Below are 121,896 nucleotides of genomic sequence, written 5' to 3'. Positions count from 1 at the left end.
AAAAAGTGTTGTGAAAATTTTGGATCTTGTTTGAACCCACGCCAAAAACGATTTTCATTACTAATCCTCTCGTCAGCACGCTCAGCTACAAGCCACGACACCATCTAGTGTGTTCTCTGTGCTATATACATATATATATGCTACGTGGCGAGAAACGGATAACTCCAACCAATCAGAACCGTGTATTTAATTCCTATGACTAGGGTCGAGTATGATTAAAATATATGCAGCTGAAACGTAGAGAAAATTACATTCTTTTTAATTGACTGAAAACTCTATTCAAATTGTCCTTCCATTCTGAACTTATTTACGAAACTAATTTAAGTAAATGCAAAGAACTGTTATCGCTGACTGTACGAATCCTCCCATATCTCATTTTAGTACGTCAAGGAGTTTCAAGGATATATAATAAGAAATCAGCCAATTATTAATATTTTGCATTTAAATCAATAAAGTTTTAATTGACGCTCCACTTAAAAGTTTCACTTTATCAAATATTCTTGTCATAGGCGGCGCCAGATTTTTCTAATGTGGGTGCAGGCTAAGATGCGGCAACACTTCCTAACATTGTTGCCAGAACACTCTGCGCTATTGAGCCTTAAGATATTAAAATAATCCCTAAGTTTTACTAAAAAAGAGAAAAAAGTAGAAAAACACGGTATGATAGGAAGTAACTTATGAGAGACTAAAAAAGTCACTCAAATATATCCAAACATAGGAAACAATAAATACACAAAATAGAAAGGATTATTGTAGGAAATCTGAAAATGGAAGTTAATGTGGGTTCAGCTGCACCCACTGTGGCACCGCCTATGATTCTTGTTACCAATTCATGACGACGGATAAGTTCATGATTCACAGCATTTTCTAACCTAAAGTTATTTTGACTCAGTTTTTTTAAAAAAAAATTCACATAGCTTAATGACTTACAAAAACACTTTTCTGTGCTGTTTGGACCTTCAACACCTTTTTAATTTTATTATACTTAACAACCAGCTTTTACATTTAATAATCAACAGTATACGTATATGAGAATATATATATATAGAAGTTGTTACACAAATTTGTCTCAATATTTTGGGACACATCAAAATAAGAAAAAAAAGTTCATATGGACTGTGGTCGGAAGTAAATACTTTCGTAGTTATAAAGTGTCGAAAACGTGAAAAAAATTAAATTTAGAGGTCCATAGTTCCACTAGTATAGCACCGATCTTAGTTGGGTCAAGATATCACTGAGGAATTAGTATGTGAACTATCCAAATATCCATCTTTCAGAACCTCCGGTACTTCTACATTCATTTTTAGAAAGGCTGCTTGGGAGTACTTGATCACTCTACCCCTACCGTAAACCGGGTATATGCTACTTTAAGGGCAACTTTGACCCAAAGGAAGAAAATGATTTAATTTCCTTCTACATAGTTATTATGGTTTCTATCAGTAAGAAAAGTTGGGGATCGAAGTATTCAGTGCTGCCCAACCCCCCTCATGTCCATGACGCACCCCTCAATTGTCTATCCGTAGGTGTTCTTCCATGAAAAAAAATCTTTTCGATTAATTTTTACACCCCTCAAACATATTTATATAGACTTTTAACCCCCCAAATATTTCAATGACGCAGTTTGCGTCATAACCCCCCGTTGTGGGCACCCCTGGAAGTATTACAACCTTAAGAATACATGAAGATTTGCGCTAGTGATTTGTTTCCAGAGCGTAGGAAGCAAAATTCTATCAATTGCTAGCAAGTAAACATTTATTATATTTAAGTTCCACAACTTCTGTTCGTCATTAAAATGACACATCCTGAATGCACATGTAAGTAGAATATAAAAGCATGTTCATTGGCGAATATTGATAAGCTAACGCCTTAAACGTTTGTTCAATTTCTCACAAACTATTGAGCGCTTAACGGCGTGGGGTAACATTGACCCATTTTTTGGGGCCCATATTTTCTTTGTTGGTAATGACCCAATATTAAAGCTGAAATGGTGTACAAATGGGTGCGATGTAATAAGGAATATTAACCCCCCACTAGTTTCTGAAAGAGGATATACGGTGCCTGAATGCAAGATTTTTTCCCCCTAAAACTGACCAGTATGGTACCGGTAAAGTGCTCTACCGCAATGAAGAATATGGTGCTCTTATTTTCAAATATTAAGTATTCATTCACTTAGAGACATTTTCATTGAACGATGTTTTTGTTTACCTCTAAATTGAATAAAGTGATTTCACCCCTGTGTTTGTAATATCGGTATTTTAAGTTAAGTATTCAGAAATTTGTAGCGTTCTTTTATAGATGTTTCGTATTGACCCAAGTAGAATACAAATATTTTCATTAGACGATATTTCTCGTTCTATTGAAATTGAATAAAAACGTTGATAATTTCACCAATGTGTTTATAACACCCCCTTCTCTTCTGCATACAATGCTACAAGAATACTTTCGTGTATTAAAAAGTCATTATGACAAGTGGGCTAACGTTACCCCAATCATGAAAAAATCTTGCATAGCATAAAGAAATTGGAATGATAATCATCATTCTTGGTCATACTGAGAGTTTACTGCTTTCTAAAGAAAGCCAAAGGATTGGATTTTAACACGAGAAATCTCACTAATTACCTCCTTAATCTTAGGAGATGTTAGAATGGGAATTTTGAAAATTAAAAAAAAATGGACCAAAGTATACCCAGTTCACGGTACCTCTCTAAAAATTGGTGTGCAAGTACTAGAGCATTCTTAAACACAGACATTTGGAAAGTTCACGTGCCAGTTTTTATTTATGTCTTGGGTTGACTACGATAGGTCCTATAGTAGTCGAGCTAGGAACATTTAAATTTCACTTGTTTCAGGTTTTCGGCACCCTGTAACTCCGAAACTATCCACTTTTGAGCACAGTTCCATATAAACTTTTTTTTCTTATTTTGATGTGAGTAATCTGTTCTAAAATACTCCGGCACACTTTTGTAACACCCTGTATTTAGATCTACAGATTTTAGAGCAAGTAAAAACGCTTCTCGTGTCATTACTATTGTTCTTGGTACATCGACTATTTATGGTGAGAAATAAAAGCAAGGTCCTTACATGTCACCAAGTTCAAACAAATACAAGATGGACGTTGCTCCCAGCAAACCTTGGCCAAACAAAGTCACTTTATCTGCTAAGCATATCACAGTTTCTGGCTCATAGATATATCAGAAGTTGTCAATCTTAATTGTTATCGTTTCAGAAGCATTTTTACTGTATATATATATATATATATATATATATATATATATATATATATATATATATATATATATATATATATATGTGTGTGTGTGTGTGTGTGTGTGTGTGCATGTGATATGTATGTACATGTGTATTATGTTAACATGTTAGCATCACTAAAGAAACTAATATGATGTATATATTTAGAAAAACATTTGACCCAAAATTCAATTTAACTTTACTTAAAATATAAACAGTAGATAAAAGTTCACGGAGGAAGTGACAATGAAAAATAACGATCAGAATGCGATGTACTGCAGGATTAATTAGCTCTGTCTTCTGATAACGTCAAAGATATTGACACAAAGTAGTAAGGTAAGTTGCACAAAGTAATAACTTACACTGCATGCGTTACATTTACATTTATTTTTGCAAAATATTTTTAATAACTGTTTGAAACTAACGACTATTATAACTTTAAATACACCTTATTCTAATCGTATTAAAGAACATTCACATACTTTAGTAAATGAATCTAACTTTTAAATCAATACATTTAATAGTGTTTAATTATCGTTTAAACGATTTTTAGTTAAACGTGTTAAGGCCTATTAATATAAACTTCAAGTAATTTTACACAATTTTCTTAGTGGTTTATTGATGAGATGCGTAATTGTCTCGAATAAAGATAATTTTTAAAAATGGTTTATTTAAAGTATCACACAACACTGATATTCGCAAAGTGTAGGGGAAGATGGGGTACAGTAAGACACAAGAAAACCTGTTATTACCAAATATTCAAGCAAATCAGGGGCGTCATTAGGAGCGAATCTTTTACTGGATATCACAAATGACAAGTAGGAACCTACACAGCATCCTAATGCAAGGCGGTTTCACGAAATTAGGTAGCACTGCGAATATCTTGGAAATTAATTATCGAAGATAGATGGTTGTCAAAAAGTATTAGAAAAACCTTAATCCCGCAATGGATAGACAATTGTTGACACTGATATGTATGCGTTTCAAATACAAATAACCTCCACCACTACACTCATGTGATATCAGTTCTCATTCTTGACATCTGAGCATTTGATACTAAGAAATAAACACTTATACCTTGTTGTGAGAGATCATATGTTTAACTCTGTGCTGTAAGAATTTCTAAAAACAAATATAGTTAAACTAAAATTTACTCTTCTTGGGTATAACTGGGTAAAATTTACTGTTATGTGTTGGTATAACAAACGGTTCAGTGAACTCGAAATATTTTAACAACTGATCCTAGCAAACCGGTGCGAACCAGCTGAATAGAACCACTACGCACAACACTCATACGTAAATGCGCCGCAATATAGCAAATAGCAATGCCGCTTTTTAAAAGTATTAGATTTCATTTGTGTTAATGTTCTTTCCCAGATGTAAACCACTGTAACGTATTTCATACTATTTTACCGGGAATCGAACTCCGGACCTCTTGCACCAAAGGTACGTTAGGTAGACACTAGACAAACGAGGAGGATAGGTACTGACTGCCACGGGTGCTGACTGCCACAGCCAATTATTGGTGCTGACTGCCACGACTTGTTCTGATTACCGATAACAAGGTGCTGACTGCCACGACGGCGTGCTGACTGCCACGAGCCTGGAGAAAAGTGGGCAGTAGCTCCCCCCCGCTTTAAGTTACAAAGTTCCTCACTAGGTGGAACGACATAAGCTTTGATGTTTATAAAGGGATTATTTTTTTCCGTTATGGATCGAGCACTGTAAAGAAAAAAATGATATGTATATATTCACTCTAATAATGTTTTTTAAACTCTTGCAAATCTTTTAATGTTTTTTGTATTAAGAGAAACCAAAACTCGAGAATTGTGTTATATCATTTGAGTTTAAAATGGAGTTTACAACGTCACAGAGAGGAAAACCCGTTTTAATGCACCATGGGTTCCAGTATCATTTCCAAAGAGAGAATGAAGACGGTAGTGTATGGGTAAGGCAAATGATTTGACTTTTTATTTTCGTTTTTATTCTCAATATTTATTTTTTCTAATTTGTTTCAAACATGTTTAAGAATATTTAGAACAAAAACACTTTTGAAAAGACTAACAGACCATTGGAATTGACCAAGGACTTGTCCTGGAAGAGGGTAACAGTCCAATGGTATTGTGGATAGAGTGTGTTTTCAATATCTTTTGAACTTGTTTCATAACTTTTAGAACAGTTTAAGATAATTTCCATTCCAAGTATTAAGAAAAAAAAAACTCTTGAAAAACCTAACAGACCATTGGAATTGACCAAGGACTTGTCCTGGAAGAGGGTAACAGTCCAATGGTATTGTGGATAGAGTGTATTTTGAATATTTTTTTTAAAACTTGTTTTAAACATGTTTTCGACATTTTAGTATTTTTGGTTCTTTTCAGCTATGTGTGAAAAGAAAGAAGATGGGATGTCCAGGTAAAGTTAAAACTGAAAACGACATTGCACCAAGTCTGCTGAGTAATCACACTTGCACGCCAGATCTCGCAGCTTGCGAAGTAAGAAAACGACTTGCAAACTGTAAGAAAAGGGCCCGAGAGGATGTTCTAACACCTGTGTGTGAAATTTTTAGAGAAGAGATGTCTGTTCCTATAAACCAGGGACTGGATCTTGTTACTACAATTCCATTGTATAGTCAAAGGAAGGGTTATTTAAACAATGCTAGGAGGACGATGCTGGGTATAAAACAAAACAATTCCACATCTAAAGAGCTAGATTTTCCGGAGGATCTTCTTCGCTTCGAAGATGGAACTTCCTTTCTGCAATATGATAAATTGCAACAGGATAAAAGGATTTTATGTTTTGGATATGATGGTCTGAGGCCAGCGCTAAGGGGCAGCCAGCAGTGTTTTTTGGATGGAACTTTCAAGAGCTGCTCGAAACAATTTGCCAGCTGTACACAGTTCATGCTGACATAGGGAGTTCAAATTATAATACATCAATCGTACCAGTTTTGTACGCACTGCTCCCTGACAAAACAGAAAATACATACGGAGACCTGTTTTCCTTTGTTAGAAGTTGGTCTGAACAACACGATCCTAGTGTGTTGAAAGTGGACTTCGAAAGTGCAGCTATCAATGCATTAAATTCTGTATTTCCAAATGCACAGGTATCTGGCTGCAACTTTCACTTTAACCAAAGCATTTGGCGGAAAGTGCAGGATATAGGTTTGGTGAGCGACTACCTGCACAATGAAGAAGTGCGCCTCCACATCCGTATGTGTGCATCACTGGCACTTATACCTATTGAATTTGTTGATGATAGTTGGTTGCTTATCATGGAGCAGTGCCCACGTGGAGAAAAAGTTGAAGCCTTCAATGATTACTTCACGCAACAATGGCTAGAAAACCCTACCATTCCTGTCAAGACTTGGAACTGCAGCGGCCAGAGGCACCGCACGAACAATGGTGTGGAAGGATGGCACCATCGGCTAAACAATGCAATTTTCAAGAACTCTCCACATGTTTTCACACTGCTCAAGACCCTAAAGGAAGATGCAAAATCAAATTGTTTTACTTACAACAAAGTTAAATTACAAGTTCCAGCGAAGAAGAGGAAGTTAGCCTACACAAAAGTTGACGACAGGATCCAAGTAATTCTACAAGATTTGCAAATCCATGGTAACTTGCGAAAATGTCTTAGAAGTTTGGGCTACATACATAAATTAGAGTAGTTGTCAGTGTATATTAGAGTCATTTTTGTAATGATTTTTATATATCAATATATATCAGTATAAGCCAGTATATATTAGAGGCATTTTTGTAATGATTTTTATTTTCTTTTTTACTTCACGACGTAGTATTGAACAAGTCTCCTGGACGACGTGCGTACTGAAGAAAGCAAGTGACAAGGTTCCTATCGGAGCCGCCTGAACGTATGGATTAAATGTGGTGTTAAAATTCATCGCGTTTCTTTCATGCTTCTTGGCGTCCGGTAACGTTACGTCTAGCAACTTTCTCTCAGGATCGTGGCAGTCAGCACCAATAATTGGCTGTGGCAGTCAGCACCCCACCAACGAGGAAGGCTTTTAAAATGTTTATCTCATAATGTTCTCCTTTCTCGTTTTTAGGTTGTTACGCAATGGCAGTCTCGAACAGAGCACGAGCTATTTTGGACCGGGACGAATTCTTATATAAGTATCTCCGGTTGTGTGATGATGACGTATACCATCCAATCGAAAATCCTCAAGTGAGTATAATAATAATAATAATAATAATAATAATAATAATAATAATAATAATAATAATAATAATAATAATAATAATAATAATAATAATAATATAGCAAAATAAGAAATAAAATATACGACTGGTTTTGAGCTTTCCCCGCTGGTCTACTGGGTAATGCGCCCACTTTTGTTGCACGGGTCACGCGTTCGATTCCTGATGGAAGAGCATTGAATGTATTACTGTGGTAGTCCGGCCGTCAAACCCCTGATTTTGAGTGTACCGTGCATTCACGTCCGCATAAAATATTTTCACGTTTTCATAATCTTTTAACCCTACCAAGTAATATTAGAAAGGGTGTCGCCCTAACACCCTTGGGCAATTTGTATAAAACACGTTAATATGAAATGGCTGCCGCCATTAACGGAATTTCTAATTTCATTAATCTCTCTTCAACTTCTTGTTCTATCATATGAATATAGGTGCGTATACCTATGTTTTAATGGTCAAAAGATAGTTTGAGCAGTTTACCATTGTTGTTGGGTCCATATTTAATAATGTAAAATTTATGTATGTACTAAAAGCTACCGCCATTAAAGGAATTTCTATTTTTATTTATGTCTCTCCAAGATCTTGTTCTATCATAGAAATATAGGTGTCTTTAATGGTCAAAGAATACTTTGAGCAGTTTACCATTGTTGTCGAGTCCATATTTAATAATGTAAAATTTATGTATATACAGAAAATTCAAAAAGAAATTATATTAACCATGGGAAATACAGTATGCATAGGTCGAAAAAACATTAATTTGCCAGTAAGAAAAACATATTTCTATGGACAATCATTTTAGGGCAGACACTTATCAAGATATAGAGACTATTATTTCCAATTTATAAAACGGATAGTAACTGAGCACGATACCCTAGAATTTGCTAGATTTAATACATAATTGTGCCGCCAGGAAGGACAAGATTCTCTAGCAACCACAAGGGCCATATATACCCCCTTACTAGACATGGATCCTGCAGACCCCGACACCATGTTCACAGCAATGGTTGAGGCCATACGACTTACCAACATGTGCGGACAAAATGTGACTATATTCACAAACGACCAGCAACTGAACAAGTTGGCTGTGCACATCAGCTGGTTTTACTCCAAACGATTTTCAACTTTCATTTCAAAACTTGGGAGAATGCACAGACTAATGATCTTTATTGGTTGTGTTGGATGTCTGATGACATGAAATGGTTTTGAAGATATCTTGAAGGCAGCATTTGGAAATGTTCCAAAAATGCTATCTGGTAAGATGTTCCCATAGAATTTCAGAACTCTTCAATTGGTTGTTGAAGAAGTTTAGAGGCCTATTTTTCTTGCAGTAAATTCAAAGGAACAGCTTATATATTTTTTTAAACAAAGCATCAAGCAGCTCTACATCCAAACTATGGTGTAGAAAATTTAGTAAAACCTGTATTATTATTATTATTATTTTGATGGTGTTTGTGAGAGCTGAACGTGAAAGTGAATGGCCACTGCACCTGTGGGCAGTAAAGCATATGCTGCCATATTTCTTTTCTGCTGGTCCTCACAATTATACAAGGTACGGTTTGTATTATTTGTAGTCAATGCAAAAATGTCATGGTGATGTACGAAAGAAATTCATGGAAGGGGAACACGTCTTGCACCACAAGGTAGGGCTGTGGAACGTCATCTGGTCTGACATGTATATCGAAACGACATTTACGAGATACAGTAAAGGATCCCGTGGAATCATCGGACTGACAATGAAACCAGAAATTATGAAGACGTGGGCATACAGCATGCGCATTTTTAGCCGTGTTTTGCAAGATCTATCCGACTTGACCAACTGCAGTCAGAGGAATGAAGTCACTACTCTCAAAGAAGAGAAACCAGCAAGGATTCGAACAGATAGAATTGACAGAGAGAAACTCAGGAGTAAGCTAGAAACGTGTATTGATCTGTTTGACACGAAGGACCATTCCCAATCTCTTACCAACATAGTCACTGGCAGAATTGCGTGAAAAAAGGTGAATGTTCACAATGCGTTGAATATTGGAATGGATCAAATGGTTAAATATTCAGCTACTTGGTAGGTAAGTTCCTCCATACCAAAGGAAGTTATAACGATGGCTATTAACAGAAAGTCCATATGCGTTGGAACTACAGATGTATGTGATGCCACGTTGATCTGCTCTCGTGTTCCTGGATTACAAGGGCCAAGAGACATCAATTTTCAACCTGTCGTCAGACATGAACTTGCCCCGGTACCAATTGCCATGTTTGATGACTACCGGGAGATGAGAATAACAAAGGCGAAATCACTCATGATAAATCAGCTAAAAGTTGATGCATCTGCAAGAGTAATCCTCAGACCAGAAGATACAGTGATTGATGAAAGTGCTATATTGTGGGTAGTAAACTGTCCGAACAATGGAACTGTTCATGGCTATTCCAATAACGTATGTGAATACGTGTTTTAGAAGACAAGGTTCTCTAATGTGTATTTGGTATTCGACAGATACTACAACTACAGCATTAAGAGTGGCACAAGATTGGCCCGAACTGACCAGTTTGGTAGCAGGAGGCAAAAGCCGACTTCGGGAACATCACTTTCATCCCGGAAAATGTACTTACTGTCGCTGAAAACAAGATAGAATTGACAGAGTTAATTATCCAGCAACTTCTGATATTCATATCAGATATCTGGACTATAAATTGGTCATAACTGGAAAGGACGCCACTCCAAAGAGATAGCACACAGAACTGATTTGCGGACAACATACGAAGAAGCAGGTGTGATCATAGTGCAGCAAGTAGTGAATATTGCCCAAAAGGGAGTGAAAAGGATCACAGTTACGTGCGATGATACCGATGTTTTCATACTTCTCATGTACTTCTTTCTCACACTTAAATTGTCGCGAGTGTTAACTATAGAAAGCAATGGGACTATCAGGACCGTTATCGACGTTGGTGCAGGCGTAGAAAAAGATAAGGCATTTCTTCCAGATCTTCCAGGTGCACATGCTCTCTCAGGGTGGGATACGGTTGCTCAGTGTTTTGGCATCAAAAAGGGAGTGCACTGCATCAACAGACTCAAGCTACTTGGAAAATTTCATGTAAATATCGCCGATGTTGTAAAATAAACCACGTATTTCATGTTCGTTGCTACGAAAGCAAAAGGAGAGAAAATATATCTGATGTACGAGTCGATGCGTGGATGACAAAGATATCAAGGTGAAAGGCTGCGTCATCTCCTGATTTGAAAAGTCTCTCATCTACAACGGAAGCGTTCGAATTAAATGTGCGTAGAGCACACATTCAAACTGTCATATGGATGTCAGGGTGCGAAGATTAGCCTCCCAAGTTTGATCCACCTTTGTATGGCTGGAAACGTGAAGATGCGTCGAAATCTCTTGTTCTTGTGGTACTGCTATCAAATACTGCATTGACACCTCCAAAAGTGTTTGATATGATTCATTGTCGTTGTTCACCTGATAAACCATTCTTAACAGTTTATTGTCGTTGCAATGCAGCTAAACTGTCATGCACTGTGTTTTATCTCTGTTATGACGAAGTACGGTGTAATAACGAAAAAATAAAACATCGCCGCTGCAAATACAAACGTAGTCGAAGAGGAGACCGAATATTTTATTCATGACTTGTAGACTCTTTATGCTCGCAGTGGCTGTGAAAATGAAAGTGTTGTTTAGTTCACACACAAGTGTTCAGATCACTGCTAAAGACCTAAAGATATATTCATTTTAAAACATATTCTTCAACACTTTTATGATGTTTAAAGCAACTTGTCATCGATAAGCCTTGAGTGTACACAATGGGAAGTTTGTGGTAGGATAATAACTTTGAATGTATGCACAATATTTGATTTATCAGTAATAGCAGCACTTAATTACCATAGTAACCCTTTTGAATCCAATGACAAGACAACGCCGAGAAGTATTATAGACAATTAGTATCAAACATTAGCTGATTACTTGTACCAAAGCCTGTAGTTTGCATCAAAACCTAACCTACGCACAAGTGAAACCTATTTTTTTTTACTTGCACAGAGAATTGAGAAACATTTTATAACGACGTCATTATATAAGGTATCAAAATAATAATTGGCATGAACATTACCAATATCTCAATGTATATGGAGTACCGTGCTTTCACCCAGGGCCCCAAATGTCGAAAAAGGAATTTTTCAGAGAAATTTCCCGATTTTTTCAAATTTCCCTTTTCCCGTACGTTGTAAGGGTATGATCTTTATAGCGTTTGAAAGACTGCATCATTTTAAAGAGAATGACATATGAAACATAAAATTCTGATGACTTGCCTTGAAGCAGTAGATACTTGAAAAAATTCCTAAAAATTGCTTAACGTCATTGGACTCGAAAGGGTTAATGGGTATTATGCAAAATGCCCAAGGGTGTAAGAGCGACACCCTTCCTAATATTGTTTAGGAGGATGTAAAGGCTATGAAAATGCAAAAATATTTTATGCGGACGCACATGCACGGTACCATGGACTGACTGCCGGACTATGGTTCCTATTTCATAATGTAAACTATATATTCACGTTTTATATAAAGTCGCTGCTGAAAATGCTTCAATAGCCACGTCACATTTCAATAGATAAAAGACGCGTTTACAATTATACATAAAAACTTGGTTAATCCATTTGATTACTTCTTTTTAAATATAATTCATGTATACATCATCCTAAGAATTGTGCTATGAGTGACTGATCACTAGTGCCAGGTCCCAGTTCATTATAATATGAGATCCCGTTTCAGTACCGAGGATACATGTTTATAATTTTGATCTGAAGCAGTACCATCCGATGTAAGTAACCGCACCAGTAACTGAAGTAAGTACCTTTCATGCATCCGGCAGAAAGCAGAGGCACAACCGGCATACTTCGTAGCTGCGCCTATGTTATGAAAGTAGTATTCAAAGTTTTTGCGTGTGATTAGCGTTGTACTAATACTTTGATTAACTATAATGCTAAATTCCGTGTTTAAAAGCGCATTGGTTAAGTGATCTACGATTTATATCAAGAACAGCTAGCCGCGATTTTTTGAGCAGAAATTGTCTATACGGATGTTAGCAACATGTGTTAGTCAAACTGTTAGTACGACGCTATTCACACGTGAAAACGTTTCTGAAAATGTTTGAAATGTACCTGGCAATAGTGGCAGACTACATATGATAATGATGGACTATAATATCTGAATTATAGTAAATACTTGGTGCTTGTGAATGGAGTTTACGTAACATTGTGAATTAGATGAAAATTCTTTTTTTTTTAAATAAAATGTAAATTGACTATTTTAATATATTTTAAAGAAATATACCGCTATTTTGCGCTATTGTGATAAACTATATTTCATTCACACATGTACATTGCTTGAAGATGTTCATTGTCCAAAAGAAATACAATGATTATTAGTTCATTTGAATCGTTGAGTTTGAAAACCGGTCATCTCCATCGAAGTTAATTTGAGAAGAGTGACAAACAAAGCTCTTATTTTCGGACTGTAGAACTGACATTTTTCTACTGTCAAAAAATGAAAATAACACTATATTAATCAATAATACATATTGATTAATTTAGTTTTGTTTGTCACTCCTCTCAAATTAGCTTCGATGGAGATGACCGGTTTTCGAACTCAACGATTCATTTGTAGGTGTTATTTTTTAATGTTACATCAAAAAAGTAGCAACAATTTTCGTCTTATTTCTCTTTAATACCTGATGAACGCAATGGAAAAGTAATTATGCTATTATTATTTGTTTAAAAATTATTTTTCTAGGGTTACGTAAACTTAGGGACTGCTGATTCTTTTCTTTGTGAAGATGTGTTGTCTGAGCGTCTTAATAAACCTGATACGTTCAGAGTTACCAATGACGAACAACATTACTTCTCTATGTGGGGTTCTGAAGAGGTGAGACACAAAATGGCTGACTTCCTTACCCATTACTTCAAATCAGTTAAACCAATTAACCCTAACAATGTAAGTATCAAAGTAATTGTTTGTATGATTACTATGGTGTCGCCTACAATGACTAAAACAAATTACGTACAAGGAGTCTCAAATAAGTTACCGTAAAGTGGGAGAACATTGGCATAGAGCGGGGTAAATTTGGCAACGCTGTGCTACAGCAAAATTTTCTATCTCTTTTTAGCTCTTTTTTTCTTTAATCTGGTTTGCAACATTTACTTCAACATTGACCAACAATTAGACAAACATAGTACATTGATGCGGTTGCAATATCTCCTCAAATGAAGACCAATGTCAAACTTGTTCATGTCTTTGGAGTAATTATTGAGGCCCAGATTGGTTTCACTGTGTGAACTGTTTAAATTGGATGTCTGGCAATTGTAATGAAAACGCTACAGACCATGGGCGCCCGAAAGGGCGCAGGGTGAGGCCCGGGCCCCCTGGCTCACGTAATATAGCAAACTACGCATATTAAACACAAGAAATATCAGACATAATATAGCAACCATTGAGATGCCCCCCCCCCTTAGAAAATTTTCTTCGGACGCCACTACTACAGACCCTTATTATGAATGTCTAATGTGCAATACTGGTATCCCTAATTGAGCACTTCAAATTCTTTTATAATAAATCAACACACTGTTTGTAATCTAGAGTTGTATACATAAATTGTACAATTAGGGTTTTAATAAACTGAGAACATAGTAAAATGTTTTTATAGTTCAGTCAATAAAGAAAAAAATAGGCTTTGTCGGGAGTACTTAGTAACAAGCTGAAACTTTGCCAGTTATTCCAACATCATAAGGAGAGTATTTTCTGTAAAGTCCCCAACCCTCCCCTCTTGCTTTCCCCCACGGCCCTAAACATGCAAATTTGCATACCTACATTAAAATGTCAATAGCTCAATTAAGCTAGCTCGTATCAATATCATTTTTTAAAGGTAGGTTCCTCATATTACGTTCTTTAAATTATGTCCTTATGTGTTTTTGGCTAAAGTAAGTATATATGGCGCTATTGAAATACATTGCAGAAAACGCAGATTTTTTTTTTTATAATATTCAACATTTTTGTTATTATTACTAAATACCTGATAACGCTACAACAAAATGTTTCAAATAAAGCTTTTAGCTTGTTTTGTTAGTTTTAGAATGATATACGCATTAATAGGTTTATGGGAATGGGAACTTTGTCCAGAGAATTCTTACCAAATAACTGCACATGCGGGAAAGTCATTCTGCTGGGCCGGCTAGACGCACGTACCCCAGATTTGTCAGTACCATGTGTCAGTTTCAGTGGGAGATTTATTAAGCTTGTATTTATTAAGGCCTGTGACAAACATCTTGGCATTTCAGCTAAACGAATTAAACGCAAGCTCTGGCGTGACGTTGCCAAGTGGTAAAGGGTGTGGCTATGGGTAAGCAGACATACTACAGCGCGATCAGGTGACAGGGGATAGACGTTGATGTGTGCAAAATAAACGTGCCAATATTGCTGGCCTCTCATTTGCTAGCAGCATTTAAAGGGAACTTGGAGCGCCGCCTTCAAATGCCAAGATGTTTGTCACACCGTTTAAGTGATTTTGTGCAGTAAAAGTGAGAAGTACTTAATGAGTATCTAGTAGGTTCTTTTTTTTCTGTAAGGTTTCTAGTAGATTTATAATTTGAAATTATTCATATATGCTTTTAGTATTCTGATTTGTTATCTTCAACTGGAACGTAACGTTTTGTTTACATGCTCATAATCAATTTAGAGTTTTACGTTTTAAAAAAATCTAGACAAATTTACGTTAGGTTTAATTGCAAAATAGCAGTTTTCAAGTCGAAAGCAAGCATTGAAAAGTTTAATCACTACATGATTCTTCATAGTCAAAAAAAATAGTACAAAATATATAATATGCCTGGATAAAAACCCAAATACGTTTCATTTCAAACACTAAACTTTAATTTAAAATGCATATAACTCTTTACAACGTTTTGTGATTATACACTATTTAATAATTTTTGAAGTGTCAAAATTACTCTTTTTTTGTCAATATCACTTACGTAATTAATAATAGAAAGTAGAAAGTAATGTTCCTAATTTTAAACTTCAATTCCCATATCATTTTGATTAATGAAACTTAACTCAGTATAATATATTACATTGACAAGAGTGTAGTCATTTCATATTGTTCCAGGCTACCTGAGACATTAATATAAAAAGCAAAGAATAATTTTGATTTCATCTGTGTAATTTGTGGAAATGAACTTAACGTAGATACTGGAGTTGTAAAAATAGTGTACATTCTATTCGTGAAGCTAGTGTAGAAAGGAAAGGCGATGTGCACGGAAAGTTACAGAGAAAGTGTACTAAGATAGTGCAAATTTTAAGAATAAGGGAGCAAAAATCTTATTCCAGAAAGTCTTGAGATTTTTACATCACAAGTTACAAAAGAACAACTTCAATGAATCCGAGAAAGCTGAAAGTAAGTGCGTTGTAAATCATGCTCTCGTATTTCCTGTAAAATCTAGACCTCGATTGTGTCACCATGTAGACATGCCTTGCTCTAAATCTACATCGATTATACGATTCAAAACACTTCATAAACACATTTTATCAACTTAAGTGTGAGCATCATACCTTGAAGTGAGAATCTACCTTGATCGATCATTAACGGTGGCTCCCCAGTTATTCATTCAGATGGATTTCTCCAACATGTTTTTGATAATGTTGATGTAAATGTGTGAAGTCTTGATAACAAAAGCACTTTTCGTCATATTGAAGGGATTCATTGTGCCATGCCAGGTACCTATGACAGAGAGCAAGTTAAGAGAATTCCAATCGAGTCTTTTATTAACACCACAACTATCCGAGAGTACAATCGTTATTGAAGACCTAAGTGAAAGATCTCTTATAGCCCTATCTTCACACTGTATATTTTTCCTCAACCTCGCAGCCAGGATGGAGTGGATTTATGACTACCATAATGATAAATCGAAAAAGTGTCCTACTACATATATTATAGCTGTATTGCAGTTGATCAAAGCAGAAAATGAAATCAATTGTAGTGATTGATGGAGGATTTCTTATTTATTATGTTCCTTGTACTTATGGAAATGTTATTCAAAACTGTAGCAACTACACTAAATGTTCACTGAATTACGACCACCTATCTAATACTTTGTTGGTCCACGTTTTCTCAGAGGACGACCTAAAGACTGTGTGGCATGGATTTTGGTAGTTGCTCATATGTTTCCTTACATTAAATGTAAGGAAACTTAGTTTATATATAGATGTCCCACTTTACCTTATTTATATTTGAAATTCGGTATTGTCAAGTAGGGTTGAGAAATATTTTTCCATCGTAACTGTTCTAGATATTACAATAAAACTTGAAACACACATTACATATAGACCATAGTATTTTGAAAAGTAGATTATATTCAGATACCTGTATCCACGGTTGCTACAAAGGGTACTAAATTAAAAAAAAAAAAAGGATTTTTCGGAGGGAACGTTCTGTATTTTATCTCAAATTTCCCTTCCCTTGTACGTCATGCAAACATGCGTATGATACCATTTGAAAGCATGTTTTATTCTAAAGAGAATTACGTAAAATCTATGATACTCGGACGAATAGTACTGAAGTAGTAGCTACTTAACTGAAAGTCATTTTCCTAAAAAAAATATAAAAGTCTAAAAGGGTTAACGGGGTAGAGAGGAAAACAGTAGGGGGAGGGTTTTGCACTTTTCAGAAAATACTCCTCATATTGTGGTCTAACGTTCCTGAAAATTTTAGCTTGTTACTAATTAGTCCCGAAAGAAAACCTTCATTGACTGGACTATTAAGAATGTTTTCAGGTGCCAATGTACTTTCTATTGAGTAGATTAAAAAAAAAAACTTATAAATGACTTGCCAAAGTTAGTGATATACGAGGTAAAATTGGCACCAAAAAGAATATGCAGGTAAAAATTCGAATTTTGAAAAAGGTGTTATAGATATTACAAAAGGAAGGTTCAAATATCATGTTGACTTTTCTTTAATGAATCTTCAACAGTTTCCGAAAGATCTTGAAAAAACTCAAAAAAACTTGCCATGTTCCCCCATTTTACCATATCTACCTAAATAGGAAGGGAGGGTCGGAGTATAATGACGCATGATACGCACGCCAAGGCCACTGTGGAGAACCCCGCTGCGCAATTTGAGGTCAGTCGAAGCAACGCAGTCGAGCAGAGTGTTTGTGTGACGCCGCGAACAATGGATTAGCAGAAGTTGAAGCACCGCTTGGTCACCAAGTTTCTCACTAAGGAAGGGAAGGAACCAAAGGTGATCCACGAGCGACTGGTGAAAGTGTACCGGGACACAGCACCGTCAATATTCCATGTCAAATACTGGTGAAAGCGATTCAAGTGGGGACAGGAATCCATTGAGGATGACCACCGCTTCCGGAGACCCGCAGATGCAGTCACCACGGAAATGTCCCACAAAGTTGAGGATATGGTACTGCATGATCGCCGTATTAAGGTCGCCGAGAATGCAGCAGCATGTGACATATCCAAAGGATCCATCCTGACGATTTTGCATGTCCGCTTGGCCATGTCAGAGGTCTGTACTTGCTGTGCCCCCTAAATGTTCACGCCTCCACAGAAGCAGTGCCGGATGCAGTGGTCCCAAGTCTTGTTGGACTTCTTTCACGAGGATGAGGACAAGTTCCTGGCTCAACTGGTGACAGGGAATGAAACCTGGATCCACCATTGGGATCCTGAGTGAAAGCAGGAGTTCATGCGGTGGAGACACCACGATTCTCATCTTCGTACAAGTTCCGCACACTGTCTTCTGTGGGAAGATCATGGCGACTATCTTCTGGGATTCTGAGGGGATTTTGTTGGTGGAGTACACGCCTCACAAGACGACAATCATGGGTGATAACTATGCTGTCTGCTGGTATCGTTTGAGAGAAGGTATTGTAAAACAGCGTCCGGGAAAGTTGGCCAAAGGGATCCTCTTGCCACACAACAACGTGCCAGTGCACATAGCTGCCATTGCTGACTGCTGTTTCCAAGTGTTGAATACTCCTCTCTACAGTCCATACATGGCCCCTAGTGACTATTATCTCTTCCAAGACCTGAAGAAACATCTGCAGGCACAACGTTTTTCGTCGGACAACGAGGTCCAACAGGCTGTTTTCCAGTGGTTTGGAGGCCATGACAAGGACTATTTTTTGTCTGGGATTTCTTCGCTGCGCACAAAGTGGCGACGGTGCATATACCTCCATGTGAACTACATCAAAAAACAGTGGTGACCAGGATAACCTGTCTGCGTTCCTTCCTGTTTAGGTAGGTAACTTATTGGATGCTCCTCGTAAATGTTCTCTAAACGATATTTGTGTGTGTGGAAAGCTAAAGTCATAAATGTTGCCTTCTGACTGAATAGTTCTTATTGACTTAACGTGGAAGTGTCAACAAAGATTATCAGAATATTGAGAATATATTTTAGAATCAAAATCTAGTATCCTGTACCTTAGAATTTTCTTCAATCCTCCAGCAATAATCTGTGATCTGTGAAAGCAGAAGCTACAATTTGAAAACTATGTAAGGATAAGTGCCCACGCTCCGGCCTTCCCAGTGTAGCTTCAATCTCTTAAAAATACGGGAGGAGAATATATTCCTTGTTTTTTTATATTTATTGATTTAAATTTACTTTCGCTGTCGTCACTATAATATTCAATTCCTATTCATTTTCAAACACTGACGTCATTAGCTATTAAATATTGAGGGAACATGCCACAGTTCATATGATAAGTTATTTTTTAACAACACACTATGATTTCATTTGATAAGGGAAATTTATTGATTTACCGTAACTCACGTAGTGCAATTATATGAATTTTATCCCTTTACATTAAGGGATTTTTAAAAAACTTAATATCGAGCATGGTATTTCAATCGAAAACTTTACCCTTTTTTATTTGTGAATGCACTTCTGCACTAAGTTTGTGTATGCATATGCTGCATTTACATAGAAACCGGAACTATTGCAACTTAGCACTTAACATTATCGTCTAATGAATAATAAAGTTTTACAAAGAAGTGACGAAACACGTAACTACTTGTTATTTTCTAAAATAAATAAATAACTTTTGAATCAAATATCAAGCATTTATTGCATAAACGTTTTACTAATATTTGGGTTGAATCTGTTGTTATCGTTATATGACCAGTCAACGACAAATGTTCTTTCTGTTTGATGAAATTAGTTTCCTAATTACCTTGAGAATGGAAGGACAATTTGAGTACAGTTTTCAGTAAATTAAAAAGAACGTAATTTTCAATGCGCTGCAACCATATTACCGTTATTGCCAAAATAAATTTTACCAAACGTAAAGAACTTTTGTTGGTGACTGTACAAACAATATTAAAAATGTAAACATAATAATAATATTCTATATACATACACACACGCATTTACACCTAACTTCAATCACAATTAACCAAAAGCTTTAGTTTGACATCATATCATGATCTTGAAAATTGTATCAGAGTTTTTAACTTACTAACAAGTAGTAATCAGGTTGATATAAACTTGATAGAAAGTTTGAATGTTTATCTTTTCTTAGGTCGTTGTTGTCAATGGTGGAATAGCATGCATGGAGCTCTTGGCATTTGGATTATTTGATGCAGGAGATGTCCTGTTGACACCCACGCCTGCCTACACTCGTGTTTTCTCTGATTTCAACGAAAGATTTCAAGTGGACGTTGTGGATATTCCTCTACGTGAGCTGGTAACTAATTCTTTTTCAGCTGTATGTCAGAAAGCATTTTAAGGTTTGGTAGGAATGGTTTGTACTAAGTCGAGGATCGTCAGTAGCAACACAATGGCCACATGGTGTGAAGTGGACACATATATTTTACTTGCTTCAATTACACATAAGGTACATTTTCTACAATTACCCTTTCCCACCATGGTACTTTCTCTTATACATTTTCCCGTCTTCCCTGAATTTTACCCTTGTTCACCTTTGTACTTCGTCCTTCTCCACAGTTTGATCTTTCCCCACTTCGACTCTTTTCCTGACATTTTGTTTTTCCCGATAGTAATACTCATTTTCCATTTTCTATAACCTGTATTATACTTATTTTCCACTTTAAACATTCATATTACTTTTCCAAGTTATTACATTCCATACTTTGTTTTGCTGATGTATATTTTCGGTAAGTATCTTACAAAACATTTAGAAATTTTTTGTTTACCGATTGTGGTGCTTTACAAAAGTATCAGGATTGAAATTATAATGGTTGACCACTAGAGTTGCTTTTGTTGTTGATTTTGAGTTTGACGTCCCTTTGAGCAGCGAGGCTATATGAGACGAGAACTACTGGACAATGTGGACTAACGTGGACAATGAACCGCATGAGTTCCAGCCGGGAATCGAACCCGCGTCTACTATGCCAAAGGCGTGTACGCAAACCGTTTAGCCATGAAGAGGCTCTTAATAATTTTTCTTGAGAGTTGGATTTTCATAACGACTTTTAAAACTATTGAATACCTAAAGTGTACCCACTTACTTATACAACTATGTCGTATTGTCTGGACGACTCCAAAAGTGCATTACCACCTGCAATTCTTCTTTTCCTGCAATAGTAGGCAACCCAAATGCTGAGTATTTGGGTTGGTTGAGAATTAGAATGGCGTTGGACCAAACCTCAATTTTGTTACAAATATATCAGTATGCAAAGCTGTAGATAAGATAATAAAATAAATTATTAAGAATGACGGTTTTATTATTGAGAAGGAAATGGATGACATAAAACGTTACAAACTGATCTTACTTAAGTAATCAAACAAGATGAATGGTAATAAATAAATATCAGAAAAAACATTCGTAAGATAAGAGAAAAAGGTTACATAATGGAAAGGTTTAATATAAACGTCTAACAGCACAGCAACAAACATCCACAAGAAACGAAGAGACAAACAGACTAAGGGAACCATTGGCGTAGCAGAGTTGCGGGCCTCTCATGCAAGATAAAGAGATGGGACCCTACTTGTAAATAATAAGTGTTATAATATTATTGTTAAAATAATAATAATAATAATAATAATAATAATAATAATAATTATTATTATTATTATTATTATTGAAAACTAGATTACTTTACAAAATCTCTAACTCTGCCTAAGAGCATGATTGCAGATAGCGGTCATGTGTGCATTTTTTCTCAATAAGCGGTTTCAAAGGAAAAATGGGATGGAAATCTTCGAGAGAGAGAAACAAAAGGCTTTACGGTAAATTCTAGGTCAAAGTTCGAAGACTCAGACTCAGAACTACAAGATTAATAGAAATAGAAATGAGAGATTAAATTCCTTTTTTTCTCTTACACTAAAAGACGTCTTTATTTTGCTGAGATCACCATTTTTAAAAATATATAAGTCCTCTATCCCGGGATAATTCTGGCTACCGGGTTTCCGAGGTAATCGGCATCGGGAAGTGTAAAGGTTGTCGACTCTCAGGTCTCGACAGTTTGTTAAAAGAGATTTCGCAATTTATGTTGTTCTTTCGTTACAAAAACACATATGATTAATTATATTCACGGTGAATTACTGAACTTATACACTCCGCATAAAAAACCCACAGCTAACACCTTGCAGCTAGGTCATCCAATATATAACGTATTATGGCACAATTGTGTCTGGTAGAGAGACCCCTCTCTCTCCTCCTTTCCTCTCTCCCATACTAAAATCAGCAATAACATAAGCACAATTGTAATTTTCAAAATATACATGTATTAGTATATATTAAGTGAAATGATAAAAATGAGACAAAACGAGATTCATAAGTTGATGTAGAGATAAACTTAAACATATTTCAATGAAAAATTGAAATCAATAGATATCTCTTAGAGATACGGAATACAGACAGAGAAAGAAAAGGAGATATAAGAAGAAAAAGTAAAGGGAGCATAGATAAAATATTGGATTTAAACGTAGTAAGAAAAGAACCTAACTATAAAATTTTGTTTCCGGAAATACAGCAGTAATATAGAGATAATGTGTTTTTGTAAATTTTTGTCAGAACGATTCAAATAAATACGTAGAGAATGTTTGAAAACTTCAATAAGTCACTTTCAAGATGAAAAGCATACTTGGTGATCAAATTAAGTACTCCATTTTCATTGAAACTGAACAGTTGCCAGACACATCTAGGATCATGCCAAAAGTTTAACGCACATCCTGTCTTACCGCGTTGTTGGGTTGCAAATTCGGTAGTGTTCATTAAACGTACAGATCTGAAATACACCAAATAGGTAGCGTAGGTCATACCTTCCATTCCAGACTACTAATACAAACTGAACAAAAAGAAAAAGAAAATATTGGAAATAGAAAGAAAATTGAATGAGTCCTATTTTAGTTCTAAATTTCTATCAGAAAAACCTATATTAAAAGTAAAAATTGTATTATAATTAAAGGTTACAAATGTTTAAAAGAAAAATTGTATGTTGGTTTCTTATAGACGTAGCAAATCTTGCATATTTCGTATTTCATACTGGATAAAACAAATTGAATAATTATAAGATGGAGACGAATTGTGTGTCAAATTAATATAAACAAAATCTCTCTTGAAATAACACCAAAGGGGACCATTTTCTTGTCATTTTTAAGCATTTGTCTGTTCCGAATATTCACTCTCGATTCCACCTATTGCGGGTATAACGTTGTAATTCGCAATGATAGAATGAATACGCTAGAGCTGAAACCGATGATCGCAGCGGCACGATGATTCGATAGAGACTCGGTAACCCACAGGAAAAACCAAAGAGACTTAATTATTTCCTTGATATAGAGTGTGTATTTGTGTTTTTGTGAGAGAGAAGAAAGATGCAAGATTTGATAAAGAAACGTAAAAAAAAAGATGGACAGAAAGAGAGAGAAAGAGAGACGAATATAAATATAAAAGCTACTTCTCATTACTCTGTATGATGAAAACTACACACACTCTTTATTCGGATTCTCGCCTTGTATTATTATTATTATTATTATTATTATTATTATTATTATTATTATTATTATTATTATTATTATTATTATTATTATTATTATTATTATTATTGGGTTCACAATTACGGTCCTATTTTGGATGGGAGGCCCACAAGTCTGGTACGCGAATGGTGTCCCTTAGTCTGTGTTGTCTCTCTTTCCGTTTCTTGTGAATGTTTGTTGTTGTGCTGTTAGGTGTTTATATTAATCCTTTACATTATGTATCATATTTTCTTATTTACGATTTTTTTTAAAAAAAGAAATGAAACTGCTTTTCTCTGATATGTATTTATTACCATTCATGTTGTTTGAACTGCTTAAGTAAGATCATTTTTTAACTGTTGGCGTCATCCGTTTCCCTCTCGAATTCTCAACCAACCCAACGACTGAGATTTTTGTGTTGCCTTCTATTGCAGGAAAAGGAGAATTGCAGGTGGTAATGCACTTTTTGAGTCGTGTATACAATAAATTGATTTTACAACAAAACAATATTTAAGTCATAAAAAGGTAAAAAGAATGTACTAAAAGGGGACATTCTAAAAGACAGAACCATGCTACTTAAACAAACATCTATCACACAATTTAATTTTAAACACCTTACTAATGGTAGGTTTTAATAAATACAGTACTGAAGTGTTTGATACATTTATACATGCCACATCTTCAACTTCTCTAGAAATAATCTACAATTATTGGAATGTAAACATGAATAACTAGGTGACCTGGATATACAAAGACCAACTATTTATTTGCAATACAGCACAACGTTATTCATTTCTTGGTGAAGCACGATTCGGCTTAAGGACTGAAAGAATGGAATGTCTATATTCATAAATATTAAATCTACTTACTTCAAATTGCAACAGTACCCTTCAGATAGGCAAAATGCAAGAAGCTTCTTTTTTGTGGGGAAGTCATACTGCTGTATATGCCCGTAGCTAGTCCAAAAATATAAGGAGACTCCCATCCAACCATATTATAGTTTATTTGCAGGTTCCCTTAGTCCCTCTGGATACGGGCCTGCTGCTGAACACTATTAATAGGTGTACATCTGTTGTGTTCAATTTTGCAATAAAATAAAAAAATCTTATGTAACTCCAAACTCCAAGTGATATGGCGAAAATAAAAGTTTGAAAGTTGTTCAACATTGTTTAAAAAATAAATGTCACATTACAAATAGTGTCATCAGAATCCAACTGTGGAACTCATTCATGAACATGACGACTAGTCATAGAAAAATCTGTCTTCTTTCCTCTCTTTATGCTGCCTTCAAGATAATGGGTCAATCCATTCAAAGTATCGAAAAAGAAGAAAAATTGCCGCTCGACCTTCTCAAAAAATCTAATTTTTTCATGAATGTTTCACCTATATCAGGGTACTTCAAAACCACAATTAATTATTTCTTACAACATCCCATGATGCCACAGAGGCTGTTGCCATTTTGCGTTTTTTCGGTTTTAGGTGTTTACTTTCTTTTGAATATCTCAGAATGTATTTGTTCTACCAAATTGAAAATTACTGAATGTCTCCAACTCGAGTAGAGCTAGAAACTTCGATCTCTTAACATTTTTTCTAAAATCGCTTGGAGAGAGTGTAATCAGGGTCTACGGTAGCAACACTCTCGAACATTGAAAACATGTTTGGGAAGAGGAAACAACTAATGTAGAGGTCTGACGTTTTGTGTGCATGCAGTCAAGGGTCATAATTTAATACACAAAAATTTGCATTGCTCCCAAAAGACTGAAAAATCGTGAAGTTGGGGAATTGTGCCAATTTAGCATGTTTCACTGTCAAATATCTCCAATGGGCCTGGATGAAAAATTGAAATTTTGGGTATAGTTGGTGCTTTAGTATGCCATAATAATCAATAAAGCGCGTTTTGTGTTCTTTAGCAAAAGGAGATCAAAATATTAAGTAATGATGTCATACTCTAATAGGTGTTTTGTTCATAAATTGAACTACAAATTTATGTTGTGAAGTAAAATAAAGTAGGATGAATGCTTAGTCAGTCAAGGCTCTCTAGCTCGTTTTTTTCCTCTAGTTGTAACACTGTCTTATCACACCCACAGCAGCACTGGTGAAGAATAATGCTATCAGCAGAAGGTGAGGAAAGTCAATACACACACTTGAAAAAATGTCCGTAAGTACTCCTAGCTTTTGCTGGTAAGTATATCAACGATATTCAATCATGTTTATTGTTCTCTTAACTGTCAACTCATGCAGAAGACTGTTGTCCTTTTGTTTGATCTACATTCCCAAGTCATGAACACTTATTTGCTGTAAACACTGACTGCTTTCCCCGCCTCGGCATTCTTCACCAGTGCTGCTGTGGATGTGATAAAACAGTGTTACAACTAGATTAAAGAAACGAGGTTGTGAGCCTTGACTGGAATAACCATTCATCCTACTTTATTTTACTTCACAACACAAATTTCCAGTTGAATTTATAAACAAAATAGCTCCTAGTGTATGACGTCATTACTTAATACTTTAACCACCTTCCGCTCAAAAACACAAAACGCGCTTTGTTGTGTACTATGGACTAAAGGATTAATCCCAAATTTCATAATTTTTCATCCAGGCTCATTGGAGATATTGAACAGTGAAACATGCCAAATTGGCAAAATTCCACAACTTTACGACTTTTTTCAGGCTTTTGAGAGCAGCTACAGCTTTGTAAATTTTTGTGAATTAACTTATGACCCCGGACGACATACACAACAAAATCAGATTTCTACGTCAGTTGTTTCCTTTTCCCAAACATGTTTTCAATGTTCGAGAGTGTTGCTACCGTAGACCCTGATTACACTCTCTCCAAGCGATTTTAGAAAAAATGTTAAGAGATCGAAGTTTCTAGCTCTACTCGAGTTGGAGACATTCAGTAATTTTCAATTTGGTAGAACAAATATATGCTGAAATATTCGAATGAACGTAGACGTTTAAAATCGAAGAAAAAACGCAAAATGGCGGCCGCCACTGTGTCGGCATGGAATGTTGCAAAAAATAAGTAATTGTGGTTTTGAAATATCCTGATATAGGATAAAATCCATGAAAAAAAATAGATTTTGGGGGGATGGTCGAGCGGCACATAGTTGATCACTTAGAATGGACTGACTCTAATTATGAAAAGTGTAATGCACAGTGTTGTACGTAAAGAATGATTAATTCATCTTCTTTCTTTGAACTTTTGATTTTACTAAGTTGTTTTCTGTGCAATTCAATGTCTATCGCAAAACCATCAATTTCTAGTAATTTACTTCTACATAATAAAAGCTGTGGACAAATAAATACTTATTTGTTTCTGTGTGAACTTTCAAATACATTCCTGAAAACTTCATTTCCCTTTTAGTTGACTACATCTAATCACGAAATATTTATGATTCTGCGTAGTCCTGTCTCAAAATTTGTGGCTGTGCTATTTATACTGAAACCATTGCTAGGGATCCCGTCCATTTAATCTACGTATGCGTAACATATTCTACTTATTTTCCTTACTTTTCTTATTCTGAGTTCTGAGATTGAGTATCGAGTCTTTAGTTATTTGTAATTCTCGTGACACATTATCTCTCGAATTAAGTGCTTTTGTATGTATTACTCAATTATTATACTCTCTGGAAGGGTAATTTCCAATTGGCCGATGTACGACTTAGGGACAGGATTCGGAACAGATTGAACAAAGAGGTGGGAACAAGATACGTGGGATAGAATAAAACAAGTATTGACAGTGTCGATTACTCATGACTTCATGAGCACTATATCTGATAAACTACGGACTAAGCGTCATTTTGTAACGACGTTATTCCTTTTGTTCCATATATTTTGCCCACAGTTCAAGTAAGTCAACATAATTCGGTACTTTTATTTATACACTTAATTGCAAAAACTAACAATTGCATACCTTGGAAATTAGGCTCGTCAAAAATATAGAACAACTAAGTTTAATTCTCAAAATTTCATGAATAATAATCTTTATGTTGTTATAGCAACATGAAACAATTATCTATAGTTATAGCCAAAACCATTTCATGAACATCAATCTATCTCAACATAAATTCTACATTTTTCTTCTTCTTCTTTATAACATATTGTGCACTTTTAAGCACCGTTGACCAAAATAGCTACAATTAAAATTGGAAGTAATTTATAGATCAGATATACAATCTCGTTGTAATTTGTCTGTCACCACCGTCGTTTATCAACGGCTCTAATCGCTTGTTGTTGTCTTACTCCTTTCTCTGTGTAATTTACTGAGTATACATGCAGCAAACTACGAAGTTGCAAAATATTAAGATTGAAATGACTGCTATCGAATGTGATGAGAATTATCTAATTCGCACTTTTGGAGAAACATCTACGAGGTGTTACTTTCAATTATTTAAACAAGGAAATACTATATATAAATATAATTAAAAATATGTAGCATGAGAATTCTTATTTTCTTACGTTGCTTTATTGAAACTCTACGTAACTATTTCTCTTTACTACGATCCTTGCAGGGTCGCCATCGAGTAGTTTCTTCCTTATGGAAATATCGTGTAGTGTTGATTTTCTTTTTTCAATATTTTACAATGATTATAAATAAAATATGATTTATATGTATTCTTGCAGCCTTTAATTGATGAAAATTCGTTTCAACTGACCACAGAGGTAGTAGAAGATGCTATTAAAAGTGAGTTATCGAAAGGAAAACGTGTCAGAGGTATTTTAATTGTAAATCCTAACAATCCACTGGGGGATGTTTATCCTCCAACTTTTACACAAGACCTTCTGGAACTCTGTGCGAAGTAAGTAGTTAACGACTGGCAAGAAATTTATAAATAAAGTATAGTAGTTCTGTTTCGATTCTTTGATTGGAAGCATTATTGTATGTATGCTAAACTCTAGGATTTTACCTTATCGGTATTTAGTTTGGTTTTTGATTCCTTGGGTTTTCATTTTCTTTTCAACACCAAAACTGTATAAGACAAACTGTGATCGTAATCACCACAGGAAAAGAAGTACAGTTATCTGTGGCGAAGGCAGGTCACTAGAAAATCGACTCGGGGCTTCGTTTGATGGCTGGCATGAGCTTTGAGTCCTTCTTGAGCACCAATGGTGTGTGAGACGTGGACTTAGTTTAAGGTGGAATCTGACCTGCGGATTTTACTTTCAAAGGTCATCTCCACCCAATGCATTGTTGACTCTCTACTTTCTTGACCGGTGAGTACAAGGGTAGATTTGGGTGTGTAGAGAACTGGTAGGCTCTGTAGGCCACGAATACGTTAGTTTTGATGTCGCAAAAGTGAGGTGTGTTTGAACAGGAGTCGAAAAACCGATCGACGGTCCCAACAGTGTTGTAGGCAGTTCTTGGTTCACCGTGCGCCAGTGGACAGGCTTCCGATGGAGGTCTTTGGGTGTATTGTCATCTTCTGACTCTGCTGCTAATTCTATTCCGCATATAGCCGAGAGCGATCAGTAGTGTCTGACTTTTGGGCCCTGACACTGGAACAACTTCAAATGGAATATCACGGTTTGTATATTTGATAACTAACGTGACTACACGTTCTTTCATTACCCACATTATCCGAGGGGCCCATCGGTCACCGGAGATGCGCGCCCCCAAAAGTAAACAATACGCGCTTCTGGGTTAGTTCTCGTCACTTCTTGTGAGGATCTTGCTGGACCTCTGTGATTTCATGTGTAATGTGCTTCACAGAATTACGCAACAGAGTCAGGAGATGAAGATTGACCCAAAGAACTCAATCGGAAGCCTCTCCCGTGGCTCACGGTGACCCAAGAAGTGAGTATAACACTGTCGGGACGGTCGATCAGTTTTTGGATTTCTTTTCAAATACATCTCAATTTGCGACATCGAAATCAATGTATTTGTGGTCTATAGAGCCTCCCGGTTCTCTACATATCCATATCAACCCCAGTATTCACCGGTCAAGAAAGTCTGGAGTCACTGGAGATGCCCTTTCAAGACTTCCTTCCGGATCCAATTTCGAACCAAATGTGCCAACCACTTGAGCAGAGGATAGGGTCAGGGCTTCGTACCAAAGTAAATTGTCTATCTATTACAGTGTTTTCTTCTTGTCCATTTAAGAATCGCGAACGTAGTTGATACATACTAATCTTATAGGTATGTAATTAAGAATATATATTTAGCATTCGTAATACGTACTGCCATTGTCTAAGTATTCTAAATATGATTTGTACATTTACTAGAAATATAAAATATGCAATGAGTATATCTTTTGACTCTGTATATTATAATTAAGTAAATTTTCCTGGTAACGGATTACTAGAAACAATTTTTTCTGGACATTACACAGTCACACACAAAAATATAAGTTCTGTGTACCGGACCCGAGGTTATGGATTCAATGTATTTTGTTATGTAGAATGCAAATTTTGATATCTCAAAACAATCGCTTGTCAATTTTTTATGGGCGAAAAACTCCAGCGAATTTTAGTACGAAAGAAGGCACATACGTTTTCCGTCAGTAAAACAAAATTGACATCGTCAATCGTCCTGAGGTTCAGAAATTTGGATTCTGTGTACCAAAATACGTCGAATTTATACACGGAATCCGGTGCACAGAAGTTTTAATTTGTGTGTGGCTGTTCATTTCATTTCTTAAAATAGAAGAATTAAATAAGATAATTCCCCAGAAAATAATTTATTCGAAATTGGCCCCACATACTGTGTCATTATATAAATGTAAACGCACTTAATTAGTTGTGTTTCATGAATTATGTGTTCTTTCAAAGGCATGTTCTTCATACTTTTCCAGAGGTTTCGCCTCTGAAGCGCCACCTATCTAAAACGGTGACGTTTTTTGTAGAAACCTTCCTACTCCTGATCCTGGACTTTTCTCCGCGTTTTTACAGGACACAGTTCATCAGACTTATCTCAGCCAAGGGTGTACAGTGTCACTGCATTAATAGGGGAACTGTCTTACCTGGACTACTATCCAAACGGGTAGTCCGACCTTGAAATCATTCACACATCTCATCATATATACATTAGTCACGCTAGTTTTTTGCATCTGGGCAGTCGCCCAACGGACGGTCCTTAAAGATGGCGGATTCACGCACCACCTCTGGCAAACGCATGGGCAGTCGGCACACTACACTTCCTTCTGTCGTAGACGAACCTCCTGGGTGTCCCACGAAGGTGAGGCCACGGAAGGGATCGTCAAAAGCGCAGACAAGTGCCACAACTTCTCGCACACGCAGAGATTCTCATACATCCGTTGCATCTGTGGAATCCACGACCTCCGTTCGATCCAGATCACCTCAGTCTAAAGACAGCTATGCGTCAAGGGTGCAAGATTCCCCGCCAAAGAAAAAACATCATCATGAAGACTCTGGTACTGACAATATGGAAATAGGAGCTTCCGAATCGCCAACTTCACGTGTTCCAACTTTTTCTATATTACTCCGTAATTATGACAGCAAGTTTTCCAATGAGAAGTTTGTCTCACTCCAACTTCGCAAATATCTACCACGTGCTGCTCTCAAAGAAATAGTTCATACCCGAAATGGGTACATTCTCAAAACAGCAGACCCTGATCTTTATACCACAATTCGCAACAAGGTCCCAATAGATACTTTCGGGGCAAATGCCGAAATCACTCGACTGTCAGATTCATTTCGCAAACAACCACCTCCACCACGGCGGCCTTCACTTCTCTCTGTGGTTATCCGCGGGGTAGATCCATCATACACAGATGAGGAAATCCATGAGGAATTAAAACTCGATGGATACTCTATAACTAAAGTACTTAGGATCCGTAACGACCGTGGGTCCACCTACATGGTCCGTATTCTTACTCCGCATCAAGACACGATTGACGATCTCCTCGCTCATGGGGCATATATTTATAATCGCAAACACCGAGTTGAACCATCGCGTTCACTAGCACCATTGCCCATACGCTGCGAGCGCTGTCAAGAATACAATACTCATACCACATCTGAATGTAAAAACAACTACAAGTGCGGATACTGTGCCGGACCCCACTCAACACGGCTCTGCACCAATTTAAACCAACCAGCGAAGTGCTCGACGTGTCCTGACAACCATCCCACTTATAGTTACAAGTGTAAAGCCAAGCCGGAACCAACACCAGCCCATCCCGAACTTGTTGTTCCACTACGTACGGCATCCGTCGCCCCTTCCACTCCGCCATCCACTGACACCCCTGTCACATTAAATCAATTGCTAACCTTTTTCACTCTGGCACTCCAAAATATTCACCCCTTCATACGACCACACATTTTACAGCAAATTACTCTGGCAGCCAAAACCACATTTCATATCAATTTCACAGCTACGTATTCTGGTAATACAGTACATTTTCATGCATCTCCAACCACTCCCATCAGTTAATCACTCTTACATCATGGCTTTGAACTTTCTGTATTTAAATATCAGATCATTCACCACAAACAAACTCCTGTTTGAGACTCTCCTTCGGGAGGAACGTATCACAGTTTTCCTGCTAAATGAAACATTCTTGACAAAAGCAACTCCATGTCGCATACCAGGCTACACTATACTCAGGGCAGACAATCAGATCCCAGCACAACGCGCAAATGGGGGCGTGGCAATTGGTTTCTCTCCGCATCTCCCATATCGTCAGCATCATTGTGCCATTAATCAGTTACCTGAACATCTCATCACCACTATATATTTCAAATCTCTCAACATCACGTTTGCAACCATTTACGTACGTCCTGGTCACCCTCTTCCGACTCAGTTTGTTCAGTATATCTCAAACACATACCGTCACTATATCATAATGGCCGATTTCAATCTCCATAGTCGCTCACATCTGGATCGTGTCACGTTTGAAGCTTTTATAACCACAAGTACAACTGGAATTATACATCCTCTCCCAAAGCCTACTCGACCCATCTCCAACACAACGCCCGACATTGTCATCACCTCTGCAAATCTCTCCACCCATAGCGTCCTTAATGTTCTTGATACAATCGGTAGCGATCACGCTCCTGTCCAGTTTACGCTTCAACTACACCCTACTGCATCACCTCGATCGCAGATGCCTTCCCGTACTTGTTATCGCTTCGATAAAGCAAACTGGACCCATTATCACAGTTACTTGACGCAACATACATCTCATCTCACATCACCCACTACCGAAGAGGAACTCTATTCTACTATTGATTCTATTACCACTTCCATCCAGGAAGCCAGTCAACTTTATATTCCAACTAGTAAATGCACTCCATATCAGCCACGCCTACCACCACAATATCTGAATATGATAACCCGTTCACGTCAACTTTTCAGAGATTACCTTTGCACCAGAAACCCCGAATCATTGCATCATCATAAACAATTACAGCGCACAGTGCACAATTACATTAAAGCATACAAATTACGATGCTGGGTCAAAACCTGCAACAACCTAGCGACCACCAGTCATCCAACCAGATACTGGAAAAGATTCAACGCTTTATGCGGCAAGTCCAGCAACACTTCATACCCCATACTGATTGGGAACTCTGCTCCTACCACAGATACAGATACAGCAAATGCTTTTGCCGATCACCTCCAGACAATCTTCACACCCCCACCCTCTGAGGGCAGGCCACACATAGCTGATCGAATAAACCCATCTACCCCCTTTTTACAGCCTAGTAATCTACATGTACTCAACCAAAATCAACCCATCACCGCACCCATAACAGTAACAGAGCTCAGCGACACCATACGATATAAACGAAATACAGCACCAGGGTTAGATAACATCACATATCGCCAAATCCGAGAGTGTCCTTTTTCCTTGCTACTTCTTCTTGCAAATATTTTCACCTTCATCCTGCGTACTGGATACTTTCCTATGTCTTGGAAAACCTCAAAAACTCTTATGTTTCCGAAACCGCATAAACCACCTCACGAACTCTCTTCCTACAGACCGATTCAACTAACAGCAACATTCAGCAAGATACTTGAACGTATTCTCGTAAAACGCCTCCATAGCTACCTCACTCGCAGAAACATCCTACCTCTCACCCAAGCAGGATTCCGCCCTATGTTTTCTATAAATGATCAAGTTTTACGCCTCACCAGCCTAATCAGCACGCATTACAATTCAGTGAATCCATCATGTTTGGTTCTATTTGATTTGGAAAAAGCTTTTGACAAAGTGTGGCATCTCGGACTAATTCACAAACTCATTAGACTTCAGCTACCTACCGAATACATACGTCTCATTTTTAACTTTCTCTCCGGCCGCCTTACATATGTTGCCATTCGCAATAGCCTGTCTCATCCGATTTTCTTATTATCAGGAGTTCCGCAAGGTTCCGCTCTTTCCCCTCTCCTATACATTCTATTTGTAGCTGACATGCCACGCCTCCCAGATCACGTCCATGCCTTTCAGTACGCAGACGACACTGCTTTTCTTGCTCTTGGCACATCTATTCAACATATCAACCGTATCTTGCAAATCGCTATAGACGACTTCTGCCGCTGGTGTAGACACTGGAAACTTACAATAAATGCTACAAAGACACAGGCCATCATCTTTCTCCCGAAGCGGAAAACATCTAAAGTACGCAGAAATAGACGTTGTCTTTCTCTCCATGTGGATCAGGTTCCGTTGCAAGCTACCAGGACAGTAACTTACTTAGGCATCACTTTTGATACTCATCTTACATGGATGCAACATCTTAAAGCAATTACGACAAAAGCTTATAATAGACTTAATTTACTTAAACGTCTCGCCGGTACAACTTGGGGTCTATCACCGCACACTATTCTAAACACTTACAAGGTCTTTCTTCGCCCTACTTTAACCTATGGGTTTACAGCTTGGATAGCCGCTTCCGACAAATTCTACCATAAGCTTCTTGTCCTTGAACGCCACGCTTTCCGTATAGCCTTTCGTATACAATTGCCTAGCCCAACACGTGACCTTTATAGCCGTATTTCTTTTCCAACGTTGCAATATCACCTCGAAACCCTCCGACTCTCTTACATCCGTAGCCGTTTTCAAGCTCACCATCCTCTTCTGTTTGACACAATGCATTATTTAGCACTACATCCTACACCTTCACGCCATGTACACACTCCCTTATCCCTTCTTTTCACGTTATATCACTACACACTTCCTCCCGATGATCCCATGCTTATGCTTCTAGATGATTACACCATTCATACTCATCTTCCCCTCATTTTCCCATCATTTCACGCACAGTGATTTCCTTTGTATACTAACTTGGGTTCCCACCGTCTTACATCATAGCCTAGAGTCCCCCTAGGCAAGAAGATAACCTCATGCGTCTGTTAACATCTCCCCGTTGTGTTGTTTTGTGCATTGCACCTCACTCCATCCTTCATCTCCATCATCACCTAACTAAAGAATCGTATCTTACACTACATTGTTTCCATATTTCCTAATTTCACAATAAGCCTCTTTTCATCCATGTTATATTTCTCTCTTATTATGTATGCTATTTCCATCACTTTCTCAGTACTGACATTCTCACTTTCCATTTCATTATTATTATCATTATTATTATTATTATTATTATTATTATTATTATTATTATTATTATAAACTAACAATCATAATGTTTGTAATAAATAATTTGTAATTTTGTAATTCCTAACAACTAAAGAATGTATGTCTGTCTTTCATTCCTAGAATGTATTCATCACTGTATCAATATATGTAAACTGTGAACGTTATTTCTCCAAGCCAAATGTTAAGGAACGCAAAGTTCCTTAAGTCCAGCATTTCAACGAATAAAGATGTAATAAAGCACTTAGACCACCTCACGACCTTTAAACCTCAGTCTCCTCACAGCACTTCCCTCAAACAGGGCGTAACCCTGTAAAAGGTAGCTAGCTTTGGCTAGCATTAAAAAAAAAAAAAAAAAAAAAACATGTTCTTCTAGCCTTAATAATCCCTTTAATTAAGCCCTGGACAGGCAGAACGACAAATACTTCATAAAATTAAGTTCTTGTTGAACGTTAGAGTGTAATATTGTATGATGTAAATACTTTTGGTCTTTGCTGTGATTTCAGGTACAACTTACATTACATATCTGATGAAGCGTATGCATTGTCCATATACGATGACAATAGCGACTTTCACAGCATACTTCGATTCCAAAATATTCCAGTTCCAGAAATGACTCACTTCTTTTGGAGTTTAAGCAAGGTAAGTGAAAAATACTTTCATTTCTTAAAGTTTCTTGCATTTGTAATCTTTGGAAGAAATGGATTGCTAAGGTTCAGACAGAAAACAAAGTCATGTGAAGATCTGGAAGTGGTTAGTGAATCACATTGGACCAAGAAAATTTATCGGAGCCCTAGAGAACAATTACGATTTTTTGTCAATTCCAAAATTTTTAGGGCTGGTCCTATGTACTTCAAACTTTCTCAAGCTCTCATGTTTAATGATAGACATGGGTTCTTATATTCAATCATGGTTATATACTGTACTATGAAGATATCGTGTCCAGCAAAATGAATGGTGTGAAACAATAATAATAATAATAATAATAATAATAATAATAATAATAATAATAATAATAATAATAATAATAAAATAATAATATGTTTTGAACTTGTTATATACTAGACTGCAATTCTGTGAAAATGACAAACATTATTTATATGAAATCATGGACTTGAAATCATTATCAAATCAATATTACAATTATATTTTAATTTGTGTTTCTTTCAGCGCAACTTGAGTTCACCTACAGACACAGATATAAAAGAATTTTTTTTTACTCTTTTCTTTTATGCATTTCGTAATGAATTAACATACAGATTGTTCCTTTGTCCACATTCTGATGATCACCTTATCTGACGTCAGTCTATACATTCTATACATTTCATCAGATTCTTGCCGATACATTGAAAGGAGAATTCAATGACTGATGACTTGAAACAAACCCAGAGATGACAGGACACATGGAGGAAGAGTACATAATGTCAGTCTACAAGTGAGGATGTAGATGAAATGTTCAGTAGTTCTAGTTTGGGATCTAAATATTACCCATGTTTTATTGGTGTAATATACATATCTGCGTCTTCTTGTACACACGACAAGAATAACTTTATTACTAAAAGAGCGCCTGTACTCCATATGGTTCAACGTCATACATTGATTCAATTTCGTTGCACCCCTGCCAAGCTGGCCGCTCATTACCTGGAGATCATGTTTCTGAAGGAAGACAGCAACAGACTGAGAGAATTATTGATGGAGAATCGCCGAAAGTTTCAGACAAAAGCTGTGTAGACTTTTGTCTTTCCCTAGCATATCCTAAATCTGTGCTATCCTCTTTTTAGCCTCTTAATTCAGATCTATTTTCAATTAAAAATTATTCAATTTCGTCTGTGTAAAGCAAGCAAAGTCACGAACCCATTACCTCTGCGCTACAAGTTTTAATTTACTAAATCCTGGGATGGCTTGTCATTTCCAAATCTCTAACAGCTTAATTTTACTTCCGTTATTTCGAGCTACAACAACTGACGAGACCATACTGCTCATAGTGGATACTGGCTTTTATTTTTTCAGTATTTCAGTTTTACGTCCCACAGATATGCCCTTGAGGCTAAAGGAGACGGGGATAATGAGAAATGAATAAAATGGTGGAATGAAGAAAGTGGGAGAATACGGGAGAACCCCGAGAAAAGCCATGAGCACGGTGTTTGTCCACCACAAAGTCCACACGGCGCGAGCTGGGATCGAAGCAGGGACCCCAAGCACCGGAGGTGAACGCTTTATATTTTTTACTTTTCAAACCTAACCCCTTGTCCTACTGCACACATTAAAGTGCTGTTTCTTTATTTTAAACTCCGACCCTTCCGTTTTTGCTTAGAGTAGAAATATTGCCACTAATTTTTAAATCGCCTCCCAAAAATTTTCTATTGACGCATTTTCTAGATGTTTTGCGTAAGATATAGTGATATTTGTATTTTGAAGTGCGTGGTTCTATTTGTGTATATTTTACTGAGGTATTTATAAAGAGTTTCTCCGCAGGAAATAACAAATACGTATATTTTACTTGTATATCTAGTATGTATATACGCTTTTTTCTGCAAATTATTCCTGTTCTTTTGGAGATTTCGAGCTTTCCTGAAAATATTTTCAGAGGGACTTAGGCCCCTGCAATAAGTTTTTCCGCAGAAACGCAAAAATAAGTATGTTTTACTTTTAAGTCTAGTATCTGCATGCACAGTTTCCTCGAAATCTCTCGTGCCCTTTTGTCGATTTTGGACTTTGTCATTATTTTTGGAGATATTTAAATGAGAGCCGTTGCTCTTTTTGCAATCCTTTCCTCATACTAAAGAAAAAAACATATTCCTTAATTGTCTATCTAGTATGTGTGTAATATAGTAATATAATGGTAGTGTAATATAATCTAGTAGTGTTATATAATGGAAGTGGCAGGTGCGACTCCGCAGTCGCGATTTACGTACTTGATTGGATTGTAGACCCTATTTTCCTTCATTACAGTAGATGGGAAGAACACTTTATTTTAGGTTTTTCAAATTTTTCGAATCCTACAGTGGTATTTAAGAGTTGAATGCAGTGAAGAAACGTCATTTTCTTCCTTACATGATAAGAGACGCTGTTGTGTGGTTTTTCACTCTCACTAAAACGGATTAATTTTTGAACTTGTCCTACAATGACATGAAACGGAGAATGATTGCTATAATTGGTGGAAATTTGGTTAAATAAGTAACTGAAAATTTAATTCTCAACTTGGAATCGAGTTTTACAAGTCATAAATGTTAGTAACTGGAACACTCACCGCCTCATTTTGTGACCAGTGTAACACTTATTTCCGTGAGAAAACATCAACATGGGAATCTGCGCACGATTCATGTCTATAAAACAAACCAGAGATGATCAGATGATTAATTCTGTCCAGACCAGAGGATTGGGTAGGCCAGAGAACGAGTTCAACTTTATGACGATTTTTCTTAAACCACGCAGCAAAAGCTCTCATTGTGTGAATGACACATTATTATCCTTGAATATAGCATCATTGATCGGAAGCAATATCTCGAACATGGGATGCACATCAGCCTTTAAAATGGCAACGTATCACGAGCAGTGACGCATTCCGGAAGCGTCACGACAAGATTCACTTACAAGAATTGCGGTCTACACCATCACAGAGTCAGTACCACGTTTCACAGTTGGGAGGACACAGTGCGGATCATATGTTTCTTTGGGTATCCGCCACATAAATACAACTCATGGTATGAAACAAGGTCAACGATGACTCATTGGACCACTTATCACATGTTTTCACTTTACTTGTCCAGTTCCAAAACGGTTCTTGTCCATTTACACAAAATCCCAGAAAACTTAGAAGCAATGAAAGATCTGCATGTTTTGGAGAACTGAGAATACTGCCGTGTGTTCATGTGAAGAACTTGAACGTCCTCAAATATTTCGAGTTCTACAAAACGCATCGATCTTATAGTTTTTCTAGGTTCTCTGGGATTTGATATAAATGGTCAAGAGTCGCTTTGGAACTGAACGACTCACCTATCAGCGGTTCATGTTACGTGTTCACGGAACCATTGGCATCATGCTACTAGAGCATGATTGTTCCTTATCTGCAGTTTCGCCATGCAACTCGACCCTTCCATATCATGTAGCTTACGATGGACTGTGATTGTTGACATAATCTGTGTGACGTCCTGCTTCCATTCTTCCGTCACTTACACCGCAGTCTCATGACGATCGTGATTGACAATCCTCTTTAATGTTTGGTAGGGCTGTCACCGAGGATTCCCTTCTGACCACTGTTTCTTTTTGCCGCCAATGCGGTTTTACCTGGTATTTTGTAGACCGAGTCACCACGGATTCTGTGTTCTGCAACACACCGAACACTCTTGGTAGTTTTGTCACGCATGCATCATATAATCAAACGCCAACAATTTGCTGTTTTTGGAAATCAAAGATGCCACACATTTTACATTATCGACGTCAAGTGAGTTCACTGCACACTACTGTTTCTAGTATAGTACGGAGTTTGTCACAGCACACAATCAGCAACAGCTGCATGATCGCTGCAAACCCAGACTGAGTTGTTCAGGGGACAGGGTTTCATGCCTTTCTACTATTTTGATAATCATGTATATGTATTGTTGAGTAATTCCGCTACAATTTGCAGATAAAAGTTACCTTGGAATATATAGTAACTTGAGAACTGCAAAGTAAAGTTGATTATACGCATTAAGCATCTCTTGTATGATAATATTGTGAACAAATGCATACGTAAATTTGCAATTAGACTATTCAAAAAAGTTTTCACAACTTCTGATGTCGGAATATCTTTGTTTTCTTTCAGGATCTTTGCCTTGCTGGCTTAAGAATCGGAATTGTAGTTACCTGTAATAATGATCTCTTGGCTCTGAGTAAAGCAACTGCCATGTACACAGGTGTAACTGCGTGTATCCATACCATGGTTGCAGACCTACTAACTGACAGAGGTAAACTGTAACGAAGCAATGAGCTTTTGATATGGTTTTAAATAGCCACGTGTTGTCTCTTCTTAACCACAAGTAAACTACATTGGTAATACTAGTTTCATATTAAGGATTCCAGATAGAGAATACATTGGAAAAGTCGACCTGGAAATATAGTTTGTTTAAAGCAATTGATAAGATAAATTACGTAATAGTCGAACTCCACAGATGTACATGACCGAAAATCTTCATGATATGACTGCCTTGTGTCCAAGCATGCTGATCAACACAGAATTCATGTACTGTCCTTTTCGCATCAGACTGGCAAACTACCAGCAGTTGAAAACGTTTGTTTCAAGACGACGTAGAATACGTTCACATATACACTGTCATTCAGAAACCTTGTTTGTCAGTATCTAACTATTTACATGTTAGTACCCTCGGATATCAGGATAATCTATGTTCTGGACATCAAACTCATCTGATATAAACTATTAAACAGATACGTGTACGTTCTAAAACGTTCATTTAAGTCTGTACCCAGGCTGTGGTTGCACACCTAGAACGTCTCTAGATGCATGTAAGAATCTAGTGATATTGAACATCCCTTCAGAATTCGGGAATTAAGAATTATAGAGTATATATTGTCATGAACGTTTTTGCACGTCTATATTTGTGGAAAAATTGCCTAAGTTTACGTGCATTTTTGGGACATCTTGTATACCTGAAATTTTGAAAAATATTCCTATATTTAAAAAAATAATAGTATACAAATGGAATATACTATGATGAAATTGCGTAGACAAGTACCTGTCGGAAAATTATACTTAAGCTCCTTCCCTAAATCACTCAATGCGCCGACTTCAAACAGTGTTGAGCACCTGTCGTGAGTTTCAAAACACCAAGTGCACATTTTCTCCTCCAGCAACGTTAACTCCATTGCAAGTAGAATGGCCCACAACTAATCTTAAAAGTATTCATGAAACAACGAGCTTGTGCAAGTAGCAATGTTGTACTTCACGTTCACACTATGGCACAGATACCAATGTTGATGTCATCTTCAACTATGTCAAAGTGAAACACTAAGTCTAAATTTTATGCAAACATATATACCGTAGCTGCGAAAATTTGAAACGTGATTTTCAACCCAGATTTTTGCAGTTTGGTAATCTTAGCGTGGAGTCGACAATGTATAAATTCATTATTCAAAAGTATTATAATACTGAAGTCACTTAATAAATACATGTCCAAGAAAGTACACCTCACTGTCTTTAGGGGCACCCTTTTATACTAGACTTATATACAGGGTGGACTATAGATGGTTCAACTCCGTCTTACTAATGTAAGTTACATTTTCTTTTGACCTACATTCATCATTAATGAAACCTTTATTCCATGCCTTCTTTTCTAACATAAGTTCATTAGATAACAATATATGTAAGAATAAATCATTTAGCACCAGGGTTTTGTTTCCAGTGGAATGTTATGTGCTCCGATCCTACGTTAAGCTGAAGATTCACGTCTCCCATAGCCTCCGTTCTAAAAAGGACGTTAATTTCAATACATCAAACCAACCACGAGCTTTAGCATATGTATCCTCGTCGCCAAAAGTGCCTTTACATCGCCGTGACGGATATGTGACCGGGCAGTACTCCAAGGAAGGGATGGTTGCATAAGAAATTGTGATTAATTTTGAACAGTTTTTATTTTGATTAGGGAAATAACGTATGTATAAGGAGTAAAGGAACAGATTTAAAGGATCAGTACACTGTCATCTCTGAAAAGATTCGTATTTTCAGTTTTTCAGTTTATTATCTTCTATGTTCAGTTAATAACTGCTAACAATTGCTACTAGCGCATGTCACTCTTCAGGAATTCACTACGACATGTTCGCAGGACACTTTTCTAAGTCCTAAATGTATGCGTCAATAATTTCTTTCGTCTCACCGTCCTTATTTCAGAATGGAAACTGATTACGCTGAACGTGAATATGTTTCGCTGTCGTAAAGCAAGGTCCGTAATAAATGTAGATAAGGTTCTTCTTATTAAAAAAACACATATGTATTTATTGTTTGTATAGCACAATATAATACAGTAACTAAGCAACATGATAATCCTTAACACCAGCAAGATTTTTCCAACAGGAGGGGGGAGCAAAAGGCCGATATAGAGTTTTTCGATTTATTACGCTATATATATGAAGTTAAAATTCATAACATTTGTAATTGATAGCATATATCGTCTTACTTTTTAAAATCGCCACTGTAGCCTATTAGTCAGAACATTCATCTCCAGACATGATATAGAGAGAAGAGAAAGAAAGAGATATGATCAATAGCGTAACTAATTTTCCTGCGCCAGGGATCGATTAATAATCGATTTACTCATACCCGCCGCCTGCCCCACGCATTTCAGCTGCTGCGTTATATATATGGTTCTATGTCAGAAGGGCAAGACGAAAGGGCGAGGACAGAAAGGCCGTAGTCAAAACAGGAACGATCAAAAGGACCAGCGACATAAGAGCTCAAGGCAAAACGGACCCGCATCAAACGGGCCTGGGTCAGAAAATTTCCGGGTCATAGGAGCGGCCTCTAAAGGGCACAAGTGAAAAGGATCCCGCAACAAAAGGGCCCGAGTCAAAAGGACCGGTTTCTAAAGGGCAAGGGTCAAAAGAGCGAAGCAACGAAAAGGCCTGAGTTAAAATGGCCCAGCGTCAAAATTGTACGGGTCAAAATGGATAAAGTTAAAAGGCCCTGTGTCAAAAGAGCCTGGGTCGAAAGGAACCCTCCTCAAAAGGACCCGAATCAAAACGGCCCAGTGTGAAAAAGGTCTGGGTATAAGGGTATCCGCGACAAAAGGGAACGACTCAAAACGACCCCGCGTCAAAAGGGCTCGAGTTAAAAGGGGCCTGCGTAAAAAGAGCGCGAGTCAAAACTATCCCGCCTCAAAAGGGTCCGGGTCAAATCGGAACAGCGTGAAAAAGTTCAGGTCAAAATCGTCCTGCGACAAAGAGACCGGAGTAAAAAAGAACCTTGTGTTAAGAGAGCTCGAGTAAAAAGGGCTCTATGCCAAACGGACTGTGTCAAAAAGGGCCCCGCTACAAAAATGCCCGAGTCGAAAAGGACCGGGTCTAAAGCTCTTTGCAACAAACGTTCCCGGATCAAAACGGCCCCGCGTCAAGAGAGCTCGTGTCAAAAGTGGCCTGCGACAAAAAGACCGGAGTCAAAATGGACCTGCGTCAAACAGGCCCAAATAAAAAGGGCTCCGCGTGAAAAGAGCCCAGGTCAATAGGGCTCGGATAAAAGAGCCCCCCGACAAAAGGCCCGGGTTGAAAATATCTCTGCAACAAAAGGGCCCGAGTCAAAAGGACCTGTGTGAAAGGGTCTCCGCGACAGAAGGACCCGAGTCAAAATGGCCCCACGTCTAAAGGGCCCAGGTTAAATGGGCTTGAGTTAAAAGGGCCCTGCGTCAAAAGAGCCCGGGTCGAAAGGATCCCGCGAGAAAAAACCCGAGTCAAAAGGTTACTACGTCAAACGGAACCGAGAAAAAACGGCCCCGCGTTAAAAGAGCGCAAGTCAAAAAGTCTGCAGGTCAAAAGGGCCTAGCAACAAAAGGCCCCGAGTAGAAACGGCCCCGCGTGAAAAGGAGCCGAGTCAAAAGACCCCGCGACAAATGGTCCCTACTTCGAAAGAGGCCGGGTCAAAAGGATGCAACTCAAAAGGGCACGGTTCAAACCAGCCCCGCTAGAAAAACAGCCCGCGTCAAAAGGTCTCCGCGAGAAAAGTACCCGAGTCAAAACGATCCCGCGTGAAAAGGGCCCGGGTCAAAACAGCCCAGTGTGAAATGTCCAGGTCAAAAGTCTCCGCGAAAAAAGAGTCCAAGTCAAAATGACCACACGTCAAAATGGCCCGGGTCGAAAAGGCTTGAGTTAAAAGTTTCCGTTTCTTGCAATTTTCTATAGAATACTGGACGTTGCATGCTTAAATAGCCTTGTTTTTTTTACCATCTTTCCAACGAACCAAGAAGACTTCAGAGACGAGACTTCATGAGGAGTATTACGATGACTCTTGCTCAAGATCACCTAAAAGTAAGGGGCGAATGCGGGACACTTTCTCGTAGGCTTCGGCAGTCATTGTTACGACTAACTGATAGGAACATCAATGAAGACTGTCCGCAAACAAATTCTCCAGCTAAAAGAAAGAGATGTGCTATTTGTCCTCGAATTGATGACATAAAACGTTCTTGGATTTGTTCTATGTGCAACCGAAATGTGCATAAGGGTCAATAAAGAAAAATCACTATATGTACTGACTGTCAGTAGAAGAACTAAAGTGTCTATATTTGTTCTGTGTCTAATGGATATGTGATTAAGACACATTTAGGGGTCGTCCACATATTACGTAACGCGGCAAGGAGGGAAGGGGGTTCGGCCTTGCGTTATGAAGAGTGATAAGGGGGAGGAGGGGCTTTAGGTCTGCGCTACGTAACAGTTTTTCTGCTGTATTTTTTATTTTTATTCTCAGATTTATATACAATCTTTTAAACAAATAATTTTATTGTTTTTTTCTTTTTTATAAATTAGCTAGAATGCCCGTTTTTCATACGGGGAGAATACGTTTCATTTTGGATATATAAAGCACCAAAACTGTCACCATAAACTTACGGACTCCAAAAACTATGGATTCGACACAAATATCGGTCATATTCGATCACTTTTATATATCTCCCCTTCCCCAAGTTGCATGGCCAAATTTTAATTTAAACGACATCGAAAGTGTTACTGTTCATCTCAGCGACCCCTAACATCATGGTCTCGACTCTAATATCAGTCATTTTCGAACATTTTGTATATGTCATCCTCCACTTTACCCAAGTTGCGGGGTGAATTTGGATTTAAATTGCATCGAAAGAGTCACTGTTTATCTCAGCGACGCCGAAATTTATGCATTTGACACTAACATCGTTCATTTTCAATCATTTTTTATATATTCCCCCTCCCCAAGTTGCACCTTCAAAGTAAAATGATAAAAAACATCCCAGGTCAGAACTTCATCTATATTGAAAATTTGAACGAGATCGGTCGGGTGGTTAAGAGTTATTAAGTTACAAACATAGTCACTTTCATTTATATATATATATATATATATATATATATATATATATATATATATATATATATATATATATATATATATATATATATATATACGAGGGTTGGAACTTAAATAGTGGCAACACTGCTGTGGAGACACTATGCAATGAAATGTACTAGTGGCGCTGATAGCGCACGTTGTTGACATATCTACCTAACCTCAGAGCAAATAGACTCGCCCGTCCCACGTCACTGGCAGGCGCACAAGCGAGGGAAGCACAAATCACTTGTGAGCAAGCGGTCTAACGTAAAGGTGTCAAATTCGCTAGTGGACAGTGATCCACACCTGACGATTAGTGAGCTCGTCCACGAAACCGGATTAGCGCGTAAGACTGTGCTTCGCATTCTGAAGGATTCGCCTGGGCATGCGGAAAACTGCATTACAATGGGTTCCGCATGAGTTGATGGAAATGCAAAAATGGATGCGTTACGACGCTGCTCAGACGCGCTTGGAGCGGTATGAGCGCGAAGGCGAGGCTTTCTTACGCCGTATCATAACACTGGATGAAACATGGGCCAGATCTTACGAGCCAACACTGAAACGCCAATCCAACGAATGGCGTCATTATGGGTCGCCGCGAAAGTCGAAAGTGTGTCAGAGCCCCAGTGTGGTGAAACTTATGGTGTGTTATCCTAACGCATTACGTTCCTCCAGGGCAGACCGTCAATGCCCTAATCCGGTTTCGTGGGCGAGCTTACGAATCGTCAGGCGTCGATCACTGTTTACTAACGCGGCAAAAGCTTGCACTTCTTCTTCAGAGACGCTAGGACGATCTGCCTGATGCATGTCCGCCACAGTTTGCCGACCTTCGTTAAAGGTTTTTACCCACCGTGCCACTGTTCTGTACGGCAATGCCGATTCCCCACACGCCTCTTGAAGCCCTTGATGACACTGTTGTGCTGTACGACCTCTGGCACATTCAATCTTGATCCAACTCCGTTGTTCCTGTTTCGAAAACATAGTGACACCTTTACGTTAGACCGCTCGCTCACAAGTGACTGTGCTTCCCTCGCTTGTGAGCCTGCCGGTGACGTGGGACGGGCGAGTCTACTTGCTCAGAGGTTAGGTAGGTATGTTAACAACGTGCGCTATCAGCGCCACTAGTACATTTCATTGCATAGTGTCTCCACAGCAGTGTTGCCACTATTTAAGTTCCAACCCTCGTATATATATATATATATATATATATATATATATATATATATATATATATCGATATAGATAAATAAATATTCCTATTGTTTTGGAAAATTGCGAACTATAGCCTATATAAATTGAATCATACAGAAGAGATTCGAAGACGCACTAGACACCAGCGTAAATGGTGGCGAATCCTGCATGTATTACAATACAATAAAACTCCGTTTTGTGGCTATCGCAGCATTGGATTTAGAGAACACGCTTTTCCGGAGTTAGTTGTTAGTGATCGTAACCACCGCCTGAAAATGCCCTCATGTTCCAACTAGTATTGCTATTTCTGAGAATGTTATCTGAAACCTTTGATTTGAATCATTACTCACTCTATTCTTCTAAGGGGTTTTGCATAGGAAACAGAAGAAATTCTTTTTCGTGAAATTATATTTTCCGCGATGGAACGATCCAGGATTTATAGATCAAAATAAGATATTAAAAAACCTAATTCGTCGGATATTATCTCGTACTAAATTTTTGATTTTTGAATTTGAATATTTCTGAAGAAATTGAGTTTATTCGCATTCTCGCACTGATTTAGGACAAGAAGAATATGAAAAGAGGTAAGCTGAAGTCCTAAGTCCAAAAAAGATGCTCGAGAGCTTCTTCACAAACGAGATGTCCCTGCTTCTTCACATGCGCAGCTACTTTGAATCTGTGGTCGACGAGGAAGGCAACTTTGCATCGTCGAAACTGGCGAATTTCAAATGCACGAAGCATCCTGGATCCCTGAAAAAGAGATCGATGTTAGTTCTTCAGATCCTGTTCCACCTTCATCTTCCTTGTCAGTACGAGAGTCACTACGAAAGTTTTCAGATGTGAAATAACTTACTTAAAATCAATTTAACACTTACATTTTCTCAAAGTATTCACCATTACACTGTACACACTTTTGCATCCTCGAAAGCTACTTTTGGAAGCAGTGTTGCCAGCCTTTTTCTTCAAGTGTTGAAAGTTCGTTCTCGTAAGCCACTACAGCTTCTTCAGGGCTGCAAAATCTCTTCCCACGCAAGCGATCTTTGATCCTGGGGAACAGAAAAAATCACACGGGGCCAGGTCAGGGCTATACGGCGAATGAGACATAAGTTTGACCTCCCTAGCTTCTAAAATCTGAATTGTGATATTGACCGTGTGTGCGGACGCGTTGTCATGATGAAGCAGGATCCCACGCAATCCAGTTCTTGGACGCCGTTCCCGAAGCTTGTGGAACACTTTTGTTAGGCAAACAGTAGTGTACTATTGAGCAGTAACAGTCCTTTGTTCTTCAAGTGGAACAGTTGCAACATGGCCAGATTTGGAGAAGAAAGTTGCGACCATATTCTTCCCCACACTTCGCGGTCGTTTCACTTTCGTGGGTGGATTTTCGTCTGGAAAGATCCAAACTGTAGACTGGCGTTTATTTTCAGAGTCAAATTGATAGATCCAAGTCTCATCACCAGTAACAATGTCAGAGACGCGTCGAGAATTGCCTCCATCAAATCTTGCAAGCATTTCTTCACACCATTACACACGCATGCGCTTCTGCTGTTCAGTCAAAGTGTGAGGCACCCAACGAGATGAAACCTTCGTGAACCGAAGATGAACATGAAGAATTTTTGTTACTGCTGGCGATCCAATGTTCACTGTAGATTCAATGTCGTTGAAAGTTGTTCAAGGATTTTCTCGAATCATTTGTTCCACAGCGGCAATGTTTTCATCTGACACAGCTTTTGCAGGACGTTCAGCTCTCTCTCCATCTTTAAGCGATGTCCGGCCTCTTCTGAATTCACCAAACCACAGAAAAATTGTAGCACGGGAATTAGCAAGGACCCCAAATGTCCCCTGCAAACGGTCAAGGCTTTGTGTTTCGTTCAAACCACTTTTGAAATCGTAAAGGATCATTGCCCGAAAAGGTTCCCTTTCGAGCTCCATTCTAGACAGCCGAATACTGCTCACATCAACAAACAAGTGAAGGCGATACGTCGTTGAAACCTGCTTCGCTTCTTTGCTCTGGATACCACTACCGAACGCAATTGTTGGAATTCAAATACTGTGCCACAACAATGCGTATCTCAAAACTTTCGTAGTGACCCTCGTTGTCATCATCTGACCGAAAAGGATAGGTGTGATCTCCTTGGGAAACGACAGTATGCAGTTTTGAAGAATTAGGACTGTCAATTAAGCAATCTTATGGGGTTAAAATATTATTACCATCCTACCATTTTCTAATACGTACCGGTACTTTGATTTATTAGTTAAAAATACTACAAATATATTCAGAAAAAGAGCATTTTGTAATAAAATTTCTGCTATTAAAAATAGTTTTTATTATAATAACTCCCAAAATAAGAAAAATTGGTGAGAAAACAAAAATCCAAAAGTGTTACGTAACGAACGGGGGAGGGGTTCAGCCTTGCATTACGAAGTGTGACAAGGGGGAGGGAGAGGATAAAAATTGGTCAAAAGTAGCGTTACGTAATATGTGGACAGCCCCTTAAGACTAATCATTGTGTGTATTGGTAGGTAGCCGTAGCCAGCCCAAAAATATGAGGGGGCGGTAGAAGTTAGGGGGCTGATCCAACCATATTATAGTTCATCATTATAGTATAGCAGTTCATTTGCAAGCCTACCGTGAATATTTTAGGGGGCATACGCAGGGTGGGTCCTGGGGTTCGCCCCCCGAAATCCCGACTTTAAAAAAATGTAATCTACTTTTAGGGGCAATTTTAGAAATTTTCATATAATTTAGTCTCAAATTGTATTTGAACCCCTCCAAAACGCTTTACGCCCCTCCCGAAATAAATTTATGGGTACGTCCCTGTTAGGGGGAACAATAAAACTTTAGGGGGGCCCGGCACCCTAGTTCCCCTGTGGATACGGGCCTGCAGCCAAGCAACTAATCAAACACAAAAGCATCAATTGTCAGCTTTTTGAATGACAAGTTACATTTTCTCAGCACTAATAATTGAATGCTTTTTTACATAAAAATAAGTTTATTTTCATACTTTATTTTCGGATAACAAAAAACTTTATTTCATTTAAGTATGTTCTTTCGCTTCGTAATAATCTATTACCAAAAGACCATTAGTCAAAAATATTTTGAAAATATCTTTTGTCCCCAAAACTAGTTAAGTCCATTAAAGTATAGCACTAGTAAACGGTCCACAATCAACTGCCAATGGTAACACGTATTAACATATTTTAATTTCAAAACAAATAATGGTGTTAAATCTAACCTCACGACAGTACTTATGCAGTATAAAAATAAGGATATTAGTAAAGAGTTAATATGAATTATGTTAATAGGAAATTAAATTAAAAATAGTTTACTCTACATAATCTAATTTAAGAAAAATAATGATAATAATAAAATAAAATAATGCAATAATAAAAAGATGGTAATAAAAAGTTTTTTATTGTAATCCTGGATTCTCTCGTGTTGAACAACATGGCTTTCCTCAATGCAGCCTCCAGAAGGGCGATAAATACGTATTATGAAGCACTCCAGTTCACATTTTTGGTTAGCCAACCACATATCAAGAAATGTCTCAAATTTATTTTTCAGACCTGCCCCCCCCCCTCCTCAAAACTTCCTGGATCTGTCCGTGATATCGGTTGTTGCCAATTAACTGATAATAGTCATAGCGTACCTTTTGAAATGTTTTCAAACGCTCTTTGCATAAGGAACAGTTTTCCGTATTCTTTATTTTTTCTTTTCTTTTCTTTTCTTTTTTCGCCCTTTTACTGTGCTGGAAAGGGACTCCATTAGCAGTGTTTGGCACACGACCCACTCGGGAGAGTAATGCTCCCAGAAGTACGTTTTTTTCGCGCGCTAATCTAGCCAGCTGTTCTAAACGCTATCCTAGCCAGTTGTTTTAAGTTGGTCACAAAATTTATATCATGGAGTACAAGGGGAACAAAGCGAGCCCTGCGGAGTTTCTAACCCGTTCCTACTACTACTACTACTTATCTGCACAAAAGTAAGTAAATCACTTTTTTGAATATTATTTTCATATTATTTTAATTTAAAAAGTGTTATAAAAATATTTTAAAAATGTAAAAAAAATTCTCGAGCCGGGTTTGAACTCACGCCAAAAGGGACTTTCATTAGTAGCATATAGCGCTAGCCCTCTCGGCCACGAAGACTGACAACAACAATTATTTGATTTCTGCTATTTAAATGCAACGTGGCAAGAAATTGATAACACCAACCAATCAGAACTGTGTTTCTCGTTCGTACTTCCGAGAGCATTACTCTCCTGATCTAGTCCTTTTGGCACAAGCTATGTGCGAGCAGCTCTGAAGTTGAATGTTTTCAAGGCCAAGGCCACCAACACATTTTGATAAGTACACTGTCGCGTGATTCACCCTTAGGGAGTGAGTATGCCACAGCAGTTGCATTGTGTTTCCGTATGATACTGAGATATTTCTTTGGCAGGAAAATAGTTTTGTATGGAACCAAAGACGACTGAATATAAAAACATTTAAAAGGTATACTCGGCCTGTAAGAGTTACATGGCGGGCTTTACTTTGATGAATAAGGACAACCACTACCACAGTGCATGTTGTGGCACGAAAGTTGTAGCCTACGTGTCTGCCATGAGTTGGTCTGTGTTTGCACACATCAGGCTTGACTTTCGTTTGTTGAGTACAGCACCTGAAATCCATTCATAATTCGATATGAAGGTTTCAACAAGTGACAGTTCTTGTGGATTGTTAATATGTTTTGACTACTAAATGAATGTCTTCATTATTCGATTTAAAAAGAACAAATAAAGCTTTTTACTTTGGGTTTTCTGTTTTCCAAGCCTAGAAGCATTGTAGAATACGTTAAGTATGGTTTCACGCCTTTCTGCGTCGAGACATAGGAAGTGATGACGTCAAAACTTTAAAAAATATTTTTTTACTAGGCCGATATTTATTTCTTTTTTATTTTTTGGCGGATTTCCTTTTGCAACTAGAAGATTGAAATTTTGCACAAACATGCAGTCCACCGAACAAAATTTATCAGATTTTTTCAGGTGATCTCTGCGTTAACACTGGGGGTCCATAGGGGCAAAAAGGTAAAAAAATATTTTTAATCAAAAATCTCTTTTTTTTTTGCGATTTTCAAGCCTTAGATACACGATGGAGACATGTGAATGGTATCGTTTGAAAGCCAGTTCTGAAGAGAATTATGTACGACCCACGATTCTAGGATAAATAGGGATGTCTCAAGGAAACTTCTACACAAGATCCTGTTTTATACGGGAATCTGGGGTATTATGGATATATATATATATATATATATATATATATATATATATATATATATATATATATATATATATATATATATATGGCAGGCTTAGTTTTGCACTTAGAAGATTGAAATTTGGACAAATATTCACTCCACCGAATAGTATTTATCAGATTTCTTTCAGATCTCTGCGTTAAAACAGAGGGGTCCAGAGCAGCAAAATTTTAAAAGGATATTTTGATGAAAAATTTCTTTCTTCGCGATTTTCCCGCGTTAGATACATGATAGAGACATGTGAATAATACCGTTTGAAAGGTAGTTCTATTCTCAAGAGAATGATGGCAAACCATGATCCTAGAATAAACACGGATGTCTCAGGAAATTTTTTACCTGCCATCAGGGTCTTTTGCGGTAGTCTGGGGCACTGTGGGGATTACTGATAAATGAAATACTTTTCCTGCCCTTACTATTCAAGATAGAAAATTGAAATTTTGTACACACATATAGTATTTTGCAGTTGATTTTAAGATGTCTACGTTTACACGGGGCTCCAAAGGGACTAAAAAATTTAAAAATCAGAAAAAATTCTGATTTCACTCAAAATTTCTCACTTCAGGGACAAAATAGGGAAGTGTAAATGGTACACTCCGATTCAAAAACATTGCGACAGCTAACGCCGTGCAAACTTTGTTTAACAAATGGTGTAGTGTTTCTTTCTGAGAACGACAACACGAAAAGTTCATACTGCAGATCAATGATGTCTTTGGAATGTCCTGGTAATTCCCTTGCCCTTTCCCAACCAACATTCGTAAATCGTCTCTATCATGATACAGGTGTTTGCTTTCATATTCTTACGTAATGTTTGTCCAGTATGATAAGTCGATTCTTCACAATCACATTGTAAAAATATTAACTTTGACGTGAATAAGATTTGAACCTATGTTAGATAGCTGTATTATGCATAAATCCACTGCGTTACCCGAACACTTTCATGCCACCTGAAATTAGAAGCCAAATATTACTTACTTTAGGTGTGATCTTTGGAACGAATTAAAGTGCACAACGAAATTGATTTATTCGACGGCCTAGAGAGAAATTAGTGCCCACTAATAAATGAAGGAAATGCATACAATCCAGGGAAAATTACAGAAATAAAACATATTTTCAGTAATTTCGTCGTGCAAGTTCAAAAGTACGGGAATAATAATAATAATAATAATAATAATAATAATAATAATAATAATAATAATAATAATAATAATAAATATGTACATTCACACTATAGTAGTCTATTATTATTATTATTATTATTATTATTATTATTATTATTATTATTATTATTATTATTATTATTATTATTATTATTATTATTAGCATCAATTACCCGCTTCATTGGGTTAAATTGAGAAAAAATATTAATATGATCCGTTACTCAGTCACTGTTTCGTGTTACTAAAGCCCTCTTTGATATCGGCCATTTTCGTTGTGTTTTTTATATCCTCTCCCATCCCTATGTTGTGGGGCACGGCATCTGCAGTGTCATTGTTGATCTCAGCGAGCCGGAAAACTGTGAATTCGACACTGATATTGGTTATTTCGATCATTTTTATGTCTCTCCCTCCTCCCACTAGAGGAACTGAATTTGGGTTTAAACAGCATCAGATGTGTCACTATTAATCTCAGCGAATCCAAAAATTACAGATACACCACTTATACCAGTAATTTTTCGTTCTTTGTTAAATGTCGCTTCTCCTCTTCATCTCTTTAGTTCCAACGTCCAAGTGATATGACAGAAACCATCTCAGGTTCGAACTTCATCTAGGTTGAAAATTTGATCGTGATGGATCATTTGTTTCGCGAGTTATCAACTTTTATTTACACTTTTTAACTTCTCCCTCTCCACAACCCTAAGCTATATCGTCAAAGTAAATAGATAAATGCTATCTTAGGCCCGAACCTGATCTGTGTTGAAAATTTAATTGAGATCGGTCGGGTGGTTCAAGAGTGATGAAGTCACAAAGACAGCCACTTTCATTTTCAGTTTTTTTTACATGTTCCTCCCTCTCACCGGCCCCTACGTTGCACCGTCAAACTGAAATGACAAAAGTAGTCCCAGATCCGAACCTTATCTATGTTGAAAGCTTTATAGAGATCAGTTGGGTGGTTCAAGACATTAGGAGCCACACACATAGTTACTTTCAATGTTATAATATAGGTTATTATTATTATTATTATTATTATTATTATTATTATTATTATTATTATTATTATTATTATTTGCTTACTTTTGAACTTGCACGGAGAACTTACTGCAAAATATGTTTTAATTTCACATTCTTTCCTCGATTGCTCGATTGTAAGTCTTTTTTTTTATCAGTGGGCATTTATTTCTCTCTAGGCCGTCGAACAAATCAATTTTGTTGTGCACTTTGTTGCAAATAACGTTACAGGAAGAAGCCGATTCGTTCCAAAGATCAGGGCTAAAGAAAGTAATATTCGGCTTGAAATTTTAGATGGCATGATAGTGTAGGGGTAACGCAATGACCTTATGAATAATATTGCTCTCTACGAGAACCATCCAGAAAGTGATACTCGTTTGCGCCGCTTGAAGCACTGACGACTCGGAAAGCCGCTGGGCAAGGTCATAACGCGTCAGTGGCTTGTCTGCCTGCTCTGTGCGAGGTTGCGTGATGCTAGCAGTGCCTGTGTTATGTTTGTGCTCATTTATAATGATTAAACGAATTGAGAACCCCGCCAGTTGTGAAGTGAGGGCCGTGATTAAATTTCTTAATGAACGAAACGTTCGACCTTGTGAAATTCATCCCCAATTAAAGGAGGTGTATGGAGACAATGCGATGGACGAGTCGTCTGTTCGGCGCTGGTGTCGCAACTTCAACCTGGGGAGGGGGAGTACACACGACGAGGAGCGTTCAGGGAGACCATCTGTCATTACAGACGAACTGCTGAGGTCAGTAGACGAATGAGTGAGGAACGATCGGCGCGTCACAATTGATGAACTCTGTGAAAATTTTTCTAATGTGTCTCGACTTTCTGGCGGGAAAAAGATTTGACAGTGATGACGAACTTAAAGAAGGCGTGACTACGTATCTCAATACGCTGGTGGCGGAGGACTATGACGCCAGAATACAAAAACTCGTCACACTGTATAACAAATGCCTAAATTTGCTTGGTGATTATGTGGAGAAGTAGTGTAAAGTATGTTCTTTCCAATCAAAATCTGTATATTTGTTAATATATATTGCTGTGTCTTTATTGCACAAACGGGTACCAATTTCCGGATGACCCTCGTAGCATAGTGATTGTGAAGAATCGACTTATCATACTGGGCTGGCAATACATAACAATGTGAAAGCAAACACCTGTATCATGATAGAGACGATTTACGAATGTTGGATGGGAAAGAGAACAGGAATTACCAGGACATTCCAAAGACATCATTGATCTGCAGTTTGCTATTTTCGTGTTATCGTTCTCGGAAAGAAACATTACACCATTTGTTAAACAAAGTTTGGCTAAAGCAATCGGGGATGTAGTGGTAACGTGTCAGACTTCCAAATGAAAAATCTTGGTTCGATACTCCATCAGGTAGTATGATTTTTTCGCATAAAATAATGGCTGCAAACAGAGACTCATCTCCTGATGGAGAACTTACAAGGCATCACTAGCGATAGTTCGAGTAAATAGTGTGTGCGTTCTATATCATACACTGCAATAGTAAGTATGCTTCATATTTATATTCGTCCCGTCCCTCTCTCTTTCTTTCTTGACGTTTCCCTGTCTTTGCATCTTTCACTTCTCTAGCTCTCTCCCTCTCACACATACATGCAGTTCATATTCCAAAGTTAAAACGGAGCAGAAGCCTGGTCCTGGGAATCTAATTAACTGTTAACGTCGGCGTCGTGTTTTTCGTGCTCTGGGGATAACATCAACGGCCTTAGTCATATCTGACAGAAATACTGTTTAAACGCAAGGAAATAAGTAAAATCTCTTTTTTATCCTCTGGGTTACCGAATCTCAGTCGAATTACGGGTTCACTACGGATTTAAATTCCTCGATCCAGTGGTGGTCTATAACATAACCAACATCATACGACTGAAACGATGATGCGTATGAGCTCTTAGCGTGTTCTTTCTCTCTGTGCAAATTACGTTATATTCGGAAGAGATGAAATCAATGCTGGATGTTCGGAACAGATAACTCTTCGGAAAAGACTAGAAAATAGTACCTCTCTGGTTATTTGAAAACAAAATTTTATTTTACTAGTTCGACACAATATTTGTTCTCGTCCTATAATTCAATGTGTTTTATTAACGTTGAAATTTTAAAGATGCTACATCTATGAGAAACATGAACTTTTCCTTTCCAACATTTGTAGCTTTCCATTACGATACAGTTTGGACTTTTAATATAGGTTATATCTGATAGATATTTAGCAATAAAATAGCACTCTTCAATTTTCTCTTTTTTCTTTCTTTCTCTTTTCTTTTCGTTTCGTTTCGTTCAGTTCGCATTAGTAGTCTGAAATGGAAGATATGACCAACGCTCTCTACTGGGTATATTAGAATGTATTTTGGATCATTACGTCCAACGAACACTACCGAATTTGCAGTCGAATCACGCGGAAACAAAGCATGTGTGTTAAACCTTTGACATTATCCTAGATATATCTCGGAGATCTACAGTTCTATTTGAAATTGAGTATGCTATCCATTATGAAAGTAACGTAATAAATATTTAAAGGATCGTCTATATATCCGAATAGTTCTGAAAAACTATGTAAAAACAAACATTATTTCTATATTACTGTTGGATTTCTGCAAACGGAACTTTATAATGTTAGGTTATTTTCTTACTACGTTTGAATTCCACAGTTTTATCTGTTCTCCCGTTACTTTTTCTTCTTCTCCTCTCCTTTCCTCTTCTCTCTCTCTCTCTTTCTCTCTCTGCTCATTTCTGAATCTCTGTGTAATAGACATTCATTGGTTTCAATTTTTCATTATGGGTGTTTCAGTTTCTCCCTACATCAACCTATGAATCTTGTTTCGTCTCTTTTTTGTTATTTCTTTTTATCTATACTAATACATGTATAGTTTGAAATAAGAATTGCGCTCATGTTGTTAGCTAATTTTAGTATGGAAGAGAAGAAAGGAGGTGAGAGAGGGGTCTCTTTACCTGACACGACTATGTGATAAGAAGATGTATATTTGGTGGCCTAACTGCACGGCGTTAGCTGTCGCAATGTTTTATGCGGAGTTTACCATTTAAAAGGCTGCTGTATTGTGATAAAACGAGACCTGAAGTATGATCATACGATAAATAGGGATGATGCTGATGTCACTTTACTGAATGTCTGTAATTTACTTTTAAACATCGGACACCCTGTAAAACAGAGCATACTCTGTCCCAAACAGATGATGTGTCACAAACGAGTTCACATTCTCATTTGTGGGAATATTAAGATATAAGTTAGTCTAAAAACATAACCTTTTATATTTAATAATATTGTGTGATATGCAATATGGCGGAATTCAAGATCGGTTCGAAGGTGACCCCACTCCAAGTCAATGCAATAATGCCAATTGTAACATTTTTTGCCTCCATCCACGCACGTCGTTATTATTGTTCTGTCCCAATACTTTTCACTAACCATGTATACAGCTCCACATGTGCCTTCTGACTGCAAAATTAAACTAATCGCTTTCACAGAATATTTTTCATACTATACTTTGATCTAGGGCTAGAAATCGAATTTTAGAACTAAGGGAAAAATGAATAATATATAAAGTAACGAGAACACAGACTCCGAAAGACGGGAGTGCAACCTTACTTTAATGGAGAATGACTTAAGTAATAGCATTTGTTGCAGAACAATCAACAACCAAACAAAACTTATATCACTATTCAAATTTCCTATTTGCTACTAATAACTACAGATATTTTTCCTTCTTTTGCACAAAACCATCAACTTACCAAAGGGACAATATACACTTGTGCATGCCCGATTTCCTCTCGTGCTTTGATCTCAGGCCTTTTAGCCGTGGAACCGGGCCCTTTTGACGCGGGGCCTTTTTCAGTCGGGACTATTTTACGCGTGGCACTTTCGACTCAAACGGTATTGGTGCGCGGCCGTTTTGACTCCGGACCTTTTGACCAGGGCACTTTTGAAACAGCGCCCTTTTGACGCGGGCTCATTTGTCGCCGAATCCTTACCCGGGCTCTTTCTACTCGGGGCCGTTTTGACTTGGACCCTTTTGACTCGGCCCCTTTGGTCGCCGAGCCCTTTAGACGCGGGACCGTTTTTGACTAGGGCAGTTTTGTCATGGGGCCCTTTCGCCCGGGGCTCTTTTGACTCAGGCATTTTGGTCCTCGCCCTTCTGGCATAGAATATATATTCACCAGCTGAAATGCGTTGGGGAGGGGGAAGTTATGAGTAAATAGATGTTCAACGATCCAGGGCACAGTAAAAATACTTACTTAAGTGGTCATATATCTTTCTTTCTCCTGATTTCCACTCTTGATCTCAGGCTCTTTAGCCGTGGAATTGTATTTACCGAGCGTTTTATCCCGGGGTCTTTTTGACGCGGGGCTTCTTTGACACGGCCTCTTTTAACGCGGGGCCTCTTTTGACTCGGGACATTTTGTAGCGTGGCCCTTTCGACTCGGGAACTTTTGACACGGGACAGTCTTCACCCGTGCCCTTTTGATGCGGTGTCCTTTTTCACCGGGCATTTTTAGATAGGACCCTTTTGTCGCGACGACCTTTTGACTTGGGCACTTTTGACAGCGGGGCCCTTTTGACTTGGACCCTTTTGTCGCCGGTCCCTTTTGACCGGGGTCCAGTTTACTTGGGCATTTCTGTCTTCGCCTTTTTGTCCGTGTCCTTCTGACAGAACTATATATATATATATATATATATATATATATATATATATATATATATCAACTCTGTGTGGGGCAGGGCAGGGGCAGGTATGATTAAATACATGATCAATGACCAGGGCGCAGTAAAATTTGTTACACCACTGATCATATCTCTTTCTTTCTCCTGATTTCCAGTCCTGATCTCAGGCTTTTTCGCCGTGAAATTATATTGCCGGGCCCTTTTGACGCGGAGCCTTTTGAGTCGGTCCTTTTTAACGCAGGGGTCTTTTGACTCGTCCCGTTTTAACGGAGGCCTTTTTGAGTCGGGCTTCCTTTCGCGCTGCCCTTTCGCCTGTAACCCTTTTGACCCGGGACCGTTTTGACCCGTGTCATTTTTGAGGTGAGGTCCCTTTTGACTCGGACATTTTTGATAGGGGCTTTTTGTTGCGACGTCCTTTTGATTCCGGCCGTTTTGACAGCGGGGCTGTTTTGATTCGGATCCTTTTGTCACAGGGCCCTTTCGACCCTTTTTATTCGGGTATTTCTATTCTTGTCTTTTGTCCGTGCCCTTCTGACATAGAAATATATATATATATATATATATATATATATATATATATATATATATATATATATATATATATATATATATATACCAGCTGAAATGCGGGCGGCAGAGGGAAGGTATGAGTTGGATGAACGATCAGGGCACAATAAAATTAGTTACGCCACTGGTCATATGTATCTTTCTCCTGGTTTTCACTCCTGATCTCAGGTTTTTTAGCCGTGGAATTGTATTTGCCAACCCCTTTGACGCGGGGCTCTTTTGACTTGGCTCCTTTTGACGCGGGGCCTTTTGCCGCGGGGTCTTTTTGACTCTGGTCATTTTGACGCGGGACCATCTTGATCTGTCCCCTTTTGAAACGGGGTCCTTTTTGACCCGGTTTTTTCGACATAAGGCCTTTTTGACTCGGTCTCTTTACTCACAAGGATCTTTTGACCCGTGTCTTTTTGAGGCGGTGTCCACTTTGTCCGTTTTTTTTACATAGGGCCCTTTTGTCTCGGACTCTCTTCTCGCGATGATCTTTGACCCGGCCCCTTTGACGAGGGGAACATTTTCACGCTGTGCATTTTCGACTCGGGAATTTTTGTCGCGGGGCCACTTTTGAACTTGCACTTTTGACGCGGGGCCTTTTATACCGAGCCCCGTTTTGACTCGGGCCTTTCTATCCTAGACCTTTTTCGGGCCCTTCTGACATGGAACCATATATATATAACGCAGCAGTTGAAATGCGTGGGACAGGGGGGGTATGAGTAATGGATTATCCAGGGTGCAGTAAAATTACTTACGCCACTTTTCATATCTCTTTCCTTCTTTTCCCTCTACATTATATCTGGAGATGTATGTTCTGACTAATAGGTTAAACTGGCGATTTTAAAAAGTAAGAGGATATACGCTATCAATGATAAACTATGACTTTTAATATATATAGGGCAATAAATCAAAAAACTCTATATCGGTCTTTTGCCCCCCCCCCCCGTTCGAAAAAAACCTGCGGGCGTTAGTGATTATCGTGTTGGTTAATGACTGTATTATATTGTGCTATACATGGAATAGATACTTCTGTGTTTTATTTAATAATAAGAACCTTATTTACATTTATTGCAACCCTTGCTTGACGACAGCGATACATACGTTCAGCATAAGGACAGTGAGACGAATGAAATAATTCACGCATACATTTAGGACTTAGAAAAGTGTCCTGCGAACATGTCGTGTTAAATTCCTGAAGAGTGAAAAGCGCTAGTAGCAGTTGTCAGCAGTTATTAACTTAACATATAAGAGAATAAAATGAAAAACTGAAAATACGAATCTTTTCAGAGATGATAGTGTACTGATGCTTCAAATCTTTTCCTTTGCTCCCTATATCTACGTTATTTCCCTAGTCAAAATAAAAACTGTTCAAAATTAATCACAATTTCTTATGCAACCATCCCTTCCTTGGAGTACTGCGCGGTCACATACCCGTCACGGCGATGTAAAGGCACTTTTGGCGACGAGGATACAAGGCTCTTCGCTGGCTTCCGAACAGTATTAACAACAATACTTAAAATCAAAACTTATGTAAAATTTACACTGACAGACACTAAAAATATCTCTATGATATCTCCTTACCTACGTATATTTTATAGATTACATTTTTACAATTTCAAGGTCATGTTCTGAGTTGTGATATTGCACTCCACATTATGGCAAATACAGTATATCAATGTTGATACCATCTTCAATCATGTCGAATTGAAACACGAAGTTTGCTGTTTTACACAAACATATGTACCGTAGCTACGAAATCTTGAAACGTGATTTTCTTGCACGAATGTCATACTTTGGATTTTAGCAAGAGTCAACAATACTCGCTCATTATAGTACGAGTGAAAATTATGATCGTGATTTCAATGATTCTTGTTATTTTGCTTTTAAATAACACATATATAAACAGAGATTATGCACACACACTGATTGATGAACTCAAAAAGCTTTTCTCATTCATATTGTAAATGTTGAATATGCGATTCACAAGTTACACGACAAACATCTAGTCTATAATCAAGTTCGTGACAATCTTCCTAGCATGCCAGATCGATATCGGACCACAACGGCAGTGATGCACTCACGCAATTCAAGCACTATTATAGCAAGTGGCGGCACAAATACACTAAATTTTAAACAGAAATGCCGTTGAACTACACAACGGGCTTAGTTCTATGAAAATCAAACACACAGAACGCTCTATGGCCTACAGAAGCCTTGCTCACTTCGACTAAACTACCTTCTGGTGGAAGTCTACGGTACTTAACTACGCATCTCCAAAAGAAAAAGAAAAAATCTTGAGAATATATTCCAGAAAAAAATATATTGGCAAGAAAAATTCATTACTGTTCGAATAATAAATTAATAAAATCGAGAACATCATTTTGACTCATCTGGTACGCATAAGTCCATTATTCAATAGAACCAGAATATTGAAGCCACTTAATGTAGTACATATCAAACAAAATATGCTTTACAGTCCTTAGACGCACCCTTTCGTACAGGATACTAGACTTATATGTAGGATGGATCATTTGGGTTGATACGGCCTTAAAACTTCAAAATTAATAGATACAAAACCCTGAAATTTCATACCATACAAATGTCAACTGGAGGAGATTACTTGATAGGATGCAATACCACTGGACTAACAGTATTACCAACTAACGTAAAGTCATAATTTTCCAACTGTATTAATCCTCAAGTGGTGTAGCGAATTTTTAGTGCATAGTTAGAGCCGTGAGGTTCATGGGATCTCTTACTAATTATTAAATATAAAAAGGAGCACAAGTACTTTTGAAAGACATGCTTGTTTTAATTATACATTGTAACTATAGGATATAACACACCATAGATATAATAAAGAAATATAGCAATGTGTATGGATATAACGTGCTCAAACCAGTCTAAGTTTTCTAATGTAAATAAAGATAGCTTTATATATGGCTATACTGACACTGATATGCAAATTAAAATAAAGGAACTCCTCAAAATTATTGTCAATGAAAGGTAAGGCATTTACAAATTTGTGAAATTTTTGAAATATATATTAGTTTCGCCAATTTTGCAAAGGTCTGTTCTACTTTACTTCTCACTGCATCACTGTCACTTTCTGACATGAAACATGTAACATGTAATTAACTTTCTTCTGTAGATTCAGAATCATACGCATTCACACTAGATAGACCAGGTTTGTCCAACATATTTAACGAGAAAAAGTGATTATAAAGTTTTCAAAATAAATAAAATATGAACACTGGCGAGCTCCTTCGTGTCTAAGCGGTTAGCGTACGCGCCTTTGGCGTGGGAGACCCGGGTTCGGTTTCCGGTGGGAGTTCATACAGTTCGGATTCCACGTTGATCAGTAGTCCACGTCTCATATAGCCTCACTGCTGAAACGGACATTAAAACTCAAAATTAACTCAAGTTATGAACACTGCCCTCGAACAAAATAGTAACACAATTAGTGACGTGTAGTCCCTGGGACTTTACTAACTGCAAGGAAACGTAACAGTGACGCTTAGACATCCAAACTCTACAGTTACTTGTAGCCAATTGCAAGCGAGAAAGGTAAGAGGAGTGGCACGTATTCAAGATCAATCGTCTGCTAGAGGGAGAAGAAAAAAAGGTGTTCGGCGTCCGTGGGACCTCACGTCACCAATTAAGGGTTAAATTATTGTTATTATTACAGACTAATAGAATTTAACATTTACATATCAAAGAAAACTTGCAATACCATATTTACTGTTCAGTATCATAAACTACTGTATAAGAAGGCTAAATAAGAACATCATCCAAATTTTGAAGCCTCTACAGCAGAAATAGTTCAAGTGGCACTGACGGGAAAATTCACATCCAAAACACGTTTGTCTCGAATACAATGGTTATGACAAAATATATTTCGAATAGTAAATAAAAAGGAATTTACAAGGAATTGAAAACTCGACAATTTGCAAATGATTTTATTTTGAGAAAATGCTAGGTTACTTTGGTCAGGTATAGAATCATTTCAGCGGATGAGCCTCAAAGAAATTCGGAAGTCGAAAAATAAGAACCACCCTACCCGAACACATATCAGACTCAATAAGAATCATATAATATTCTAAGTGTAAATCTTAACTGCTAAAGTTTACGTAATTAAGCAATATGTGATTCATGTTTGTTTTTTCTTTAGTTTGGCTTGATGAAGTGTACTTCCCAACTCAAAAGGAACGACTGAGAACGGCTGAACAGAAAACAAGAAAAACTTTGGAAGAACTTGGCTTGAAAGTACGTCCATCTAAAGCAGGACTTTTCTTGTGGGCAGACTTCAGAAAATATTTCCAATCTTCTCCAACGAAACAAGCGGAAATTGGTAATTTCTCTAGTCAAGTATTACAATATTTTCAATATTTTTCAACGAAGCAAACACAAATTTGTAATTCTTCTTACCAAAGTCTGTTTGATAATGGGAAAGGATGTTTGATTGACACGTTGATAAGAAGTTTCTGCTGCCTTACTGTATTTTGTTTTAAAGTTACATATAAAAGTAGTGCAACAAATTCCTAGAGTTTGCGATGATTTACGAAAACATGATACTTCAGCTGCTTCCTGGCCGTATGTTTGGCGCTTCGACGTAGCTTGCCACTGGTTCGATATCGGGCAGTCACCAAATACCTGTTCAATATTAATTACAGTAGTGATAATTCCAGTCAATTTTAAAAATAATGAGCAAATATCAATTACTAAATTGTATATGTATTTTTAATAAGTTGTACATGCTTTTAAAAAGCTATTTTCTGCTTGAAGTTATGGGAAAAAGAATTGTATAATCTGGTATCAACTTCTGCTGAGGGTTTTAGATGTAATAATATTAGTCAAAGCTTTCACATCAAAAATATTCCAGTACTATTTTTATTTCAGGTGTGTGTTTTAGCTCCTGGCAACATGAAGCATTGCACACTTATTGAATTTGAATCTATGCGGGTTTGTTGAAAGCAAGATATTCCCATCAGAAAATAATTTCACAGGTCAGATAAACAGTTAGCCTTCGACCTGATTTATCATAAATATTACATCTAGGTGCAGCTTGTAATGTTTATTCTAGTAATTTCGAAGGTTTTCTTCAAGAGCAGTAAAGTATGGTTATGAATGATTATTCAAAATACAATACAATCGCTACACTGTATAACTCTCTACTTCATCATCTTGTAATTTAATACTACAATAATGATGTATAACTTGTCTCTTTGTATTATTTTACAGCGCTTTTTCACAAGTTTATGGAAAATAAAGTATACATTGTTCCGGGAACCGAACTTCGCTCGTCAAACATCGGGTGGTTCAGAATTATATTCTCAGTACGGCCACATACATTGGAAGAAGGTATGATTTTCATACATTTAAATGCTTATGTGCTACCATTCTTGAAAAAGCATTCTCACAACCTGTCACCGAAATTCTGCGCAGAATCTTTTATTATGCCCTTCTGTAAATGAAAACTATCCCTTTAACATGTCTCCACAACCGTATGGAGATAGGTTCAGAGACCGAGATGGCTATAGCATGTTGCCGTCGGGAGATGATTTTGCCAAGAAACATGTGTTACTGAATTACGTTTTCCTGGAGTAATATTACCCAATTACACTGAAATTGGTTTATTGACACCATACTTAACACGTTCAGAGTATAACGCATGTTCGTACAGTTTTTTTTAAAAAAAAAAGATGTTACGTGTCAAATACAAAAACTTCCCGTGAAGTCTAACTCCATCTACCGGCAGTGTTTCAAGAGCACCTTATTTTTCAACGAGGAAATTAGCTATGTGTCTTAATGAAAATGCATTTCCGAGAATCATTCTCATTTGGATGTCGCAATTTCTAAAAACGTAGACTTTCATCATATGTTTTCTTAAGATTCACTAATGATCATTTATTATCTGTTCGTAAAAAAAGTTTCATTTCAAATTACAATCATGTACTATAAGTTAAAATAAAAACCGTCTGATTCCTTTCTGGATCCTGTACCTAATTTTCTCGTAAAATTCTATTATAATAGTAACGTGGCAAAAAGTTTAAAAATTGATTCTGCTAAGTTTTAATTACTAGACGACAATACTTTATGGCAATCGTCTCTCTCAACCAAGACTTAATGTCAGCAGTCTTAACAATGCTAAGCATTGCCACAATTATTGTTTTCCATATTTGTGGAAAGACTTGCAATATTATTTGAACAGGAAGTTTAAACTCAAGAATTTCCAGGATAAATCAATTTCTAATAAAAGCCTTATCATTGCATGGTCGCCACAAAAATTAAAATTCTATTATTTGCATATTAAACAAAGCTTGAAAAGTTTAAATAATATTTTTAGCATGTATATTCTTGTTAAATAAGTCCTTTTCTTACTAAAGTACTCTATAGTTTTTATACATAAGCTGAAATAAACTAAATAAATGTATTTATTATTAAGCTATTTCAAGACAAAATACTAATACAAAGACTAAACACAATATTAACTATCCTATGAAATATTAGAAGACTATAAACTTTTGAAAACTAAAGATTGGTAACTTTTTCGATCAAGATTATACAAAATAAATCCCAAATCTTTCAAATGGACTTCTACATTTAAAAAAATGTTCCATGTTGGAAGGTTATATAATAAGTGCATATGACAATGTTACTCAGAAATGATGGAATATACCATTGTCATTCTGGCAGAAGTCACTACGTAAGTCCATAATATTAAGTTTGAAATATAGCTGTTTCAAAGTTAAAAAAAACTATTTCTAAATTTGCTTTGGTAATATAAATTTGTGACAATATATGTTTATGTTCCTTGTAGTCTTTTGTACTCACTCCTGTGCATAACGTCTATGCCCTTTCGAAGTTCGTATTTTTTTTTATCTAAACATACAAATTTAGATTCGAGGAGTTAGTCATTTCTGTGAGAATCACGACAATATACAATTCGTTTTATGTAGAAATACATTTTTATAGAAAAATCGAACACACCAAAAATCTTAATGTTACAAATACAAAACTTATTAGTCAGAATGTACTTTTTTGCTTAAGAGTTTTCCAACCTCCTGGGTTTGAGTGACCATCTACTTTGGACCTATTATTTTGATACAAGAACTTTGCCACCAGGTGTCAGAGGTACTCGTGTATAAAGCACAAAATATAACGATCGCTGAATCCTGATCTAAGAGATAGTGCAAATGATAAATGTCATTAGAATTCTTAAATGGGCACACAAAAAGAAAATGCAAGCGCACTCTCGTAACCCATCACTGAAATTCCACACAGTATAACTGGTTTAGAAATGTAAAGGTAAGCAAGAAAGTTCAGTCGCCTTTTCACCCACCACCTTCGATATGTTACTTAAGACGTACCTGGAAGATCAAAAATAGTCCCCACCAGCATTGACGACCTTCTGTCAACGGTCTGGAAGGTCATGAATTCCATTGCGGTAGAACTTTCTGGGCCACGAAGCGAATAAAGTATCAAGTGCATTTTGCACCTCTACTAGGGATTTGAGCTGGCGTCCTCTAAGATGATTATCCAAAGAATGGAACAGATCCAGAGAGTACTGCGGATGCAATAGTGTTTCCATCCAAGGGTAGAATGGTGTCACGGGCCATCCTAGCCACATGGGGCTTAGTGTTGTCCTGTAACAGGAGGACCCCTTTGCGATTCAAGAGTGTTGGCACAATTTTGAGTTTATCTTGAACATGGCTCAACTTCTAACAGTATACAGTTGCATTGATGCTCTGAGCAGCTGGTAGCAGTTCCTGATGCACGATGCCGCGATCAGTCCACCAAACACACAGGATGACACAGGCTGTTTTGGGACCGGTTCATGGGATGACAACAATGATAACGGTGCCGTGAAGCTTCGTGCAGAATCCAGTTTTCATCACATGTTAACAACATGTCCAGAAATAGCTCCTACCTCAGATGAGACAGCAAAGAAAGACAGGTGTCTGCTCGCGTTGCTTTCAGGTCCGGAGTCAAATCATGTCGGACACATCGACCCAAGTTGCAATGTTTCCCAAGTTGATGGAGGTGCTGCCGAATGTTTTCTAAACTCACACTGAATTGTAGTCCGAGTTCCTCACATGTCTGGCCACTGTTCGCTTCAATTGCTGCCTGAACATCTTCATTTTGTACATGTGTTAATCTTATGGCATGTGGTGCATCTTTGAGTGTTTCGTCACCCTCCTGTAACCACCGCTGCCCTGTCAGCGTAATCACGACACTCAAACCAAAGGCCTGGCGTATCTTCCGCCCTGCTGCAGCGACGTTTGACCCCAGTTGGAATTCGTACAATATACACGCCCTTATGACACTCTGTGGAAGTCCCATGTTCACTCTGTCCTTACGCAAGTTCACGGTGTAACTAAACTCCCACAACCAGGTAGTATGTTGGATATACCCACACCAACAACTGACCTTTGGCTTATCTCCATTCGCACAGTGTGAGGGCCAATGGAACACAGACCTCCACAATAAGCAATAGAACTTTCTTGGTTACCTTTATACAATTGATTTTATGTAGAAATACATTTTTACAGAAATAAATCCAACACATAAAAATCTTCTTAATATTGCAAATACAGAACGTCAATTAGTTATAATGTACTCTTTCGCTCAAAGGCTTTCAACCTCCTGGATGTGAGTGACCGTCTACTTTGGACCTATTATTTTGGCGCAGGTCCGCAACCAGAGGATTGCTTGGGGGCCTGGCTTCCCTAAATGTTTCGTGGCCCGTCCAGACATCAACACAAAATGCTATTATTAATACATAAAACACAATTCAGATATTTGTAAAAGAATTTTTAATGACTTGCTCCCCCTAACATATTCACGCCCACCCCAAACTTTTGTGGCTGGTTTCGGGCCTGTTTTGGCACAAGAACTTTGCTGCCGTATGTCAAAGGTACTCTGTATAAAATTTCGTGATCGTTGAATTGGCTTCTGAGTGATAGTGCAGATGATATATATATATATATATATATATATATATATATATATATATATATATATATATATATATATATATATATATATATATATATATATATATATATATATAGGGTGTATCAAAACAACACTGACAACGTTTGCGAGGTGATTCCTGACACCAAGATAAGACAATAAGTGTAGAACAACCTGGTGCACAAATGCTTCCTTTTAGAGTTGTAGGCTGCCGGAAACATGAAAAAAAAACATGAAATTTGAGGGTTCATAGTTCATAGCCCCAAACCTGTGGGACTTACCGCAGTCAGGTCAAGACTTTATTTAGGAACCAGCATGTTCTCCATTCAAATATCAAAGCTTCAGAATCCCGCGGTACTTCCGCAACAATTTTTATAGGTGTAGTTGGTGAGTACTTCAAATTAAATGCCCGTGGCCAAACTCCTCTATAAAATTGTTGTCTGAGTACTTTACAATGCAAGCGCACTCTCGCAACTCGTCACTGACATTACACTCAGTATGACTGGTTTAGAACTGTTTAGAAACAGAGCGTTGGTACAAATGTGTCTTCAAGTATTTAAAAAATCCACCGATCTGTACTAGAAGCAAGTATTACATCTAATCCGTATCAGGTAGTGCGAATGCGTCCATAGGGAGCAAACGAATTAGGGAAGGTGCGTATAGATGCTGAAAAGAATACTCTATCTTTGAGTTGTTCTTTTGTTTATTTTCAATATGGTGGTGTGTTTCATGTTCGAAAACAGATCCTGTTTTAGTTGCTGCTTAAGGATACCAGCTGCAGTTGACTTAGCAGGAATAGATTAAGTAAAATAGAATCGAGTAGTCTATACTATCCATAAGCAATATAGAATGAAACATCAAGTATGAAAATTAGACATAGTATTTTAATAATTGAATGACATAGAACATTATACTATTGTTTCCTGTGTGTCTAACTTGATGGATCATCTCTTAAAGATAGTAAGACATAGTTACTTCTAATACAAATATGTGGTATAAGTATTAAATTGTATTGAAAGGTATTAACTCATACGTGGAAGTATTTTTATCTTTACAGATTAAGAATACGGATACATCATTTAAGCACACACTTGTTCTTGAAACATTATTCTGATATATTCCAATGCATTACACAGTAAACGTTTGTTGGAGCATGCCTATAATTCCACTTGGGACAATTTAAGTTGAGGGGTACCACTAGAAGTAGTAGTTCAAAAATTAAAGGTCTTTCCACAGTTACCTTCTACAGTCTTACTTTCTTAGTTTTTGCACTCCAACACGCCTGTAGGCTTGCATATATGCTATAAAATTGACATGTGTACACATATATTTGTTGACTGCATGAAATTCGAAGTCTTTTAAACAACATTGCTAGAATGTTACTCTCTTTAGTTGTTGTTATATCGTCACTGCGATATTACACATAACGATCACAAATAAGTGAATGATTCTGAAACAAATGATACTCGTTAGTGAAAACAAATATCAGTGGTCCCATCGGCAATCGAACACAGATCTGTGACTTTGAAGTGAGAATGGTAAAAGCTCAACCAGAAAAGCAATGAGGTAGTTCACCTCTGGTGCTTGGGGTCCCGGGTTCGATCCCAGCCCCCGCCAAGTGAAGTTTGTGGTGGGCAAACACCGTGCTTATGTGTTTTCTCGGGGTTCTCCCGTTTCCTCCCACTTTCTTCATTCCACCATTTCACCCATCTCTCATCATCACCGTCTCCTTTAGCCTAACCGGCATAACTGTGGGACGTAAAACTCAAATATTTCATTTCATTTTTCAAAGCAATGAGCTAGTAAGCACTATACCATTTGTAATACATTTTAATGTATAACATGTTAATTTTATTCAAATTACTAAGTCATTTGATTCAATAATAGGTTCTGTATAATAATAAAGAAATGTATTTGATTGACTTCTTTTTCATTCTCTTTCAGGGCTGCGTCGACTGAGCGAGGTTCTGAAGAACATAAGTTAAAATTAAGAAATGTGAAAAACTAAAAAAATTGTAATTTTAAAAATATTTCAATTACATTTTTATATAAATGTAAACCTTTATTTATTTAGTCCTTTTAGGATTTCTGCTTTTTTGAGAAAAAATTTAGACTTTCAGTGAAACACCTACTCCTTCCTTACTACTTATCGTAGAATCATGGTTCATACCTCGTTTTGTTTTCAGAATAGAGCATCCTTTCTAACCGTATCATTCGCGTGCCTGTATTATACACCAGAAACGGGGAAATGGGGGAAAACCGGATTTTCCCCCCAAAACTAAAACTTCTTCGCCCCTCTCTCCTGGGCCTGGATTCACGTAAGAATTGGATTTTTTTTAAAAAAAAATACCTAGTTATGTATAAATGCGTGTGCAAAAATTTCAATCTTGTATCTTGAAAATTAAGGGCGGAAAAAATTTTGAAAATCTGAAGGTAACCCATTTTATATATACTATGTGGCCTAAAGGCATGATTCAAACGCCATTTTCTTCAGTATAATGAGCCCTTTCCAACGGTACTAGTCACCTGTACATTTCATACACCTGAGACGGAAAATTTTGGAAAAACCGGGAATTTTTCTGAAAAATCATCCCCTCGCAATAGTTGCGCCCCTCGCGTCCGGGTCCGGATTTACGTAGAGATTTCGAAAAAATTTCAGAAATAGCCAAAGGTACAAAAAATCCGTATGCAAAGTTCAATGTTATATCATGAAAACTAAGGGCGTGGAACATTTTTGAAATTTGTTTTAAGAAAAACAAAAATTGACACGCATCCAACCCCACTTGGCCCCTCCAAGTCAACCATCCGGTTCCAAAATGCGTCTGATTTGTTCTATGGTCCATGCTTAACCTGACCAATAAAAAGAACTCGGGTTAAATACCTGTTATAGAACGTAAATACGCGGATAAAGACAACATTACTCTATGGTAACAACATTTACTATAAATCCTAAAAGGGTTAAAAGGGTCTGTGGTTTAAGCTGCTCGGGGATTCGTACCAGGGATTTACCTTAATTTTCATTCGTTTCCTAGTGATAAGTATTTGCAACTTATCACTACTGAATAACTAAGTATTTGCAACTTATCACGAGATTTTTTTTACTGAAATATCATTTACTCGATTTTGAAAGCTATGAAGACCTGAAATACCTTAGCATTTTAGTAGCTTTTCCCACAGTTGAAGTAATGGTAAACTTTCTCCGAATCGATAGGCCACATCCTGTTGCTGTTAAAATTCGAATAATTCATTCTTCGAGTATTCGAACATTAATATTTGAGTAAAATATTTGTTCATCAATCGAATAATGTATTATTTGTGTTCATACATTATACATACAAAATTCACATCATTCGATTATATAATTTTGATGCTCGATAGAACATTTATTTAATATCGTTCTCGAGGAAAGAAATGTGAAGTTGGATCGTTATTTTTTTACTGTAGAGATGCGGAAGAAGTAAATCTGTTTGTGATCACCACGACCGCTTTTATGAAGTGATGTTCTGTTCTTTTCGTTTTTTTTTCTATTCAGTTAACTAATACGAATTTTATACGAATTCACGATTCAGGACATTTTTTTTTAATTAATAAGGAAAGTTCAAGGACAAGACAAAATTTCTTACCATCCAATATGTAAGGCAATCGTTCGCTAAGCTTTATACTCAGTGTGGATTATCATAAATATACATTAATAATCAACAAGTTACTTGTCATAGCTTTACGATGCATCGTAATCGTAATATTTCACCACTTTCCCTTTTCAATAAGTAATCTCATCAGAGAGAATACGCGTTATTTATAGCATAAACTAAGAGTTACTGATCTCAGTTTTTTTAAAAGTGGGTTTAGTGATTAAACGGAAGAAATGAGTTGAAACATGCAAACAAATAAGTTACTTCCATTAAAGGATAGAGCAACATAGTTTATTTCTAATGAGGAGTTTAAGATAGTTACTATCATCTCGCTAGTTGGAGGAGCACTTCAGGTTCTGTATTTAGGACTAGCTCAGGAGAGTAATGCTCCCGGAAGTAGGAACGGAAAACACAGTTCTGATTGGTTGGCGTTATCTATGTCTTGCCACTTTGCATTCAAATAGCAGAATTCAGATTTCTGATATCGATCTTCGTGGCCGAGTGGGATGACGCTATATGCTAGTAACGAAAATCTCTTTTGGCGTGAGTTCAAACCCGGCCCGAGGAAAGTTTTTAAAAACACTTTTTTTTTACATTTTTATAACAATTTTAAATTAAAATAATACGAAAGCAATACTCAAAAATGTGATTTACTTACTTTTTTGCATATAAGTAGTAGTAGTAGTAGTAGGAACGGGTTAGAAGCCCCGCAGGGCTCGTTTTGTTGCCCTTCTACTCCATGATATAAGGCTCGTTTTGTTCCCCTTGTACTAAATGATATAGATTTTGTGACCAACTTAAAACAACTGACTAGGATAGCGCGTAAAACAGCTGGCTAGAGTAGCGCGCGAAGAAACGTACTTCTGGGAGTATTACTTTTCCGAGCGGGTCGTCTGTATTTTTGGTTAACAGTTTGCGCCCCTTACAGTTTGCGCCAAAAACTCGCTCCAGCCAAATACAAACTACTTATGTATATTCATATTTATTTATTGAACAAATTCCTAGGTACAGCATAACTTTGCCATTTTACTCAGGGACAAGCTAACGAAAGAAAGAAAAAATACAACAATAACAACAACATAGAAAAAAGAGTGTAAGAGTAAAACTCTTCCGTCAAAACTCGTTTAATTCACGATTTCAAACACTGGGTAGCTCGAAAAAATGTCTACATCAGTTCTTACTTGATTATAACAGTTTGGTATTCTATAAAAAAGAGACCTCTATATAACAGCCAACCTAGGACGGGCAAGATGGAATAGGTGGGTATTCCGGGTGATGCGGGAAGGGACACGTAAGGATAGTTCCTGAAGTAATATTTCCGATCTTAAGTTTCCATTAACTATTTTATGTAGATATTTCAGTCAGAGATAATTCTACGTACTTCAGGAGTCCGAATATTAAGATGTCGCAAGAGTTCCTTCTTAGATAATGATCGAAGTGCAGGAACACGAAAGCGGACTATAGCGAGGAAGAAATTGAGAACAGAATCAATTCTGGAGAGATGTGTAGGTGCTGCCATGGCCCATATGGGAAAGCAGTATTCGATCTTGGGCGCTATTAAAGTTTTATAAAAAGTTGCTAATGAAGAAACAGTGTGTAGTTCGGTGAATCGATAAAGAAGTCCCAACATGCACATTGAATTCTTTAGTATTGAGGAGATGTGGTCAGAGAATGTGAGTTTTGAATCAAAGATGACACCAAGATCGTTATGACTAGCAGAATGTGTGATAGGGGAATCGTTGTGGTACGTGGAGGGAACAGGAGACTTTTCCAAAATAATAGTAATACTGTCAAATTTCTTACTATTGAGTTTCAAGTGCCACATTTCACACCAAGCCTATAAGGTAATTTATGTCTTGCTGTAGAGCAATTGTGTCATGGAGACACGATATTTCTCTGTATAATTACAATCGTCAGCAAAAAGCAGAAGGCTACTAGGTTGAGCTGATAAATGCGTGTAGAGATCATCCATATACAGGACAAACAACAGAGTCCCAAGTACACTCCCCTGAGGCACCCCTGAGATCACGGGTTGGGGGTTAGAAGTCGCCCCTGAAAGAACAACTCTCTGTTTACGGTCCTTCAAGTAGCTTGTGGTTAGAGAGAGAAATTTGCCATGTACACTCATGTCCAAAATTATTGTCTCATGTCTATAAATGTGTTGTTGTAGGAATATAATTTGATAACGAATTCACCCGGTATTTCTTATAACATTAGTATGTGTATAATCGGCAAAGATATATATGTGGAAAATTTCATGTCAAAAGAGCAGTAAATAAGAACAATAAAACGAAAATAAATCTTTCTTGTCCATTTCACACCATTTTGTTTTACTCATTCTAAGTTTCGTATTTATAATTGTTTTCCTATGAAATTTACCACAAATATACATTTCCCGATTATACATATAGTATCAGTATGAAAGGCATTCTGCAAAATCATTATCAAATTATATTCTTACAAGAAGACAGTTATAGATATGCGACAATCATTTTGGACATGAGTGTATTATCTGTCAGGAAAGTAAATGTACACCTATTTTTCGAGTCTGGCATGCCTGCGCTCCATCCGTGGAGAGTATGAGAATTAAAACAATCAAATGTTTACTGAGGGACAAGAAGAAAAGTCTAATCTGAATAAGACATTGCAGAGGGACACAAGCTGTGAATACGAACAGTGCATAATGTAAATAAAGGACGACACCGAAAGAGAAAACCAGAAAAAGCTCTTAAACGGAGAAAAAAGACTAAAAATTGTCAAAGTGGGAACATAAAACACAAATACAACAAATACGCCGACAACGAAACGTTCACTACGCCATGATCTTGGTGTAGTGGTTAAGGTGCTGGCTTACAAATGCGAAGGACGTCAGTTCGAATCCCCGGCAAGGACATTTTTAAAATTTTTTGTTAATAATACATAGTGTTTAGATTAGGGTGGTCAATACGTTTTGCAAAGAGGCCCGGTTTAGCTCTGACACACCACAGGTGCGAGAAGGGAGCAATTCACTTTTTCTCTTTCCCTCTGTGTGTCTATTTATGTATCTATCTGTATATATATAACGCTATTTGTGAATGCCATAACCACCCTAATATTCAGCGGATTGAGACGAAACTTGACACAAACATTAATTGTTGAAATATCTTGATGAGTTCGTTAACCAGAATAATCAGATGAATATATTCAAAATGGCGGCCCTTCAAACTCTCAAAAAGTTCCAAGGGAACCTAATTTCGCCCATAAATAGGTATTCAGAAAGTTTGAATAACTTTTCTTCTTTTACTAAAATATTTGTGTGTAGGGACTTATCCTCTTTTATTGAAATATTGAACCCGATTAATCGCCTAAAGAAGGTTCACGTCCTTTCGCTACGGTCAGGCTTTTTTTTTTTTTGCATGAGGGGGGTTATTTTTCTATCGGAACAAGATGATTATTAGTGATGATATGAAATTACACATTGAAAGTAAAGTAACTTGTGAAACGTGTTATTTGAAAGAATAATATAATAAATGTGCTTTCCCCTAATACAGAGAACTGTAAATCATATATTTCGAGTTCGGGAGCGTGAATGGCGAGGAGCATTATTTGATTTGGTTTTTAGTAACACATTGCATTGCAAATAAAGGTAGGCAACACTAGTGGTAAGTAAAACAATAATAATAATAATAATAATAATAATAATAATAATAATAATAATAATAATAATAATAATAATAATAATAATAATAATAATAGGTATTTTTTGTGGCAAGGCAATATCTTCTTCTAACGTAATGATTGTAATGCCATATCTCCCTTACAAACAAAATATTAGCAATTTATATAGAGTGAACGGGAAATTGTAGAGTGATGGGAGCAACGTTGGACAGTATACACTCATAGTACTCAAAAAATAAGCGATTTCAATGCAAAATGAACGAAGAGTCATTGTCATGGGGAGTAATGGGGCCACGGCATAGCCCTCTTTAGGCAAAATGTTTCTGTGTTCGTGTCCCTGTCGTTACAAGTTATTAGAAAAAGCAAATTAAACGAGTGAAGCAAGTAAAATTAGTAATAAGTAAGTTACTGAAACAAGTTCGGTGAATCAGTGAAAAAAGTGGACAAAACACTGGCTCTTCGCGCCGTCCATGCGAGTTCGAATCTATCTCGGCTTGTTTTTTTATCCGTTTGAGAGAAAGTATTATTTCTTTTCCTACAGGTAGTCAGTCTTTTCGTATTTTTCGCCGTCCTTCACAGTTAAATTAACTGGCTATTCTTATTCTTTCTACGAATGATGAATCTTCTCTTTGGTTTCATGTCAAACATGCACACGTAATGAAAAGACGCTGTTGATAATAATAATAATAATAATAATAATAATAATAATAATAATAATAATAATAATAATAATAATAATAATAATAATAATAATATGAAATATTACTAGCTAACTCGTGTGTGTATTTCGACAATATAATTTTATATTATTATGTGGAAATAAGTAAGGCTGGCTGGCGCCCCCCCCCCTAATTTTTTCGATGCGCCTTATGGGTCCACGGTGTCCAACGTTGGTCCCATCCCACTATCACCTCCTGTTCTCTCGATATAAGTTATCGACATTTTGCCTAAAGAGGGCTATGCCGTGGCCCCATTACTCCCCATGACAATGACTCTTCGTTCATTTTGCATTGAAATCGCTTATTTTTTTGAGTACTATGAGTGCATACTGTCCAACGTTGCTCTCATCACTACAATTTCCCGTTCTCTCGATATAAATTGCTAATATTTTGTTTGTAAGGGAGATATGGCATTACAATCATTACGTTAGAAGAAGATATTACCTTGCCACAAAAATACCTATTATTATTATTATTATTATTATTATTATTATTATTATTATTATTATTATTGTTGTTGTTGTTGTTGTTGTCGTTGTTGTTTTACTTACCACTAGTGTTGCCTACCTTTATTTGCAATGCAATGTGTTACTAAAAAGCAAATCAAATAACACTCCTCGTCATTCACGCTCCCGAACTTGAAATATGATTTACAGTTCTCTGTGTTAGGGGAAAGCTCATTTATTATATTATTCTTTCAAATAACACGTTTCACAAGTTACTTTACTTTCAATGTGTAATTTCATATCATCACTAATAATCCTCTTGTTCCGATAGGAAAATAACCCCCCTCATGCAAAAAAAAAAAAAATGCCTGACCGTGGCGAAAGGACGTGAACCTTCTTTAGGCGATTAATCGGGTCCAATATTTCAATAAAAGAGGATAAGTCCCTGCACACAAATATTTCAGTAAAAGAGAAAAAGTTATTCAAACTTTCTGAATACCTATTTATGGTCGAAATTAGGTTTGAAGGGCCGCCATTTTGAACATATTCATCTGATTATTCTGGTTAACGAACTCATCAAGATTTCAACAATTAATGTTTGTGCCAAGTTTCGTCCTCTGAAAATTAGGGTGGTTATGGCATTCACAAATAGCGTTATATACATACAGATAGATAGATAAATAGACACACAGAGGAAGAGAGAAAAATTGTTTTGCTCCCTTCTTGCATCTGTGGTGCGTCAGAGCTAAACCGGGCCTCTTTGCAAAACGTATTGGCCAGCCTAATCTAAACACAAGCCTCTTACTTGCTAACGTAGAAACTTGATCGGGAGGTGTAAGGCATGTAGAAATTGTATTTTTAATAACCATGAGTATGGATTCGATCCCCTCCACTTCCATGTTTTTCTTTTTACTTTTTGGAGCTACGTCGGAACGTTCAATTTTTATTCTTCACTAATTGAAAATGGCTTTAACATTCAAAATAAGAGGAATTTTGGTGGCACTTGTTCGGATATTCTTCTCTTTCGAAATGAAGAAAAGAATAAAAGTAATACGCAAAGACAAAAAGTATTATCAGTACTAAACATTACCAATAATAATTGCTACGAAAGACTAAATACGACCTCTTTTACCATCTCTTATGAGCTGTATGTATTATTAACAATTTTTAAAAAAAAAGTCCTTGGCGGGGATTCGATCTGACGTCCTTCGCATTTAAAAGCCAGCACCTTAACCTTTACAGCAACATCAGGGCGTAGTGAACGTTTAGTTGTCGGCGTATTTGTTGTATTTGTGTTTTATGTTCCCACTTCGACAATTTTTAGTCTTTTTTCTCCGTTTAAGAGCTGTTTCTGGCTTTCTCTTTCGGTGTCGTCCTTTATTTACACTATTCGTATTCACAGCTTGTGTCCCTCTGCAATGTCTTATTCAGATTAGACTTTTCTTCTTGTCCCTCAGTAAACATTTGATTGATTTAATTCTCATACTCTCCACGGATGGAGCACAGGAATGCCAGACTCGAAAAATAGGTGTACATTTACTTTCCTGACAGATAATACATTAAATCTATTGGAGAGCTTATGGAGAAGACGAATGTGACTGACAGAATCAAAGGCCTTCGAGAGATCAAAGTAGATAACATCTAATTGAGTATTATTATTTATACATTTAACTGCACAGGAAAGAAGAGTAGTTAAGTTTGAGAGACTTGAGCTTTTCGGTAGAAAGCCGTGCTGTGAACTGTGGATGTAAGGTGAGGTGAATTTAAGTAACATGTCTTTGATTATTTTTTCGCAGATAATAGATATTACAGAAAGAAGAGATATTGGCCTATAGGAGGATACATGCTCTTTGAGTCCTGATTTATATATTGAGGTCAAGTGAGCTAGTTTCCAACTGGTGGGATAATACCCTTCCTTGAAGCATCTATTGAATAAGATAGATAGATAACCGCAATAACTGAAGCAGTTTTGTTGAGAAAGAGATTACTAATTTTATCAGGTCCAAGTGGTCTATGTGGAGATAACGATAGCAAGAGAGCCAGAACTTCGCCCGGGGTGGTAGAGAGATTGGATAAGTTGTCCGAACAGATGGGGCGGAGAGGGGGAAGATGGGTTGTAGAGGGAAGGGAAGTAAATGTTTTGCAGAAGTAGTTATTGAAGAGGTCGGGTCCTTGATTATCACTGACTTCAGTATTTTCATGTTGAACTGTTGCCGGTATGTCCGGAGATTTTGTTCTAGATTTAATTACAGACCAAAAGACTTTAGGGTTACTAACAGTAAAATCAACAATTGAGTCCATGTATTCAAAATATTTACGCCGCTGTACCTTCTTGGCAAGACTTCTAATTTTAGCGAAGTTTTTGTATGTGTAGTCACTCGGATTTGATTTCCATAGAGTCCAGGCAAGCTTTTTGCTTTTAAGAAGTTCACGAAGTTCATTGTCGTACCAGACCGGAAACCTGTTCGATTTTGATGCTTTCACTGGCACAAAGTCCTTTCTGGCTGAGTGGACAACAGATGTAAATAAGTCCACAGCGTCGTCAACACTTCCTACGTATAATAAACACCAAGGAAACAGTTTAATAGCCCGGCAGATGTCATCCCAGGGGACTTTCTTCCAAACAAGTTGTGATCTATTTTTGAGGGTCTGGTTTGTAGTAGTGGAGGGGAGGAAATCGAAAGAAACATCCAAGGAATCGTGATCCGAGGAAAAAGATTTCTGCATGGGACAACACAACGAGGTTCTAAGTTAGAGAGAATATAGTCAAGATTGCTATTATCGCGGGTATTATGCATATTATGTTGACCTAGACCAAGTCCATGAATGAAATTGTCCATGAAGTCATTTCAAATGGTTGAGTTTTTTTATGTCCTGACAATGTAACACTTTTAATTTTTATTATATATAGATCGAGTAGTAAATATCCCCACCAGCCTCACGTGTATTGGGGGCAATAGTTTGCGTTTTTCGTTCTGCGTCTTTCACGTAGAACTTCTCTAAATTGGAAGTCTGGCATGAAACATGAACATCTCGTAATGAACATTTTAGTGAGCCACTTTAACTCTTCCGTTTCCTTCTAGGCCAAGTACAAAACACGTTAAAAACTTGTTTATTTATTTATTTTTTTAACAAAGAGCCCAAATACAGTGAAACTTGCTTAAACCGGAACTTGAATAAGACGGAAATCTGTCTATAGCGGACATTTTTCAAAGTCCCGGCAGCTCTTATGGGAATTCCTTTACAAATAGTTTCTGTAAAACGGAATCTTTCGTAACGCGGAAAGGGAAACCAAAAATAGTCCCATGGAACCCTTGAAGCTTGCATAAAATGGAATCTCTTTTTCGCAGTGGAAGGCTGCAACAGGTTACCTTTCATCTCTCGTGTGCGTGTCTTATTTGGGGGTGAAGAGATCAATATGGAATGCCACTTAATAGAACAAGTGAACCCTCCTTCATTAGTTCTTGCCTTTAAATAATGTATCACAAAATACCGCTAGAGATTTGACCTCGTTTTTCTATGACGATCTTTTGCTGTTCGGAAGCACTGAAGCAGATGATTGACAGGTTATTGTTCATGTACCATTTTTTCTATCTGCATTTGGTATCAATCCTCCACCTGTGAACTTCACCTGGTCTTAAAATAATGCTGGAGTCCACAAGTCTTTGTGTTGACGGCCCTCCAAAATCTGAGAATCTTCATTTACAGCTGGTGCTTGTTCACGGTTCACTAAATTTGCCCCAAGCAAATGCATTTTGAGCATAATGACAGAAAGTTGTTATCAACAACAGAACTAGAGGGGGAGTGGAGAAAGAGACATTCCTAGATTTCTACAGTGTTCTGAGTTCGTGTTCAATGTCGTGTTTTTTCTTCTGTGGTTAAAACATGCTGTTTTTATAGTGTTTTTATTTTATCCGTACAGACAATAGCTAAAAGACACGTGACTCTCACTTTGGATGATAAAGTACAAATCATTGAATCCAAGGAAAAGGACAAAATTTCGGTGAAAGAAATCATGTGCCGTTTTAAATGCGGAACACAAATTTATGATACTTTTAAAAACAAGGACAAAATTCTGAAGTGCTGGATGGAAGGGAATGGCAAAGCGAAGCGGGTAGGAAAAGTAACGGGCAACGAGAAAATAAACGAACTGGTATGGGAGTGGTTTGTAAGTGCCAGATCGAAAAACTTGCCAATTTCTTTCTGGTCCTATCTTACAAGCTCAAGCTCTTTCGATTGCCAAATCTTTGGGAAAGGTTGGTTTTAAAGCATCGTCGGGGTGGTTGGACAGTTTTAAGTCTAGGCATAATGTTGTGTGGAGAGAAGTTTGTGGTGAGTCAAAAGATGTCGATCCGAAAGCAATTGAAGAGTGAATCCCCAAGCTACGTAAACTGACACAAAACTATGAACCAAAATACATTTTTAATGGTGATGAAACTGGTCTGTTCTTCCGGGCACTTCCGAGCAAGTTGTTGGCATTGCGTCGGGAGAAATGTACAGGGGGCAAAATGTCGAAAGAAAGACTCACTGTGTTTTTATTCGCGAACATGACAGGAGAAATGGAAAAGCCTCTTGTGATTGGGAAATCTGCAAAACATTGTTGCTTTAAAAATTTAAATGTTAAATATCTGCCAGTTGTGTGGCGAAACAACAACAGTGCTTGGATGACAAGTACCATTATGGAAGAATGGTTAAATTCTTTCAATGCGAAGATGAAGAAAGAAAGTCGTCATATTATGTTATTCTTGAACAATGCCCCATGCCATCCTCATATAAAATTGTCCAATGTTACTATAGCTTGGTTTCCTGCGAATACTACAAGTGTGTCACAACCTATGGACCAAGGTGTAATTTTCACCTTTAAAAGTCACTACAGGCGATTGGTGCTGGAATCTCTAGTAAGTAACATGTCATCAAGCAATTCTGCAAGCCAGTTAGTGAAATCGGTGTCTGTACTTGATGCTGTAAATTGGATTGCTGTTTCTGCTAAAAGAATTAGAAAGGAAACCATAGCTAAATGTTTTATGAAAGCTGGATTTACTGAAAATTCTTCTTCTGAAAGTTCTGACATACCAGAAATAACAGAGACTGCTGAAGCCGTTAAACTCTTGTGTCAACAAAATGGACAACCGGATGACGGAACAGCTTACATTTCAAGTGATCAAGATATAGCAACTTATTCTACGATTGAATCGGCTGCGGATCTCTTGCATGGACCTGAAACTGAAGAAGAAATAGACGACGATGTCACCGAAGTTGAAGAAATCAGAGAACCTAAAATTGGTTCTTTAAGAGAAGCTCTTCATTACGGTGAAGACCTAATTGAATTTGCAGCTGGCAAGGACTTATAGACAAGCCGCTCCTGTCAGTAGCTCATTAGTTATGTATCTTACTTTAAACTAGAAGAATCAGTACATAAAAAGGTGCTAGAAATTATAATAATTTCACAATTATAATATCACAGCTACACCTCGATGTATGCAGACTTAATTGAACTACTTTTTCCACAAGTGTGACTTATAACCAGGACCGGATTAACCCAAATGGAGGCCCCTGACTAGGGAATATATGTGGCCCCTGCTGACTTCGTCTAACACATTTCTGTGAAAGTAGGTCTACAGTAGGAAACTTAAGGGAATATAAAAGGGAATAGGAAAGTTAAGGTTCCATATTTTTGATCATATTTTATTTTATGATGATGATTGTATCTTTATGATTCTTTTTAGATAGCAAGTTCAGATCCTCATCAGAGTACAGGCCCCTGTCCAAATGAATACCCGGAGCTACAACCCCCTAAGCAGGGGTGGATCCAGGGGGAGCGATCGGGTCGATTGCCCCCTCCAGAAGAGGAAAATCTTTTTTTATTTTATATATATCAATAAAACTCATTCTAGAGTTTGGAGCTCTTAAAAGTAGCTCTAAGTAGCACGGTTGCAACCCCCAGAAGTCCGTCCTGGATCCGCCCCTGCCCCTAAGCTCCCTTTAATCCGACCCTGCTTGTAACCACTGGGAGTGAGACTACTCATTCCTTGCGGATTCATTTCCTTATTTAGTCATCTTTCAGCACCGGAAGATCTACTCACACTAATACACATTTCCACACAGGGCAATCAGGGGCGTCATTTAGGGGGGAAGGGAGGGGCATTTGCCCCCTGAGTTTGAGATGTATATAGATTTATCAATAGAATAGTAGTAAATCAGAGAAAAATGCGAAATTTTACTTATATCAAGGGGTCTTGCCCCCCCCAAGCAAAATCTGAAATGACGCTCCTGAGGGTAAGCCACATATTATACAAAAGAAAATATTCTGTGGTTGTAATGTAACAGGGATGTGATTTAAACATTGAGAAATTTTTATTTATTTATTAGTATGACGATGCTGCACAGTTATAGATTCAGGCCTAAGTTGATATGTCAAACATACTTCTTTCCATTTATAAATATTATTGATTATATCCAATATATCGGAATCCAAAATGTCTGCCAATATGTCCACACCTTCAATCAATACATTTTTCGCACCAAGAGCCAACTTGCAAACTTTTATTTTCCTCCCTTCACGTGTCTCGTTATTAATTGCCTGTCCAGATACTTTTATGTACTAGATACAAATGTCAAACGTAGCACTCTAACAGGTAAACAAATGAAGATAGATTAAAAACAAATTCACATTCTCATTTGTGGGAACATTCTAACCTAAATTGATGTATAAAATCTACCACTTTCAACTCAATTGCAGTTTTCGCGTCAATACCCACCTGCAACATTTACTTTTCGTCCGGGAGTCCCTTCGTAACTAAGCGGTTAGCGTACGTACCTTAGGCATGGGAGACCCGGGTTCAATTCCTGGCAGGAGTTCATGTGGTTCGGGTTCCACATTAATCAATGGGTCCCGTCTCATAGTATCGCTGCTGAAAGGGACGTTAAACTCAAAATCAACTCAACTCATTTTCCTCCGTCCACATGTACAGTTATTACTGGTCTATCGTAAGATATGTTTTTACTAACCCTACATATTTTTTTCCATATGTATGCTCTTTCAACACAAATAAATCAGGTACTGTCCAGAAAATATTTTTCATCCAGTAAGCATTTTTATACTTCTCAGGCTTTTTTGACGGGGAAACTCTCTTGACTCGGTCCCTTTTGACCCGGTGTCTTATAATCGGGGCCCTTTCAACCCTGTGCCCTTTAGACTCGTTCTTTTGTGTCCTCGCCATTTTGTCCGGTCCCTTCTGACGTGACACAAACAAAACTATAACTAGGGATGGGAAAAACTGTTTTTTTATGAAAACTGGAAACCGGTTTCTGGAAAAACCGAAATCCGAAAAATCGACGTTTCGGTTTTGTTCTTCACCGAAATCGGTTTTGCTTTTCTCCCGGAACCGGTTCGCTTTTTTCACCGAAACCTGTTTCTGTTTTCTCCAAAATCGGTTTGGTTTTCACCGAATACATGAAACTATTTCTGTGGAAACGGGATCGGTTTCTGGAGAACAAGAAAACACTACTCTGGTCATAAATAAAACCAGTTTTGGGAAACCTGAAACAGGTTTCGTTGAAAAACTGAACCGGTTTTGGATAAAACCTGAACCGGTTTTGGATAAAACCTGAACCGGTTTGAATAAAACCGGAACCGGATTCCGTGAAAAACTGAACCGGTTTTGGAGGAAAACCGATAACCGGTTTCGGTGAAAACCGAACTTGTTTTGAAGGAAATCGAAACTGGTTTCGGTTTTCCTTAAAACCGGAAACTGAAAATCCGGTTTTTGTGCCCACCACTAATTAAAACAACTTGGTCAATTTCATTTTGCATTTAGGTGCTTAATAGTTAAATGACGCTCACTAGATGGTAGAATACTCTTTTACTCCATATATACAGAATAAAGAAATAACGGAACACATTGCTATTTTCTCATAAGAAGCAATAACTTACGTAAATTTTTGCCTCAATAAATTTGGTACGTCTGGGGTAACATAAAACGGGTTAGGTATATTATTTCATAGAATCTAATCTTTCGTTGCAAGTTAAGGAGTACTTCTTAAATATAAACGAAAGAAAGATAGGCGCAAACTTAATAATACGATGATCAGATCATACTTCTTTTTGAAGAGGGTGTAAGTTATCATTTTAGTGACTCCTTACACTCTTGCATAGTTAGTTTCCTGCATGCGTAGAACATTATTCGTCGTATTATTGTATATTTATCAGACCGAGAACATATACAAGAAAAATATGAAGTTTAAAATATATAAAACAACAATCATGCTTGCTGTGCTGTATGTTTGCGGAAACATTGTTGTTTACTTTGAAGGAAGAACGCAGACTGCAAATATTTGAGAATAAAATCCGAAGACGAACATTCGGGCACAAGAGAAACGGAAATGGAGAATGGCGGGAACTTCATAGCGAGGAAGTGCATAATTTATATCGTTTACCAAATATTGTTAGGGTCATCAAGTCTAGGAAGCTCAGGTGGGTAGATCTTGTAGTCAGAATGAAAAAAAGTAGGAACACTTTCAAGGTGTTTTAGCTGGAAATCCAATCGGAAAAGGACCATTAGAAAGACCTAAGCCCAGATGGAAGGACAATATCAAGATGAGTCTCGCCAGGGGCGTAAATAAGGGCTCCGCACACCCCGCATTGCCGGGAGGCCTCAAGCCATTAGGGGGCCCCAAAATCGTAAAGTGGGACGCAGAGAAGGGGCCCCGCTCCACGCTGTCTGCGGGAGTGCCCCCAAGCCTTTAGTTACGCCACTGAGTCTCGCAGAAATAGGAATAGCCTACAAAGTAGAAATTGGATTCAGTTGGCTAAGGACAGAAGTCAATGGAGAGCTTTTGTGAACGCGGCATTGAACCTTCCAGTTCCATAGGCTATAGAGATAGTTAGTGGTGGATATTTATTATTATTATTACTATTATTACTGCCACTTTTTGTTAAATATTTAGCGAAATATCAATGTAATTGATATAGATAGTTGAAGCTAGGACAAAAAATTTGATCATAATGGATACAGAATTCTCACTTGTATTATCAGTATTACAATTTACTTTTGCCCTAAGCCCCACAATTCGACATAATGGCCCTGTGACTAGTCATAACCAAGTATCAGCGGGCGAAAGAACATCTGTTATTGAGTGTAACACTACAAGAAGGATATGGCCCCAAAAATCTTCTTGATATGTGCCAGTAGTTGGGGAGCTGTTTAACTTCTAATGTTACTGTGAGAAATTGAGTTGCATAGTTTCCAAAGTGTCATGCGTTCATTGAGGATGAACTTCTTTCCGGTGCGTCTTCAACAATACTGATCCATAAAACATTGATGTCAGCCATGACATGAAATTGTAGACTCCAAGAACTTTCGTGTGTTATAGAAACTGTTGGCATTTCCAATAACAGGTTACAACAGGGTCGTACTGGCCAGGCGAGAAACCGGGATATTTCCCGGTAGGCCCTAGACGGTGAATTTTTTAGTGGTCTCTCCGCCTCGTATCGTAAGTAGCGGTATAGGCCTATGTACAAAAAGGCACATGTATACGACACTTCGTATACAAAACTAACGGAACGGAGGGCGATAACACGTCGAGTAATGCCAATACAGTCAGCTAATCCCAAACAAGTATTGCTAGCCCATGATCTTGCGAATATTTTTCGTAATTCAGCCCTTGAAAGGTTCCCGAATTTCCATTCTGCTTTATAATTTTGCTAATATTGAAGTATTCAGCTAAACTAAAATCTCAAATGAGGCCATAACTTGAAACTAAATAATAATTTATACTTTACAGCACCGTTTCCCGTATAGAAAATATACAGGGCCGGATTAAGAGGGGAAATATAAGGTGGCCATTCAAAAAAAATCTATGATGGGTTATCTCTCAACGGGTCTCAACATGTTCAAAAGACTCCATGAATTATGTAGGAGTGACTCATGTCAGTTTTTTAAACTTCTATGGGGAACGTGTTTTCAGTAGTTTTTAAAATTTTTCGGCTCCCATTGGTTACGGAGTCCTGGAGCAAAAAATAACAACTCGATCTTAATAACACTCGGACTCCCTTTTATTGTCGGGGCAGTGCCTACATGTGAGTGGGCCCCCCTAAAAAGTGCCTTCTTGCTGGGCTCCTGGGTTGCAGTACGGCCCTGGATTACAACACCCTCTGGTAAAGTGCTGAACCCAGAAATCTGTGGCAGAGTGTGAGAAAAATATTAACGATACAGCTTCCAAAATGTCTGAATGCTGAACACAGTCGGAAGCTATTTCATTGTTCTTTCCAGGTATACGTCTTTCCCTCTCAGCTCAGAGTTAAGGTTATTCATAACGTCCAAACACTTTGTGTCTAAAACGATAGATGGCGCCACCGTCACCAATGTTAACATATACAACTAATAAAATTAAAACAATCAAAAATAAAATAAACAATTCAAAAATTAAGCAAAAACGGATATAATCTGGTTAATGGACGTAACAAAATCTAAGGAATGGTACGTGTCGATTTCACATATTGTTGTTAGTTTCATTGTTAGAGGCCACCATTGTTAAGTAAACAATCAACTTTATCTGCCGCACTTTCTACCAGAAACTGACCACACTTTGCACACCCATTTAAGATTGAAATATCTAGGGAATGGTACGTGTGGATTCCACATATTGTTGTTAGTTTCATTGTTAGAGGCCACTATTGTTAAATAAACAATCAACTTTATCTGCCACACTTTCTACCACAAACTGATCAAACTTGGCACACCCATCGGATTAGCACAAAGATATCTACTGAATGGTACCAGTCGATTTCACATATTGTTGTTAGTTTCATTGTTCGAGGCCACCATTGTTAAATAAACAATCGTTGGATTTCTCCATTGTTAAATAAACATTCAACTTTATCTACCATACTTTCTATCACAAAGTAACCAAGCTTGGCAAACTCATTTACGATTGAGATATCAATGGAATGGTACGTGTCGATTTCACCTATTGCTGTTACTTTCATTGTTAGAGGCTGCCATTGTTAAATAAACAATCAACTTTATCTGCCATACTTTCTACCACAAACTGACCAAACTTGGCACACCCATCGGATTAGCACAGAGATATCTAATGAATGGTACCAGTCGATTTCACATATTGTTGTTAGTTTCATTGTTCGAGGCCACCATTGTTAAATAAACAATCGTTGGATTTCTCCATTGTTAAATAAACATTCAACTTTATCTACCATACTTTCTATCACAAAGTAACCAAGCTTGGCACACTAGTTTACGATTGAGATATCAATGGAATGGTACGTGTCGATTTCACCTATTGTTGTTACTTTCATTGTTAGAGGCCGCCATTGTTAAATGAACAATCAACTTTATCTGCCATACTTCCTACCGGAAACTGGCCAAACCTTGCACACACATTTAAGATTAAAATATCTAGGGAAAGATATGTGTCGTTTTCACATATTGTTGTTAGTTTCATTGTTGAAGATCACCATTGTTAAATAAACATTCGTTGGATTTCTCCATTGTTAAATAAACGAATAACTTTATCTGGCATACTTTCTACCACAAACTAAGCAAACTTTGCACAGTCATGAACGATTGAGATATCTATGGAATTGTATGTGTCGATTTCACATATTGCTGTTCTTTCATTGTTGAAGATCACCATTGTTAAATAAACATTCGTTGAATTTCTCCATTGTTAAATAAACGATTAACTTTATCTGCCATACTTTCTACCAGAAACTAAGCAAACTTTGCACACTCATGAACGATTGAGATATCTATGGAATGGTATGTGTCGATTTCACATATTGCTGTTCTTTCATTGTTGAAGGCCACCATTGTTAAATAAACAATCGTTGGATTTCTAAATTGTTACATAAGCAATCAACTTTATCTTACACTCTTTCTACCACAAACTAATCAAATTTGGCGCACTCATTTACGATTGAGATATCTATGGAACGGTACGTGTCGATTTCACTTATTTTTGTTAGTTTCATTGTTAGAGGCCACCATTGTTAAATAAAAAATCAACTTTATGTGCCACACTTTCTAACATAAACTGACCAAATTTTGCACACACATTTAAGATTGAAATATCTAGGGAATGGTATGTGTCGATTTCACATATTGTTAGTTTCATTGTTGAAGGCCACCATTGTTAAAGAAACAATCAAGTTTTTCAGTCACACTTTCTACAACAACCTAACCAAAATTTGCACTCATTTAAGATTAAGATATCTATGCGACGAAATGGGTCGATTTCACATATTGTTGATAGTTTCATTGTTAGAGGCCACCATTGTTTAATAAACAATCAACTTTATCTGCCACACTTTCTACCACAAACTGACCAAACTTTGCACACCCATTTAAAGTTGAAATATCTAGGGAATGCTATGTGTCGATTTCATATATTGTTGTTAGTTTCATTATTGAAGGCCACCATTGTTAAATAAACAATGGTTGGATTTCTCCATTATTAAATATACAGTCAACTTTATCTGCCATATTGTCCAGCACAAACTAACCAAACTTGGCACACTCATTTACGATTGAGATATCTACGGAATGGTACGTGTTGATTTCACTTATTGTTGTTACTTTCATTGTTAGAGGCCACCATTGTTAAATGAGCAATCAACTTTATCTGCCATACTTTCTACCACAAACTGGCCAAACTTGGCACACCCATTTAAGATTGAAATATCTAGGGAATGGTACGTGTGGATTCCACATATTGTTGTTAGTTTCATTGTTGAAGGCCACCATCGTTAAATATACAATCAACTTTATCTGCTACACTTTCTACCACCAACTGACCAAACTTAACACACCCATCGGATTACAACTGAGATATCTAGGGAATGGTACCTGCCGATTTTACATATTGTTGTTAGTTTCATTGTTATAGGCTACCATTTTTAAATAAACAATCAACTTTGTCTGCCATACGTTCTACCAGAAACTGACCAAATTTTGCACACAAATTTAAGTTTTAAATATCTAGGGAATGATATGTGTCGATTTCATGTATTGTTGTTAGTTTCGTTGCTGAAGACCACCATTGTTAAATACACAATCGATGGATTTCTAAATTGTTAAATAAACAAACAACTTTACCTGTCATACTTTCTACCACAAAGTAACCAAACTTGGCACACTCATTTACGATTAAGATGTCTATGGAATGGTACGTGTCGATTTTACATATTGTTGTTAGTTTTCTTGTTAGAGGAAACCATTATTAAATAAACAATCATCTTTATCAGCCATACTTTTTACCAGAAACTGGCCAAACTTTGCATACCCATTTAAGATTGAAATATCTATGGAATGGTATGTGTCGATTTCACATATTGTTTTTGTTTCATTGTTGAAGATCACCATTGTTAAATAAACAATCATTGGATTTTTCTTTGTTAAATAAACAATCAACTTTATCTTACATACTTTCTACCACAAACTAACCAAACTTTGCACACCCATTTAAGATTGAAATTTCTAGGAAATAGTACGTGTTGATTCCACATATTGTTGTTAGTTTCATTGTTGAAGGCCACCATCGTTAAACAAAGAATCAACTTTGCTATATTTTGTACCAGAAACTGACCAAACTTGGTACACCCATCGGATTACCACTGAGATATCTATGAAATGGTACTTGTCGATTTCAGTTGTTGTTGTTAGTTTCATTGTTAGAGGCCACCATTGTTAAATAAACAATCAACTTTATCTGTCATACTTTCTACCAGAAACTAACGAAACTTTGCTTACCTATTTACGATTGAAATGTCTATGGAATGGTACATGTCGATTATCAAGGGCTAACAAGCCCTAGCCAAATACGTCATTATGTGTTGGGATCAAACGATAATTATTCGTGATCAAACGAGCTGGCCAAATTCCGATTGAATTTGTTTTCATGGTGGCTGTGGTGGAGGGGCTAACAAGTCATCGGTAAATGTTATTGTTCGGAAAATGGAATAGTGTAAAAAAATAAACATATTTCATTCACAACTTTGTTGTGCCTGCTTTGTAACCAGTGTGAATTAGTTGTGTGCCGCCAGATTTCTTTTCATTCATTCTTTTTTTTTCTCAGGTGGAACGGGATGGCCCCCTACAGCGTTCCTAGAATTACACTCTAAAAGCCCACATTGTTCCTAGAACTGCACTCTAAAAGCCCCTCCCATATAACTGACCTGTGTTTTACAGCAGACACCTCACATTTGAACTCTGTTGAGATTCTGTGTAAGTTTGTCGGTTGTACGTACAAATTGAGAGAATAAACATGTATTAGGGAATGAGAAGTTCTCGAAATAAATTTGCAAGCTGAATATTTTTTCGCGACATAAGTGAAGAGTAATTGTATACCCTTGAAGAGTACCCTGGAGAGTAAGAAAACTCTAAGCAAAATAATCATTGAATAAATAGCAATGTAATCACAGTAATGTACATATGGCATGTTGTATTTCTACCAGATTGTCAGAGCACTAATTCTCTCATTTTTTGATGTGAGCGGTCTCGCTATCGAATCTCCAAAAGAAGATTTAAAAAAAAAATGTATTTAGGTCTATTCCATTTTAAACAAACGAAATACGTTGCGTAAAAGAACTTTCCATGTTAAAATATTTGATGAGTAGAGTAGTTTGTGTGGGATTTGATTGTTATTGCATGTATCTATTGCATGCTGAATGGGTAGCTGGGAAGGCAGCCAAGATATTCATTCTGACGGTTGCAAGCCCGTGAAAATACAGAGCAACAGTTACTCCAAGGGAGTAGATAATAGATTAAAAAAAAAAAACTACCGTGGGGGAGAGAGCCGAAAGAGTTTATAGTGTGAAATTTTGTCCGCAACTAGGGAAGTTCCGCCAGGAACGCAGATCACCTGTATACGGCTCTCATTGTTGAAACACTAAAATTTTTCAATTACTCGTATACGGAAGATAAACATTAAGAAACTATTTTTATTTATTTATTTATTTACTTATTCCTCGGGGGTAGTCTATCTCAGAAGATTACGATTAGCATAATTCTATGTTTCAGGGATGCGCTTCCAATCTACCTCCCAGAGGGGGCTTTTTGGGTGGGCGAACCGGACCTTGTCCTTAGGTCCACACATTAATTAAAGTATATATAGCACACATGTACGTGTGTGTGCGTGTGTGTGTGTACGTATGCTATGTGTATATGTATGTATGCTAAATGTAAAATATTTTTGAACCAATGTTTCCAATCCAAATAATAGAGCCCCACGGCTCCAACTCACCAAAAACAAATTCCGCCTGTGTCACCTTCTACACATCAGTGGCTATGCCCATAGTATATTCTATGATAACAATTGACTGAATGTGCTTTTCAAGTTTCTAGCTCATTTTCTTGGAAAGAGAACGCGTAAGACTCTCTTAGTGTTGCAACGAGACGAGACAGGGCTCTGAAGCAAGACACGATACAATGCGAAACATTTCGTGAAACGTCTCGTCTCGTGTCTCGAAAAATACAAACACAGTTTCTGAATTTGCTTAAAAATGTATAACTCGGAATAAATTATTTGCCTTCGAAATGTATACCATCTTTCATTATTTCAAATGATCCAAATTATTCAATGTTTCAAATCCTACAAAGAACAGGGAATACCTAAAGCACTTTTTAAAAATGATTCTTACAAACAGCTTTCACTTCCATTTTTCAATCGATTCAAGTTTAATTATTTTGTGATAGTGCTCCAGATTCAAATACAACGTAAAGCGTTCATTGAGATCAGTGTTTCAGATTTTATTCCGGGGCCTGGTGGAGATATCTATGTATAAAAATCCTTTAATAGAAGTACAAGTGCGCGTAGAAGTGGCAATTTTATCAGTAACTAACTATTGTTTCATGGTCTTTCTCGTTCCGAACCAAGACAGAAACGTGTCAGCCTTTCTCGATACTGAGTTTTGAAAAGATACTGATTTAACAATAAAATTTATCTTTTCTATCCTTTTATGATGTTATTCGAAGATAAACCATTTTTTAAATGGGAAAGTTACATAGGCCTCCTTATTTGTTGAAGTGGCGCCAGGGGCTCTGAAAAAAGGATAGCAGAATAAATGGGGAAATCTTGCCTTTCGTCTGTACTGACGGTATTGACAAATGTTCCTATCGAAGTAATTACGGGTTCAGTCGAAACTAAGCAGTCGTTGCTGGAAGATTGCAGTCATGTTGTGTGTTGTGCTCAGTTAACCAAACTTGGTTAAAAGTTATAATTTTAACCACTTGGTTTAACAGCTCTTTTGTGGGCCTCAGCCTTTCTGGTGTTGCCACGAGACGAGACAGAACCATTCGATACGAGACGAGACGGGCACATCTTTTCTAGACGAGACGACACGGCCAGAAGTCTCGTCTTGTCTCGTTGCAACACTAGACTCTCTAGATATATCAGTGCAAGCAGGCACGTAGCCAGGATTTCGTAATAGGGGGGGTCCGTGACGAAATATTGCGGTTATCACGCCAGGGGCTCGATCATTCTGAACTATTTTACTGTAAACATATATTGGTTCGTTTAGCCAGGATTTCGTAATGCTGGGGGGGGGGGGGAATAATATGAAATACTCTGGTTACACACCAGAGGCTCGATCAATCTAAACTATTTTAGTGGCAACGCGTATATTGGTTTGTTAGGACAATAAAATGAGGATATGCTAGTAAGTATTTCAATAACGAACTATCTCTCGAGTAAAAGAATAAAGAATCTCGAGTAAAAGAATATAAAAAAAAGTATTGAAAAAGATATAATATTCCGAGTTTCTTAATTTCTTCTTAGAGTCTATCTGATCGAACCGATTTCTCGATCATCATTTGTTGTCCATAGGATTAGCATGGACCTAGATGGAAGTTGGAATGCTCCGTTAAAATAATATTCATTTTCAACTTGATCCCTCTCCCTCCACACACATAGTTTCCTCTACACAAAGCTCCTCATAAGAAAGAGTAACCATCCCATAAGAAAGAGTACTGTAGCTTTATATTTTTAACGTTGATTCTTCTGTTTCTCGTTTTTTATTGTTTATCCTTCCTTAATTTTTTACATTTCTGGTTCTGAAAGGGGGGGGGGTCCGGACCCCCCGGACCCACCCCTTGGCTACGTGCCTGGTGCAAGGTATGACAACGTTCCTCACAGAGCACATGTTAGCTCTCAGCCTCTTTATTTCACTGATGTTTGTTTTCGTAGTATATGAATATATAGAGAGTAACAAAAAGATGAGATATGCAGATTCTCCTGAAACCACATTAAAATTGTAGCAGTATTTGGATATAAATGGATTTACCGGGGAACTAAAATAATTCTGGGAACTGATCATACAGCATTGATATAAAAAACATGGAAATAAGTAAATACAAAGAACTGAAATCGTGAATTGTTTTCAAAATACAGAAATCTCGAAGGAATATATGTTTAGGCGGCTTTAATTGTAAAGGAATTTTGAATAAATTTGCATCCCCTGAATTCTTATACATAAAAATTAGAAATCTTTCTTTTAGCGTAGGAATGAAATGCTTTAGGAAATTAGGTTAAGATAATTAAAATGATACTGTCCTTTACAAAATTTAAGGGGAATACCATGATCGAAAAAGCATCAGTCAAACTATAAAGGTCAGTGGTAGCTTTTGTCATTTCTTACGACCACTATACGCACCTTATTGCGAAAAATTTATTCGTATTATAAAACCGATATCATTCAATAAATGTCAAATTTAACAGATCTTGAGAGATGAAATGACAAAAATTGTCATTACCTCTGTCGCATAAGATATTCTAGCTTTGGGACCCATGTTATTATATGACTTTCACGATAAGTGACAAGGAGAATATAAATCCCAAGTTCAAAACGTAAGGAAAGAAACCGGCTGTTCGCGCTTCAAATTATGAAAAATGTACCAAAATGGTTGAAATTATGATTTTGTATTTCTTTACGAGAAAGAAGAATAAAAATAAAAATTGGAGCAATTCTAATCATGTATGTATAAGTCCATTATCTTCTTCAAGTTACTAAACTAACTTCAAGTGTTTCAACCATTTTTGACACATAACTCGAAAACTTTTAGAGATATTAGAGGCAAGAATACGTGGTTGATAATGAGCTTTTTAATTATGTCACAATACTTTTGAACTTTACCTTATGAGAAATGGCATATTCCAAAATTAATTCAGTACCACCCTAACCTGAATTTTACCAAATGATTAGCGAAAGTGATAGGATGTGCATCGTCCAGGGATTAATTCCCGGTGTGGCACGCAAACATTTCTGTGTTGACCAAATATCGAGAGAAAAGTTGGGAAACTAAAAGATAGCGGACTTCAATCTAGACAGCCGGCGACGTTGGGTGTGGTTGTGCTTACTACTAACATAGGCCCGCTGCAGGCTCAGATCACAAGGGACTGTTGCGCCAGGATTATATATATATATATATATATTGGTGTTATTATTTTACCTTACATTCTCTCAGTAGCGTAAGGACGGATGGGCCTCCCCGCAAAAATGTTAAACGGACCCCCTCTTTCCACATGCCTGAGTCACGTAAAATTTACAGAGAACAGTTTTGACTTACTATGTTCTATCTAGTGAGTCACAACTTGCTCATATGCAAAAAAATGCACATTATTATTATTATTATTATTATTATTATTATTATTATTATTATTATTATTATTATTATTATTATTATATTGTGCTATAGTTTTCGTCTATTCTGCTATACCAAATTCGAGAGTCTACAACATCCGACATTTTTAATGAGTTGTGGTCGTCCCACTTTTTGTTGTTTGGTTCGATGCTGGTTTCACTGTTCTTTTCCCATCTTTGAAATACATAAGCACGGCAGATCGCGAAAACTCGACAAGTCGCGTTGTTTCCGAAATGAAGCTCCCAGCCATTTAGTCACCCTGATATATCGTCGTCCTTCCCCATTCAAGGCACAAGCATCACACTGATTAATCGAGTGAGATTCTTGTCGTGTTTGGCGCGCGGTTGTGTTATGCCTTGTAGCTCTTATCTCAGCCCGATGATTTCGTTCAAAAAGTAGCGAGTGGTCATAATGTTTTCACTGGTCAGTAAAAGTTTTGTTGGCATTTAATTTACTAAATAATCGCTTAGGTGTTACCGTCTTCATAGGTAAAAATGAGATATAGTTGGAACATCACATAATTTTTAACATCTTAACATTATAAAGTTTAACTTCGAAACTGAAATGGGCCTCTTTCTGTTCTGGGCCTCTCAATGTTGCGGGCCCTGCAGGCCCTTTAGTTGCGCCACATCATTCTCTCTACTCAGAAGGATAGGGACAAATAGAAAAGTCAAAATTCATTTTGTCCATTTTTCATGCATCATACGCTTCAGAAAAAAAAAATCATATAATACTGATATGTAAGAAAATATTAGTATTGTTTGTTCGTTTTCTGTATACAAAGAACCATTTAGGTTTTTTTAATCTCATATTCTGGTAATAATAAAAAAAAGAAAAGAAAAGAGTTTCAGGTGGTAAACGGACGAAGGATAATTTGTCAACGCGATGCGAGACGTTCTCTGCAACCTAATTCCCGTTTTTCGTACAAAAACTCTATTCCTACCTGCAAAAAGAAAAGATTTATGTTACTCATCAATGGTTGAGGTTTTGCACTGCGGCTGAACAACAGGGCTTGTATAAATAGACTCTGACTGACTGCAGGTGCACGAAAAAAAAAACTGTTGGATTCCTCTCCCCGCCCACTTCAAGTATGGATATCCTGGACACATTCAAACTGAGCGGTACGATCTTTCAGTTCTTCCCAGTAGAGGTGCCAGCAGTGATTGCTAAATGAAAAAGTGAGCATCTGGTGGCGAAAAGGCGAAGTGCTCGGACAAGGGGAGTTCACAGGAACCTTAAAACTTCACCCTGCGCAGTAGCTAAGACATATCAAATAGCGTCAAAGTGAAGGCCCAAATCATTTCGATTTCTTTCCGAACAAACTTTTCTATACAAAATGTGAGTGAGTGTACGCTGGTGAACACCAGGTTTAATACCAGTTATTGATTCAATAATTATGCGTCATGAGTTATCGACTCAATGATTATTGCGTCACTAGTTATTGATTCAATAATTAAGCGTCATGAGTTATCGACTCAATGATTATTGCGTCACTAGTTATTGATTCAATAATTACGCGTCATGAGTTATTGACTCAACGATTATTGTGTCACTACTGTGTATTTCAGATGTAAAGCATCACGGGCAATAGCCAATGGTGCGCGATATTCCGCGCGGTGTTGCCGGATCATGAACTCCCCTTTCCCTTCTCGCTCTTCCTCAAGTTGAGATTATGACACATACATTTGCAACATTATTCGCAATGTAAATATACTATTCCAGCAAACTCAAGAATTTTGACTGTGCATCCTAGAAGTATATATAGCAATTAAATTACTTACCTATTAACTTTTCCAGTGGATATGCTAAACACTCGTCTTCAACACTACTTTCACTATCGTCTATGTCAGTTAATATTTCGTCATTGTCTGAATCTGAGTCTTGTAAATTTATTATCATAGGCAAAAAAAAAAAAAAAAAAAAAAAAAAATGTAAATACAAAAAATAATTCTTCGAGACTGATTTCGTAGCACTTTATTTTTTATTTTTATTTTTTTTTTAAAGAAGGCTCAGCACTTGTACTTGGTTTGCTTTAAGACATTGTCAACTATAATTTTGGAGAAGAAACGAACTACCACGAAAGAAAGTAACCCAGACACTGATGAATTCTGTTTATGCTAGAAGAGAAATTACGTTCCAACACAACCTTTCCTCGTTTTCTTTCCTCAGTTTTCATAACAAATAACTTTCTTGTGCTTGGTCTAGGTCACACAAAAACAATCCGTCTGATTCCTTAGCAAGTTCATATGATCGAGTTTGTTTTGGGTTACGATAAATTACGACACCGTTCAGACGCCTGGTGCTTCTGAATCCCTGCTAGAGGAGGAAAGAGGGAATAAGTGGTCGCATATATGTAAGGTAGTGAAACGTGAAGAAAGAAAAAAAACATACTGCGTGTCTTCTGTCGAGTAAGGAAGAATTTATCCCGAAGTAAATTTCAAAACAATATTACGAACTTCCCATACTTTGTTCTTACGATGTTAGGCATATTATATATATATATATATATATATATATATATATGAATCAGATTCCAAAGGCGTGTAGCCACGGGGGAAAAGGGTTCCTTGTCATTCCAAACTATTTCCAACTCCAAAATGAGGTTCGTGGTATGTGTTTAATAAACTTATTTAATAGTTAATGCAAATGAGGGACGTTTATAATAAAATATGAAAATTAAAAAAAAAAATCAAACATCATCAATACGGTTTCTGTACCTAATTAAAACAACTAAAATTAACCATATGCTTTATATTCTCATTTTCCTAACTGGAAGCACACCGTATGAACTCTCTATTAGATTATTGCATAATAATATGTGAGTTGATATTTTTTCGAGTTTTTTTTTCCTTTACTGTTTTAACCCATATAAATACAAAGTCAGATAAACAGACTGCTATAAACAGCATTTGTTTTCTTATGAATAGGTTATTGGTTCATCTACAATCCGGTTTTCAACTCAGTAGTGTCAACATCCGTCTTTTGATAAGGTAGCATCGTGAAAATATAACATGTGTATAGTATGTATGGTGAGTTAAAATGCTTTCATATCCTGAAAGAGATCATTTGTTCTCTTTTAAATGTGTGAAAAGCTTTCCTCCCCCTGAAAGTAATGTTCCCCTAGAACAACCTGCTGGTTACACCCATGATTATTCTGTAATAAAAATTGAGTTCTATTTCCAAATTGAAGGAAAATTCACTGGAAATTAGACGCGGGACTCATCGCTCGTTTTACTAATTGTTTTATATGGAAACCTTTAAAAGCGTGTATCATAACAACCAGTTGTCATAAAAAGATGTAGTTTTCACGTATGTGTTCGTAATTCTTTTCTTTACTTCGTAAAGTGAGCAGTTGATGTGCTAATACAATATTTCTAATAAGCGCCTCTGGTATTGTCAAGATTCGCAGTAGCGCGAGAAGTCAGCGTGCAGGACTGCTTGTCGCGAATTGTCAACACCGCTCAAAGCCAATTGGACGCCGCGTGAAGCCAACTCAAGGCCATGCCGCTTATCATTTGAAATCTGTTATAGTTATTGATTCAATAATTATGCGTCATGAGTTATTGACTCAATGATTATTGCGCACTAGTTATTGACTCAATAATTATGCGTCATGAGTTATTGACTCAACGATTATTGCGTCACTAGTTATTGATTCAATAATTATGCATCATGAGTTATTGACTTAATGATTATTGCAACACTAGTTATTGACTCAATAATTATGCGACATGAGGTATTGACTCAATGATTATTGCGTCACTAGTTATTGACTCAATAATTATGCGTCATGAGTTAGTGACTCAACGATTATTGCAACACTAGTTATTGATTCAATAATTATGCGTCATGAGCTATCGACTCAATGATTATTGCGTCATGAGTTATTGATTCAATAATTATGCGTCATGAGTTATTGACTCAACGATTATTGGGTCACTAGTTATTGATTCAATAATTATGCGTCATGAGTTATTGACTCAACGATTATTGCAACACTAGTTATTGATTCAATACTTATGCGTCATGAGTTATCGACTCAATGATTATTGCGTCACTAGTTATTGATTCAATAATTATGCGTCATGAGTTAGTGACTCAATGATTATTGCGTCACTAGTTATTGATTCAATAATTATGCGTCATGAGTTATTCACTCAATGATTGTTGCGTCACTAATTATTGATTCAATAATTATGCGTCATGAGTTGTCGACTCAATGATTATTGCGTCACTAGTTATTGATTCAATAATTATGCGTCATGAGTTATTGACAATGATTATTGCGTCACTAGTTATTGATTCAATAATTATTGAGTTAATAACTAATGACGCAATATTTATTAAATCAATAATTGGGATTGGTATAGGAAAAAATCTTTTTAAGTTCGTTGTGGCAATGTTCTTCGAGCATTCTCAACTACTTTTGTTATGACTTTCCTTCCTATTACTTCAAATACGTTGTCAAACATACAATTTTAAGAGCCATTGAAAAATTTATTGGCGCAATTGTATTTTGGAGAAGTGTATACTATGTTCATTTCCTGCGACCTATAACATTCGGATTGACTTGAGAGATCTTCCATTTATCAAATTCTTTACAATGGAGTTTGTATTCTTCAGGAAGTGGTAATTTCTTGTCTGGAGTTATTAATTAAAATTCGACACGCCCTGCACACACACTGCAAATTAGGCTGACGTAAAAAATATATCAATCGTCAATCATTTGCTTCTTTATCGCATTTATTTATGACCTTTCATACAACTTCTCTAATTTCACTGTGAATAATTTTTCTTTTCCTCACAATTTGTGTCTCCAATAAATCACTAAACAGATTGAAATACAACGTTTTATCGTGATATCCTATTCAGAATTAATTCACAAAACAAAGAGAAATTTCAAGAAATACTGCCCTTCTTAACCCCTTACCGCATGCTGTGCCATATATAGCTATGACACGTACCTTTGTTTTCACTTTAGCTTTTCAGTGATTTATCAAAGGCATCAAATGACTGTTTTGTCTGCTGTGTGAGATATTGACATGTATGAATAAGAAATTTTGATGTCATCTGGCATGTTCTTTGTGAGTTGTGTGTCATATATTACACTTACTTATTTCTCATCGGAATTAAGTGAAAAATCTAAAATTCAAGTTTTAATTCATTTTTGAAGTTCCCATATGAGGATTTCCAATACTGATTATTTTTTTCGCTAAAAAAATCATGTAGAAAGGGGTTAAACCCAAAGTTGAGAATGCTCGGAAAGTATTGCCAGAACGAACCTAAAATAATTAATTTTTCCGAAGTTTATATGAAATTGTAGGGCTATATTAAGTTTATTTGATTCAATTCAATAGATTATACAATATAGCAGTGGCGTAATTACGATTTTGTTTCGGGGAGGGGCTTTGCTAACTTTGGGAGGGGCTTTGCCTGAAAATGTGAAAATTTTGCAAGATATTTCATATACTTTATTATAGTAAGTAAGATTTCGGGGGGAGGCTTAAGCCCGGAAGCCCCCCTAAATATGCCACTGCAATATAGATAATTATTGAATAACGCTATATTTATTGAATTAATAACTAATGGCGTAATAATTATTGAATTAGTAACAGGTATTGGTATTGGTAACACTAATAGCATCTCCCTTTGACTTACGGCTCTCCCGAATTCGGAACTCTTTTGGCCAATTTCTCGGGAACGGTAAGACTGACGCGAGAAATTGCATTACTTCTTTGAAATAGTTTTTGACGCTGCATGGCATTGAGGGCTCAAAATTTTAAAAAATCGTGAATAACAGACTGACATACTCATAAACACACATACTCACACAGAATTCAGTAACGAACTGTTTAAGTTCGTTGAAAATAATAGCGAAAGAAACTGACTTGGCGGAAATAAGTGAACGCTTCGCATATTGCACTAACTTTGATGAAGTGCTATCCACTAAGTCGAACCCACGAACTAGATAGGTCGAGGAGTGCTGTGGTGAGTGTCTTCAACAAACGGCGAAACCAAGGGCAAACGACGTCCAAACGACGTCCACCTCATTACGTATGTCGGACGTTGTAGGCTGTGTATACTGGTAAAACAGGACAGGCAGCGAACTGCGTCGGAACTAACATCAGAGTTTAATGCTGGGCCAAGTACAAGTGTGTCTCGAGACAAATGCATTCAAATGGAAGGGCCTCGTGGAAAACAAAGCAACGAATGCACTGTTAGATGAGTGTACTGTCCACTCCTGCATGAAGGATAATCTTTAGTCATTTATTCACAATTTTCCATAGAAAACATCCTACGATATATAGAACTGAAGCTTGTTCACTTCATTGGAACGAGATCTTGCTTTTACATAGGTTCCTAAACACCAAAACTCTTCCTGTTTTTCTCTTTCGTATCAGATAAATGCTGAGAGCAACACTTGCAAATATGGAGTAGCTCTCTCCTCCATTCTATGGCATAAAACGTAAGCAACTATTTGGACTTGAGATAAAAGCATAGGTGCAAGTTGCTAACATAATAACATAATATGCGGTCTATTTCAATGGCATTTTGAATTTATGTGATGTCCAAACATTGCGAATATCCTTAATACCCTATTCACCAAATTATGATAATAATAATAATAATAATAATAATAATAATAATAATAATAATAATAATAATAATAATAATAATAATAATAATAATAATAATAATAATAATTTGTTTATGGTAATAAATCGATAATAAACACTAGTGGTGATGCAAGGTAAACTGAGTTACTGCAAGGTAAACTGCAAGGTAAACTGACTTATTTTAAGGATAGAGATAGACATATCAAGACTGAAAAAATACTGTCGTTAGTAACTTTTAATTCTTATTATTTAAAAAAAAATCTTTAGATTTTCCCTTCGATCTTGTAATAAAATTACAGCGTCAGGAATAACATATTTTACTCTCAAATACAATATATGAATTAATAAGTTCTTAAACAATGTTTTTACTGTTTATTTTAAATGACTTATACTATGAGAGAATGCGTCTGTTCGCTAACTGCTGGATAGTGTAAAGTTTCGAAAGTTAAATTTGCCTTTCTGAACTCCACGTCCTACAAAATACTGTCAGAAGGTAACATTTCTCTTGAATTCCACACAAACATGACATTCACCGTCTCCTTTCCATCTTCGAAACAAAAAAATGCGTTTGGAGAATCATGAACAAACGTGACAATTTTGAAATGGTAACAAATATGGGCCTACCCTCTGTTCCCCACTTGCTCATCGCAAAGTTGAATTCATTTGTACAATCATCCATACCTGTATTATTGTCCAAAAAATATCTACCTAATCCCGATCTTATTTTCATTGCTTGCTCGCGCACATACCAGAATCATCGTTCTACTGCCTAGCTCATAATGGGTTCCTGACGCTTTTCCTCACACTGGGCTAGGACGTAAAACAAGAAAAGAAGTGAGAGAGAGGTAGGTCTTCTCTGATTTCATATGCACTTCTAAGTATGTAGGTAAGAAAAAATTAACTTTTTCAAGGCTTGTGTAACGAACAAGCATTTATCGGAAATTTGGTCCTTCGTAGCCTAAGCATAAAAACATCTTAGTTCAATGTAACTCCTTATTGAATGGTCGGAGATAGTTTAAAGACGCCCAATAGATAGTAGCATTGAATTCTTTCGCCAACTGTAGACAATGTTTTGACAAGAAAGGCCAATTTCTAGTTTTTCTTGTGTGTGCAAAAAGTAGTTATGTGTTAGATAATAATAGAGCAATTAAGGTATAGTGTAATAAAATATAATCTTCCGATGAGAATCTCTTACAATTTCGCGTTATAAACGAAAGTAAGCCAATGTGGAAAGACATCTGTTTGCAAGTCCGAAAATATCCTAGGCGAGGCGCAACACATCTGTGCTACCGGTACACAAGAATGATTACTATCCTTTGGACGCTGACGCACAACACTTCGGTGTTTTGCAGTACGGCAAATAATTTGAGGATCTTACTTTTAACTCCTGGTGGTTCATATCATCTTTACCGGCAGCGCACGACCGACGAGAGGCTTAGCCTTTCGGAAGTCATCCTTACGACGACAACATGCCAAAACCCCCGGATTTTTCTTCAGCTAAGGGTAAACATCAAGGCCTTCCTTTCATGGTCATGAGACCCCCAAGAGAACCCCGCCGAGACGTTCCCAGATCTCCGAAGCGAATCAAATTACCAAGTACATCTCAATCCTCTGAGGTCTCACCACCTCGAGATCGAGACCGTTCCCGCTCTCCGCCAAAACTATCTTATACTGAGGCTCTCAAGAGTCCCCCGAAACCATCTCAGAGTGCATCAATCTCCGACTCGAACCAAATTGCCCCTGCCTCTTCAGTTGAAAATCTAATGGACGTCGGCGCAGACAACACTACCATTTATAATATCCTTTTCACCAACCTAAACCAAACATATAGTACTATAAAAAGCATTCTGTCAACAGCTTATGCACTATTGCAATAGACTGGACCTAAAGCAACTTCCTAACACTTAAAATGGGATCATCTTAAAGCCCACAAACACGAAGCTGTATCAAGATCTCATCAACAAAGTTGGACCTGCCATGTTTCGCCCTTACGCCAAAATTCAATGTTAACATTCTCCCATCAAAAAACACCACCACCACCCCGGTGCACATCTCTTCTTTCAGCTGTGATTCGTGGTGTTGATCTCACCCTCACGGAACAGGATATATTGGAGAAGCTAAAACAGGAAGGCCTTCATCCTAAACGCACCATACACATTAAAAATCCTAACGGTCCCATTTATATGGTACGCGTCCTCACGAATGACCAGCGTCTCATAGACAATATTCTCCGCAACGGCGTGTATATCTATCGATGTCACCATCGCGTGGAACCCTCCCGTACTCCACCACCAATTCCGTTGCGATGTGAAAATTACCTATTTTATTATATACATCCCACCAACAAGTGCACCCTGCCAACAGTCTGTGTCAACTGCAAGGGGTTCCATAAAGTTAAAAACTGCCGCAACCTTCAATAGCCAACTACCTGTAATACGTGCGATGGTCCCTCTCCACCCCACCTCTTCCTATCGGTGCACAAAGAAGCCACAACAATTACCAGATAAACCGGAAACAGTAGTAGCACTTAGTGATGAGCAAATGCAAGACCAAGACCAAGACCGGTGATCAAAGTGAAACTATAAAAAAAAAAACTTTCCAGTCCTGAACCTCACACCTGTTAAGAAAAATTGATCGAGATTGGTATTTTGGTTCAAGAGTCATTAAATTTTATTTATTATTTTATAATTCCTCCTCCTTCCTCTCCCCTAAGTTCTACCTTCAAATTGAAATAAGGGAAACACTCCCAGGCCCAAACCTCATCTATGTTGAAAATTTAATTGAGATCGGAAGGGTAGTTCAAGAGGTAGGACTCACAAACATAGTCATTTTCAATTTTATAATATAGATTTATTGTTGTAGTATGTTATATCGCTCAATCCTCGATGTGCCATATACAGATGGTGATGAGAAAAACGGAAACACCTGTAGTTGGCAAGACGTCAGATGTATGGGTTGGCAGTGGTGTCGAGGTGCCCGCAGTGCCGGACCGCTGGTGGTGGTGTGTTAGGTCGGTCTCCATACTACATCAGGCGCAGTGGAACAGCAGTGTCCAGTGGCTGCAGCAGACGGAGGTAGTGTAAAATGGGAGACCTCTTAGATTTTCAAAGAGGGCAAATTGTTGGTGCGCGGTTATGTGGATTGAGTGTGACGGCAGTGGCTACTGTGTTAGGTGTGTCACGTGGGACAGTGTCGAAGGTGATGACGGCCTACACAACACATGGGAAAACCACATCGGGGAAGCGGAACAGTGGGCGGAAGAAAATCATGAGTGACAGGTCACGCCGGGTATTAAAGCGCATTGTCACGTAGAACCTTCGTGCCACTGCGAAGCAAGTGACGGAGAAACTCAATCAGCACCTCTCCCGCCCTGTTTCGACAATCACAGTCCGCCGCGAATTACATGACATGAACTTACGGGGTCGTGTTGCACGGGCCAAACCGTTCATCAGGGACCATAACGCTTTCGCACGCTGCAAATGGTGCCGCGACCATGCACCTTGGACCGTTGAGGACTGGAAACGTGTGATATGGTCGGATGAGTCATCCTTCACCCTATTCCCAACCACGGGCCGTGTTTATGTGTGGAGAACACCCAAAGAAGCTTATGATCTGCAGTGTCTCCGCCCAACTGTGAAACATGGCGGCGGCTCGGTGATGCTTGGGCCGCCATATCATGGTTTTCCTTGGGTCCTGTGGTCACACTTAGCGGACGAATCACTGCCAACGATTATGTCGCAATTTTAGGAGACCACTTGCATCCTATGGTCCGGATGTTGTTCCCGGACAATGACGCCATCTTCCAGGATGATAATGCACTCATTCACACAGCTGGCGTTATTGCAGCGTGGTTTCAGGATCATCGGGATGAAGTTCAACACCTCCCCTGGCCCACCCAATCCCCAGATCTCAACATAATTGAATATCTGTGGTCCGTCTTGGAAACACGACTCCGGCGACGATTCCCACCTCCATCCTCTCTCACAGAACTGGCCAATGCCCTGCACGAGGAATGGTGTAAAATTCCACTTGCTACCATTCACGACCTCTATGCCTCCATCCCACGTCGCATCAAGGCTGTTCTGAAGGCGAAAGGTGGCCCGACACCATATTAATCCGGTAAGTTGCAATTTCGTTCAGGTGTTTCCATTTTTCTGATCACCATCTGTACCTAAGAAGGCTAAAAGTTATATTAATAAACAATTATTCAACGTATAAGCAACCGCTCATGAAATTAAACTTGTGGTCACATGCACTAAGTTTTTGTCAGTGTCATGAAACTGTTATTTCGATGTTAATTTTATGAGCGCACATTAAAAGTTTCAACAGATGCTTGAGTCTCGGAGCCAAGGTCATATCCATGTAGTTATCATCTATGTGTGCAGAATTACCGATGTTCAATACTATATTTCTCTTTAGTTTTGGAAGAACACCACCACTAATATGCTTAGAAATGAAATGAAGTATTTAGTTTAACGTTGCACGATTATGCGCCAAGGCTAAGGGAGACAGTGATGATGAGAAATGACTAAAATGGTTGAATAAACAAAGTTGGAAGAAACGGAAAACTTCAAGAAAACCCACGCACACGGTATTTGTCCACCAAAAAAAGCTCACATGGCGCAAGATGACACCTGTGTGGCTTGAAAATGAGCAATATCTACAGAAAACACGAACAATCAATTCAGAAAACGACATACTGTAGCTATATGCTACAGGGGAAGATGGACTCACATGGATTGCATAAACTACTGTGAACACACTCCAACGGCGTTTCTACTGAAGCCAAGAAATTCAAGTAAGAGATGTAATTTCCCCCCTTCTTTTTTACATTCTATAAAAAAATCAAGTAGTACCGGTACTTGTGCAAGACTCTTGCGCAAGAGTCTTGGTCTTGGTCCTGGACCCCTTGATCTTGCATGGGGATTCCTGGTCTCGGCTTTGGTCTTGCTTTTGCATGCAAGACTCTTGCAAAAACTGCAAGACCAAGACTTTTGCGCTCATCACTAACTGCTGTAACCTAATGGATAGGGCGTTCCGAATTCAATTTTTGGTCGTGGGACTGGAAATTTTTCTTAACCTACCCTCGTCATAGTGTGACTTTAAAGTTGACCCAGCCTTTGTGAAATAACAAAGTGAAATAATAAGAAGTGAAATAATTAGAAGTGAAATAATAAGAAATTTAATAACAAATTTGCAAAACAAATACATAGAAAAGAATATATTAACCATAGTAATGAATAATGAGGCTTATTTTGTAGAAGCTATATTGAAACTAGGGATTAATGAACAACTTATAATTTTAATTTTACACATGCCATTAAATGTATGTTATTACTCTTAGAAAATGAAAGACAGTAAATACTACAAGCATACGCTACGACATTTAAAGAAATACGCAATACGCAACATTAATTGTTTTGAATTGCAATTAAAACCCAATTCCTGTAAGTTCCTTACCTTCACGGGAAGACAAATACGTACTCAAGCAACGTTAAATATTATATGGCAACATTTTTTCTATGTCCCAGTAATACATACAGAAGCTTTACATTTCAAAATGAAACTACATACATTAGGTCAATTCAAAAAAGTGAAGGGGGGCGACTGCCCCTCTTGTCGCCCTAATCGCCGTCCCTGAGCGGGAGTATTATTTTTCTATTGCAAAATGTTTTTATCTTTTTCGTTTGTTCAAAAAGTACATATTTCAAACAGCAGTGTAGCAAACTACACCTTCTTACATCACCAAATTATATATTCATAATAAAATCTAAAGTACAAAAACTTGTTTGTAATGTTTTAGTGCTTCTACTATTATTTAGCAATATGTAATAACATTTTTAAAACAGGCCTAAAATCCCCAGGATACTGCAATAAACAAGATCAGATTAACCTAGAATCGAAAGTGTTAATATTGTAATCTTATTACGATGATAGTAGTGAGACTTAGAAGATTGTAATGTTATTACGATCACACTAAAGCCCGTGACAAACATCTTGGCATTTCAGCCAAACGAATAAAACGCAAGCTCTGACGCGACGTTGCCGAGTGCTAAGGGGTGTGGCTATGGCTAAGCAGACGAACTATAGCGCGATCAGGTGGCAGAGGATGGACGTTGGATGTGTACAAAATAAACGTGGCAATACCGCTGGCCTCTCATTTGCTAGCAGCATTTAAAGGGAACTTGGAGCACCGCATTCAAATGCCAAGATGTTTGTCACGCCGTTTAGTTGGCCTTATAACTTTGTAATGTCATTAGAATCACAAGAATAGGCCTCATAATATTGTGAACTTATTAGTATCACACTAGTCGATCTTATAACATTATAACTCTATTGCTTTTACGCTAGTTGGCCCTCGTGAGGTTGTAATGTTATTACGACCAACACTAGTGAGTCTTATAATATTGTAATGTTTTAGGAGCACGCCCGTATACTTTATAAAATTATAATGTTATTAGGATAATATTACTGTGCCTAATCAGATTGTAAATTTATTAGAATCACACAAGTTGGTCTCATAAGATGTAATCTTATTACGATGATATTAATGACTCTTATATGATCGTAATGTTGTTAGAATCATAATAGTGGGTGGGGGCCGCGATGGCTCAGTGGTAGAGCGTTCAACTCTGGTGCTTGGGGTCCCGGGTTCGATCCCAGCCCCCGCCAAGTGAACTTTGTGGTGGACAAACACCGTGTGCGTGGATTTCCTCGGGGTTCTCCCGTGTCCTCCCACTTTCTTCATTCCACCATTTCATTCATTACTCATCACCACCGTCTCCTTTAGCCTAACCGGCATATCCGTAGGACGTAAAACTTAAAGATTTCATTTCATTTTCGTAATAATTGGCCTTATAAGGTTGTAATGACATTACGAACACACAGGTCAGGATCAGCATAATAGGATCAGCATAGTGCGGCCTAAGTGTATATGGTTATAGGCCTAAGTGTATTAGAATAACACTAGTGAGCCTTAGAAAATTATACTGGTAGTAGAACCTATGCATTACGTCATTATATACATTAGTCCTTCTCTTAACTGTTGAACGAAAGAGAATTTTTGCATTCTGTTGATTGCAATAGCTATCAAGAGGAATTAACTCGGCAGTAGCGTAGCTACTTTTTTTTCAGGGTGGGCCAATGAAGAGCCCAAGAGAAGTTTGAGGGGGCCATCTATATATATATATATATATATATATATATGTGTGTGTGTGTGTGTGTGTGTGTGTGTGTGTCTGTATTCAAGGAGAATGTTTCCATCTTGGTTGTTCATGATTTTACTCTTTTGAAAACAGTGAAAATATAAGAATTTAGTACCTCAAACAACTAGGATTCATTAACTCAATTGATTTCTAATATAAGTAAATAGTTATTTAATCACGGCATTTAAAATATGTGTAGCTGGTTGACTTAAGTAGAAGCAAACACACTTTTCCAGGTAAATAAAATAACTTATAAGTTCATGTCTCAACTTAAAGAGGATCTTTCTATTCGTGTGGGCAGCAGCAAACTTATCCACAACTTGTTAAAGATCTAACGATTTAGCAATTTTCTTTTCAGTATAAAGTAACACTAAGTTTTTCAACCTTCCATGAGTCATTGAATTGCGTATACAAGTCTTTAATCTTTTCAAAGAAGAGAATGACCTTTCACATGTAGCACTAGAAACTGATATAGTCACAGAAATGATACCTAGCTTGTAGGTTTCTAGGAATGCGTTTTTGTAGACACAAAGAAGATCAACGAAATTCGTTAAGGAATCAGTTTTGGTTTTCTTCCCGTTTTCATACACCTTAATTGTGTTTGGGAGGATCTTGAGTTCTCACTTTAATGTTTGCAGATCACTCCATAATCCTGAGCCATAGGCTCGACAATGTTCTAATTTTAAAAAGTTTTCACTTTTTGGATGTAGAGTGGTGATTGATCTGATGATTTTGCTACATGATACAAAGCGGTTTTCCATATCAGTGATTGCCTATTAATAGTAGGCAGAAAAATGTCTCTTGGTAGATATATTATCTTTAGAAAATTCGTTTTCTGCATCCAACGAAGGAAGAGATTCATCCAAAATGAATTTGTGATATTTCGATGGCGGATGTCTAGTTCGTTTCCACGAGAAACCACTATATTCTATTTGTTTCCGGCTCTGGAATTCGAGACCATTTTCTTTGCACATCTACAAACATTCTTGATAAGTTTGTTCGAATATTGTTCGTTAAGAGTCATATTAACCAGACCTCATCTTCGACAGTGTTTGAACTAGTGTATCTACAAGAATCAAACCTTCTGACATGTCTGCATCTACTTGAGATAAGGCGAAACTCAAAGTTATAGCATGGCACCAGTAATCTTAATTTTAGTAGCCCGAAAACATTCCCTCGTGTACAGATCACACTAATTTTCCGGATGGAATGATGGAGGTAAAGAAATATCAGAAGTTCCAGATTTGTTTTAATACCGCATGATAATATAATGTGTTGAAAACAGATTTTATGAAAAAAAGGAATAAATGGATATGATAATTTGTAAAAAAGTGATAGTGCTTAAGTGAATTATAAGAAAAAGCCTTGAAAAGTAATCAAGAGGAACCATTAATATGTTTTTCCTTTGTTATAATAACTTGTCCTAAGGGTCAACGGTGATAGAAACTAATAAGACTTTATAATTGAAAAAAATCATAAAGCCCTTAATTTGAAATTAAAGATTGATAACATTTGGTAATATAATGGGGATTCAGGCTGGCACAGGGGGAGAGTGAAAACGGAGGCAACAGAGATGTTCTTTTTTTTTAAGCCATGTGCAAAGAGATTAAACTTGGACTTCGAGTGAGAAGTTACCATATACTCATGTGAGTTTCAATTGCTACCACTTGTAAAAGTTAGCTAAGGAAGACAGTCTGAGCATAGTTTTAGTTTCCTAGCGTAATTAGTTTTTGTGACAAGTAACTCGTATATGCAAATAGCATCGTTAGTATCATCTTGTATGTTAGAATTGTCTTTGTTTAAATAAAATTGTAATTAAGCATTTCGAGGTAAAATAGGTTCTTTTACTTAACTTCTACAAAGAAAAGATTAAAACCTACCTCGTATGCACAGACACGACAGCGTAGGATACTGTCGGTCAGTAAATAATATAATCTGAAGTCATGTACCATACCTAACTAAATATAATTGATTAATCATTTTTATTAATCAATAAATAGTTGTTTGGTAGATAAACTCTAATAATAATAATAATAATAATAATAATAATAATAATAATAATAATAATAATAATAATAATAATAATAATAATAATAATAATAATAATAAAACCAAATTATTTAATGGATGCGATGCATTTGTTCTGTGTCGCCATAGTCAATGGAAATTAATTACTTAGTGTACGAAGACTTCTTTGGTTCAACACAAGTGTAATGTTTTACTGCAGTGCATGCTATTTGTAAGTAAGCATATCATATTTTAGTATGACTTTCAACATTGAAGCGAATGAGAACGCCAACTGATTTTGCAATTTTTTTGGTTCTTTGTCAAAAACAAAGGAGATAACTAGCTAAGGAACAGAGGTTAAAATGGATGTCCAGGTGGTGAGGTCAATTCAGGCTGCCCACAGATTTCCGTGAATTAGATCTTGCCGTACTATAAACTATAACGAGTGGTGCTATTTTATTCTGAACGAAGACTATTGCAACGGTATTTTGCAGTTCGTAACTTTGTTGTCGAGAGATGTTTTGGAAGTAGTTCCACCTGTAGCCACTGCCAACTCACCGTTTGTCGACCTATAGCAGCATCACTCTGTGTGGGGGTGCCACTAGGGGTGCCAAGAATTTGAGCAAGGGGGCCTGGCCCGCCTTGGCTCTCCCATGGCTCCGCCACTGTATCTCGGCCTACTTTGTTAATGGATTCATTTAGTTGATATTTTTAAGGAAAGTGTGACTTTAGCGGTAGCCATCCATCTCCATACGTTGATAGAAAAGTTAGCCTACGTTTTGGGTAATGGTAATATGCAATCCTCGGAACATTGAAGATTCCTGGTTACTTGAACGCCTAGACAATTTTTTGAGATGCCTAGTTCTCTTCTTCTTCTTCTTCTTCTTCTTCTTCTTATTCTTCTTATTCTTATTATTATTATTATTATTATTATTATTATTATTATTATTATTATTATTAGGGAACACATTTATTCGTAAATGTAAGTTTCGCTTTATCCTCTTTATTATCTTTAGCAGAGTTTATTTTTATTCTATTAAATTTTGTATTTTGCGTGAGGGACAAGAAAGACATTTTATGCCTATAGAGACCGCGAAATATTAAATTCATTTCTGGCCGCGTTTGTCAACTATTCTACTTAAGCTGTGATCGAATTATTTTCTTCTGGTCATGTGAAAAAATAACCATCTACCAGCTCACCTGAATCCTCTTTTAACATTATGGTAACTATGCTATACATTAGTATTAAAAGTCCCATACGTAATTTATCTTCTTCTAATTGTTTTGGAAATAATTTTGTCCTCAGCATCTTCATTTTTCATATAGTACACATAACAACAACAGATGGCAGCTCACTCAACACTGAATCATAATTTACTACTTGGAAAAGATATTTAATTTTTTTTACAAATTTAGTTTTTCAAGAATGAGGGGCTGATTTATCTTACTAAACAAAGGTCAGTACAAAGTCGATACAGTAATCATATCTCTAAACACTAGGTAAACAATTGTAAAAACTTCCTACTGATTTTCGGAGAAATAATATTCTGGGACGACTACGTGACTTCGGACTAGATTATTATCACCTTGCTTTCTTCTTATTTCTTTTTATTTCTTTTTGGAGAAGCAAAAATGGGTGATTTATGCCATTGCTTCAAGTATTTGTTTAGAAATTCGCCAAAGAAATTTCTTGGTACCAGCAATGTAACCAAAAGTGGTATCAAGAATTAGGTGTTTTAGTTAATTAGATGAGTGTTCTCATTGGTGTTAGTTGAATAAAAGTATATAGAGGGGGGTAACCAGCAGGTTTCTGTAGGAGGGGCCCGTCGTTTTTCAATGGGGATCAGCAACATTCTACAAAAAAATATGTGTTGCAGCTAGTGTTTTCGAGGCCTGAAAAAAAAAATTGTTTTTTTTCCGGAAAACTAAAAACTCTTTTTTTTTTAGCTTCTTCTTACTGCTATTAGGGGCCGCGGGGGCTCAGTGGTAGAGCGTTCACCTCCGGTGCTTGGGGTCCCTGGCTCGATCCCAGCTAGCACCGTGTGAACTTTGTGGTGGACAAACACCGTGCTCGTGGGTTTTCTCGGGGTTCTCCCGTGTCCTCCCACTTTCTTCATTCAACCATTTCACTCATTATCACCGTCTCCTTTAGCCTAACTGGCATAACCGTGGGACGTTAAACTTAAAGATTCCATTTCATTTCTTCTTCTTCTTATTATTATTTTTTCATAAATTATATTACAGCTAGTTTTTATTATGTTTAACCAGGAACTACTGCCCCGGACCAAATATTATACCTTTGTGCATAACTATTTCAATACACAGAACCTATCTATAAAGGTAACCAACCCCCACCACCGAACATTCATATGTCACCTAACACGTACTTGGAAGATCAAGAATAGATCGACAAGCTTCTGCAAATGTTCTGGAAGGCCATGGATTCCATCGCGGTAGAGGTTGGTGGGCCGTGAAGGGAAGAAGGTATCAAGTGCACTTTGCACCTCTACAAGGGATTTGAGCTTGCATCCTTTAAGGTCATTGTCCAAGGAAGGGAACAGATGATAATCGGACGGTGCAATGTCCAGGGAGTATAGCGAATGCAATAGTGTTTCCTATCCAAGGCGTAAAACGGTATCCTGGATCATCCTAGCTACGTGGGCTTAGTGTTGTCCTGTAACATAAGGACCCCTTTGAGATTCAGAAGTGCTGGCCCCAGAGTTTTGAGTTTTTCTTGAACACGGCTCAACTGCTGACAGTACACAGTTGCATTGATGCTATGACCAGCTGGTAGCAGTTCCCGATACACGATGCCGCGAGTTCATCAACATACTGTACAGGGCTTTCTTCTGGTGCAGTGCAGTACTGGCTCAGTGGTAGAGCGTTCACCTCCGGTGCTTGGGGTCCCTGGTTCGATCCCAGCTCGCACGTGTGAACTTTGTGGTGGACAAACATTGTGCTCGTGGGTCTTCTCGGAGTTCTCCCGTTTCCTCCCACTTTCTTCATTCCACCATTTCACTCATTTCTTATAATCACCGTCTCCTTTAGCCTAACCGACATAAGAATGGGACGTAAAACTCAAACATTTCATTTCATTTAAATGGAATAGGTTTGAATTACAACCAAATTCCTCACCCCTGAGATAGCAGATCAAGAAAAGTTTCCTTCTTCCGAAATATATCAACCTGAAGTGTGAACTGCAACTGATAAAAAAAAAAAAAAAAAAAAGTTAGAGTTTCAACCTTATGGATATTATTATTATTATTATTATTATTATTATTATTATTATTATTATTATTATTATTATTATTATTATTGTTATTATTATTATTATTATTATAGAGCTTCTATAGCATTGGTTGCTGGGCAATTAAGATCGTGCTACACAAATACTTCTGACAAATGTATAGTAAATAATATTTATTTATTGTAACAACAACACAACAGGCGTCCTGCCCATTTACAGTGTTTGTTTACATATATGGTAAAATATCATTATTTTTACAGAAGAAAAACATACAGAAATTTTTATTGTTTCATTAATTAACTCAGCTCATCATACTACAAATTGTGTTCCTAAACATTTTTTCAGACATATTGAATATGTCTATCATTTCACACTTTTCTTCAATATTATTGTAGTGAGAGCTCATTCTCCATAAAGGGGATTTATACAGGATGTCAGTGCGTGCTTTCTTACAGTACATGGTACTACTATTGCTTAACCTCGTTCTAGACGTCGGAACATGCAGAATTATATTAGAACTTAGTTCTATGCAATCAATTTTATTATTTATTATTTTATGTAGAAAAACTAAATCATTAACATACCTACGTTGCTCTAATGTCGGTATTTTGAAATTGTTTGTTAGTTCTGGGTATGATATGTATGCTGGGTACATTCCAGTTTTTTTATACATTAGTAATCTCAAAAACTTACACTGCACTCTTTCAATCATCTGGATATATTTTCCATTATGAGGAGTCCAAATAACAGAAGCGTATTCCAGTTGGGATCTGATATACAAATAATATAGTTTTAAAATTGTCATGTGGCTACGGAAGTCTCTACTTACACGACAAACAAATCCAAGACTCTTATAAGCATTGTTTGCAATAGTTTCAATGTGATTTGCGAAAGTCAGTTTTGGGTCGAAGGTAACACCAAGGTCTTTAACAGTTTCCGGCCTACAAAGATTTATACCGTCAATAGTATAATCATAATTTATGTATTTTCCTTTTCTAGTAAATGTAATAGCTTTATATTTAGTTATGTTTAGGCTAAATTTATTCACGTGGCACCAGTGTTTTACATTTTCCAAGTCTTCCTGGAAGTTTTTACAGTCTTCAAGTGATTTGATTTGAGCATATAATTTTAAGTTGTCTGCAAAGAGTAAAGTATGCGATTTCTTGATGTGCTTAGTTATGTCATTGATAGTGATGAGGAATAATAAAGGTCCAAGGTTTGATCCTTGCGGTACTCCCGATGTAGCATTAAAATTGTTGGAGATATGACCTTTGTAAGCTACAGATTGTTTGCGATCACGTAAGTATGATGTGAACAGTACTAATGCTTGCTTAGAAAGATTCATAAGAGCTAGTTTTTCAAGCAAAATGTCGTGGTTAACTAAATCGAACGCTTTCTGAAAGTCTGTATAGATTACATCCAGCTGCCCTCCTTTGTCTAGTTCTGAAGCTATAAAGTTTGTTATAATTGTCAAATTAGTTGAAGTGGATCTATTCTTGAGAAATCCGTGTTGGTATACAGAGATACTGGATCTAACATGATTAAGTAAACGACTGTGTATTATATATTCATAAATTTTTGCAAATGGGGATAGAATTGCAATTGGTCTAAAGCTTTCTATATTTTTAGCATTGCTAGTTTTTGGAATAGGACATATCAAGCTTTCTTTCTTTCCATCAAGCTTTCTTTCCATATTGTTATTTCAGTGATTTGGAAAATATCGAGTAATATACTTCTAGGTTCGTGTGACATTAGAGCATCAGTGTTATAACTCACAGGTTCATGATTGTAAACAGACTTAAAATAATGTGCAAAAGCCTCCGCAATATCCCTGTTACACTGTAGACTTTCACCATTATACATAAGGGGCCCATTAGTCAAATGCCTTGTTTTATTTTTGATAAAATTCCAAAAGTTTGTTGGATCATCTGCTATGCAATTCTCGGAGTTAGCTGCGAATTCTTTGTATGCTTTCGCAATTTTTGTCTTTACCTCCGTCCTTAAACTACAGAATTTATCACGGTAATATGTATTATTGTCTATTGTGTTCTTCCACTTTTTGTGGTAGTACGATTTTTGTTTGATTTTTCGAATTATTTCTGAGTTAAACCAGACAGGAAAGATTTTATTACTGGGATTCTTTTTAGTTGGAATGCATTGTTTAAATACGTCGTCAATTAATTGATAAAAAGTTTCTACAGCTTTATTTACGTCATTTGAATATGAAAGGCAATTCCAATTAACTTTTGAAAGTTTTAAATACAATTTATGATAATCGGCTTTTCTGAAATTAAAACCAGATGATCTATTGTTTACTTTTTGTTTCGGAAAACGTTTAACTGAAAGCGCTATAATTAAGGGGGGATGGTGATTGTCTATAGGTACCAATGGTGAATTTTCACGGTTTACTTCAATTTCGCATGCATTCGAGAGTACTAGGTCCAGTGTACGGTTATTGGTATTTTGTATATTATTATACATAGTTAAATTATAGTGTGACAGGAAATTGAGGAGGCTTTTACATTTAGTTGAGGAATGAGTGAAGTCAAACATAGAATTGCTAATTTCCGGGAGGTTGAAGTCCCCAATACAGAGAATAGAGCTACCCACTGGGCAATTACTTTCAATGAATTGATAGAAGTTTTCGTAAGTGCTTATTTTCGATTCTGGCCCTATATACAAAGCACAAATATACACAACTAATGATTTATTTATAAGTTTGATTAGAATACATTCAAGTCCTGCATCATATGAATTAACAAACTGAACATTGAAATCTGAATGTATTGCTATTATTACACCCCCTCCCTTTGATGTCCCAAATAGTTTCAAGTTCCTGTCTTGACGAAATACCGTGTATCTGTCATCAAAATATTCAGAATTATAGTAACCCTCACACAACCAACTTTCAACAGCTATAATAATATCATAGTTAGAAGATAAAACATTAGTATAAAATATTTCACTTTTACATCGTAAGCTACGACAATTCTGGAAATATATTTGCAAGTTAGTTCTACCTATTTGTGTTAACGTGTCACTGACCTTCTTTTTTAAACATTCTGGTACATGCATATTTTTATCTGTTATCTTACTTACAGATGGAGAGTCCTTGATACACATTTTTCATTTGACTGGGTTTGTCACAATAAGTTGGTTCTTGGACAGGGCCGGCGAGAGCGGTCGCGGGCCCCGGGGCTGAGCAATCCCGGGTCCCTTACATGTTTCCTTATGACTTTTTACGTACTTACCACTTTGGACGGAAATAAACTAAAATGAACATTAAGACTTATTTTGAACTCTTTATTAGACCATTAATGCGTTTAATTTACATGTTAAACAGTATTGCTGTATCTCCAAATAAGTGAATAATAAGAACTCTGAACCTAACCTATGTTCACTGTTCGCTGAAAAAAAAAAATACATTAATTCACTATTTATGATTTTGTTTAGACCCTATACTTGTTGGTTCTAAGATTTTTGAAGGCTTCAAAACTAAAATGAATAAAAAAATTATATATTTAAATACAATGGTATCAAAATATAGAAAAAAAGTAACTTATCTATTTGTAATAGCAAAAGTTCTCCCCTAATGCTCAATCAAATGCTCAAAACAAACTAATTTGTGAAGGAAATACAAAAAGAATTAAATAGTTAAAAGTTGAGAAAGTAAATGTTCTCAACCATCCAATCTACCCTCTGTACTATGCATATCTCTGCACAAATTGTTGCTATAAATAATTATATAGACGTAAGCTATGCAGTCTTCCTTAACTAGAGACATGAGGCATTAGGCCTAATTTAGTTACTTCAATGAAATATTGCTCAAATTAACTATAGTGTGATTAATAATGTGATATTAATAGTAATTGTCTGTAGGAGAAATTTATTATATGTATTACTACTAGACAACTGTTACAGTTACAATGTATCCTTTTCTACGTATAATCGTTTTTTCACGAAGCTTTGCAGCTCTTGTAAACAACGCAGATGACTGCGTGTAAATGTTGCCAACTAACAGACTAAAAAATTTATAGAAAACCTCGAGCTAACAAATTAAGAAACAAACCGAAGAGCGGGAGATTGAAAATGAAATGGCATGGACTTCTGATAGATTACCAAGATGCATTTTCTCTCTCTCCTGAATCTTTGAAGCAGCATATAAATAGGGGCTATAGACACAGAACACTAGGAAGCATGGCTGCCCGCAGCGGGGAAGGGGCAAAGGGGATGTTGCCTCCCTGGGTTTTGAAAGGTTTTTGGAAGTGCATGTCAAGACATACTAATTTGCTTACTTAAATGTTATAACACTTAATATATTCCTATTAAATAATATAGTATCTGGTATTATAGATTATTTAATGTAGTTAATAAGCATACGCGCGTAAATAACTGTTGTTTCACTTGATGTATTATGTGCCCTCGTGTATCAAAATATTGTGTATTCGCGACTGAGTTTGTGTGTCGGTCTTTTGTCCCCCCCCCCTGTGGAATCAGTATTTTACCTTCTTGAAAAAGTCCTGCGGACGTTTATGCCTGGAAGCCGGGCTGAACAATCTCTTAAATTTTCCCTGTAACTGCAAATCATGGCTAATCGTGGTTGACCATAAATCTTCGTCCTCTGTATATCAGAGAGTTTGCATTAATTGTTCAAAATATTCAATCTATCACTACTAAATTTTATTTAGCCTGCCCATAGCGTCAAGGGATAACATGGAAAATTAGAATCAGAGCTATTGGATCTTACTATGTTCTCTAATCTTTGTTGTCTTACTACATTTATTAGCTTGACTAGCAGATGTACTAAAACATATGCTCTTTTACCCCCATCCATTTCAAAACAGTGTTTCGGATCATTACGTGACTCTCAAGTAGAGGCAAGAGAATATGTGGATAATTGTTCATTAAAAAAAAAAAAAAAACGAAAGAGTTTATTTATTGAATGGATTACAATTTTAGTACCCCTTGGAGTTTTTTTCAGATATTTTGTTACTCCTGAGAACGGACAATCATTCTTACGACTCTTAAATGTTCATTTAGCCCTTAACGTACCAAGCCTAACTTGTCAACGTTGTTTACCAAGCTAGGGTCTTCTGGGGACCCCAAGTATTATTTTAATATCTCAACATAGTATTGCAACTCAAATTATTATTTTTTGGATGTCTAAAAGCATACCTAAGTTAAATGAGCATTGTTGATATCAAATATTATGTTTACTTGAGCAATATTCAGTTTTTCGTACAATGTTATACTTTTGTGTTCGTAAATCTGAAATACAAGTTTAACAATACAGATTTTACATTTTCAAGCGTGTTTTTATTTTTTGTATTTTTTTTTTAACGAACGCATCGTTGATCTAATTATGTAATAGATAGTATTCCCAAACGGATGCAGGACACACATAAAAATCCAGAATAAATTGATTATTATAGTTGCAGCAGTATCACCAAATATCGCCCTCTGGGGTTCCTAGAGGACCCCGCTTGGTATGTTAAGAGTTAAACCCGATCGTTTCTTTTAATCGATATGCGAATTATAACCAGGGGTAAAAGTGGGGAAACGCGGGAGAACGCCATCCCCGACCTCGGAAAAATATGTACGACGTCGCCCAGTTCCTAAGAAATTAAAATGGGCAAGGATAGGCGGGGGGACGACGTGACGTCATGCCGCTTGCTACCGTACCCCTACCTTTTCAGATCCACTTTTACCCCTGATTATAACATACAGAACTAACATCAGACGTTACGCTACTTCGAATCGGTGAAATAGCTTTTATCTTTCTTTCTTACTTATCTTTAAAATAATAGGCCTACAACTTTTTATATCCAATGAAAGGCTCTCCAATTATCTGAAGTATAATGCATTTAATATATTAAATAGAAATTTAGTACAAGGGCTCAGTTTTTCTTTTGGGTAATATAATGAACATTTGCATCCCAGTTCTCTGAAACTGACTAAACAGTCTGACTACGATTCTTCACAAAAAAAAAAAAAAAAAAAAAAAAACGAAATATAATCACAAGTGAGCAACACTTGCAATGAGCCAACTGACCATTATTCTTCCATAAGAAAATAGTCCTCAAGAAATTCCACTAGTTCATCCTAAGTAGCAATTATTGTATTTTTAAATCACACTAAGAACATTTTAGTTTCAATTAAAAGCACATCTCTATATATGGATTGACATCTTACACAAAAATTTAAATTTAACAGGAAAACAGCTACACCCACTGACAAATTCGCAGAGCGCGCGCTATACTTGATGATGGCCATGCAGGCAGGAAGGTTACCAGTGAAGGATTACATGCACGTGCAGAAGCAGAAATATTGCGGGAAACAGACGAAGCATTTTCTCCTGCACCAATCGCTGAATACTCGTGCGCGGAGTGATACAAATTGAGTTACGCGGTTTGTTTTTGAAGAGTGCAAAGGTTTGTGAAAAAGCGAGTAGTTACAACAAAATTTCCTTTCCGGCTTTTTTCAGGGCGAATTCATCAATGATAGCATCCAGTTTGGTACACCTAAGTTCTGATTCCACTGCCAACAAGCCTAAGCTTGATAATCTGTCTTGACACATTGTAGAGAGTAAAACATTTTTTACTCTATTTAACAGAGAGAAAGAGCGCTCTGCACTAGCAACGGTAGCAAGGACTGTGGCGAATATACGAAGGGCCACTGTCCGATTTGGAAATAAAGTTTCTAGATTTAAAGTTTTGATGTTATTTAGGAGATCCCATGGTGAGAGTTTTCTCACCAAAATTGGACGAATATATCAATTTCAGGCTATGCAGTTCATCAGAAAGATCATCTCCTAAATCTTTTGGGTATCGCTGGACTAGTGCAGCTGCTTGTTCTTGGATCTGGTCACCTGTCATTTCTTTGCAAGACCACAGTACACAAAAATTGTTACACAAAGAGCGCACTGATTGGAAGCGAACTGAGTAAAAATATACAACATTAAGTAATTCTTTATCCTCCGCCGCCGGGCCCCCTTTGGGGCCCTGGGCCCCAGGGCTCTGGCCCCTCCTGCCCTCCCCTCTCGCCGGCCCTGTTCTTGGACGAAGAGGGGGAAGATAAACTCTTCTTCCTGCTCCCTGTGGCGCCTTCAGAACTCTGCTGCTGGATTTCTTTAGCCCCGGGCTGTTCAGGTGGCACACTATCACTTTGGGAACGTTTCCTCTGTAAATGGACTTCATATGGCACTATGGACGCAGATATGTTTTCAACATTGGTGGGACGGGCGAGGGCATTTGCATAATCTACTTTAAAAAAAAAAGGAAGTGGTTAAGATATTTATAAAGTTGATAAACAATGTAGTGGAGGATCAGAGGAGCAGGGCTGTCTTCAACATTTGTATTTCATTTTCAGAAATATGTGGAATAAAAAAGAATTCTCTTCTATTTGAGCTATTTCGTCCGTTTTTTTTTGTTTTGTTTTTCAAGTCCAGAGACATTGTAGAAGACATTACGTATGGTTTCAGACCGTCCTGCGTCCAGACGTAGGAGGTGATGACGTCATAATTTTGAAATAGAAATTTTCCCTTATGAAGCCTATGTTCATTATTTTTTGGCGGGCTTATTTTTTCACGTGGAAGATTGAAATTTTGCACAAACATTCAGTCCACCGAGTAGTATTTACCAGATTTTTTGTTCTGATGTCAGTGTTAAAACAGGGGGGAACCAGAGGGGCAAAGGGTTAAAAAAAGGGATATTTTTACCCCCAGAATCCCGTTTTCCAGGATTTTCCCGCCTCACATACATGATGGGGATATGTGAGTCATACCGTCTGAA

The 121,896-nt window shown here is 37.2% G+C and overlaps 1 protein-coding gene across 2 annotated transcripts; it reads left to right on the top strand.

Annotated features, from left to right (window-relative positions):
* Window positions 1–3,329: 3,329 nt before the first annotated feature.
* On the top strand, window positions 3,330–69,982 carry LOC145681219 (1-aminocyclopropane-1-carboxylate synthase-like protein 1). 2 transcript variants are annotated; one of them, XM_081752758.1, is made up of 10 exons: window positions 3,330–3,582; window positions 7,310–7,428; window positions 13,243–13,374; window positions 20,028–20,192; window positions 28,055–28,230; window positions 35,493–35,628; window positions 39,791–39,932; window positions 63,119–63,298; window positions 64,189–64,308; window positions 69,868–69,982. In XM_081752758.1, exons 2-10 carry the CDS (start codon window positions 7,321–7,323, stop codon window positions 69,906–69,908), a joined length of 1,200 nt encoding a protein of 399 aa, XP_081608884.1. In that variant the 5' UTR covers window positions 3,330–3,582; window positions 7,310–7,320; the 3' UTR covers window positions 69,909–69,982. The 2 variants fall into 2 exon arrangements, with proteins under 2 accessions (XP_081608884.1, XP_081608883.1); XM_081752757.1 differs by having other exon boundaries at window positions 3,332–3,582; window positions 13,243–13,443.
* The last annotated feature ends 51,914 nt before the right edge of the window (window positions 69,983–121,896 follow it).

The sequence above is a fragment of the Thermobia domestica genome, chromosome 3, assembly GCF_964235325.1.
Source record: "Thermobia domestica chromosome 3, izTheDome1.hap1.1, whole genome shotgun sequence".
NCBI lineage: Eukaryota > Metazoa > Arthropoda > Insecta > Zygentoma > Lepismatidae > Thermobia > Thermobia domestica.
The sequence above is the reverse complement of the archived record's forward strand: the minus strand, read 5'-3'. Positions and strand labels throughout refer to the sequence as shown.

Coding starts and splice junctions, on each gene's coding strand:
- LOC145681219 (XM_081752757.1), top strand. CDS start 7,321: ATGGCAGTCTCGAACAGAGCACGAGCTATTTTGGACCGGGACGAATTC. Junction 7,429..13,242: donor ATCCAATCGAAAATCCTCAA/GTGAGTATAATA, acceptor TTATTTTTCTAG/GGTTACGTAAACTTAGGGAC. Junction 64,309..69,867: donor GCCACATACATTGGAAGAAG/GTATGATTTTCA, acceptor ATTCTCTTTCAG/GGCTGCGTCGACTGAGCGAG.